General features: G+C 50.9%; 2 protein-coding genes and 5 non-coding genes across 7 annotated transcripts; 3 read left to right on the top strand and 4 right to left on the bottom strand.

Annotated features, from left to right (window-relative positions):
• The first annotated feature begins 32,883 nt into the window (after window positions 1-32,883).
• Window positions 32,884-32,955, top strand: TRNAC-GCA (transfer RNA cysteine (anticodon GCA)). Its single transcript has one exon. It is a non-coding gene; the product is annotated as a tRNA-Cys (tRNA).
• Window positions 32,956-37,677: 4,722 nt separating this feature from the next.
• On the top strand, window positions 37,678-37,749 carry TRNAG-UCC (transfer RNA glycine (anticodon UCC)). The gene has a single exon. It is a non-coding gene; the product is annotated as a tRNA-Gly (tRNA).
• Window positions 37,750-48,570: 10,821 nt separating this feature from the next.
• TRNAG-UCC (transfer RNA glycine (anticodon UCC)) lies at window positions 48,571-48,642 on the bottom strand. Its single transcript has one exon. It is a non-coding gene; the product is annotated as a tRNA-Gly (tRNA).
• An 8,140-nt stretch (window positions 48,643-56,782) lies between these two features.
• TRNAC-GCA (transfer RNA cysteine (anticodon GCA)) lies at window positions 56,783-56,854 on the top strand. The gene has a single exon. It is a non-coding gene; the product is annotated as a tRNA-Cys (tRNA).
• Window positions 56,855-62,836: 5,982 nt separating this feature from the next.
• On the bottom strand, window positions 62,837-62,918 carry TRNAS-AGA (transfer RNA serine (anticodon AGA)). The gene has a single exon. It is a non-coding gene; the product is annotated as a tRNA-Ser (tRNA).
• A 6,753-nt stretch (window positions 62,919-69,671) lies between these two features.
• LOC140904144 (uncharacterized) lies at window positions 69,672-100,200 on the bottom strand. Its single transcript, XM_078850980.1, is given in 7 exon segments — window positions 69,672-71,100; window positions 74,920-74,923; window positions 88,401-89,738; window positions 90,083-90,196; window positions 93,277-93,403; window positions 98,948-99,040; window positions 100,005-100,200. Coding segments are annotated over 6 exon segments (3,093 nt in total). The 5' UTR covers window positions 99,029-99,040; window positions 100,005-100,200.
• Window positions 76,510-82,628, bottom strand: LOC144929921 (uncharacterized). The gene is made up of 4 exons (XM_078850792.1): window positions 82,562-82,628; window positions 77,538-78,136; window positions 76,726-76,852; window positions 76,510-76,629 (listed from the first exon to the last, which is right to left on the bottom strand). Exons 1-4 carry the CDS (start codon window positions 82,626-82,628, stop codon window positions 76,601-76,603), a joined length of 822 nt encoding a protein of 273 aa, XP_078706918.1. The 3' UTR covers window positions 76,510-76,600.
• Window positions 100,201-142,581: the final 42,381 nt, after the last annotated feature.

The following is a 142,581-nucleotide window of genomic DNA, read 5'->3' as shown; positions in this document are numbered from 1 at the left end:
GGGAAATAGTTTTACTTTGTGTAATGACACATCCACTCCCAGTCTTTATTCAAGCCTACTTTAACGGTGTCCAGTTTGCAAATTAATTCCAATTCAGCAGTCTCTCGTTGGAGTCTGTTTTTGAAGTTTTTTTGTTGAAGAATTATGACTTTTAGGTCTGTAATCGAGTGACCAGAGAGATTGAAGTGTTCTCCAGCTGGTTTTTGAATGTTATAATTCTTGACGTCTGATTTGTGTCCATTTATTCTTTTACGTAGAGACTGTCCAGTTTGACCAATGCACATGGCAGAGGGGCATTGCTGGCACATGATGGCATATATCACATTGGTAGATGTGCAGGTGAATGAGCCTCTGATAGTGTGGCTGATGTGATTAGGCCCTATGATGGTGTCCCCTGAATAGATATGTGGGCACAGTTGGCAACAGGCTTTGTTGCAAGGATAGGTTCCTGGGTTAGTGGTTCTGTTGTGTGGTGTGTGGCTGCTGGTGAGCATTTGCTTCAGGTTGGGGGGCTGTCTGTAAGCAAGGACTGGTCTGTCTCCCAAGATCTGTTTGAGAGTGATGGGTCGTCCTTCAGGATAGGTTGTAGATCCTTAATAATGCGTTGGAGAGGTTTTTGTTGGAGGCTGAAGGTGACGGCTATTGGCGTTCTGTTATTTTCTTTGTTAGGCCTGTCCTGTAGTAGGTGACTTCTGGGTACTCTCCTGGCTCTGTCAATCTGTTTCTTCACTTCCGCAGGTGAGTATTGTAGTTGTAAGAATGCTTGATAGAGATCTTGTAGGTGTTTGTCTCTGTCTGAGGGGTTGGAGCAAATGCGGTTGTATCGCAGAGCTTGGCTGTAGACAATGGATCGTGTGGTGTGTCCTGGATGGAAGCTGGAGGCATGTAGCTAAATGTAGCGGTCAGTAGGTTTCCGGTATAGGGTGGTGTTTATGTGACCATTGTTTACTAGCACTGTAGTGTCCAGGAAGTGGATCTCTTGTGTGGACTGGTCCAGGCTGAGGTTGATGGTGGGATGGCAATTGTTGAAATCATGATGGAATTCCTCAAGGGCTTCTTTTCCATGGGTCCAGATGATGAAGATGTCAACTACACTACCCACCTGCTGAAGTGAAGAAACAGATTGACAGAGCCAGAAGAGCACCCAGAAGTCACCTACTACAGGACAGGCCCAACAAAGAAAATAACAGAACGCCACTAGCCGTCACCTTCAGCCCCCAAATAAAACCTCTCCAGCGCATCCAATGAAGTGAGCTGTAGCTCATGAAAGCTTATGCTCAAATAAATTTGTTAGTCTCTAAGGTGCCACAAGTACTCCTTTTCTTTTTGCAGATACAGACTAACACGGCAGCTACTCTGAAACCTAGTAACAGAAAGAATTTCTTACTCACAAAGATGCAGCAGAGAATCTGATGATTCCAGGAGCCTGGGGAGATGGACCTGGGGAGACAGGTCAGGTTGCTAGGAAGATAACAGGATGCTGACCCCATCAGGAAAGGGATAGATAAGAAGACAGAAAAGATCCAGTTGTCTCTATATCAATCCATGGTACGCTGTAAGGTGTTTGCAGCTGTCCCTCCATCCATCTGGGAGGGAAGCCATGCCTCCTTGCTACAAGTCCTCTGGAAGGGCACAGTTCAGGGGGAATTAGCACTGGGGTCTCTGCCACTCTGCAGGGTAGCAAAGTACTTAGGGTAGGGGGCCCCGGCCCGCTGACGGGGGGGTGGGGGGGAGGGCACCAAACAGAGGGCTCTGGCCTACAATCAGAGTAGGTCAGCAGTGTCCATAAGCCCTGGCCCTCAGGCAGGGCGAGGCAGCAAAGTCAGGAGGCTCTGGCCTGTATTCAGGACAGATCAATACTGCGTCTATATGCCCAGACCCTCAAACAGGGCCGGGGGGTTCTGGCTCTGGCAGACTGCCAACAAACACAGGTCTCTTTGCCTATGCTGGAGAGGCTGCCAACCCAGGGGTGGGATGGCAGGAGTAGGGGGATGCGGGGCCACCCGACTGCACCACATCCCATCCCAGGGCAGGAGGGAGACATCCTTTCCCTCCGGCTGGAGGTACTGCCTTTTATACTTCCAGTTTCTCTGCTGCCCCTCTGCTTGCCTCCGGCAGGTGTGGGTGTCCCGGCTCTGCCCACCGTGGGGGGAGCGCAGCTGGGCGGGAGGCCATGCCCCCTCGCTACAAACACCTACATCTTGAGTATGCATGCAGATGTGGTTGCCCCATCTCAAAAAAGATAGATTGGAATTGGGAAAGATACAGAGAAGGGCAACAAAAAATGATGAAGGGCATGGAACAGCTTCCATATGAGGAGAGATTAATAAGACTAAGGGGGGGATATGCTAGAGGTCTGTTAAATCAGGACTGATGTAGAGAAAGTAAATGTGGAAGTGTTATTTACTCCTCATAACACAAGAACTAGGGGTCACCCAATGAAATTAATAGGCAGCAGGTTTAAAACAAACAGAAGGAAGTATTTCTTCACACAACGCACAGTCAACCTGTGGAACTCCTTGCCAGGGGATGTTGTGCAGGCCAAGACTATAACAGCGTTCAAAAAAAGTACTAGAGAAGTTCCTGGAAGACAGGTCCATCAACGGCTATTAGCCAGGATGGGCAGGGATTCAAAACCATGCTCTGAAGTGTCCCTAGCCTCAGTTTGCCAGAAGCTGGGAATGGGTGACAGGGGATGGATCACTTGATGATGACCTGGTTTGTTCATTCTGGCTACTGTCAGAAGACAGGATACTGGGCTAGATGGACCTTTGGTCTGACCCCGTGTGGCCGTTCTTATGTTCTTAGAAAGTGTGTGAGGGGCATTGAGGGTCCAGATGGGGAATGTAGGAGAGGGAGAGGGAGCTGAGCGGGAAGGTCTTGGGGAATTTGGGCTGAAGCAGGAATCACACAAGGGAAGGGTTTGGGGTGCGCAGGACAGGATGGAGCTGGATGGGGAGTGAGTCTGGGGTCCCAGCTCACAGTACTGTCCCAAGCTCCCCAAGTCCCATTGACAGCTGAGCTCTTCCTGCCCATTGAGACCGTGGGTGGTGGGTGAGTTTGTACCCAAATAACTGACAGAGCCAAGCAAGGAGCAAAGAAATGTTTGCTTCAGTCACTAGGTCTCTGTTTCTATCGCTCACTCTCCCCTTCTCTGACATGTGCTGGGGTGGCTAGGTTTGGATGACAGATTTAAAGCCATCACAGCACCCTCCAGTGTGACACTGACATGATCAGATTCCGACCTTCCACTGACACTTCACCAACAACCGTTTCCCTGAAGTACGTTGCTGATTATTTCAATGGCTCCGACACCTGCTGCCCCATCCGGCTGGTTCATTGCGCCCTTTGGAACCTGCACCTAAAATCACCCCCTTCCTGGGCGCAAGATTCAAAACTGCCCAAGGAAACCCCATTGGGTTTCAAGTGCGACACGGACAGGGAGGCGAGGGGACAGCACAGGGGTCTCCTCCTTTGCCACAGGGAGTGGGGTCTCGTGGGCTAGAGCAGGGGGGCTGGGAGCCAGGACTCCTGGGCTCTATTCCTGGTTGTGGGGGTGGAGTGGGGACCACTCGGTTAGAGCAGGGGGGCTGGGAGCCAGGACTCCTGGGTTCTATTCCTGGCTGTGTGTGGGGGAGTGGGGCCTAGGCTAGTGGCTTAGATTTAGACTTAGGCCTAGGAGTCAAAGAGAAAACACCTCCCTTTTCAGCATCAATGCACATTGAAGAAGCAAATGACTTCTCATTCCTTAGGTTCTGGCGCCATCATGTGGCCGTTTCATTTCACTTCTTATTGTTAAAAGTTTTGGGTACTTTGCACAGAAACGTTATTTCCTGGGGAGAGACGGAGAAGCTGCACTGATTTAATCCTCCAAAAAATAGAGAAGGATTAAAATATTCCCCAGACAGCTCAGTCCCCCCCGTCCCCCCTCGCTGCTGCCCGTGCAGCTCAGTTCTGCCCCACAGCCCCTGCTGGGTGCAAGCCCTGGGCCTGGTGTGAAGTAAATTTAGGGATGTTGTTTGTTTTTCTCATTTTAAATGTACTTTATTGTTTCCATGGCAAAAATATTTGTATGAGACCATGAAAAAAGGAAGAAACCGGGAAATACCCACAGGAGAGAGGGAGGTTTCTGAAAGGCAGGGTAGAGATGGAGATTTTCATGAAGTGGGGAGTGGCCAAGTAGGGCCTTTAGCTGGAGCAAATGGGGAGGTTTCTTGTGCAGTTTCATTTTATCCAGTCCTCCCCATTCCCTCCCCCTGCATCCTGTAGTCCCTACTGCCCCCTCCCAACATGTGATCTAGAGCCTCCCCACTGGCAAAGCCACCTGAGACAGCCCCACTGGTCTGGCCTTCCTCCCCACTGTAAAACTGCAGCACCCCCAGCACTCCCTCTCCTGGCCGGATCCCCTGGCAGCCAGAGCTCTCTGCAGAACTGCCATGGTTGCTCTCCTAGGTGTGTGTGCAAGGACGGCTACTGGCTTCTCCTGAGAATGCAGCTGAGAAATGACTCGCCCTTCCCTAGACTGTCTCCTGTGGGCTCTGAGAAGCAGGATGGGGCCTGTACGATAAAGTCCATGCAACATTCCCCTTTCATCCCAGCCCAGGGATGTCGTCGATTCCCCGCTGTCCCCTAGCTCCCACTGGCTGCGCAAATGAGGCAACTTCAGGCTTTTCCTCTCTCCTCTTCCTGGAATCAAGTTCATGTTTTTACCAAGAGTTAAAGCAGCCCGAACCCCCAGAGTCTGGATTAATGTCACAAGCTCCCAATGTCTCCATGGAAGACAATTTTTAAATCCCAGATTATGATGAAGCGGGACTGTTCTTAATGGTTCCTCTGAATAGTGTGGGGGTGCCTCAGTTTCCCCTAGGCAGTTCTTAAGTATCTAGGTGGTGGGATAAGGGGGTATGATCATTGCAGAGCCCTAGAGGGCAGGTGTGTGCAGGGGTCTGGACACAGACTGGCCGACACCCTTTTTCCTGGCAACTGATGGCCTGGCCCTTCCCCCCTGCAAGGTGAGAGCTAAAGGGTTGGAGAACAAAGGAATCAGGTGACCTCCTGGCCAGGGAAAGGAACAAAGCCCAGAAGAGGAGGGGCTGGAGGGAGTTTCAGTTTGGGGCTGGCTGGGACATGGAGTGAAGGGCAGACGTGGTTCTCTGACTCACTGCCCCCCAAAATGGACCCAGCCGAGAGGTCCCATTCTCTGCACCTGCAAGCTCTGTTTTAGACCATGTTCCTGTCCTCTAATAAACCTTCTGTTTTACTGGCTGGCTGAGAGTCACGTCTGACTGCGGAGTTGGGGGGCAGGACCCTCTGGCTTCCCCAGGACCCCGCCTGAGCGGACTCGCTGTGGGAAGCGCACGGAGGGGCAGAGGAGGCCGAATGCTCCGAGGTCAGACCCAGGAAGGTGGAAGCCGTGTGAGCTGGGTGTCCTGCAGACAGGCTGCTCACAGAAAGGCGACTACCCCAGAGTCCTGACTGGCTTCATGGGGAGCAGTTCCAGAGCATCGCCCAGGGACTCCGTGACACAGATGTGTAGAGGGGCTATTTCCCGCCTCTCTTTGCACGGACACAGGAACAGCAAGATCTTTCTCTGTCCCTTGTGCAAAGCAGGGTGTCAAATTCCATCGAAACTTTCTCTTCTGCAACAGAAACAATGGACAAACCAAGAGGGCCAGGGCACCTCCAGCCCTGGCAGCGAGATGGTCACTCCCCGATTGCTTTGTGCCGCTGTTGTTGTTTCATGGAGTCTCTCGGGGATGGGGCAAAAAGCTGAGTTCACTCCATGTTGAGAGGAAAAAAGGACTTTGAGCACTGTGCCCAATGTCACAAATTGTCTTCCATGGAGACACTGGGAACTTGTGACATTGATCCAGACTCGGGGGCTTAGGGCTGCTTTAACTCTTGGTATTTCTCCTTCTGCCCCATGGCTGGAGCTCCCACAGGGAAACCATGGTGGGTGGCAGCCTCCCTATCAGCACCTCCCCCTCCCTCTGCAACTAGATCCACCTCATGAACCACCGACACAGACGAATCATGCCGCGGACAGAAGAGAAACTGGGAGCGATTCTTTGCTGTCAGCCATAGAAACAGTGACCCGATTCTACCACGTGCATGTGCTGGGGAAAGCTGGGCTTCACAGGCAGGTGGAAATAGGAGGTCCTAGAAACACCTGGAGCGACCCCCCCCCATTTCTGCCACCAGGGTCAGGTGTTGAGCTGCTCACAGCACCCCCCACCACCATGACCTTCCAGCGAGGGATTGCAGCACCCCCCACCCAATGCAGGGGAGAGGACTGAGTGTATCTCTGCACCCTGAGTCCAGGGCACACACTCTCTCTGGCCCACACATCAAATCTGGCCCTGCTGCAAAGTGACCCCTATGAACCAGCAACCTCCAGGACAGCAGGACTGGCCCTCAGAGCAGGGAATGTGTCCCCCACGCTGCTGTTGGGCCTTTACAACATCCTCTGGCAAGGAGTTCCACAGGTTGTGTGAAGAAATACTTCCTTTGGTTTGTTTTAAACCTGCTGCCTATTCATTTCATTGGGTGACCCCTTATTCTTGTGTCATCAGGAGTAAATAACACATTCTTATCTACTTTCTCCACAGCAGTCATGATTGTATAGACTTCTATCCTATCCCACCTTAGCCATCTCTTTTCCAAGTTGAAAAGTCCCAGTCTTATTTATATCCATGTTCAAGAATCTGAGAAAGCTGAGATTTTCTTAGTGTTTTAGAGAGACAAGGAAAAATCTCAGGGCATATTCAATTAGAAATAGCCAACTAGAGAGAAAGTGGGGCAAATGTTTAGGATATTTTATATCAATCTTTGAGATTTGCAGAGAATATGTGTCACAAACGACGCAATTGATAACATGAGAGAAACACACCAAGATCTGAGGGGATTTTATTTTGCTATTAACGAATTAGTAGAAAAGGGGGACAGTTTGACTGGATTTTATGTGACTGTCCAATACATAAACAGAAAGTGATGTTTCCCCTCACTGCATTCACATGGGCAGCAGGGAGCCCTTTGAGGCGCAGCTTTAAGAGGGCAAGGGAGTGCGAGCTGGAGCACGAAGTCTCCCTGGGTGAGGGAAGGGGGCAGCAGTGGGCGATGGGCAGGTGACTGGCAACTGAGGGCTGGGGGCAACTGTGTTGGTAGTTCGGGGGCAGCAACTGGGATTGGGAAACCAGGGTCTGAGCAGTCCCCGTGGGGGACACGTGCTTCCTCCTTTCCCCGCCCCGGCAGAGAACCGGCATCTCCTCCCACCCCCACTCCAGGGGCAGCCAGGTTTTGGGGAACAATTTCCCACCTGAACAAGGACAAATCTCTGGGGAGAAAATGGGTGGGAAAATCTCCCCCATCGGAGCGATCTGAAATGGACATTTGAGAATTAGGGAGAGACCAGGGGGAATGAGGAGAGAGGAGAGAGCGGATCATTTGAGGGGAAAGGGGGGAATCTCCCCGGATTTTATAGCCACGTGTGAGATAACGAGAGAGAAAAGGGGAAGAACCGGAGGGAATTTGTATCAGGGTGTGAGAGGCAAGTTGCACAAACAGGGAAAGGATCCAATTAACAGCCCCCGCCCATCCCACTGACTTCCCCTCCCTTCCTGACACCTCCCCCACACCCTTCTTCCCAGCGTTGCCCCTGCCCCGTCAGGGTTACGATCCCCCTCCAAGTCTGGCCTGCAGAGCCTCTTGGCTGGGGGCATCTCCCTGTGCTGGGCCCACTGCCCAGGGTCCCCCCTCGCTCTCCCCAGCTGCTCACCGCACCCGGCTCCGGACTGCTCCAGCCCCGGCTTCACCGCTCTGCCCCAGCCGGCTGCTGCTCTGCCTCCAGCTCCCTGGGCTGCTTCGCTGGCCCCTCTGGTCCGGTTGCTGCAGCTCTGCTCCCAGGACAGGTCTGCTCTGCAGGCTGCTTCTGAGACTCTGCTCCCAGCACGGACCTGCTCCCTGGGCTGCTTCTCTGGCCCCTCTGGCCCAGCTCAGGACCCTGCTCTATCCTTAGCTCAGCCCCACTCATCCTGACCCAGGCAATTCCAGCTCACATGGAGGATGGGACCTCCCTGGCCTCCAGACTCCCTGATTAGCCTGTCCGCCTTGTCACTCAGGCTGACCTGGAGCATTGGCCTCTCCCCATTGTTCCTGGGGACTGTCAGTCTCAGGGTCCTGATTCCCCATCGACCCTTCTCCTTTCTTTTGGGACTGGGAGCTAGCAACCAAATCACCCCGACTGAATGTTAGTGTACTCTCTATGCCATTATCTAAGTCATGTTCTCTAGACCTTTCATCATTTTTGTTATGCCTTCTCCGGACTTTCTCTAATTTCTCCACATCTTTCCTGAGACGTGGCGACCGGAGCTGGACACAGTCCTCCTGTGCAGGCCTAAACAACGTGGAATGGAGCGGAAAAATTACTTCTTGGGTCTTGCTTACAGCACTCCTGCAAATGCAGCCCAGAATGTTCAACAGTTCTACACCGTTGACTCCTATTTAGCTTGTCATCCACGATAACGCTCAGACCCCTTTCGGCAGTACTCCTTCTTTGGCAGTCCTGCCCCATTCTGTGTGCATGCAACTGATTGTTCCTTCCTAAATGGTCTACTTTGCATTTCTCTGTGTTGAATTTCGTCCTGTTTACTTCAGACCATTTCTCCAGTTTGGCCAGAGGATTTTAAATTTTAATCCTGTCCTCCAAAGCACTTGCAACCCCTCCCAGCTCGGTATCAGCCACAAACTTTATACGTGTACTCTCTATGCTATTATCTAAATCATGGATGAAGATATTGAACAGACCAGGACCCGGAACTGATCCCTGCAGGACCCCACTTGATATGTCCTTCACACTCATCTGGCATAATCTACCATATGTAAAACCATATTATATTTTATTCGTATTATTGTTTACTTTTATGTCTGTGTGACGGCCCTCACTCAGGATGGCTGGTAGGGGAGCGTTGCCTAGTGCTCAGGGCTTAGGCCTGTGAAATACAGGGGGGTTGTTGGTAGGGGAGCCCGGGCCCTCCCAATCCACCAGGCTCTGACCCAGGGCCCTTCTAGGGCGATCAGTACTCTGACAGTACTCTGCTGCTAAGGGGCACTTCCTATCACCTGGCCCTGAAATTCTCCCAAAGTCGCTGTCTGGATTTAGGAGGTATGAGGGTTGTCTCACCAGAAGGCACCTTCTCACATCTGTCTGTAGTGAGGTTGTTCTCCTTTCCTTTCAGGCAGCAACTGCCTCCTCCTAGGATACAGCGCAGCCTCCCTGGGCCAGCAGAGTCCTCGGGTGGTATAGGGGAACCTGGGCCCACCTGCTCCCCTGAATTCAGAGATGGCCCTGGGAGGCTGGTTCGCTTCACTTACCCTTGTGACAGCCTCAAGTCAGCCCCCCTAGGTCACTCCCTACCTCCCTCTGACTCTGGCCAGGACCCTGGCAGAGGGCAGGGCCTCAAGGGGAAGAGAAAGAGAAGGGACCAGGGAGTACTAAAGTCCACATCAGCCCCTCCACTGGGAATAGTCTGGTGCTACCAAAAGGGGCTGGCCAAGCCTGCATGTTGTGTTTCACTACAACACTATCTACAACCACACACAAAGACTTCACAGCTGGAGCCACGAGGGAGGCTCTGTTTAGGGTGAACCCCTGAATCAGGGCAAGCTAAGCACAGTTCTGCTGCTCTTTACTCCTACGATAAGCACAACATTTCATTAGCCCTGCATTCAAACACACAAGTGATTTGTAACCCAAACCAGCCAAAATTAATAACTTGGGCAAAGCAACGCTCTCTGCTGAGCACCTAGGCAGAGTAGGCGTGCCTATGCAAACATGGTCTGCTCCTGAAGCCTTTGCCCCAGCTCATCACTAGATGTCAGAGGAGAGCTCATTCAGACCCTGCTTGCACTGAGGAATTGACAAGGGGTGCTTGTGATTCAATTATTTCCCGGGATTGAGAAGATGTACTTGGTACAGAGGGCTTCTGTAACGGATGAAATAGTGACCCACCAAAAGATGTTTTTAACACATTAAGAATTGTTTGTTGTTACAGCTAGTAATAATGACAGGGTTACAGATTCCATTTTACTCTTTGATTAGGTAAACCAAGGCCCATCAAAGAAATTCCATCAGTAATTAGGAAAACAGAACTCCTGGGAAAGGACTTTCCCTCCCAAAAGAAGTTTCTTTTCCTCACACACTATTAAAGGAAAGAGGATGGGAAGTGTGCCAATGAACACTGCCAGCTTTCCACTAGGTATGGAGGAAGGGGCCAATTTACCTTCTCTTTGCCACTTACAAAGGGTGCTAAAGTATATCTTCTTTTTGTATCGTGTGGTGTTAATCGTCTGTTACTAATCTTTGATTCAATTGCACTTGAGCCTGTTTGACAATCTTCAATCGTTATATTCAAACGTGGAGCAGCATCTCCAGTCCATTAATATTGAAAGTGGCTAGCAATGGAGGCTTTCAGAGCGAGCTTCATCTGCTGCAAAGCAGATTCATACTCTGCAACATCTGAGCAGCAGTAGGCAGGACTGCATAGGGGGTGTAGCTCAGGGGCTGGCTGCAGGCTTTGTACGTGTGAGTTCCCAGGTTCAGTTGTTTGCATCACTAGGAGCTGCTTTTGTTTCATTTCCCATCACCAAGCTGGAGGCATTACCTGAACAATTTAGGGCTCTCTTTTGGGTACTCAGAAAGTAAGTGACCCAATTTTACGGCTCTGCGGGCTCAGGGCTAACACCCATTCCCAGTGGACTCAGGGCTCTAAGGATCTGTGGGGTCTTTTCCCAGTGAAAGAGCCTTACACAGTAATATCCTTAACCTCTATTTATTAACAACTGATCAACAGCATACACGTGCTAAACATACAATGTTCATAACTCCCTATAAGGCAGACAAACTTTTCCTGGTGTATAGTCAGCATCAGGTTGTCTGGGGCTCCAGCTTCTGCATGGTATGTGTCAAGGTTCCTTCCCCTCTCTGAACTCTAGGGTACAGATGTAAGGACCTGCATGAAAGACCCCATAAGCTTATTCTTACCAGCTTAGGTTAAAAACTTCCCCAAGGTACAAAGTTTGCCTTGTCCTTGAACAGTATGCTGCCACCACCAAGCATTTTAAACAAAGAGCAGGGAAAGAGACTGCCTGGAGATGTCTTCCCCCCCAAATATCCCCCCCCCCAAGCCCTACACCCCCTTTCCTGGGGAAGGCTTGATAAGAATCCTCACCAATTGGTACAGGTGAACACAGACCCAAGCCCTTGGATCTTCTTCAATCAGAAGAATTTTAATTAAAGAAAAGGTAAAAGAATCACCCCTGTAAAATCAGGATGGTAAATGCCTTACAGGGTAATCAGATTCAAAACATAGAGAATCCCTCTAGGCAAAACCTTAAGTTACAAAAAGACACAAAAACAGGAATATACATTCCCTCCAGCACAGCTTATTTTACCAATCATTAAACAAAAGCAAATCTAACACATTTTCTAGCTAGATTACTTACTAACTTAACAAGAGCTGGAATGCTTGCATTTCTGATCTGTTCCTGGCAAAAGCATCACAAAGATAGACAGAACCCTTTGTTCCCCCCCCCCTCCAGATTGGAAAGTATCTTGTCCCCTTATTGGTCATTTTGGTCAGGTGCCAGTGAGGTTACCTGAGCTTCTTAACCCTTTACAGGTGAAAGGGTTTTGCCTCTGGCCAGGAGGGATTTTATAGCACTGTATACAGAAAGGTGGTTACCCTTCCCTTTATATTTATGACAGTATGGTTGGCAGGGTATGATGATTTTGGCAGCTTTGGTCTTGGGCTGCATCCTAGAATTACATTCCAAAGAATTTGGACCCCAATTTTTATAGTGAAACTTGAATCCTGTCTATTTGTATGTTAGCCAATTATTTTTATGAAATAATTCTTTAAACAATCCTAACCTATTGCGAAACACTTCTTTGACCAATTGTTTCCACCACCTTAGTTGGTTCCAATCTTGCAAAATTAGTTATGCAACCACCAGAATCAAAGTAAAGAATCAGACAGAGACCATGAAGATAAATAATAGGGATGTAGGGCCATAATGCTGAAATACTAGAGAAGTATGGATTTCCCTATCACAACTGTTCCTTGCTGGACAGAATGCTATCAAATAAGGTTTTTTTAAACATCTTAAGATCTGTTACTTTAGCTGATGATGGTGGGTACTATTAGGCAGGCACGCCTTCTTAACAGTCTGATGTTACGTGGTTTTGGGGCAACAGACAGACTGTGAGGATGTGACTCTCTGCGACTGAGTTTATGGTGGCTGTTTTTATGGCAGAAAAGGGCCTCAGAGGCTTGCCCTGGGATAGGGAGTGAAAGGGGAGACTATTGGCGCCCCCAAACCACTGCTGCCACCATGATCAGGCAGGGAGATGCTCGCTGCCCTTCCACCACTGCCCTGGAGCAGTGTGCGGGCGGATTGTATCTCTGTATCCTGAGGCCGGGATACAAACCACCCCAACCCCAAACTCTGCTGCGCAGGATCCAGCCCAGCCTCTCTGAGCCAGAAATCCCCCAGGAAAGAACAATCTGGTAGGGAGAGGAGAATGTGTTTTTCCATGTGGCTTTGAGGCCACAGGATGGTCGAGGGACAGCCGAGCTCCGGGTGTAACAGGTATATTAGAAGAAATCACTCTATGAGACTGAATCTCAGCAGAGAGAGTGCATGTTTTGTGTAGCTGAGATCCTAGGTTCAAATCCTGATATCTCCAGTATCTTTTTATCTTTGCCCTCTGCTCAGATGCCGACCAAGTGGTTAAGACATGGCACTTGAGAATCCAGTGGGGTTTCCATGTGTAGGAGGATCAAATCCAGCTCACTCATGGGGGCAAGCTCCAGCACCATGGCAGGTCAGTGGAGTATGTGCTCCAATGACCTGGTGTCACCTTTGGAAAAACCCTACTGGAGGTGCTTCCTGGGATGATGGCTCAGGCTGAAGGAGAAGGGATGAACAGGACGGATATAAAGGGACACTCAACTCTTACAGATGTAAGCAGAGACAGGGTGGGCTCCACCCTGACATCTGGTGGTGAGGTGTGGCAAGTTGTGGAAAAGAACTTCAGGGGCTGATCTCATTTGCATAGGCACACCCACCCTGCCTAGAATGAGGCCATAACTGCCCAAATGGTCACTTTGGCTGCTGTGGGATCCCCAGTGTCTCTGTTATTGGGGCGGGAAGAATAAATTGTTAGTACCCTGATTATGGGAACTGTGCTTGGAACTGTACTTGGCCTTTTTGTTATGATGGAGGACTCACCATCAACTGAGTAGCACTCACTAGGCAAGGGACATGGGTTCCAAAACTCTGTGAATTGAGAGAGACTTGAGACAGGTATTAGTGCCTGGTGGTGTAGGCCCCTTTGTGAGGGCCTGAAGCACCAATTGCACCTCTGTCTCTCTCCACTGTGGAATGTCAGAGCTAATTTTGGGTCTATTAAGAGTTTTGTTACAGGTACTGTGCTGAATTCACTTCAGCCTTATGGTGCACCAGCACTAAGGCTCTCACTATTATGAGCTGAAATCACTGAAAGCTGAAATCACTGAGCACTGTGTCAAGTAGTGGGGAGCCGGAAGATCTAGTGTGCAGTGGAGCTGTTTGTGAGACAGCGGTTTGTTCGTGAGACGGTGAGCGGAGCAGAGCCGGTTGTGGTGGAGCGGAGCAGAGCCCTGTGGGGCAGTCAGCTTCAGGACACGTAAGGTGCCCCTTACCTCTTTCCCCCCACACCCAGGCACATTTTAGCCAAAATTGGGGAGTAACACTCTGCAGGTGAACTTTTGAACTCCGGGGCTGGACTTTTTTTGGACTTTGGGTGATTTGTGGATTGCTGGACTCAAGAGACGTTTGGGTTCTGGGACTCAAGAGCCTGAGGGAAAGGATGTGGCCCAATTTTCTGGGGTGGGTCGGTGTTCATGGTTTGGTTAATGAACACTAGTTGTGGTGTTTCCCCAATTTAATGCTGATGTTGTTTGCCTCATGTTATTAAAGATTCTCTACTACACCAAGACTCTGTGCTTGCTAGAGGGGAAGTATTGCCTCCTTGAGGCGCCCAGGGGGTGTGTAAGATTTTCCCAGGTCACTGGGTGGGGGCTCGAGCCAGTTTTGCATTTGCTTTAATGAGAGGGAACCCCTGTGTACTGAACCCGGCCCTTGCTGCTATCAACTTGGCCTGGCAGAAGGGTTACACAGATGAGACACAGGCACCTTAAACATTGCCTCTTTCTGGCAGCAGGAGCCAAATGCAATGTGTTTGGGAAGATGGGGATGAATAGAAACAACGCTAATGGCCACATGATGGTGCCAGAACCTAAAGAATGAAAAGCCCCATGATTCCTTTCCACCCATTGTCTGTGAGAAGGGATTTACTTCGAGTCCCTTTTTTTCTGTGGCTGGTGAAATACAAGGACAAATCAATTTCAATGATTGTGACACTGGATTTGAGGATGCCTTAGTCTTATTAAAAACATAATAATGAGTTTACACCCGGGTGTCCTTGCATTAAACAAGGAAAGAAAACAGAAGTAAGGAACCAGAAGTTAACTATGGACAAAGCATGAATTCACAAGTAGCCTTTTACTAAAGAACGGAAGAGTAAGAAGAGTAATGTGTGATAGGCTGGGAACTGTTGTTGTCTTTATCAGTGTATTTTGTAGCTTCTGGACAGTTAAGGATCTGCACAGGGATTGGTTACAAAAATTAGTAAGGCAATTACAAAGTGGTACAATGTGGAATGTAATGTACATGCGTCGGTCGCTGGAGATAATCTTATTGGTATATGCTTGTGGAGCTGTGGTAAATGCCTCTACCCACCCTCCTGCATGTGAGCTTGACCACCTCGGTGTCCTATTGCTGTGTGCTCATAATAAATAATAAGAAGAATGGTGGTTAAAAAAAGCTCAGTGACAAGTCTGGATTTGAGCTAATCTCTTGGGAAGTGAATGGAAAAGGTCTCAGAGAAAAATCCCAACATACCTGAGTTATTAAAGGTGGTATCTTCCCAAAGGCAATTCCTATTTATTCCTCCAAGAGATGGGTGATATTGGGCTGGAAGGAGTCTCACTAATCTCTGAGCCCCGCTCTCAGTTCTCCGTTGTTTCCACCCCTTCTCCCCTAACAAACAGAACCCACACAAACAGACACACACACGCATGCCTCCCCATTATGAATATCTAAGCATGACTCAGAGCCCACCCCCTCATGCTGTCGGGTACAGACCCTGTGTCTCATACAGACTGGTTGTACAGACAAATGTCCTAAACGATTCTGTCTCAGAGACTAATGGCTCCTATCTCCTTCTTTCTCCTCAATGCTCTGAGACAGCCACGGTCCAGATGGAGCTTCCCCTGCAGCTGCTCCCTTGTGAGAACCAAACGGTTAATTTAGAGGGAGATGGTTAGGCTCTGACCTAGGCATCTGATCTCCAGCCACATCCTCTATGGCTCTAGCCCATGCTGCGAAAGGAAAAAATTACTTGATATCCCTTTGAGACATTTCATTAAACTAAGAGCCAAAACCAAGAACACACGTCATGAAGGCTGAAGTACTAAACTCCACTAAATTAACTATGGCTTGAACACACATTTATGAAGTTAAGGCCAACTCAGTAAATCAATGTGTTAACAATGATATTGCATTGGATTGAAGTAATCAATTTAATCAAATCAACAGATACTAAAACCTTATAAATCCTAAAACAGCAATCCAAAGCATGGTCTATCCATTTACTGATAATCCCCAACCACAGCAGAGCAATCCACATGGAGCTGGTTGAATATTTCAACACTGAAACCAAACGATTGTCCATATTTAAACTACAGCCTCAAACATAAACCAACCTTCCTCTTTAGCTTTCACTATTGTGTGGCTAAATCCTTCAGTGTCCCCCTACAACACAGATAAATACTTTACTGATGCTTTAATGAGGCCTGGTCTACACTAGAAAACGAAGTTGGCTTAACTATGTCACTCAGGTATGTGAAAAATCCACCCAGAGTGGCCCAGTTAATCCGATCTAATCCCCAGTGTAGACCACGCTAGGCCAAAGGAAGCATTCTCCTATTGACTACCACCTCAAGGTGGGGGGGGTGGTTCTGCAGTTGTGCTTCTGTAGCATTTGAAATGCTGACAAGCCCTGAGAAATGCTTAACAGCCCTTGATTAGCAATGTGTCATAGAATCATAGAATATCAGGGTTGGAAGAGACTTCAGGAGGTCATTTAGTCCAACCCCCTGCACAAAGCAGATCCAACCCCAACTAAATCATCCCAACCAGGGCTTTGTCAAGCCTGACCTTAAAAATGTCTAAGGAAGGAGATTCCACCACCTCCCTAAGTAACGCATTCCAGTGTTTCACCACCCTCCTAGTGAAAAAGTTTTTCCTAATATCCAACCTAAATCTCCCCCACTGCAACTTGAGACCATTACTCCTTGTTCTGTCATCGGCTACCATTGAGAACAGTCTAGATCCATTCTCTTTGGAACCCCCTTTCAGGTAGTTGAAAGCAGCTATCAAATCCCCCCTCATTCTTCTCTTCCGCAGACTAAATAACCCCAGTTCCCTCAGCCTCTCCTCGTAAGTCATGTGTTCCAGCCCCCTAATCATTTTCGTTGCCCTCCGCTGGACTCTCTCCAATTTGTCCACATCCTTCTTGTAGTGTGGGGCCCAAAACTGGACGCAATACTCCAGGTGTGGCCTCACCAGTGCTGAATAGAGGGAAATAATCACGTCCCTTGATCTGCTGGCGATGCTCCTACTAATGCAGCCCAAAATGCCATTGGCCTTCTTGGCAACAAGGGCACACTGCTGACTCATATCCAGCTTCTCGTCCACTGTAACCCCTAGGTCCTTTTCTGCAGAACTTCTGCCAAGCCATTCGGTCCCTAGTCTGTAGCGGTGCATGGGATTCTTCCGTCCTAAGTGCAGGACTCTGCACTTGTCCTTGTTGAACCTCATCGGATTTCTTTTGGCCTAATCCTCCAATTTGTCTAGGTCACTCTGGACCCAATCCCTACCCTCCAGCTCTTGATTCTTTACATGCTTTCAGAGAGTGAAGAGCACATGTTCCATGATTTCATAGGACAGAGTTTTAGGGCTATTTTGAGTCAGGGAACTATGCTATCGGGTGCTTTCCCTGTGTGGATTTGACAGGGGGATCAACACAGATGCACACTGTGACCCTTCTCAGGGTGCTGAGGACAGAGAGTCTCCTTGTTGCCACCTGCCACTAGTAAGAGGGACTTTTGCCTTTGGCAGCTGGATGTTCGTGACCAAACTCACCCAGCCTGTCAGGCACTCAAGCACCCTTCTCTGAGCTGCATCAGCCCTGCCAGTTGACAATAGAGGCACCTGAACCCCTGAGTTCCTTCAATGTGTCCCCCTCTGGGGTCCAGCCCCGATCACCAGATACTCAGAGAAATCCCAGATCCTCTGTTCCCAAAGCAATGGCGTACCCAAGGTTACCAATTTTACTGTAGACCCAGTGGTCTACATCACACATAGCACTTGAGTACAGTTATCGAACAAAGGGAAATTTATTTAACAAGGGAGAGAGATTTAAACAGAAACAAATGTAAGTGATGGAAACAAAGAGTTACAAACAAAACCAAACCCCAAAACGACACTTTTTAATAGTTACCTTTCAAGTAGATTCTCACCTCACACTTCAGTCTATTGCAGTGATTGCTAGTCCCTAGGAGCCAGGGCCCTGCCTTTCATGACGCACCACTGGTCATCAGGGATTTCCTTGGTGAATGGACCCAGAGTGTTTTTCTCCCCCTGTTATAAACTGAATCAGTCTTTTGTCTTTATTCACAGAAAGGACGATCTCCTCATTGTCATATTGTCCTTGTCACTTCCACAGGGTTTTGATGTCTATAGTTTGATAGTTTTCCATTGGCTTTTCTGGGTTGGTGCAAAGGTTGACAATGGAGCAATATCTCACATAACTGGTTAGCAAAGGACGGGTGACAATTCCCTCCCACTGGAATGGGCCGTCCTCACCAAGACCTAGGATTGGGGTGACTCACTTTCATGACAATACCGTATAGGCGTAATTTTCCATGTACTTACATTACTCCTTAAATATGACTCATACACACCTCTCGCAGTGACTAGGAGTAACAATAATTTACAAGCTTTCAGTAGAGATCTCACTGCTATGCTTCCTGGATAAATATCATAAAATCAGTGTATTCAGTGTGGTGAGTTTCTCAGGTCTGAGACAGGAGTTGCTTGTGAATAACAGTGACCCCTTTGCCAATTGGCACAATGAGCTTTTGTTGCACACGCATGAGCTATACTGAGATATGCAGTCACACCCTGATATAATAGAAAGGCCAGCATGTCTCCTAGCTATTAAAAACAAAAAAGAGGGAAAGGAACAATAAGATACTAAAATGACAATGGTTGGAACTCTCCATTTCTCTCAGTCTTTGGACGGATGGGTACTAAGAGCTGTAGCTACAGCTGAGGAACCAGGCGACTGGACAGCTGGCCCAGCCCTCCATACTAGTAGCTTTTTCACACACAGGGAGATGGGTCAAGATCGGAACTGATGTCATGCCTTGCTTCCCATAGGGGATCAATCTGTCTAAGGCTCTGTCTACCCTTCAAACACTGGAAGTATTCTTCTGACAACCTAACACTGTCTACACTGGGGCTCAGCTCACAGTAACTACTTCTCTCAGTGGAGTGGATTTTTCACACACCCGAGAGATGTGGCTATGTCAACATAGCTTTTCAGCGTAGACCAGCCTTTAGACGGCTTTTTGACCTGAAAGGCAATGGACTTCAGCCTTTTCTTTGATATTTATGGTTCATGATTGCAGCTTTCCTACCTGTTGGACACATCCTATGACAGATGTCATGCCTCTCCTTTGCAAATTAGAGAAGTGGGGAAGTCAGTGACCCTACAGTCTAAGTGGGCAAAAAGTTATACTACTTGTCTCCTGGAGTAGTTTTCCTTTTAATAGAAATTGACTTTGAAGCTAAGCAAAAGAAGTTCCATTTGAAATACAAAAAATTAAAATCTATACTGGGCCAATATTCTCTTATACATTATTTCTCACACACATTCTCCCATACCAACCTTTGGAGTGAGGTTTTCTACCAGAACTCCTTACACTACAGGGGGTAAATTAGATCAAATGAACTTTTCAAGATTCGCCATCATTTCCTGTACAACAAAACAAAAAACAAGACAACTTTCAGTTTTCCAAAATAATTTAGATCATCACACAATTAGCCTCTTACTCTTTAACCAATAACTTCACCTATAATTTCATTTTCATTGGAACAACAACATATTCCAAGACCACAAATTCTTCTCATATATGTTAGTTTTCTTTTAATCCCCATTGCCAACAACTGAACTTGGCTCAAGTTGTGGTTTGTCCCAACGTAGGTCCGAACCACTTCTGTGAGTTCATATATCTCTGGTTCTTCTGCCATGTGCGTTGGTGGAAGGGGTCTCCTAGGTGGGAATGTTTGCATCATGAGGAAAAATACCTCTCTTTTCACACTTTTTAATCTTTCAAAGTAGGAGGAGGTAGAGGAGAAGTGATGTAAATGCATAAAACACAAGAGAAAACTGACGTCTGGTCTACACTAAAGACATTGATCAGTGTAACTATTTTGCTCAGGGGTGTGAAAAATCCACACAGCTGAGCAGCGTAGTTACACAGCTCTAACCCACGTGTAGATGGCGCTACGTCAGCGGGAGCGCTTCTCCTGCCAACACAGCCACCGCCGCTTGCAGGGCCTGGACTAATCAAGTCCGACGGGAGAGATCTCTCTCCTTGGCAGAGCGCGTCTGTAATAACAATGCTAGACCAGCACAGCTACAAATCGGTGCAGCTGGGCCAACATCAGCTTTATTGTGTAGCCGTCGCGTCAGACACAAAACCAGAGAATCAGGACTCAGCATGCGAGTATCCGGAACTCTGAAATTGGAGCCTGACACGATCGTTGCCTCATTGGTTTCCATCATTTCTACAGCCTGAAAGTCCTTGTTACCCACTCAGGCAGCCAGTTTGGGATCCACGGGGAAGGAATGTCCTATGAAGCACTCTCTCTTTGGATCCAAACAATGAAGGATGATTGTTCTCAGTCGAACCCTGGCATCCTTTGGAACGGTAATCAGCGACACTGCACTAGTAAGTGCAGTTGTACAAACAATTTTCCTTGGGTCATTGGTCACCATCGCTTCCTTTACTGGGATGGAAACGAAGCACTGGGTGTGGACTCTTTCAACCCCAGTTCTTTCCAAACCCTTGGCCTTGGTTAGGGTAAATTTACACTTCTCTGAAGTAGAATCCTTTACAAAACCACTCAAAATCTCAGCAGTGTTAGTGAGGAATGGCTTCCAAAAACATGCCCAGTTTTTCTTTAATTTGGTGGCACAGTTCCCAGCAAGGGTCTGGATATAGGGCTGGATCAGAATCTCCATTAGTTACCAGAGCTGGAGTTTCTATTAAAAATAGCTATTTTTCTGAAGCTATTACATTTCCAACATTGATTTTATGCACATTTTTAGCACCTACAAAGGATAAATTCAACAAAACCCCCACTGCTATTTTCTCAACATCTGTGTCACAAAGGGCAGCATCTCCCATACCATAGGATTAGCTAGGAGAGATCTTCTGTAGGGCCTGGGTTACAAATGCTTTGGGAACGAAATACATGGGCATTTTGCCTAGTTCAAAATCACTTACCGTGGAATTCTCTCCCCACATCATCTGAGACAACATTGCCTTAAACAATTGAACTACACTTGATTGATCATATGCACTTCCTTTAGTTAGTTCGGGTTCTGCTGTTGTTCACCATTTCCGAGTGGAGATTTTAAATCACGGCTGTTTCTTTGTTAGCATGTCCAGTAAATTGGAGAGTTCTCTCCTGTTGACAGAACTGCACTTGAACTGTCTCCATGGGGATGGGGGAGGGATGGGGAAAAAGGAAAGCTTTAACGTGAGAAATGATAAATTTAGCAAATGGTCATTTGTCTGAAAAGTCTCCAATAAATCTGGGCTACATCCTGTCAAACTGAATTAATATCCAGTTGGGTGACCAAACAGCCTTCAAAGTCTGCTGCAGTTTCCACGGTATGTATCCGATGAAGTGAGCTGTAGCTCACGAAAGCTCATGCTCAAATAAATTGGTTAGTCTCTAAGGTGCCACAAGTCCTCCTTTTCATTAAAGAAATGCTGCTTGAAGGGTTTGTTGAAATATAGTTGTCAGGAAGAGAAACGTTAAGGAGTGTGAGACAATGGGTCCTCAAACTAATTAACTTAGAGCTCCTACTGAGCTAGGAGATTGGTAAACGTTAGTATGCAAATAAGATATGTATGTATATTTGTCAGTTTCTGCTTCCTTTTGTCTCTTATGTTAAATTGGCTTTCCCTTATCTGTTTAAATAAGTTAGCTTGAGCTTTTGCAGGAGGCTCACATATCTGGGTGCATTGGCAAAGCGCTTTGCTAATAAACAGAGTGGCAAATTTTGTGAGTCTTGAATCTGACTTTGACACTTTTATGCCTCATTCCCTGTAGTCACTTAAAATCTTCTTTAAGTTAACAATCTTGTTTTATTGTTTTATCTAACCAGTGTGTTTGGATTAAAGTGTGTTGGAAACTCCATTTGGGATAACAAGGCTGGTGCATGTCATTTTCCACTGATGAAATGACAGACTTCATATGAGCTGGCGTTGTTCAGTAATGTGCTGGACAGTGCAAGATGCACATTTCTGGGGGAAAGTCTGGGACCAGAGACTTCTCTGGGGTTCTCCTGTGGTGCACGGTAATTTGAGAGTGGCTGACTAGCAGCACTCAATACTGTGTAGCTGGGAGCGAGTTACATGCCGGAGACTGTGTGTTAACTGCCCAGGAGTGGCTGTTCTCACAGTAAAGTAGTGTAAAAGGCACCCCAGCTTGGGGAACTGAGAATCATAGAATCATAGAATATCAGGGTTGGAAGGGACCCCAGAAGGTCATCTAGTCCAACCCCCTGCTCAAAGCAGGACCAATTCCCAGTTAAATCATCCCAGCCAGGGCTTTGTCAAGCCTGACCTTAAAAACCTCTAAGGAAGGAGATTCTACCACCTCCCTAGGTAACGCATTCCAGTGTTTCACCACCCTCTTAGTGAAAAAGTTTTTCCTAATATCCAATCTAAACCTCCCCCACTGCAACTTGAGACCATTACTCCTCGTTCTGTCATCTGCTACCATTGAGAACAGTCTAGAGCCATCCTCTTTGGAACCCCCTTTCAGGTAGTTGAAAGCAGCTATCAAATCCCCCCTCATTCTTCTCTTCTGCAGGCTAAACAATCCCAGCTCCCTCAGCCTCTCCTCATAACTCATGTGTTCCAGTCCCCTAATCATTTTTGTTGCCCTTCGCTGGACTCTCTCCAATTTATCCACATCCTTCTTGAAGTGTGGGGAAACAGCTGTTCAAAAGTCCAGATTGTACTGTGGTTAATTTCACAGACACTCAATTTCAAAGAGTCTCCTAAAACACAGAGAAGTTAAATCCATGTCCCAGAAATCGAAGACTCCAGACAGAGGACAAGTCTCCCTGGCACTGCTTCTTGCTGACAGAGAGGTCTAGAGACAATGAAAGAGACCTGGGGAAGCTGGGAACAGTAAGCATGGGCTGGTGGGGTCAGTGGAGAAAGGGAACAGGAAGAGCAGGGGTATCACTGAATGCAGGATCTCAGCAGTCCTAGATGTCAGGATAGCACATAGTGCAGCCCATTGGAAAACATAATCCCAACTATACATACAAAACGATGGGGTCTAAATTAGCTGTTACCACTCAAGAGAGGGATTTTGGAGTCACTGTGGACAGTTCTCTGAAAACATCCACTCAACGTGCAGCGGCAGTCAAAAAGCGAACAGAATGCTGGGAATCATTAAGAAAGGGATAGATAATAAGACAGAAAACATCATATTTTTAGCGGCCTGGAGATCGTGAGGGGGCAGCCAAAGAGCCTGGCGGGCCAGACAGAACTGTTAGACGGGCTCCAGCCCGCATTTTGCCCGCTCCTGGCTCAGAAGCTCCTATAGGAACGGTGCGTATGATCATTGCAATGACACAGCCTGACCTGCAGGGACTGGCTCAGCGGCGGCTGCCCCTTCTCTCCTCCCCACTCCCTGAGCAGGGAAATGTCCCCAGACGGTCGGCAGATGCCCTCATCCCTTCTCTGGACAACGGCTCTCTCTACCTCTTCTAGCCAGGACAGCAGCCGCTGCTCCTGCTCCTCCAGAAACCCTCGCAGCTCCTGCCACTCCCAGACCATCTTCTGCCTCTCGGCTGCCGTCCGGCTCTGCAGCCACAGGGAGAGGGCGGGTGGGTACCGGGGGAGTGGGGCAGTTATTTCCCAGAGCACAGGATCTCTTCTGGTGGAGGATGGGAAGGTTATTTACCCCAGGAATGGTGGAGGAATCAGGGCAGGGTGGGGGGATTTTTCTCCCCAAAACCTCATCAGATTGTCCTGGGCCAGACTCTCCATCCCTGCAGCCCACATTTCATCTCCTTCCTCCCCAACCCTCCTAGGAGCTAGAAAGGCTCCCCAGTCACTGTGACACGCAGACAGCCCGTGGGCAGGGGCTCTGGGCTCACACAGACTGACTCTCTCCTGCCCAGCACCTCCCGCACCCTAAGGGCATCATGTCACCCCCGTGTCGGACTCTGCCCTCTCCCTGGGCTCCAGTGGGGACGGTTCCCTGGCTGAGGCTGGCAGGCCGGGCCCTGCATTCACCGTCACTCAGGGCACCGGGATCCCAGGCGAACCTGGGCCCTGGGCACCTACCAGCAGCTCCTCGCTTTGCTGCTGCTCCTCGGCTTTGGCTGCTTCTCTCTCTTTTCCCAGAGGGGCCCGATGCTCTCGTGGGGGCTCCTGGAAGAAGTGGGGGAGGGGGTTACAAACCGCTGCAAACGGCCTCACAGGCCAGATTTCAGGGCCCATCCCGCCCTGCAGATGCCCGAGCAGAGTCCCTGGGACGCACTGGGACTTTTTCCCCCAGGCCTCGTTCAGCCTCAGCCAGGAAGCTCTGAGGGGCTGGTGAAACGGGGCCCAGGTTTCCCAGGGAAAACACAGGACCCCTTGGAGAGGTGACGGGGTGCAGCCCAACCCCCAGCGCCCAATGTCCCCTGCGCCCACCCAGCTCCCAAGCAACCAACTTCCAGCATTGCCCTCAACTTCCCCTCTCGAACCCTCCCCACCCACAGCCCTCACCATTAACATCAGTGCCGGATCCGAACATGAACCCCCCCCCCCAACCATATAGCCCCAATCCCCAGATCTACCCCCCCATCACACCCCCAATCCCCCAGCTCTGCCCCCCAAACCCCCAGCTCTGCTCCCCCCAGACACCCCCCCAAACTCCCAGTTCTTCCCCCCCACACTGACACCCCCAAACCCCACAGCTCTGTCCTCCCAACACCCCCAAGGTTTGTATAATTTTTGGTGGTGCCCAGAACGGGTCCAAGTCCTGCCCCCCAAAACCACCTGCCTAAGGCTCTGGGTGGAGTTTGGGTGCAGGAGGGGGTACGGGGAGCTGGCTCTGGGAGACAATCAGGGTGCGAGCTTGGGCAGAGGGTTGGGGTGCAGGAAGGGTTGCGGGGGGCGGGCTCTGCGAGGGAATTGGGGTGCGGGGTCTGGGCTGGGGCAGAGGGATGGGGTGCAAGAAGGGGTGTGGGGGTGGGATCTGGGAGGGAGTTAGGGTGCCGGCTGGGGCAGGGGATTAGGGTGCAGGAGGGGGGTGAGCTCTGGGAGGGAGTTTGGATGCAGGGGGCAGGGTCTGGGTTGGGGTGCAGGAGGGGCTGCGGGGGGCAGGCTCTGGGTGGGAGTTTGGGTGCAGGGTCTGGGCTGGGGCAGGGGGTTGGGGTGAAGGAAGGGGTGCAGGCTCTGGGAGGGAGTTAGGGTGCAGGCTGGGGTGGGGGGTTGGGGTGCAGGAACAGGTGCGGGGAGCGGGCTCTGGGAGGGAGTTTGTGTGTGGGCTGGGGCGGGGGGTTGGGGTGCAGGAGGGAGTTTGGGTGCAGGGGGCGGGGTCTGGGCTGGGGCAGGGGGTTGGGGTGAGGGGTGCAGGACTTTCCTTGGGCAGCTCCCGAAAGCGACCTGCAGCCCCCTCCGGCAGCAGCTTCTAGGCGGGGGGCCGGAGGGGTCTCCCCGCGTGCTGCCTGCAGGCACTGACCCTGCAGCTCCCGTTGGCCGCAGCTCGGGGCAGGGGCACCACGCGGAGAAATTCCCACCCCCACCCCCCGGTGCTGCAGGGATGCGCCAACCACTTCCCAAAGTGGAGCGGGCGGGCGGGAAGCCGGGGGTGGCGGCGGGGGCCCTGGGCCCTTTTACATGGTCCGGGGCCAGGGGGGACACTCTGGGGGAGGCGCGCAGGGGCGGCAGCCGGGGCGGGGGAGAGAACTGGCTCCAAACTTTGGTGGAGCCGGGCCCCACGGGCCCGTACCACTCCCCGCCCCTGCCCAGCACCCGCCTTCCAGCACCTGTGCTCTGGGCTTGGCAGTTCAGAGACCGGCACCTCTGGGCTTGCTGCATCAGTCAGGAGTGTAAACGCATTGCTGGAGCCCCGGCACCTCGTTCATTACAAATTAAGGCCTGTGCCCGTTCGCTCCCGCAGCTAGATCGGGCCCGGCATGTGCTCCCAGGGCCCAGCCGCGTGGCTCAGTCCGGCTTCGGGACTCGCGGAGAGCGGGAGGGGCAGCCCCTGCCCAGCGAGCGCTGCCTGGGTGTTGCGGACACAAAAATGGGTCGGACGCTGCCCCGCTCCTGGGCTCTGTGAATAGAAGGGGCTGCTGCCTCCGCGGAGCTAGGCTGGGCAGCTGCTGCGCCCCCCATGGGGTCTGTGCAGCGGGGAGACCGTCATTAACCCCTCTGTGCCAAGCAAGGGGGATTTTTTCCATATGGAACTAGCCCCACTAGGGCAGTCCCAGGCTCTGCCGACACCAGCCCCTGGGCAGGGCCAGCACGTCCCTCCGGCTCCTAAGCTTAGGGGCAGCCATGGGGGCTCCATGCGCTGCACCTGCCCTGAGTGCCAGCTCCACAATTCCTGGCCAATGGGAGCTTTGGAGCTGGCGCTTGGGGCGGGGCGGCGTGTGGAGCCCCATGGCCGCCCTTACGCCTAGGAGCTGGAGAGACAGGCTGGCTGCTTCCCGGGAGCCGCCCGAGGTAAGCACCACCTGGAGCCTGCTCCCCTCACCTCTTCCTGTACTGCAACTCCCAGCTCTGAGCCCCCTCCCACACCCTGAACCCCTCGGCCCCAGCCCAGAGCCTCCTCCTACACCCCAAACCCCTCATCCCCGTCCCACCCCTGACCCCCCCCGCTGGAGCCCTCATCTCCTGCACCCTGAACCCCTCATTTCTGGCCCCACCCCAGAGCCTGCAGCCGGTGCCCTCACCCACTCCCGCACCCCAACTCCATGTGCCAGCCCAGTAAAAATGAGCGATGGAGGGAGGGGGGACGGAGTGAGTGGGGGCGGGGCGTCAGGGAAGGGTGGGGCTAGGGTGTTCGGTTTTGTGCTATTAGAAAGTTGGCAACCCTAGACTGTCTCCAGCTGGAACTAGCCCCTTGGGGCAGCCCCGGCCTCTGCCCACATCAGCCCCTGGGGCAGAGACTCCAGGCGACTGAGCGGGACCTGGAGGGGGCAGGAAATGACTCTCTGCACCGGGGGCCCTGGGGGCTCAGATCTGCAGCCCCCCGGGAACCTGCTCTCTGGTTCTTAAAAGCGATCGGAGCTAGTTAATGACAGTGAAGCTGCTATTCAACGCCCCTGCCAGGGTCTGCTCTGGGGGCACAACTGGGGAGGGGTGTCGGGGGGATCGAGAGCGGGCCCCAGTGGGGTGTCCCCTGGGTGTGTCTGGGGTGGCGGGCAGGGTCAGGAAGGGAGGAATGAAAAATAAGCCAGAAATGGAGGTGGGAGGAGGCAGGGAGGCTGAACTATCTCTGTGTAGGCAGGAGATTCCAGGGGATTGATGAAATTCTCCCTGGTTTGCCGCTTCCCTGTCAAATCCCGATTCTCCCCTGTCCTTCCCTTTACTGCGTAACCCTCACATAGGGATGTAAAATCCCCCTACATTCCCCCTTTCTCTCACATTACTGGCCCTTTCCTCATTCTCCTCCTCACATGTTACCCCATTTTCTGACGTTCCAGAGACGCTGTTTGTGATGCTCCCTGCCACAGAGCAGGGTGATGTGTTTCCTTTAACCTTTCCCATTTCCCCTTATCCTTTTTCAAATTAATTGTTGATTAAATAACTTGCATTTGCTTTAACTTGTACGTAATGGTCAGTGGGTCAGAGAAGTGCCCAATGCAGAGAGAGTACCCCCGAATGGGGACACCCTAGCCCCTGTCCTAGGTGACCACAGCAGGGTTGGGGGTCGAGCCGCCCAGGAATCCTGGGCCCAGCCTTGTTGGGGTTACGAGGACTCTGCCAGACAGGAGAGGGGAAGGGGAGTCCTCAAGGGCAGGGAGGCCACTGGGTAAAGGAAGTGGGAGCGAGGACTCAGATCCTTTCGCTAGCCCACTTCACTGGGGTCGTGCAGAAGCCAGGAAAGTTCCCCACAAGAGCGGGACTATTCCCCCGCTTACATAATCGAGGTCTGGGAATCACCATACTACTGTATTAACCCCTCACATTCCCATCCCCGATTTCGCCAGGAGTAGTCAAACACCCCACGACAGACACTTCCATGAGGGTGTGAGGCAGCAGGGAGGGGGGAGTGTTGACCTGGGAATGTGGCTGGGGAGTTTCACTGGGGATGGGAGACCTGCGAGTCTGAAACCTGAGCCAGGAGGGGGCGGGGGAGGTGACACCTCTGCCCTGGAAACTGGACAAAGGCTGCAGGAGGGAGCCTGCTGGGGGCGGGTGTTGGTTTCAGTTTGGTGCTGGGTGGTGGAACGCAGGGAACCCCAGGGCTGGGGTCTGAGCTCCCTGCCCCCCAGAAGGACTTGACTGAGGGGTCCTGGTTGTACCCACAAGCTCAGTTTTAGACTGTGTTCCTGTTGTCCAATAAACCTTCCACTTTACTGGCTGGCTGAGAGTCACGGTGAATCCCAGGAAGAGGGGTGCAGGCCCCAGACTCCCCCAAACTCCATGACAGAGGGGTTATGTCATCCAGTGTTGAGATGTAGCCACCTCTGGGGTGGGTCCCTGGTGACTGCTATTTGTCAGTGACAGGGCATGGAAATTGCCCCTCCATGCCTTACATTCTCCTGTTAAAGAAGCATCCCCCAGAGCTCCCTCTGGCTGTGTGACTGCCCCGGCAGTGGGTGCTGGTAACTTCCTGTCCATTTACCAAATACAGAAACAAACCCATCACTGATTTTCCTTCTCTTCCCCTTCTCAAAACTGCAGGAAGTGTGAAGACAGACACCTGTGTCCATCTGGGATCAGTGGTGCCCAGGGTCAGAGCAGCCTCCTGCAAATCGAAGTCGTGTTTATTTTGCTGTAGAAAAGAAAGGTAAGAGAAAAATGATTTTGAAATAGCAAACCGCCTTCACGCATGGCTGTCTCACCTAAAGGCCCATTCCCTGACAGTCAGCTAGGCAGGCAGACCTTCTTCAGACACCCCAGCAGGGTCCCTGTGTCTACCTGTCTTTCCCCCAACCAATTACCTGAATAGCCACCTCCCTGTCTTGAGGGAGTGCCTTTTTAAGCTGCCCAGTTCTTTTGACCGTCTGGGCCCCAGGCCCTGGCCCGGCTCATCAGACTGAATACTGGAGTGTGTCAGGAGAATATTCAAAGCTAAGAGTTTGGGTGTTGTCTCCTTACAGCCAGAGGTGAAAGTAAGCCGGACTGGACCGGCTTCCCCAGGCCAGCGATTTAAAGGGCCCGGGGCTCCCTGCAGTAGCCGGAGTCCCGGGCCCTTTAAATCGCTGCCTGAGCCCCGCTGCCGGAGCCCTGGGGTAGTCGCGGCAGGGCTCCAGCGGTGATTTAAAGGGCCTGGGGCTCCCAGCCACCGTCACCAGAGTGGAGCCCTGGACCCTTTAAATCACCGCTGGAGCCCCGGGCTGCTGCCGTTATCGGGGGGCTCTGGCAGCAGGGCTCGGGCAGCAATTTAAAGGGCCTGGGGCTCCAGCCGCCTCTGCAGTTGGTAGCTCCAGGGGTGATTTAAAAGGCCCGGGTATTTAAAGGCCCATGCCTATTCCGGTTGAGGGCATGCCCCCTGCTCAGGAATTAAGTTTCACCCCGCTTACAGCCCCCTATTAAACTAAACCAAATCAATCATACCATCATCACCCCAAGAGTCCAGACAACACACAGCATTCATCAGTATTACAGAGCAGGAGCAACTCCATCTCAGGGGGTCTGGAGAAACGGGACTAAGGGGAGGTGTGGGGTGGAGTCAGTGGGACATAGGAGAGGGGAGTTGGGCAGGGGGGATCAGGATTGGTGGAGGAATCCCACCCAGTTTACACACAATCCTTGCTGAGGCCCTGCTGGTTTGTAGCCGGCACTCCGTCCATATTGCATTCCACTTTCACGTTATTCTATATATTTTCCCCAAATATTATTATTTTCACTCCTCTTCTCTCTCCCTGACTCAGCACCTGCCCCGGCCCTGTACAGGGAGATGTCAGCAAACCAGTAAAGTGTCTGAAACCACTATGGCTTATTGCTAAAAACAGCCAAGTGAGCAGGCCGTAAGGTGGCCATGTAGCAAACTCAGCTTGACCAAGGCAGGAGGGGAGGAGGTTTTGAGTGCCATAGAAAGGGCAGCTTGGCTCCCCGTCCTTCCTGATAAGAATTGTGTTGAAGTTGTTGATACATGCATTTTAGAAGAGCAGGATGTGGCCCAGGAATCTCTATTGGGGCCTCAAGGCTGCAAACTCTGGAAAACCCACACCTGGTTAATTGATAATCAGAAGGAGCCTCTTGCTTGACCATTGGAACTGCTTGCTTAACAAGTTTTCTTTAAGGGACATGTCATTCTATTACTAATGTATAAATAAGGGGGGGAAAGTTTGAGGTAGGGGGACTCTTCGGGACGGGACTCTTCCTCTGGATGAAGCTTATGTTCCCCACTGGTAGACAGGCTGCCGCTGTGCCACTCGAGACCCACACTCAGCTTCGGTAATTATCAAGGGTTGGGGGTGTTGTACTAACCTGTTGTGGACGTGTGTAAGTGCTTGAGACTAAGTAAAGTGTAGCTTTAAGTGAAAGCACTCTTGTGTTGTCCTGTTTGTGCCAGCCATCTATCGGTCGGACGGCCGTGTCTCTCCTGGTTTATTTCCTGACGCCACCTCGCACAGAGTAAAAGTTACCAAGGAGGCCACCTCGGTGCATAACAATGCTGGAATCTGGATTCCTCCCTGGGGAGCACATCCTTTATCTGTCCTTCCTGAACAGCCCCCATCCTTGGATTACTCTCTGCTGGGATGAGGAGGGGGGAAAGCAGTTTCTGAGGATTCATTTACCACCATATTTTGTGTTTAGTCATAGATTTCAAAGGCAGACGAGATTGCTATGAATATCTGGTCTGACCTGCTGCATCACAGAATCCTGAAAATTTTACCCAGGGACTCCTACATCTACCTCAACACCTTATGGTTGAACTAGGATGGTTCATTCAGAAAGTCATCATGTTGGGATGAAAAAACTTGAAATGACAGTTGGAAAACTGGCACATATTTAAAGTTTAAATTCGGTCATTTCTACCTCTCAATGTAAGGGGACTGTTGGCCCCTTACTAAAACTTAGTGGTTTTTGGTTTGCCCTCTCGCAGTACCAAAAGAACATAAGAACGGCCCTACTGGGTCAGACCAAAGGTCCATCTAGCCCAGTGTCCTGTCATCTGACAGTGGCCAATGCCAGGTGCCCCAGAGGGAATCAACAGAACAGGTCATCATCCAGTGATTCATCCCCTGTCACCCATTCCCAGCTTCTGGCAAACAGAGGCTAGGGATACCATTCCTGCCCATCCTGGCTAATAGCCATTGATGGACCTGTCCTCCATAAACGTATCTAGTTCTTTTTTGAACCCTGTTACAGTTTTCGCCTTCACAACATCCTCTGGCAAGGAGTTCCCCAGATTGACTGTGCGTTGTGTGAAGAAACACTTCCTTTTGTTTGTTTTAAACCTGCTGCCTATTAATTTCATTGGGTGACCCCTAGTTCTTGTGTTATGAGAAGGAGTAAACAACATTTTCTTATCTACTTTCTCCACACCAGTCATGATTTTATAGACCTCTATCATATTTCCCCTTAGCCGTCTCTTTTCCAAGCTGAAAAGTCCCAATCTTATTAATCTCTCCTCATATGGAAGCTGTTCCATACCCCTAATAATTTTTGTTGCCCTTTTCAGAACCTTTTCCAATTCCAACATATCTTTTTCAAAGAAAGGGGACGAGTCGATGGGAAACCAGGACTCTGAGACTGACAGTCCTCAAAGGCTATGGGGAGAGGTCAGTGCTCAAGGTCAGCCTGATTGACAGGGCGGGCTGGCTAATGAGGGAGTCAGGAGGCTGGGGGGGTCCCATCCTCCGTGTGAGCTGGAGTTTCCTGGCCCGGAGCAGGGCTGAGTTAAGGAGGGAGCAGGAGCCTGAGCTGAGCTGGGGCGCAGAGCCAGAGGAGCAGCCCAGGGAGCTATGCTGGAGGCATAGCAGCAGCAGCAGGGCTGGGGCTCGAGCTGGGCCTGGAGCAGTCCGGAGCCGGGTGCAGTGAGCAGCTGGGGAGGGTGAGGGGGACCCTGGGCAGAGGGACCAGTGCAGGGAGATGCCCCAAGCCAAAGGCCTTGCAGGCCAGACTAGGGGGTGGATCGTAACCTAGATGTGGGGGTCGACCCTGGAAAGAAGGGTCCTGCCACCTGGAGCCTGAGGGCATCTGGCACAGCTGGGGCCTCAGAAGGAGCCTGGGACGTGGGCAGGACAGACTGTGAACTGTCCTGACATCCAGAGATGCTGGTTGTGGTGTCCCCGTGCCACAGAGCGGGGTGACCGGTTTTCCTCTCACCTTTCCCATTTTGTCCTTATTTTTTAAATCGCTTGCTTGTTAATAAATTACATTTGCTTGAACTGTATGTAATGATCAGTGGGTGCCCAGTGCAGAGAGAGCACCCTGGAGTGGGGACATCCTAGTCCTGTTCTAAGTGACCACAACAAGGTTGTGGGTTTAACCCCCCAGGAATCCTGGGCCCAGCCTTGTTTGGGTTACAAGGACTCTGCCAGACAGGAGCGTGGAAGGGGAGCCCTCGAGGTCAGGCAGGCCTCTGGGTAAAGGGAGTGGGAGCAAGGACTCAGATCCTTTCGCTAGCCAGTTCCACCAGGGTAGTGTATAAGCCAGGAAAGTTCCCCACAATAGAGGGACCATTTCCCTGCTTACATAAGCTTAAAACTCAGCTCAGCACTCGCCATGAATTAAGCCCAGACCTGCTGGATGGGAGACAAGAATTCTCCCACTGAACCACAAGTGTGCAAAATATGAAAAAGGGACCTATGCATTTATGGCTCCTGCTCGCTACAAGGGCCCCACTCTGCTGCGGGGCACAGGGGTGTGGCTGACACTCCTGGGAGCTCTGTGCTCCTGGTCAGAATGCCATTATTTGGAAATGAATGAATGAATGATATGGGGATTAATGGGTTCTATTTACATGTCCCCTGTGTTTTTAAGGGTTTGGAGCAATGCTGGTGACGTTAAAGGGCACGGAGTGGGGGAGCAGGGTGTGGTCCCAGATCAGTAATAGTTGTGCTCTGGTGAGACTGCGCAGCTGTGGTGTTTACATGCAGTGATAAAGTTTAACAAACCCCCATTTTTAAAACCACCCACGTCTGAGAGTGTATGAGCAGTGCTCTGAGAAAAGGTGTGTCCATAATCTTCAAGAGACTAAATTCAAGAGCATTCCCCTATAGGGAGTATAGCTCAGTGGTAGAGCATTTGACTGCAGATCAAGAGGTCCCTGGTTCAAATCCAGGTGCTCCCTAAGAAATTGCCTCTTTTAATGAACATACATCTCCAATATGTGCACGAGTCCCACTGAACGGGGATGTGAAGTGAATTTAAACATTCAACATCTTTCCTGCATCCCATGAAGTGAGCTGTAGCTCATGAAAGCTTATGCTCAAATAAATTGGTTAGTCTCTAAGGTGCCTCAAGTCCTCCTTTTCTTTTTCCTGTTGAAATGTACAAACACCGAGCAAACGTGTCCATCAGCTGAAATCAATTCCAGTCCTCTGAGGCTCTAGTTTATGTTTTCATAGATTAAACAAAGGTATAATATGATGGACACTTGCAGGTCCGTGTTCTCCAGGGCTGTGCTGTGCAGAGCAAGAACCACATGCACTTGGGGCTCAGGAGTCTGACGAGCAAAGACACCTTGGGCAGGCTGAAGTCACCAGCACCTTGGCTCCTTCGCACTCAGCCAGCAGCAGCTGGGCCCTCAGGACAAGGCACAAGAACAAGCCAGTGGCTCTGAGCAGGAAAAGAGCCCCCAAGAAGCTGGTCAGAGCTGCCAGGATCCCCAGAAAGGCCACCATGCCCAGGGCTACGAAGAGCCCTAAGAAACTGGTGGCTGCAGCAGGGACCAGAACGGCAAAGAAAAGACCCCAAAAGGTCAAAGTTTGCCAAGCCTCAGAAGGTGGTCAAGAAGCCACTGCAAAGCAAGACAGGAGAGAGCCAGCCTAAAACCAACCCCAAAGCCAGGGCTCAGAAGGTGGCCCCTGAGAAAGGAGTGCAGAGATTTCCATGGGGAAGATTCCTCACCCCCCAGTGGCTCTTTTAAGAATCACTATGGACCTCCCAGAGAGCACCAGGTCCCTGAGGAGAAACCACTCCAAGGAGAGTAAAGATAATTCGTGACAGCAGGGAGTGTTTCTCTTCCAGAGGGGAAGTGCTGGGTTTTGTGAAACACCTCCCGGGTGAGTGATGCGCTGACAGGGCAGCTGCCCAGAGCTCCCACGTGAGTTCGTTCTCTTTCAGTCACTTCACCAGCTGTGCAATAGGCTACGTGTGCATCTCCGCTTCGCCTAATCCCAGCTTTTAGCTGATTCCTGTGATGATAATTTCACAGTTACTCTGCCTCATTCTAGCATTCTGGACACATTCAGACACCCTTCAGAACTAAAAATGCCAAGAGAAAGTGGACATGTGGGTAGCTTAAGTCATTCAGTTGAGTGTGTGTGTAAAAGGCACAACAAATTAATTTTTAACCACATCTTTCTTAACTTCTTTATCTATTATGTAGCACATCAATTGTACCAAGTGGCTTGCATTGCCCAGAACAAATTTTAGAGTTATTTAATTCACCCTTCCCGTTGCACGTAAAGGTGTTTGTTTCATTCTGTGAAGTGCGTTGGTAGCTCCAATGATTGTTAACTTTCTCTCTGTGTGGGAAGCACAACGCATTCATTTAGTGATGCTGAAAATGTTCCCTTCTCCCTCCAGCACTGCCGCAGGATCACCTGCCCTTTGTAAATTAATCTGCGCCTGTGTCTCTAGCAGGAAAATAATGTTTTTGTGGGGAAAAAACCCACATTTATTTAATAACAGGGACTGATACTGAATGGCCATACGATGGCACCACATCGGGAATGCAAAGCAACAGGCTCCTGGTTTGCACATTGATGGTGACAAGGGATTGAACTCGACTCCCTTCTGTTCACAGACACATTTGTTTATTTCTCTGGGAGCCAAACATAAGTTTAAATGAATTTCTAGGGCTGATGAAACGGGGCTTTGGGATTGATGCAGCGTTTAGTGGTATAAATAGCACCATGGGCTGGACAGAGAATGGACATAGACACTGAGATGCCTGGTAGCAAACCCTGGCTTCCCAGCTGCAGCTGGACCTGCTGCACATTTGGGTTTTTGGGTTTTGTGCCTGGCACAGGGCTGCTGGTAGAAGTGCTGATGCCATGAATGGCTGCACGGTGCTATGGCATGATGCCCACACACTCTATAGCAATGGAGGGGCCATTTGACCCCCAGCTGTGATGCAGGGAGAACAGGAGTTAGCATCAGATGCCTGTTTTCAGGCTGTAATCTGTGGGCATCCTGCTCAGTGGGAGGGATCCTGGCAGCTCAGACTCAGGGCTGGAAGAGGCCCCTGATTTAGGGGGTGGCTACAGGGTCTCCAACGCTCTGATGTCTCAGACAATCTGTCTCTCCCAAAGCCTCAGGCCTGCGGCCCCAGGGAAGGCTCCTGCACTGCCTCTGCTCCTTCCATGTTCTGGAGAGCAGCAGCAGTCCAGGCCAGGGCTGAGCCATGGGGCATGAGGTGCTGGGTGGGTGGCAGAGGCTTCAGGAGACCAGACCTGGGGCAGATTCTGTGCTCAGAGAAAGGGGCTGAATGGGAAATGAAGATCAGGCCCCTGGTACCAGCACCTTCATTGTTCCTAGCAACCGCTCTGCTGCTCAGTTGGAATAACAGGTCACCAGGAGTGGATGGTATCACCCAAGAGTTCTGAAGGACCTCAGAAACGTGAAATTGTAGGACTGCGACCTGTGCTTTGGAACCTACCATTTAAATAAGTGACTGGAGGGTAGCTAATGTGACACCTGTTTTTCAAAAGGGCTCCAAGGGTGACCTTGACAATAACAGGCCAGTAAACCTGACTTCAGTACCGGACTTCAGTAAAGAACAGAATTGTCCCATGGTCTGCTCACACACAGCATGTAAGTCAGCCCATTATACTATCTGAGTGCTATGGCCAGACACTCTGAATCACACTGCAGGGCGACACAGTCCCAGACTTTCCCCCAGAAATGTGTGTCTTCTACTGCCTAACACTCTGCTGGATAATACATGCTCATAGAAAGTCCATCATTAATTAATATAAAATGATGTGCACAATCCCACATGGAGTTTTCCAAACACTTCAGTCCAAACACTCTGGACTAAATAAAAATAAAGCAATAAATAGATAAAGATAAAACAATAAAGATAGATAAAGCAATAAAACAAGTGGATTAACTACAGAAAGACAGATTTTAAGTGATTAAAAGTAATGAGAGGTAAAAGTCTGAGTTGGTTACAAAGAAATAAAAGTAAAACACAGCTAACGCCTAACTCATGTCAAAGTTTGACTCAGACTCACAATTTTATCAGACCACTCTGTTTTATTAGCAAAGCTGCTCTGCTAATATATTTAGAAGTGAGCCCCCCGAGTGGGGCTTGTGTCTTTTAATTTATACAGTTTTTTGGAGAACAAGTTACAGAGAAGTTACAGACAAAAGAAGAAAAAGATTTTAGTCACCACCCTTCGAGATCCCTGAGACCAGTCACGTATCTTCAATTACCTGCCACCCTTAACAATCTCCTTTAACAGCTTCCAGTTAACTTAACTAATTGCCCTTCACACCTTCCATTCTGATGCCTGCTTCTTAGACATGCTGGCTCTATCTTAATTGCTTCTCCATTCAAAAGCTAACTGTCCCTACGTGTGCTCCCTCAGATACTTTGTAACATGTTTTGGCATGCCCTCTCATATACAATGTATCCAGCATGTCCCCTTATACAATGTTATACTTCCACACTCAACAAATGGAGTGAACTAAAGTCAAAGTCTCTGGCTATGTCTACACTGCGCACCTTACAAAGGCGCAGCTGTGCCGCTACGAGCCTGTTTGGGCAGGAACTTCAAGCTGCTTCTTTGACGAGATGCAGATTTTTGCCCATACCCTCTTTTCTGCTGATGAATGGCCACTTCTTCAGGTGATCTTGTTTTCACCTGGCTGGGGCGTTGGCTAGCCTTTTGTCTCTGGACAACTGTTTGTGACCTTCCTCCAAAATTGTCTTAGTCATATCATGCAGTAGAATCTTATAACTTCACATATAACGTTGCCAGACATATTTTACCAGGACATAATGATCAGCAAATTATGAGCTTTTAAATGATATCTTACAAGGCATACTTTGCACAAACTTTGACATTGTCCAGTAAAAGGATTAATAGACTGTCACACACACTCCCTGGGGTCACCTCAGGCCCAGTAACTGCTCCTGTCCCCACCTACCAGTGACATCTCCCAGTGGTGACTCCCTCCCAGCCCAGCATGCGGGGAGCAGTTAGATGGCTGGAGTGGAGGGGAAAACCTGCTCCTTTGGCCCTCGCAGATGGGAGTTGGGGATCAGTCACATCTGGGTCCAGAATCATCATTGCTGTGGCAAGAGGCACAGACTTGGGGTTGGGAAGTGAGGCAGAGCCCTGGGCAGGGGCTGGTCATGTCTTAGTTGCCCCAGCAGTCCTGCTCTGGCGGTGATAATCCCAGGCCCAGAGCAGCTGCTGCTGTGCAGAGAGCCCTATAGCTGCTCCTGCCTGGTTCAGGGGAGGAGCCCGGCTCTGGGCCACAGTGTCCAGCCCCTGCCATCACTGTGGGTGTGTCTATACTATGGGGTTATGCCAACATAGCTACAGTGCCATAGCTATAGGCCCTGGAGTGTAGACTTGGCCCTAGTGTTTTTCACAGAAGCTTTATTCCCTAGGGAGAGACCCAGGCTTGGCAGCTGCATTCACTTCATCTACCCCCAAAAGAGCTGAGGCCGGAGATGCTCCCCAGGCCCTTTCCCATCTTTCAGTCACTCTGGGACTGGGAACCTGTCTGGGCTCAGAGCTGACAGGCTGCATCCCACCCATCTGTCCTGCCATGTGGCAGTGAGTCATTTTGCTCGCAGAAGTAGCACCATGGAGAACATCTCTCAGCAGATGCATTGGTGGTATAGTGGTGAGCATAGCTGCCTTCCAAGCAGTTGACCCGGGTTCGATTCCCGGCCAATGCAGGGATGTGTTTTGCCCTTGTCTGGAATTGGCTTCATTTCAATCACATTGTCTTCGAATCACATGGTCAACGCAATTGTCAGAGAATTTATGTCCCAAATCCCAGCAGGTCGTTAAACGGGGGGTGGGGGCAGGACTATACGGTGAGCTGTAGGAATCGCCATCGTGTACTATGAGAAATCAGAAACGCTGGAACGTGCATCAGGGTGGGGGTCGGGGTCCCCCGGGTGGTTAGATGTTCGGCTGTGCGTGTGTGTGTTCTCCCTGTGTGCTGCCCCAGCTCTGCGCAGACAGCCGGCACTGCAGACCTCCAGCGAACCGCCCAATGACCACAAGATCCGTTAAGGTGCGAAGGCACCAGGCCATGTTTATTGTCGGAAAAACACAGGACTAGTATCCCGCATACCCTACTGGACCCCGAGATGTGTGCCCAGCTCAGTGGACAGTGGGACTTTCCATTCCTCCCGAGGGTAGACAAAGAAACTCCCTCTGACATAAATCTTTATACCCTGATGCAAACAAGTTATGTTCTGCCCCTCTGACACAGTTACTTACTGCCCCCTGACGTGGCTAGTTATCACCCATCACCTTGTACATGTTGGGTGGATCAAAACATCTCCATGACGTTGACCTTATCTTTGAGAAGGGGTCAGTGTGGTCCCGTTACCCTTGGGGAATGTTTTTGTACCATCCTTGATATCGGGATGTTCTGGTACCACTTGATAGCGGGATGTGTTTGTGTGAGCGCTCTGTGCCTAGCACTTCTTAGGAACATGTATTTCTGTAATATCAGCCCTGTTCCTGCCAGATTCTGTGAGCAGGGCCTGCCTCTCGCCCACAGCTTGTCTTTGATTTCTATCAGTAAAGCTTTGACACTACTTTAGTCCAGGCCTCAGGCCTCATACCAGGCCCCTGATACAAGGGCTTCTGTCTCAGGCTCTCTTCCTACTACACAGGAGAGTCTGTCTTTTGCTGGCGCACAGGGAGAGGTTTTGCCGTTTCATTGTGATCAAGTGAAAAACTCCCCATCTTGCCCCCCTGCTGCTGCCCCAGCTCAGACCCCACTGATACCCCCCAACATGGGACCCACAGCCTCCCTGCTGGCAAAGCCTCCTATAAATGAGAGACAAACTCCCCAGTCTCACCCTTCTCCCAGCTGAAACCACCCTGCAGAGCCCAGAGCAACCCCCTCCCGGCTGGATCTCCTGGCAGTCACAGTACCCCGTCATCCCTGTGGTGCAGGGGCAGCTGACAGTTCCTACCTCATCAGTACAGTGGTGACTATCCCCACCTGTCACATTGGGGTCTGGGGCATGAGTCCCTGATTGGAGAGCTGTGATTTTGACACTAACTCAGACCCTCTTGCTGATCAGCTCTGAGCCAGTGTCACCTTTGGGTGGCCTAGAGTTTATGTCATGGCCCTTCTCTGGTGCGTAAAGAAAACCCAGAGAAAAACACCTGGAGACCCAGCATATAGTCTCTAAGGTTTTTCAGCCAGGATAGCACAGGCTCAACCTCCCCACATTCAAGTCCCCAAAAGAGCAAAAGGAATAAACTTAATTCTTAAGTGCCAGCTTTATAAAATCTTACGCTAATGAAACATGAATAATAAACCACTGTAATGTAATTTCTACAACACCAAGTGGCTACTTTATAATCCACCTACATTATCTTCACAGTTATACGTAAACATCAGTACAGAAAACTTCAATCCAAACAGGTCAGTCCCCACAGAAACATAGTGAGAAGAAACTCAGAGTTCCCCCAAACCTTAGGTGGAGTTCATGTGAGTCTCAGAGTCTTTGATCACCAAATCTATACAGTCTGATGAGTCAAAAGCAACATCTTCTCTCCCAATCTTGCTTGGAGAAATCTTCAGTTGGAATCTATGCAAACTTTTCCTCCTCCGAAATCACTAGTTAGCTAGTCAGCTAGCCAATTAACCAAACATGCCATTAACTAGATCGATTTTTTTTTAAAAAAGCCTGTGTGATAGGGCAAGGCCAGATGGCTATAGAAAAGTAGTGGGAGGTAGATATATTAGCTCCAGGCTAAACAAATCCCTGGTACCAGGATAAGTGAAATGACACTGCTCCAGGTGAGTTAAGACACCTGTGGCCAATTAAGAACTTTCCAGAAGGCAGGGAGAAGGCTAGGTTGATTGGGACACCTGAAGCCAATCAGGGGCTGGCTGAAACTTGTTAAAAGCCTCCCAGTCAGTCAGGTGGGTGTGCATGTCAGGAGCTGTGGGAGGAAGTTGTGCTGTTGGAGAGGCTGAGTAGTACACACCACATCAGGCACAAGGAAGGAGGCCCTGAGGTAAGGGTGAAGTGGAGCTTGAGGAAGTGAGGGCTGCTGTGGGGGAAGTAGCCCAGGGAATTGTACATGTCATGTTTCTAAAAGGTCAACTGCCATAGCTGATACTAATAGGGTCCCTGGGCTGGAGCCCAGAGTAGAGGGTGGGCCTGGGCTCCCCCCCCTTTTGCCCCCTGATTAATCACTGAGACTGGGAGACAACAGAGATTGTGTGTCACGGAGTCCCTGGGCGATGCTCTGGAACTGCTCCCTACGAAGCCACAAAGGACTCTGGGGAAGTCTCCTTTCTGTGAGCAGCCTGTCTGCAGGACACACAGCTCACACAGCTTCCACCTTCCTGGGTCTGACCTCAGAGCATGCAGCGTCCTCTGCCCCTCCGTGCGCTTCCCACAGCAAGTCCACCCAGGCGGGGTCCTGGGGAAGCCAGAGCATCCTGCACCCCAACTTCGCAGTCAGACGTGACTCTCAGCCAGCCAGTAAAACAGAGGTTTATTAGACGACAGGAACATGGTCTAAAACAGAGCTTGTAGGTGCAGAGAACGGGACCCCTCAGCTGGGTCCATTTTGGGGGGCAGTGAGCCAGACAACCACGTCTGCCCTTCACTCCATGTCTCCAGCCAGCCCCAAACTGAAACTCCCTCCAGCCCCACCCTGCTCTAGGCTTTGTCCCTTTTCCGGGCCAGGAGGTCACCTGATTCCTTTGTTCTCCAACCCTTTAGCTCTCACCTTGCAGGGGGGAAGGGCCCAGGACCATCAGTTGCCAGGAAACAGGGTGTCGGCCATTCTCTGTGTCCAGACCCCTGCACACACCTGCCCTCTAGGGCTCTGCAACGATCATACACCCTTACCCCAGCACCTAAATACTTAAGAACTCCATAGGGGAAACTGAGGCACCCCCACACTATTCAGATGAAACATTAAGAACAGTCCCACTTTGTCACACTGTGCAAGGAAGGATAACTTCTCCTCACCTCCCTCGCTGGCTTATGATGAAAATGGCTCAGCAGACTGTGACCCTTGTCTCTAGAGAGAGAAGGGTTACATGGAGGGTCACAGTGAGCCTCTGAGGCTAGCAAAATCTGCCAGGAAATGCGGGACCCACGGAGGCAAGGACAGAGCTTTGTCACACCTGATACAAGACAAATACAAAACTGAGAATAGCAAATAAATGAGTCTTTCCCCATTACCACACGTAAGAGAAAAATAGGTGAATCACAGTGGGGATGCAGTGCAAGGTGCTGGGGCTGCTGGAGGGGGGTACTCACTGGAGGTGTCACTCCCTGTCCCGGTGGCAGGGGCTGGTGCAAGCAGAGGATGCAGCAACAGCCATCCCTGCAGAACCCCCCTCCGCAGGGCTGGGAGCAGGGCCTGGATGGGTGGGATCTGACAGCTGCATATGCAGGGGAATGGACCAATTGGGAACTGGACCTAAGAGGGCTCTTTCTGAGCTACATCTGCTTTGTGAAAACCCAGACATTAACTCTTATTGACAATGTCTGGGAAAACCTGGAGGTCTGATAACCCTACCCAGGAGACTCCAGCATGTGATGAAAGGCAGCTCCAGGCCTTTTCTCCCTTCCTGGGGATCAAGGTCACTTTGTTACAGAGAAAAGGAGTACTTGTGGCACCTTAGAGACTAACCAATTTATTTGAGCATAAGCTTTCGTGAGCTACAGCTCACTTCATCGGATATGAAGTGAGCTGTAGCTCACGAAAGCTTATGCTCAAATAAATTGGTTAGTCTCTAAGGTGCCACAAGTACTCCTTTTCTTTTTGCGAATACAGACTAACACGGCTGTTACTCTAAAACCTTTGTTACAGAGAGATAAAGAAGCCTGAACCCTCCAGGTCTGACTTAATGTCCTGATTTCCCAATGTCTCCTTGGAAGAACCAAATGTCTCCTTAGTCCCAGGTGAATGGGAGAATTCAGTTCTCCTGGGGAGCAGTTCTGAGTCCGTCACGCTCATTTCTTAGCTTACGGTGCCACCGTGTGGCTTTCATTTCCCTCCTCAATTTCATACAGAAACACAGTTTTCTTTGCACAAGTCACTGAATAGCAAAATCTCTCTGTGTCACTTCTCTGACCAGGGGCATTAAATTCCATTGGAACTTTCTCTCCTACAATGCAAATAGCAAATGGGACACGGCTACCTTCTGCCCTGAAAGTGGGATCATGACTCTCCTCTTTCTTCCTGCTGCTGTTGTTATTTCATGGAACATATGGGATGAAAGAAGAGGCTGACTTTACTCCAGGGAAAGCCTGGCCCTTGCTATGGAAATCCCTGGTGTGCTGGAGATATGACTGGGAAAGGCACTGTCTGAATGCCCAAGTTGGAGAACTGACAACTATCTACAGCAACGTCACTGACCCCCAACACCCTCTAATCATGCTCTGGACAGAAGGGAACTTGCAAGGCAAGAATTCATAGAATCATAGAATCATAGAATATCAGGGTTGGAAGGGACCCCAGAAGGTCATCTAGTCCAACCCCCTGCTCAAAGCAGGACCAATTCCCAGTTAAATCATCCCAGCCAGGGCTTTGTCAAGCCTGACCTTAAAAACCTCTAAGGAAGGAGATTCTACCACCTCCCTAGGTAACACATTCCAGTGTTTCACCACCCTCTTAGTGAAAAAGTTTTTCCTAATATCCAATCTAAACCTCCCCCACTGCAACTTGAGACCATTACTCCTCGTTCTGTCATCTGCTACCATTGAGAACAGTCTAGAGCCATCCTCTTTGGAACCCCCTTTCAGGTAGTTGAAAGCAGCTATCAAATCCCCCCTCATTCTTCTCTTCTGCAGGCTAAACAATCCCAGCTCCCTCAGCCTCTCCTCATAACTCATGTGTTCCAGTCCCCTAATCATTTTTGTTGCCCTTCGCTGGACTCTCCAATTTATCCACAAGAACAAGAATTCTTGTTCTTCATAGAATCATAGAAGATCAGGGTTGGAAGGGACCTCAGGAGGTATCTAGTCCAATCCCCTGCTCAAAGCAGGACCACCACCAACTAATAGACACAGTGATGCTGCAAGGCAGCTGGGAATATCAATGGCTAGAAGTGACTTCCCAAGAGAACACAACTGCAGCATAGTGAGAAAACTGGGTGTCAAGTTCTGGTGGCCAAGTTGCTAAGGCCCCCCTCTTAAAAAAATCCATTAGGGTCTCCCGACACAGGTTTGAATCCCGCTGACTAAGGAACATCCAGGTTATTGTTGCTGTGGTTTAGTGTCTGACCATCCGCCACCCCCTTTCCCCCCCGCCACTGGACCTGGGTCTACTCTCCCTCCCTAGAGCCCCATGAGTATTTTGGTGTGTGCTCGGAAGGGTGAGAGTAAAACACCCACCACAAACACAGAGCTTGAAGTCCCCAAATTTAAAAGCTACAAAAGTCAATTCTTACTAGGCCAGGCAAAAATCAGGACACAGTAACCGATTCCGCTTGAGCAAAGCAGGGTCGGGGGTTGTTCAGTCCTTGGGAAAATGCATCATTCATTACTCTAAACAGCAGCAGCAGTGGCCGGGGAAGTGCGAACACAGAGAAATCATGTTGGTATTCTCACCCTTGGGAAAGCTACAGAGCGGGAGCCGAGCATGTGACGCCCCCGGCAGCAGGCTTCTGTGCGTGGCGAATGATGATACTAAACTAGGAGGAGAGGTAGATACGCTGGAGGGCAGGGATAGGATACAGAGGGACCTAGACAAATTAGAGGATTGGGCCAAAAGAAATCTGATGAGGTTCAACAAGGACAAATGCAGAGTCCTGCATTTAGGACAGAAGAATCCCAGGCACCGTTACAGACTAGGGACCGAATGGCTCGGCAGCAGTTCTGCGGAAAAGGACCTAGGGGTTACAGTGGACGAGAAGCTGGATATGAGTCAGCAGTGTGCCCTTGTTGCCAAGAAGGCCAATGGCATTTTGCGATGTATAAGTAGGGGCATTGCCAGCAGATCGAGGGACGTGATCGTTCCCCTCGATTCGACATTGGTGAGGCCTCATCTGGAGTACTGTGTCCAGTTTTGGGCCCCACTCTACAAGAAGGTTGTGGATAAATTGGAGAGAGTCCAGCGAAGGGCAACAAAGATGATTAGGGGTCTGGAACACATGACTTATGAGGAGAGGCTGGGGGAACTGGGATTGTTTAGTCTGTGGAAGAGAAGAATGAGGTGGGATTTGGTAGCTGCTTTCAACTACCTGAGAGGTGGTTCCAAAGAGGATGGTTCTAGACTGTTCTCAGTGGTAGAAGAGGACAGGACAAGGAGTAATGGTCTCAAGTTGCAGTGGGGGAGGTTTAGGTTGGATGTTAGAAAAAAATTTTTCACTAGGAGGGTGGTGAAGCACTGGAATGGGTTACCTAGGGAGGTGGTGGAATCTCCTTCCTTAGAAGTTTTTAAGGTCAGACTTGACAAAGCCCTGGCTGGGATGATTTAATTGGGGATTGGTCCTGCTCTGAGCAGGGGGTTGGACTAGATGACCTCCTGAGGTCCCTTCCAACCCTGATATTCTATGATTCTATGATAATTAGACTGCAAAGAGGGTTTCCTGTGCTGGGTTGAACCTTGTGTTGGGGAGTGGGCTGTTTCGGCTGCCCACAATCTGCACAGTAAAGCATCCCCAGGGGTCACCAGTTGCTATTAAACAATCAGGAGGGGCCTCTCGCTTTGCCGTGGCCTGTACAGAATTAGTGGCATTAAAGCGCTGCCCAGGCTGGGGAAGGGGGTTGAGATGCTGGCCTGGGGAAAGCCCATGGGGCGCTACGCTGCGTGAAACCTACTGGGAGGGCCGCGTAGCTCGGTGGTGGGGTACGAGCTCTGCCTACACTAGGCCCTGGATTTAATCCTTCGTGTCTCCAATGTCTTTTGTCCTGCCCAGCTGTGATGATCTACTAGTTACGGCATTGCACTCAATATCTAGTGGGGTTTCCCTGCACAAGCTCAATTCCTGTTCACTGCAGGAGGGACGCGCCAGTCTCATGGAAGGTCAGTGGGGTTTGTGCTCCTAAATCCCCTTGGCTCTATGGAGATTCCTGTGCCCAGTGCCTCTTGGGATGCCGGTTGATGATGGAGAAGGAGGAAAGGTTGCCAAAGCACAGGCTGAATGCCAAGAAAAAGGGGAGTAGTCAGTGGGGCTGGAACAGCTGTTAGTGTGGGGGTGCTGAGTTGCACCCCCCTTACTGCTGTCTGCACCCCTCACTGCCCCCTAAAGCTCGGGCTGGGAGCAGGGCCGTGGCTCCGGGACCGGGGGACACGGACAGGGGTAAGGTGGCCAAGGCTGGGGCCACAGCTGGGGGCAGGTGCAGGGCCAGGAGCGGAGCCCCAGGTCTGGGGGTGGGGGGGGCTGGGATCCCGCTCAAAACGTGGGGGGTGCGGCAGCACCCTCCGCACCCCTTCTTCCCGCGCCTATGGGAGTCGTTCGGTGTTGGAGAGCGGAGCTGCAGGTGATGTTCACACTGCAGAGACACTGCCCCCTTGAGGGGACAGAAGGCAAGTGCAACGGGTTTGGGATGCTGCTGCAGATGGCGAGAAGAAATGCTGGGGTAACAGAAAGCTGAGACCGCATGAGGGGCAGGCGAATGGCAGCTCCACCCAGGGCCACGGGGCTCAGACTAGGGGTGCCGGAACAGGGGAGGCCAAGGGGCCAAGGCCCTCGCACTTTTCAAAGTGGACGGGCTTGGCCCATCCACTTTTTGCCACGGGCCCAGCCCCCTGGCCCCCACTTTTAGGAAGAATCCATGACCCTTGCCCTGGACTGTGCCGGGGAGAGAGCAAAGGCAAACAGGGACCCAGCCCCCTACGATGTCCCTCTGCTGGGAGAAAGCCCCAGGGATAAGTAGGAGCTGGGTCGGGAGTGGGGTGGAGGGTCCCTGGGGGCACAGAGGAGCTGAAGTCCCCCAGAGTTCGGGGAATTAGGCAATGCAGAGTGACAGGGCTTCACACCCTGCCCAGCTGGGGCGGAGGGAATCGGCATCTATTGGGGACGGAGGGATGGAGCTGCATTGGCGGCCGAACGGGCGGCAGGTTGGGACCGAGGAACCTGGAGAACACTTCAATCTTGATCTTTCTTTGGTTGGTTGGTTGGTTTGGTTTCGCTTGCGGCGATAACACGTCTTTGCAAGATGCTAAAGCTTTATGAAACACAGCATGCACTCGCCAGTGCCAGAACCTAAGGACTGAAAAGCCCCATGATTCCTCTGGGTGCCTGGGCTCTGAAAAGGGATTTGGGTCCACTCACTTTATTGCTGTGGCCAGTAACATAGCCAGACAAAACCATTTCCCTTGTCATCCACTCCCAGCTTCTGGCAGCTAGAGGCTGAGGCCTCTCAGAGCATGGGGCTGCATCCCTGATCATCAATGGCTAATAGCCATCGATGGACCTATCCTGTATGACATTATCAAATTGTTTTCTGAAGCCAGTTATAGTTTTGGCCTTCACAACATCCCCTGGCAAGGAGTTCCACAGGTTGACTGTGCGTTGTGTGACATAGTTTCCCATAAAGGCTCATTTTCTCCTGGTGAGTGGTTATGAACTGGGTCCCATCCCCTCTGACTTGTGCAGATTATAGAATCTCTGGCTTTTCCTAAATGCTGTGGGGCAAGTTCCTGAGAAAGTGCAGGGGAAGAGAGAGCAGGGGGGAACGGCAGAGAGAGTGAAGGAGAGAAATACCACGGAAGGGGCAAGAAAGGGACTAGGAGCACAAAGAAACACTCAGTGGCTGAAGCCAAGAGGTTGTCCCAACTCAATCCTGCGCATCACAGGTGTTCAGCAAGAGGGGCAGTAGCAGGTTTCCTATGACATTGATGCCTGACCGGTTTTAATGGTTAATCCTTGCACTGCTTGCCAATTGATCCTGACTAATGAGCTGAGGGTAGTCATAGAATCATAGAATCATAGAATATCAGGGTTGGAAGGGACCATACCCAATTAAATCATCCCAACCAGGGCTAGTCAGGTTCTTGTCCCTGATTCAGGCTACACAGAACTAAAACCAATGCGTTTGCTTTCTTGTCGGGAACCTCCAGGGGTACGGTGAGGATGCTTGCACTGAGGGCAAAGCCAAGCCATCGTGATTTTTACTAGAATCAGTAAAAGAGACAGAAAAGCTCCAAACCACAGGCCCAGACAGCAAGAATCCAGGATTGGGGATATCGGGAGTGTCATTCTTTGCATATGAACTTGGACTTACGTACTCACATCCTTCCTTGAGGACCTGGTGGTGAGAGACAAAGGACCAGCCCTGTCTCTGGCCTGCCCAATGAGTCCAACGGTCCAGGTTCCTCAGTGCCCAAGATTGATGGTAGATAACAACAGAGCTGAAGGGTCAGAGGATGCAAAGCAAACACCCTCAACACGGTGGTTTGCCCTATTATAGGGCCTGAGCGCTGCCATGAATATTCATTCTCGTGCCCAGCCTTCCATGTCCAAATCTAACTTCCTCGCCCTCGTAAGACTGGGGTGCACCTATCTGATAGGTTAACCTATTAATACATATTAATGCCATTTAACTCATTATCACCCACACCACCAGTTGCTCAGGCGAGTTGATGGTTTGATATTTGCCAACGATTCTATCCTAAAATGTCCAAGCCCAGGGTCACTTCAGTGTTCCTGCCTGGTACTGTTAGTTCCCAACTTCTGCTGTTGAGTAAGCTATTCCTAGGTCCCCTAAATCTAAGGGTAACTGCCAGGCCATTTATCTATGGCATGCCAAGGGTCACAGGCCTACAATACTTATGCTAATGTCTTACAGGATACAGGCCTGAAGGTGCCTTCTGTTCCTGTCGAATATAATAAAGAGTAAACTAGCCCTATAGGCTACAGCGTAATGGTCTGAACTTAGTTCTAGCAATCTGAGTTCAACTATAGGTGGGATCCCAACATACCTGAGCTCTTTCTCTCCCCCCTTTCTAGAAAGGTTTGGCTTAACCTCGTTCTTCTGCTTACCTAATTGTATTACAATTTTTGGTTTATTTTTATTTTTCCTTTACACCCTTTTGTTTACATCCTTATTTTTGTAACACAAGAGAATCTGCAGCACCAGAAATGGACACAAAACTTTATATTTCCACTTTCTCCCCATCATGCATGAGCACGAGACAAACACCTCCAGCAGCTGGAATTAGACAAGTCTCAGAGGGGTAGCCGTGTTACTCTGTATCCACAAAAACAACAAGGAGTCCGGTGGTGCCTTAAAAATGAACAGATTTATTTGGGCATAAACTTTCGTGGGTAAAAAACGCACTTGGCTTGGCACAGGTGCCTGGTGAAGCCCTGCAAATCTGCGGACAATTTTTGCAGATTGTGGATACAAACTGTGTATCTGCACAGGGATCTAGACACAAGGAAGACTCCTACCGCTTGCTCTATAGTTCCTTGCAACCCCCCACTGTGTCTTTAACGACCTGCTGGGATTTGGGACATAAATTCTTTGACAATTGCGTTGACCATGTGATTTGAAGACAATGTGATTGAAATGAAGCCAATTCCAGACAAGGACAAAACACAGCCTTGCATTGGCCGGGAATCGAACCCGGGTCAACTGCTTGGAAGGCAGCTATGCTCACCACTATACCACCAATGCATCTGGCAGAGGAGAGTTGCCCAGGTGTAGCAGGTACTAGCAAAATGACTCATTCCGGCAACTCTAGTGAGCAGGATGGATGGGAAGGAGGCAATCTGTCAGCTCTACGCCCAGACAGGTTCCCAGAGCGGCTGAAATATGGGGAGGGAGGTGCTACATCCCAGGGTAAGGTGGCACCAACCCCACTGCTCCTCTCAGAGAAGGGAAATGAAGACAAATCACCCCAATGACAAACCTTAGCTGAGACAGCTGCTTTTAAAGTCAAGGTTTGTGTTAGCTCGTGCTGCACACGCAAGGGTTTGTTGCTGCTGCGGATTCCAATCCTTGGGGTCTGTGGGGATGAGCCAGCTTGTCTTAAGGGTGTTCGTCTGCCACCTTCTCGGGGTGTTTGCTACACGCAGGCAGCTCCCGCTCCTGGGTCTCTCCCGGGGAAATAAAGTTTTTGTGCAAAATAACAAAACTTTTCACTGATGGCAGGGAAAGGGAAGGGCCACAGGAAAGCGCCAGGACATAAGGAATGTAACAACAGGATTCCTCTAGGCACAGTGACTCTGACGAGTGATTGATCTCCCCTCACTTGTATTTGAAGAGCTGTTTAGTTTTACCCATGGCAACCTACAAGGCTGACACAATTGTATCGATTGTGATGCTATGAAACGAGTGTTTAAAAATAGTCTGAACTTGAGCTGTCTGTTATGAAAGGCTGGTGTCCCCAGTTCAGTTCCAAATGAAACCCCCCTGGGGTCCCCGCACATGGCAGTGGGAGTGAAAGGCTGGTTTTTCAGGGGGTCCATGGGGCTGGGAGGGGGCAAGCTGAGGTCTGTTACCTCTCTGGCCGACAAAAAACTTCTCTCTGCTCAGATCTAGCTTGTTGTAATGCCCCAGCCTTGTCTGATAATTAGCACTGAAGTTCAGCAAACTGGACCTGTCGTTCTTCTGTTCCACCATGGTAGGTTCTCAGCCGGGCCTGGCCAGTGCCTCCAGAACCCAACCAGTCAACTAATGGGGTGGAGCCTACAGACGCTATCCTGTTCATGATGCCAATTATGCAAACGGGGCTTGGTCCTGCTATTGTGGGGAACTTTCCTGGCTTCTGCACGATCCCGGTGGAATCGGATAGGGAAAGGATCTGAGTTCTTGCTCCAATTCCCTTTACCCTGAGTTGTAAGAGACAACAGTCTGTAACCCACTAGTGCCCCTTTGACTGGAGAGGCATTAACAGGCCACTTAACACGGAACCGTCTGTTAACGCCTTATGATAAATCTACCCCACCGTGTATTCTGTTGTGAGACTCTCACTGACTGGTAGCAGTCTGGCACTGAAAGTTTCCACAATGTGATCGACACTCCCTTCCCCACTGTCAGTCCCAGTCTCGTTTTCCTGTCCCTGTGCTGGAGGGCTGGGGCGAGTCCGGCACACGGATCCAGGAACGTGGCCTTGTGCATCCGAAAGCTCTGCAGCCACTGGTCATCATCCCAAACCCGCATGACGATGCAATCTCACCAGTTGGTGCTTGTTTCTCGGGCCCACAACCGGAGCTCTGCCATCTGCAGCTGCTCAGTGAATGCCACCATCAAGCTTGCATTGATTGTTGCTGTGTCCCGCAGCAATCTGTTCTGCACGGAGTTGTCATCACCCGCACGTCTATTCCTGCAAACATTGCAGGATTGTGCACCCTGGGCTTGCAAAGCTTGTAACAATAGGGCAGCTGTGCAGGCTCCGGGGGTCTGTCAGAGACGGCAGACAATGAGTGGGGTCTGTGGGATTCAGGGGGAAAGGTGTGAAAATTATGGAAGATGTATAAAATTATGGGATGGTGAACATTGCATTATGGGAAGTTGATCCCATGCTCCCAGTCACCCCTGTGCAACCTGCTTGGGCCCCACCAAGCATTGCCAAAACTTCCCAAAATACAGTGCAGTGGGCAGCGGTGAGTTGCACAGTGGGATACTGTAGCGGGGCAGTTACCCCGCTCCTGGGGGAAAAGGGAGGCTGATTGGGGAGGCAGCCACAGCTGGGGCCGCACCCAATCAGGCCACACCTGGCCCTCATATAAGGGCTCAGGGAGGAGCTGGGTCAGCGTCACTCCAGCCTTGGAGTGGGAAGGACCTGGCTGCCTGTGAGCTGAGGGTACCTGCCGCAGAACAGTGCTGGAGAAAGGCAAGAGGGGCTGGGGAGCTCCAGCCTGGCAGCTCCCCAGGCTGAGGCCTTGGTTAGGGCCTAAGCAGGTCCTGGGGCTACAGAGGTGTAGCCCGGGGATAGGCAGAGGCTGCTGGTCCTACCCCCTTCCCTGTGATGAGTGGCCATCACACTGCAGTCTGCCCCAGAGAATGGGGCTAGATGATGACTGGCAGTAGCCACTGAGGCAAGGTGGGTATAGAGGGTTGGGGGTTCCCCTGGGAGGGGAGACCCAGAGTGTGGGGGTACTGCTGTGGGCAGAACCCTGAGGTAAAGGGCGCTGGGGTCCAGGAGGGACACGGGGCCAGCAGTAGGCGAGACACCGTCCGAGGCTGGAAATAGCTAATTTCCAGACGACCAGCAGGAGGCGCCATGGTGGTCAGTGCTCAATCTGCTACAGATACCTACCCACAATGCACCACATTCTGCATCAGTACACAGGCTCCTGGTGAGTGCACTCACCGTTGGCCCAAGGAGCCAAGTGGGCACAAGCCCGAGTAACACACTAACTGCAGAGACTGGACGCTGACGGGACAGGAATGAACGTAGGTTTTTAGTGCAGATATGGCCTTCGGTACATGGATAAACGTGGGGAGGCAACAGGAAATGTCCGAGGCTAGGCCAAGGTTCCCCCAGGGGTTGAGGCTGCTACTCTGGGCGTCCTGCACCCGAAAGGCTCTGGAACAAAAAAGGCACCTAAAAAGAACTGAGTATCATTTCTTTCTTTTCTTTTTTTTAAATGTCGTGACTTGGGGGTGTATAACTCATGAGTTTTGCATTCTTCTGGTCATCGAGCCATCTTGCGGTTATAGATGTTCATTAGGCCAAAACTAGAACTGGGTTCAAAAAAGAATTTGATAAGTTCCTGGAAGATAAGTCCATTGATGGCAATTAGCCAAGATGATCCGGGATGCAACCCCATGCTCTGGGTGTCCTTAATCTCTGGCTGCCAGAAGCTGGGAATGGGTGACAGGGGATGGATCACTGGATGATGACCTGTTCTGTTCATTCCCTCCAAAGCACCAGCATTGGCCGCGGTTGGAAGACAGGACACTGGGCTAGATGGACCGTTAGTCTGACCCAATATGGCCGTTCTTATGTTCAGTAAAAGTTATAGTAGATTTTTGCCTTTGAGAAGGATTTAATAGGAGATCGTATATGGCCCTTAGTGAATATTTGGGAACCAAGTTCCACACACAAGCAGTGACGTGTGAAAAAACACTAAGGGCTGGACTGAAAGGCAAAATAACAGTGGAGAACGGCAATCCCCATTGGTGCATCAAATGCAAATGAAGAAGTTTTGACACCAGGCCAGGAAATCAGCCTGATGGGAAGTCACATGATCCCACAGAATAAACATCTGCTATGAAAGTACAAAGAAAAATGTAGAATTAAAAATTCCAAATTAAAAGTCACAGTAAAAACATGGGAACACAGGTGCCAACTTTTGTCGGCCCCGGTGGGTGCTCGCGTCCCCCCACCCCAACTCCACTCCTCCCTGTCCCTATTGGATCCCTCCCCGAAGCGCGCCGCTGGGTCCTGCTTCTCCCCCCTCCCGCCCGGGCTTGCCACACGAAACAGCTGTTTTGTGGCACAAGCGCTGGGAGGGAGGGGGGAGAAGCAGGACCCAGCAGCGTGCTCAAGGGAGGAGGCGGAGCGGAGGCAGAGGTGAGCTAGAGTGGGGGGGCAGGGTGGGGAGCTGCTGGTGGGTGCTGAGCACCCACCAATTTTTCCCCATGGGTGCTCCAGCCGTGGAGCACCCACGGAGTCGGTGCCTATGTGTGGGAAGTGCTATACTAGAAACATAGATGTCATTGCTAAAGCTACGACCAACTATTTACTTGCGCATATTTTCAATGATTATTTGCTATTAAAATATAAATTAAATAGCACAGTGACATCCCTCTGCACAAAGGTAAATGATGAAGTGCTAAGAATAATAAGAGTCATAAAAATATCATTTTAAAAAGTAAACAGAACGATCAAAACTATATTTAAAACGGAGTCCAAGGAAGGGAGTGCCATTCAGGGAACCCCAGCAGCAGCAAAGATACATTTGTGACCTGCTAGGAGACTTCATGCAGACACATAAACTGGGATTAAAAAGAAAGAAGGAGGAGGACTTGTGGCACTTTAGAGACTAACAAATTTATTTGGGCATAAGCTTTCGTGGGCTAAACCCACTTCATCAGATGCTGCATCTAATGAAGTGGGTTTAGCCCATGAAAGCTTATGCCCAAATAAATTTGTCTCTAAGGTGCCACAAGTCCTCCTCCTTCTTTTTTGCTGATACAGACTAACACAGCTGCTACTCTGAAAACTGGGATAAGGGATTCTTTTAAACACTCAAAATATGTGACCCAATTTTGGGGGCTGTATGTAAAATATTTCATTGAATCAAGTCTCCCATGGTATGGGATTGGCACCCTTAATTGTCGTCTGCTGCCTGCAGCTACAGGGGCTGGTATGTACAGCCTGCTGGAAAACACGCCCCCCCTTACAGTGGCTGGGGAGTCCGTGAAGATATGGCAAGGGATCCAGGACTCTCACCCACTGGGATCCAGGACTCTCACCCACTGGGATCCAGGACTCTCACCCAGGACTCCCACCCACCCTAGTCAAGGAGGGGGAGCATCTGGTCTGGCCTCCAATCACAGCCCCAGCTTCTCTTGACACGGGCCAATCAGTGACCAGGGCATGCACATTTAAACGCCCTTCCCCGGTGGAAACGGGTGGCTTAAGAGCAATAGGGGGAGGTGAGATGTTCCCTTGCACACCAATCGGAGAACGGAGCTGGTGTGATGGGCACGTGGGAGCACCAATCAGGCGGTGGAGAGCGGCTCAGCGTATCTATTTGGAGACCACTCTGGGGCCATGGCTAATGGATGATGGAGAGCCCAAGGGGGTGTAGAAGCTGTGTGAGTCAGGGAGGGGGGGTCTGGATAGGGGCAGGCTGTGCAGGTAGTGGCTGGGTGGATGTAGGGGGTGTGGATGGGTGTGAGGTGGGTGTGTATGAAGGGCTGGGTGCTGGTGGGTTGTGGCAGTTCAATACAAGACAGGACACGGCTTTAGGCAAGCAAGCAGGCTGGTCTGCTGATGGGATCGCCCCTGTCAGCTTTTCCACCTCTTTTATTTCTCTCCCCCCCCCCCGTATCACATACCCCAACCGACCGCAAAAGGCATCAACAAAGGAAATAATATGACTTTGATTAATATTCCTATTTACTAGCCTCTATCTACTACAATCTTTATTCTCAGGCCTTCAGCTTCGGCCGAGGAAGCTTCCCACGGCTGATGTCCTTATTTTGACTTCCCAGATGGTCCATGTTTTCATGGTCCATGTCCTTGGACAGAACAGAGCAATGTGTGCATTGCTCCTACACAACAGTCAGGGTGTGCCCTGACTGTTTCCAGGTGCATGAACGCTACATGAACCCTTCAGTGGGTGGTAATGGGGGTGTGAATGTGTGTGACTTGGGTGTGTACGGAGGGCTGGGTGCTGGTGGGTGGTAATGGGGGTGTGACGTGGGTCTGTATAGAGGGCTGGGTGGTAATGGGGGGTGGATGGGTGTGAGGTGGGTGTGTATGGAGGGCTGGGTGCTGGTGGGGATGGATGGGGTGTGGATGGGTGTGACGTGGGTGTGTATGGAGGGCTGGGTGCTGGTGGATGGTAATGGGGGTGTGTGGGGTGGATGTTTTAGGATAGGGGAGGTGTGATTGGGTGGCCTGGGACATATTTTGGGAGTCCATGAGGCATGTTTTGCAGTGGGGAGGGAATCGGACACCTGCTCCCTAAGGCCAGGCTGGCTTGTTCCCTCTGCCCCTGCCCTTTTCTCCCCGGGGGCAGTGTGCCCTTGGCAGCAGGTGTGGGGTTTGCGGGTGTGCACTGGGCCGAGCCCCATAGGGGCTGGGCTGCCTCGGCTTCCCTCGCTGAGCCCTTCAGACATGGGCTCCGGCTGCTGCTGGAGACTGAAGCGGGCAGCCAGGCCGGGCATGGCTCTGACCCCCCATCCCTGCTCTCTCTCAGGCAAGAACGTGTCCAAGCCCCCAGGAAGGCAAAGCGGAGGAGGCAGATCTGGGGAGCACCGAGCAGAGGGGGACCCGGCTGCGGTATGTTGACTTGTATTTTTTAAACGGGGGAAGGAGTCAGGGACAGGAGCCCCTGGGGCCTGGCAGTGGGGTGGGCTGGGGGAGTGGGAGACTGAATGGGGGAGACCCCAGCGGTGGTGCTGATGGTGGGGGGAGAATTGGATACACAATCTGGTTAGCTGGGCGTGGGGAACGCTGTGGGGAGGGTTTTCGGGGGGTAGATCTCAGGAGTGAGGATTAGGGCCGGCCTTGGGGGTGGGTGGGCTGGGTGACTGCTCAGGGTGGGTCCCCCCAAGCTCCCACCCTCACACTGCCTCTTCCTCCCAAACACCCCACCCTCACACCTCCTCTTTCCCCCAAAGTCCCCCCCACTCACTCCTCCCCACCCCCTTTCCCTCTTTGCTCACCCTTGCAGCCAGTAAGAAGTGATTGTGCCCCCCGTGTCTGGCACCCCTGCTCCTGCCTCCTCCCCCCACTTGGAGCTGCCCCTGGGAGCCTCCTGTGTGCTGAGTGGAGAAGGGGGGCTGATCTTGGCTCACCCCATTAGCTAAACCCATAACTGTAGAGACTCTACAGCTGAAGGCTGCTTATTTTCAAATTGTATTTTTAGTTATATCTGTAAAATACCTGAGAATTCCTATGAAACCTAAACGCCAAAATAATTAGACAAATAAATTCCTGTTCTTAATAAAGAGAAAAAAAATCCCTTAATCACGTATGTTAAAACTAAGTAAATACATTTTTAGTGGAGTGAAAAACAACTGACTAAAATAGAGGTGGTAATGGCAGTAACCCAGGGTGTGCCTGTTCGAGAAAGCAAGCAGGTTTTCAGCAGATTCTATTTATTTTCATTGATCTCTACTAAAGAGTGTACAAGGTATCAAACTGGTGTTCCTGAGATCTGCGTTAAAGAAGCGCTAAACGAGCTAAAAGCCAATTAACAACTCCCAGTTTTTCCCTTTCCCCTCTGTACCTGATGACATGCCGGGTGGGGAATTCCAAACCACCCTGGATGCATATCACCAAGAAGTGTCCAGGCACTGCAGACATTGGATTGCACTTTGCTTGGGAGCTGGATAGGGGAAAAGGCAGCGTCTCAGGCTTAATTTAGCACCGTATTTTGTGTTTGTTCATAGATTTTAAAGGCAGGTTAAATCTCTGTGAACATCTGATCTGACCTGCTACATAACTGTCCAGAGAATTTTACCCTGTGAGTCCTACATGGACCCCCAACACCTTCCCGCTGAACTAGGACAGATCACTCAGAAAGTCATCGTGTTTGGATGTAAAGATGTGAAATGCTACGGGGGAAAACTGGCCCGTGTTTCAGGCTTAAATTCTGCAATTTCTACATCTAAGCATAAAACTCAGGTCCACCCTGGCCATGAATTCAGCCCAGACCTGCTGGATGGGAGACAAGAGTTCTCCCACTGAACCACAAGTGTGCAAAATATTAAAAGTGACCTGTGCACTGCCTACTGCCAGAGCCCCTCTCTGCTACATGGCGCAGGAGTGTGGCTGATCCTCTCTGCTGCTGGTCAGACTGGAATTCTTTGGGAATTAAGTCATTAATGATATGGAGATTAATGGGTTGAATGTGCCCTGTGCCTTTAAGGGATTGGAGCTAACAGTGAAGAGGTTACAGGCCACAGAGCTGGGGAGCTGGGTGTGGTCCCTCAGAAGTTGTTGTGCGTTGGTGAGATGGCGTAGGTGTGGGGATTGTGCAAGGTGTGGTGTTTACATGCACATCTAATGTTTAACAAAATGCCATTTTTAAAACCACCCGTGTCTGGGCATGGAACAGAAGCTCTTTGAGATGGGGTGTGTCCTTCATAATCCTCAAGAAACTAGATCCAACAAGACAGTGTTACAGGGAGTATAGCTCAGTGGTAGAGCATTTGACTGCAGATCAAGAGGTCCCTGGTTCAAATCCAGGTGCTCCCTTGGAATTTTTTATTTTTTAAAAATGGAAATATATTTTCATCTCCATCTGCGCTATGTTCAGGAATTCCACTGAATGGGGATGCTTGAAAAGAATTGGGACACTTAACATTTCCCTGTGCAAATGTATAAAAACTTAGCAAATCCATCCATCAGCTGAAATTAATTCCAGTCCTCTGAGGCTCTAGTTTATGTTTTCATGGATTAAACAAAGGTATAATATGATGCATATTTGCAGGTCCTTGTTCTGCAGGGACTATGCTGTGCAGAAGAACAAGAACCACATCCATTTGGGGCTCAGGAGTCTGACGAGCAAAGGGACCTTTGTGCAGGCTCCTTCACATTCATCCAGCAGCAGCTGGGCCCCCAGGACAAGGCACAAGTACAAGCCAGTGGCTCTGAGCAGGAAAAGAGCCCCCAAGAAGCTGGTCAGAGCTGCCAGGATCCCCAGAAAGGCCACCATGTCCATGTCCAGGAATAGTCCGAAGAAAGTGGTGGCTGCAGTAGGGACAAAAAACAGCAGAGAATAGCCCCCAAAAGGTCAAAGCTGCCAAGCCCCAGAAGGTGGTCAAGAAGCCAGCGGAAAGCAAGACAGGAGAGAGCCAGGCTAAAACCAACCCCAAAGCCAAGGCTAAGAAGGTGGCCCTGAGAAAGGAGTGAAGAGATTTCCAGGGGGAAGATTTCTGCTCCCCAGATGCTCTTGTAAGAATGACCATGGACCTCCCAGAAAGAGCCAGATCCCCCAGGACGAGCCACCCCACGGAGAGTAAAGCAAGGTGGTGGCAACGGGGTGTGTGAGAGGCGGGTGTTTGTCTCCCAGAGGGGAGGTGCTGTGTTGAGTGAAACACCTCCCAGGTGAGTGAAGCACTGACGAGGTAGCCTGCCCATAGCTCCTGCATGAGTTTGTGATCTGCTTCTGCTGTCCAAGAGGGACACTCTCTATTTGAGGCACGTGGGACACCTCTGTGAGGATGATCGGTTACAAAACGCTGGGTTCAATGAAAGATGGGACCATAGGAGGGGAAGGTGAATGGCAGCACCACACAGGGTCATAATATTCAGACCTGGGGCCTCACTTTCACTTCCCCTCTGTTTTCCATCACTCATTCCCTAGCAAACAGACCCTCCACACACGCACACAGAGTCACGCCCCCTCTCCCTTTCCCTCACACGCTCCATTGGATACAGCCTCTCGGTGACTCCCCCAGATGGGGGCTTGTCTCTGCATCTCCCCAGCAGGGAAGGAGGGAGGCTGAAGGACCACAGGAGATAGGTGGGGCTAGACAGGAATGGAAAAGACACTTCCTCCACCTCTTCTTAAAAGACACCCTAATCTTACCCTTGAAGAGTTCCAGCACTGGGTGGGCTCAAACCACCCACCTCCCCATAAACAGCTGGTAGCAGGAACCAGCCTTACAGCAGAAGGATGGCCACCCACTACTGTTGCTGTCTTCCTGGGGACTTGAACATGAATTTGTTGTAGCAAACACCCCCGCCCCCAAATCCATCCATGAGACAAAGGCCCAAATGTGGGCTGCAGTAGTGCAATTGGTTAACGCACAGTACTTACGGAGCAGTGCTGGGGGAGCGAGGCTGAGGTTGAAGTTGTGAGTTCAAGCCTCACCTGGAGCACTGGTTTTCCTTAAGCAAATGGTTTCTGTCCAGCTCAGAAGACACGGAGGAAAGGAGACATCAAGGTCTGTCCCTTTCACTTGTTACTTTGTCCGCAGCAGTGGTTCTTAACCTTTGGTTCTTGCCATTGTGGGCCACATATGCAACTCTCTGTGTATTATGTGGGCCACATCCACACAATATATATACTCCTTGTATGTCGCTGAGGATGTCACATGGGCCGCACGTGTGCTGATTGGGCCGCAAGTGGCCAATGGGCCCCAGGTGGAGAACCACAGAGTGCTGGGCAGAATCTACAGCTTTATGATACTCTGCTGTTCACCAACCCTCTGGGTCACAATGACTCAAGCAGAGCACTGCCCATCCTGAGAGTCTTGACCCCCTGACCCACGCCCCCATCTACTCCTGGGGGAATTCTGCGCCACTGCGCACAAGCAGAATTCAAGTCTGGCACAGAATTTTTCCCCCTCAGAAAATACGTTCTGGCCAAGAAATGCTGCTGTTCTGCCTTTTGCCCACCAGAAGCTGCATTGGCACCAGAACGGCCAGCAGTAGGAACTTCACTCCTGGGGCAATTCTGCGGCACTGCACATGTGCAGATTCATGGGCCGTGCCATAAACGTACAGCTCAGTGTAGCATAAAATCCCTGCTTTACCTGTAAAGGGTTAAGAAGCTCAGATAACCTGGTTGGCATCTGACCAAAAGGACCAATAAGGGGAGAAGATACTTTCAAATCTGTGGGGGGAAGGGTTTGGCTTTGGCTCTTTGTGTGTGTTCTCTCGGGAGACGAAGAGAGAGACCAAGCAAGTAATCTAGCCCGTACTGAATGACACATCTAAACTTACAGAAATAGTAAGTAATAGCAAGGAAATGCGTTCGAGTATCTTTTCTTTTAGCTTGTGAATTTTCCCTGTGCTAAGATGGAGGTTTATCCCTATTTTTTGTAACTTTAAAGTTTTGCCTTGAGGGGAATCCTCTGTGTTTTGAATCTGATTACCCTATAAAATTACCTTCCATCCTGATCTTACCAAGGTGCTTCTTTTTTTTTTTTTATAATAAAATTCTGTTGTTAAGAACCTGATTGGTTTTTAGGAGCCTAAAAACCCAAGGGCCTGGTTTGGTGCTCACCTTGTTTACCTATCTGGTTGGTAGATTATTCTCAAGCCTCCCCAGGAAAAGGGGTGAAGGGCTTGGGGGGTTGGGATATTTTAGGGAAACAGGAACTCCAAGTGGTCCTTTTCCTGAATCTTTGTTTAACTCACTTGGTGGTAGCAGCAGTACCCATCCAAGGACAAGGAAGGATTTGTGCCTTGGGGAAGTTTTTAACCTAAGCTGGTAAGAATAAGCGTAGGGGGGTCTTTCATGCAGGTCCCCGCATCTGTACCCCAGAGTTCAGAGTGGGGAGAGAACCCTGACAGGCCACACAGAATTTTTTTTTCTCTGCAGAAAATACATCCTGCTGGAAATGTGCTACAGTTCTACCTTTAGCCAACAGGGGCTGCTGTCCTGCCAGAACAGAGAGCAGCCATTCTCAAGCTTCAGCCGCAGATAGCCTAGAGAAGAAGCTGGGATCCTCACAGTGCCCTGCCTGTGGGACCAGGTCAAGAGGCATGGGATATGGGGGTTGGACATCGCGGGGCACATGGGGCTGTTGGGTGTCACAGATTGGGGTTCAGAAGAGCTCATGGAGGGGGGATAGACTGGGGTGGAGGCTGAATGGGAATGGAGGTGCAGGGACACATGGGGAAGGGGGGAGGAGGGTTGGCTGAGTGGGGGTGCAGGGACACATAGGGACAGAGGGAGGGGGTGCAGGGATATGGGGAGAGAGGGTGGCTGAGTGGGGGTGCTGGGATACATGTGGATGATGGTGCAGAGACACATGGGGACAAGGGCAGATGTGCCTGACTGATTGGGAGAGGCTTGGGGTTAGCCAGGGTCTGCATGGGAGAGGCTCCCCATCTCCCTAACAATCCCACCCTTGACTCCCGCCCCCCCCCAAAAAAAAGCCTGTTCCATACTTCTCCCACTCACATCCAACAACCTTCCAGGTTCACCCCAGGCTACTTCCCTCTCCCTCTGTTCCTCTGTTACCCCTGACTCCCACAAGCCTTTGCACCGCTTCTGATGGGTGCAGGAAATACAGTTCTGCACTGTAATTTCAATGAATTACTCATTGTTCTCTATCAATATGCCTAGTAAGGAACCTATTTGTCAAAAAAAATTACCAGAATATTTTTTTGTCTGTATTGTTACAGAAATACTTGCTGACAGATATTTTTAAATATATTTCCAGAATAATTGAAATTGGCATGATTATACTGAGTTATTTTGACATATAAGTGCACAGAATTTTTATTTTTTTGGCACCAAATTCCCCTGGGAGTATCAATCTTTGCTCCCCAAACCACCCTCCTGCACTCCCCCTAGGCTGTGAGGCCCAAAACCTGCCTGGCTTTCTGTATGTTGATGGGTTTGGGGTGTTTTTTTTGTCTGCTGTCTTGATGTGTATGTGGATCCTGTGTGATTTTGTGGATGTGTTGCATAGTTGTCTCTCTCTCTGTGTATATGATTTTTGCATGTGAATTGTTTTTTGTATGGTGTAACTTGGTATTCTTTTATTTTGTGGTTTTTGAGCTTTCTTGTGTGCTTTTTCTGTGTTTTTGTGGTGGATTTGTTATATGCATGTTTTGTGTGGCTTTGCTTTATGTGCATACGGCTCTGTGTACTGTTTGGTTATGTGTGTGTGTGGTTTTTGTTTATGTCTGTGCACTATGTGGTTTTCTCTAGGTTTGTGTGTGTGTGTGTGTGTGTGTGTTTATATCTTCATGTGAAAATTCACTGTAACTTTTAAAAAAATCCACACATTTGCCTATTTTCACCAGGAATTTTTCTCCATCAACAAATTCTCCAACGTTCCCTACCAAAAAATTCGCTCTTGGATGGCATCAAATTAACCTATGAAATTCTGAGGTTAAAAACTTCATCCCCTATCAGGGATTCTTCCTTAGACTCAGTGGATCAAGAGTTGGAAAATTAACCTAATTCACTTTAAAGGCAAAGCTTCACTGAGAGTTGAACTTCCACGCCCTGGTTTACAAAATGAGAAACAGAGCCAGGAAAAGTACAACTTCTTTTTGATTCCTGGAATGAATAAAGAGAGTGTTATTTAAGGGTTTGTTTCACACATTTTAAAACCAGACAGGATCTTTGCAACACCCAGTCTGACCTCCTGTCTAACACAGGCCAGAGAACTGCCCCCAAAGAATTCCTTTTCAACTAGAACACATTTTTAAAAAAAAATCCAATTTTGATTTGAAAATTGCCAGGAATGGAGAATCCACCAGGACTCTGAGTAAGATTTTCAATGGTTAATTCCCTTCCCTGTCAGAAAGCACACCTAATTTCCAATCTGAATTTGTCTAGCCTCACTTCCAGCCATCAGCTGATGTTATACATTTGTCTTCTAGATTGAAGAACCTGTTACAAAGTATTTGTTTCCCATGTAGGTACTTCTGGACTGGGATTGTCACCCTCTAACCTTTTCTGAGCGCTTTGTGTCTGTCACGACAAGGCCGTGTTTCGAAGCCTGGCATCCTTCTCGTGGCTCTGCTGACTCCTCTCAAGTTTTTCATCCTCCTTCTTGACTATGGACCTCAGAACTGGACCCATGATTCCAGCAATGGACCCCTCCAGCACCTCCATGTAGGGGCAGCCAGGGGGCTCTGCTCTTGTGCTGCCCCTGCCCCAAGTGCAGATCCCGCAGCTCCCATTGGCCGGGCACCATGGCCAATGGGAACTGCAGGGGTGGTGCCTGCAGATGGGGCAGCGTGCAGAGCTGCCTGTCTGCGCCTCTCCGTAGGAGCCGGAGAAGGGACATGCTACTTCTTCTGGGAGTCCCTTGAGGTAAGCACTGCCTGGAGCCTGCAGCCCTGAGCCACAAACCCCTGCCCCAGCCCTGATCCCCCTCCCAGCCTCCAAACCCCTCAGTCCCAGCCCAGAGCACCCTCCTATACCCCAAACGCCTGATCCCCAGCCCCCCTGCGAGCCCTCACCCCCCCGTCCCAGCCCGGATCCCCTCCCACAGCGTGAACTCCTCATTTCTGGCCCCACCCCGGAGCCCGCACCCCCAGCCAGAGTCCTCATCCCAACCCGAATTTTGTGAGCATTCATGGCCCGCCACACAATTTCTATTCCCAGATGTGGCTGTGAGGCCAAAAAAGCTCAACCAGCCCGGTCTAATCCACAGTGCTAGAGCAGGGTAATGGCAACATTTTAAGTGCAGGCAGCCTAAGGGCGAGACCAGATCTGGCCCAGGCACTAAGACAACAGCATCGACAACACACCAGTGCTTCCGTAGTTGGCAGGATTCGAACCTGCGCAGGGAGACCCCAATGGATTTCTAGTCCATCGCCTTAACCACTCGGCCACAACTACTTGATGGATGTTTGCTTCCTGACACTGTGATTCTGTTCTCACTGAATTGTCACTTCAAACTGTTTGCTCAGACCAGCTTCCCCAGCACACTCGTGGCTGTGCGGTTGTGTAAGTGTGTCCATGGCTGAACAGCGAGAATTCCTGCCCATTTCCCTTCCAGCTGGAGTGGGATTCGAGTGTGTTTGTGTTAACGACATCACTGTAGATTGTTGTTTGTTCCCCACTCTGACAATTCAAATCTTTCCTATTTAAATCTCCAGCACATCATTCCAATAGCCGGGGCCAGGATTTCTTTGGGGCACTGTCAGGGCAGAAGGTGGCCACGTCCCCTCTGTCTGACCACTGCCATTGCAGGGGAGACGGGTTCACTGGAATTGAATGCCCTGGCTCAGACAAGAGACACAGGGAGGTTTTGCTGTACATGGATCTGTGCAAAGGAAATTGTGTCTCTGTGTGAAATTGAGGCGGGAAATGAGACATCCCCATGGTGGCCCAATGCCCTAAGGAATGTGGGTGAAGGACTTGGGCTGAGAAATTATTTAACAGAGAAATCCTGACCCCCTGCTCTGGGAACAGGAACGGGACTGTCTGAATTGTCAGAGTGGGGAACAAACAACAATCTACAGCGATGTCGTTAACACAAACACACTCCGATCATGCTCCAGCTGGAAGGGAAATGGGCAGGAATTCTCGCTGTTCAGCCATGGACACACTTACACAACCGCACAGCCATGAGTGTGCTGGGGAAGCTGGTCTGAGCAAACAATTTGAAGTGACAATTCAGTGAGAACAGAATCGTAGTGTCAGGAAGTAACCATCCATCAAGTAGTTGTGGCTGAGTGGTTAAGGGATGGACTAGAAATCTATTGGGGTCTCCCTGCGCAGGTTCGAATCCTCCTGACTCCGGAAGCACCGGTGTGTTGTCATTGCTGTTGTCACAGTGCTAACTGGGGCCAGATCTCGTCTCAGTCTTAGGCTGCTTATGCTTGTGACATGGCTCTAGCACCCTGGAGTAGACCGGGGTGGGTGAGTTTTTGTTCCCGGCCAATGGGAGCTGCAGAGGTGGCGCTTGGGGTGGGGGCAGCATGCAGAGCAGAGCCCCCTGGCTGCCCCTATGAGTAGGAGCTGGTGGGGTCCATCCCACTGCTTCCAGGAGCCATATGGAGCATACGAGTAGGAGCCAGTGGGGTCCATCCCACTGCTTCCAGGCCACCGACCCTGTTCCTGGATGGAGCACTGGAGCGGGGCAAGCCCCAGGCCCCGTTCCCCAGCAGGAGCTCGAGGACCAGATTAAAACAGCTGGTGGGCTGGATCCAGCCCATGGGCCATAGTTTGCCCACCCCTAGCCTAAGGAATGTGGGTGAAGGACTCGGGCTGAGAAATGATTTAACGGGTTTGTATCAATTTCTTGCCCTGATTAAAATCTATGGCTAAAAGGCAGCCGCTGTTGTTAGTACGTGTACCTGTGGGTGTCAAGTCCGTGGCCTTAACCAGGGGTAGTCGATTATTTTATCAAGATCCAAATTTCCTAGTCAAGGTATAGTGAAGTTTTAGTGGGGGAGCTCTAGGTGGGAAACACTATTTCACGAGGAGGGTAGTGAAGCACTGGAATGGGTTCCCTAGGGAGGTGGTGGAATCTCCCTCCTTAGAGGTTTTTAAGATTGGCCTGGCTGGGATGATTTAGTTGGGGTTGGTCCTGTTTTGAGCAGGGGGTTGGATTAGATACCTCCTGAGGTCCCTTCCAACCCTAATCTTCTATGATTGTAAGGTCTAGACTCCAGAAAAAATAATACACTGATGATAATAAGAAGTATATAAAAAGATTTTGCAGTCACTCGGGGCTTAACTATGCTGACTGTGTCGTGTTTCAGTCCTTATATCTGGTGCCACTGTCTTTCCCTTTAGCCTGGTCATTTACCAAGGGTAAAACTAAACAGCTCTTCAGACACAAGGGAGTGTTTGTGTTCATTCCTGTGAGCTACACAGGGGTTTGATGTTGCTGCCTTCAATCCTCTGGCTCTGCCAGAATAAGGAACAATTCAGGCTGTCACTGAACTGAAGGAGGGAGATGATTTTTTGACTGGGCGGCACCCATCCTCTTAAAGGTGTTTGTCTAGCAGGCAGCCCTGGTTCCCAGGTCTCTCCTGAGGGAAGAAAGTTTTGATGCAAAAGACTAAAACTTTTAAGGGAGAGGAGGGAAAGGTGATGGCCACATGATGGGGCAGGTCTGAACCACAACATGGTTCTGTTATGTGGGATGACTCTGCACACTGACTGATCTCCACGCCCTTGGATTTGAAGAGATGTTTAATTTAGCCCTTGGAAAACTACAAGACTAAAGCAATTCTGTGTGTGGTTACACTAGGACTGAAGGATTAGTTAGTGCTCTAATGAATTGTAAAAAAACCAAACCCACTTAATTTAAATGTGAGCTGCCTGGTGTTAACAGCTGGTTTCCCAGGTCAGTTCCAAACGTTCTAGAAACACCCTGGGTTCCCTCACGCCTCGGTGGGAACTAAAGGGAATCGTCCCGGGCTGCCCTTGGCTCCAGGCTGATTTATCCGGGGAGGGGACATGGAATTGATTTGTTTGCTATTGAGAAGGGAGCCAGGCCAGTTTTGGGGGAACAAGAACTCCCAGCATCTTCCCAGCCCACCCAGGCTTCTGGGGGCCCTGCATGTCTGACTCTGGAGTGTGGAGAAGGAACAATTGAGGCAGAGGACAGACAGGGCTGGGCAGATGCCAGGAGCTCAGCACCAGAGGCCTGTACTGGCTCCCTCCTCAGCAGGAAACAATCAGTCCCCACCCTGGGACAGCAGCGTGGGGTTAAGGGCAGCATCCAGTGGGGCGTTCTCGTCTTGCTCCCACTGGGGTGAGCAGGGACCTGGGGGGGTTTCTAGCAGATCAGTTGGAACTGATTTGGGAAACCAGTTTTTAATAACGGGCAGCTCACGTTCAGACTAAATTTTGTGACAATTTTCTTTATAATATAAAAGAATTCATAAGTAAACGGGCAGGAATTATTGGAACTCTTTTCTCCTAGTGTTCCCGGCCATAAAAAGAAATGGCTTTTTGGCTTTTCATGATCCGGGAGTCAGGAGACAGGAACATGGTCTAACACAGAGTTTCCAGGTGCAGAGAACAGGACCCCTCAGCCGGGTCCATTCTGGGGGGCAGTGAGCCAGACAACCACGTCTGCACTTCACTCCACGTCCCCAGCCAGCCCCCAACTGAAACTCTCCCCAGACCCTCCTGCTCTGGGCTTTGTCCCTTTCCCGGGCCAGGAGAAATTCCTTTGTTTCCTTTGTTCTCCAACCCTTTAGCTCTCACCTTGCAGCAGGGAAGGGCCCAGGCCATCAGTTGCCAGGAAACAGGGTGTTGGCCATTCTGTGTGTCCAGACCCCTGCACACACCTGCCCTCTAGGGCTCTGCAACGATCATACACCCTTATCCTATCACCTAGATACTTAAGAACTGCAGAGGGGAAACTGAGACACCCCCACAATATTCAGAGAAAACATTAAGAACAGTCCCTCTTCATCATGTCAGGCCCTTAGGGTGTAAAGTTAAAATTTCAGCACTGGGCAGTATGTGGGAGCAACAGGGTGTGTGGATTATGGTGAAAGGAGCCCCAAGAACAGCCTGGAAGTTCCTGCTTCGGACACAGGCAGGTTTCTTGTGCATTTAATGTCCCCTTCCAACCTGCGTTTGGGGTTTGATGGGTTTAAAGGATGCCTGGTCAAAGGGAATTTTCATTGCTCTCTTTCTAAGAGTTTACACCTGGAGTTGGCTTTGCTAGCTGGTTAATATCTAGCTGGCAGCCAGAGCCTATCCGCTTTATATTGATTAAATACTCCTGGGGGAATTCTGCACCACTGCACCATGCAGAATTTTGCAGAATTCCCTGTCTTCCCTGTGGAATTTCTGGCCACTAGGGTGGACTCTTCCGACTCGTAGGGCCTGGGAGACCCTGCCACACCATGTCTCCCGATGGGACAGTAAAGAAGTTGCAGGAAGTAAAGACTCTGGGGGTGCTGGTGTTTGGGCCGGGGGCTGCCCCATGCCTGGGCTCTGTGGGGAGGGGACTGCTGGTGTTTGGGGGCTGCCCCATGACTGGGCTCTGTGGGGAGGGGACTGCTGGTGTCTGGGGGCTGCCCCGTGGCTGGACTCTGCAGGGAGCGGGTTCTGGTTTCTGGGCTGGGGGATGCCCCGCAGCTGGGCTCTGGGGGGGATGGGAGTGCAGGTGTCTGGGCTCTAGGGGCCCCACACAACCCCTCCAACACCCCCACAACTGGAACTGGGGTGTTGTAGGAATTTCTTTAACTCTCCACTCCTGGGGGAATAATTTTTTGCTGTTGTCTGTGTTTGTTGAAAGGTATTTTGAAATAAATTACCAAAATAATTGAAACGGGAGTGATTATATTGTGTTATTTTGACAAATCAAATATACAGAATTTTTAATTTTTTGGCACAGAATTCCCCTCAGAGTAATTAAAGGGCAAAAAAACCTCATTAATGCAGAGTTAAGGTTACCCAGTGGAATGTTGTCTGCCTTCAGAACCTCAGCTTCTGAAAAACTCACACATCTGAAAACTAGGAAACTCAAAGTTAAGGTTGCCCACACAACCTTAACTCTAGGTTTCAGAGTAACAGCCGTGTTAGTTTGTATTCGCAAAAAGAAAAGGAGGACTTGTGGCACCTTAGAGACTAACCAATTTATTTGAGCATAAACTTTCGTGAGCTACAGCTACATCGGAGCTGTTGCATCCGATGAAGTGAGCTGTAGCTCACGAAAGCTTATGCTCAAATAAATTGGTTAGTCTCTAAGGTGCCACAAGTACTCCTTTTCTTTTAACCTTAACTCTGCCCTCTTTCAGTCATTCCCCAATGTTCCCCTCAAACACAAACATCTTCACTCAGCCAACACCACAATGGCTGACAGGCACAATCTCCTTACCTCCATTTACAACCCTCCGAACTAGACCCCCAACTTCAGCTGGGCCTGAGCAGACACAACCCCAAGCCAGGGCAAGCCAGATGGCAGTGGTGACTGGCCCTGACCATTACAGTGAAAGCAGAGAAATCTACAACCAATCCATCCCTACTTAGAGATGCCCCCCATTCCACGAACCCCTCATGAGGCAAACACAGCCTCAGCCCACCTCTCCCCTCCCAGCTCCCTACTCCTGAAAGCCTGCATAGGGGAGCTCACTTGCGATGCTCTGAGCCCCCGAAGATGCAGTGGGAGCTGAGATGGGTTCTCTCCCCACCCCCCCAGCTGCTCTGTGAGAACCAAAGGGTTAACACAGAGGGAGCTGATAAGGCTCTGACTTGGACTGGCTGATCTCCACCCAGATGCTCTATGGTTCTGAGCCGGGAGCTTATTGAAAGACATGATTTGCTATACATTTTAATGAAATGTATAAAACAAATAAAATGAAGAAGCTCACTAAACCGAAACCTATTTTTAACACCACTCAGCTAGCTCTGTATAAGTCACTTTCAGTTTCATATAAAATTAAATTCTAGGTTCCGTCTGATTAATCAAAAAGCAGGAGAGGAGATTCCCCCGTCGCTTTCTCCTCTGATCCATTCAAACCTGCCTCACTCCACAGCACTTCATTGTTATAGAATTGTGTTACTGACAAAAAACAACAGCATTGTCGTAATAGGGGAAAACTACCAAACTTCTCCTGTGCAAACGATCGCAGCTCAGCAGGAAAAAGCCCAGAAGGGGCTCTGTCAACAGACAGAAACTGGGATTTAAATGGGGAATGATTGCACTGTGTTTGGGATCCATTGGAATTCCCCATCCAGGTCTGGGACATTCATCTCCAGCCCTAACTAGTTGGATTTAGGATCAAATTGCTATGAAGTGCAGAGACTCTTTGGGAGGTGGAGGGATAGAATATAGGTGGATAAGCTCCATTGTGGCTCAAACAGACCCCAGCACTGCTGGAGTGAGGGGGCCTAGTGACGATGATGGGGAAGGAGGGAATCCCGCTGACTCACCCCATTTCCTTCCGGTGTCGTAGAGGCCGAAATGATACATTTGTCCCACTCCTGCTCCTCCTCTTTGTTATATTGAGATAGATTTTCAATAAGGGAAATGGTAAAAAAAAAACAAAACAAAAAACAACCTGCTGCCCAGCACAACCTGGACCAGCGTGAGAACAACTGGGAATGAAACAATCTGTCACCAGAGGGGGAACTTGGTGACTCTAACACTCGCTCTGCTACAGCGGGGCCAGTATAAAGGTGCTGCTCAGGGCCTGTCTCGACTATGAAATTGGCGTTGATTAGGACCGGTCAAAGGGGAAGGTGCGAGCTAACCCCAGCCTGGGCTTTGTCAGCACGGCACATACAGCGGGGTGTTGGCACTGGGATCGCCACCTCCAGCAGGCCGAGCCCATGGAAAATCCTAGCGGAGACAAAGCCCAGGTTGATTTTCGCTCAGTGTAGCTACTTGAGGTCTCCCCTATTTCCCCCACCTGGGGCTGACGGACACTCCGTGCAGGAGGGACACACTCCCATGATGACTCGCAGGAGAAGGGAGTAGGTAGAAAGGACCACGGGATTCACCCCAGAGAAGGGCGACCTGCAAAACAAAAAGCAGGCAACTCATCTGGGGGAACTGAGAGAACAGGGTGACTCAAATGGTGCAAACAGCCCTAAAAAAGTCGCTATGTGGGAATTAGCAAAGGTCTTTAAAAAAATCTTTTCTCTGCCTACACAAAGTTTTATGGTGTGTCTCTAGCCTGTGAAATCGCTGATGTCTATTAAGGTGTGAGCTCCGGATCAAACTTTTCCCGCACTCACAGGCTGCTCTCGTGTGTGGATCCTCCGATGAATAGTAAGACTTGAGCTCTGAGTGAACTTTTTACCGCACTCACAGCATTCATAGGGGCGCTCTCCCGTGTGCATTCTCTGATGATTAATAAGGTCCGATTTAAAAGTGAAGCTTTTCCCACACTCAAAGCATTCATGGGGTCTCTCTCCCGTGTGGATCCCCTGATGTCTAATAAGGGATGAGCTCTCAGTGAAACTTTTCCCGCACTCGGAGCACTCATAGGGTTTCTCTCCTGTGTGGATCCTCCGATGTTTAATAAGGCCTGAGCTCTGAGTGAACTTTTTCCCACACTCGCAGCATGTATAGGGGCGCTCTCCTGTGTGGATTCTCTGGTGATTAATAAGGCCTGAGCGCTGAGTGAACTTTTTCCCGCACTCGCAGCACTCATAGGGTCTCTCTCCTGTGTGGTCTGCCTCACGTTTAAGAACGTTTGATTTCTCACTGAACTGTTTCCCCCACTCACAGCATTGATAGGGGCGCTCTCCCGGGTGGATTCTCTGGTGATTAATAAGGCTTGAGAGCTGAGTGAACTTTTTCCCGCACTCACGGCATTCATAGGGACTCTGTTCTGTGTGGCCTCTCTGATGTGCCCTAAGGTTTGATTTCTGACTGAACTGTTTCCCGCACTCGCGGCATTCATAGGGGCGCTCTCCCGTGTGGACCCTCTGATGTTTATTAACGTCTGATTTGAAAGCAAAGCTTTTCCCACACTCACAGCATTTATACGGTCTCTCTCCTGTGTGGATCCTCTGATGTCTTATGAGGGATGAGCTCCGAGTGAAGCTTTTCCCGCACTCACTACACTCATAGGGTCTCTCATCTGTGTGGCTTGCCTGATGTTTAGTAAGGCTTGATTTCTCACTGAACTGTTTCCCGCACTGACAACATTCATAGGGTCTCTCTCCTGTGTGGCTTGTCTGATGTTTCATAAATTTTGATTTCTCAATGAATTGTTTCCCGCACTCAGAGCATTCATAGGGGCGCTCTCCCGTGTGGATCTTCTCATGCTTAAACAGGGCTGAGCTCTGAGCGAATGTTTGCCCACACTCACAGCATGTATAGGGGCGCTCTCCTGTGTGCATTCGCTGGTGATTAATAAGGACTGAGCTCTGAGTGAACTTTTTTCCGCACTCACGGCACTCATAGGGTCTGTCTCCTGTATGGATTCTCTGATGTCTAGTAAGGGTTGAACTCCGAGTGAAGCTTTTCCCGCACTCACAGCACTCATAGGGTCTCTCCCCTATATGGATTCTTTGATGTCTAATAAGGGTTGAACTCCGAGTGAAGCTTTTCCCGCACTCACAGCACTCATAGGGTCTCTCTCTTGTGTGGCTTGTCTGATGTGTAATAAGGTTTGATTTCTCGCTGAACTGTTTCCCGCACTCACAGCATTTGTAGGGGTGCTCCCCTGTGTGGATCCTCTGATGTCTAACGAGGGTGGAGTTCAGAGTGAAGTGTTTCCCACACTCAGTGCATGTGTTTTTTCTCTCTTCTGTAGGTATTCCCTGCTGGGCTGTGATTTCCTTGGAGTCCTGGTGAGCCCCCTGACAATTAATGGATTTACCCACTTTCTCCCTGGGCTGGTTTCCCTGCTGCCTCTCCGGCCTGTGCTGGTTCTCACAGGCTTTCCCCTTCACACAACACCTGGACACATTCCCTTTCGATCCTTGCGATAATCCCCCGCGCGCTTCCACTTGCTCAGCATCTTCCTGCTCAGGATTCAGCTCCTTGTTCTCATTCACCATCCCAGCACCTGTCAGGACAGAGAGAGAAACCTCAGAAACACGGGTGGAAAAGAAGGAAACAAACTGAAATTAGAGCTTGAGAGACAGGGAAAAAAAACCCCTGGTAGTGAATTCTCCTAAACTTTTCTCCACAGCGGCAAGAAGAGAGGATTTGGAGGCAGAACTGTATCCGTCAGGGAGGGAGCTGCTGCCGGGTGTCAGTCAGGATGGGTAGGAAGCCGTAAGCGACAGCTGCCCATAAGGTGCAAGGCCTCCTGGGGATACTCCTGAACTCCGAGAGCTCCCAAGGCCTTTTTAGGGAGTCGCAGGTATTTCTTTCAGCCACGGAACGTTTTTGAATTGATTTAAGGATCCCTCACCTGCGCAGGCACCTCTCGGGATCTCTCCTTCCTCAGAGCCCTGGAGATCCAGGCCCCACGGCTCCTCCCCTTGTTCCAGCTGGGAGATCATGTCAGGTTTGGGAATGGGAAACCCTGCTCAGGGGATAGAAAACAAGGGAGATCAGGGGAGTTCATGGGACATTTCTCACCGAGAAGAGTCTATCGGTTTTACCCCAGCCCATTTTAAAGTACTCAAATCCTGGAGGCAGCTCCCCAGGGGCAGGACATTTTTCTTGCTTTTTGCAGACGTTCCTCTTGGAAGTTTTCTCTCTGATACTAACATGTTTGTGTTAAAAGTAATAGTTTAAAGTGCTCTGAAATCCACATGCAGACCTTTGCTCGGTCTGTACTTAACAGTTTTCCAGCGTAGCTGTGTCAGCTACGGGTGTGAAAAATCACACCACTGACCAATGTTCCCTCGAATATTTTCCATCCACGTGCGGGTTGAATTTTGTTATGCGCTCCACCAGCATTGAGGTAATGTGTGGGTGCGCGCTACCAGTTCAAACAAAACCCTAGATAGAATATATATTCTTAAACAGTTCCTAGGTATGGAGGAAGAAGAGAGAATATTAAACAAGGGATAATTATCAAGGTGCACTGCTTAAGATGTGTATTTAATATGAAATCAAATAAAAAGAAAATGGACACTGCCCTTGGAGTACATGTATTTTATCATCCTTTCTAACAACTCAAGCTAGTAAACACACCCAAATGTGGCCTACTGAAAACAGCTATAGAAATAAAACAAAGCCATGGCCACTTAGTAAAAGCATAAAAAGTATGCACCGGAGACCCAATTTAATAACCTCCTCCTACCATACAGCCTGATCACTAAATCTTCAGGGAAAGCTGCTCTCAAAAAATGAAGCATCTGCCAAAACACTAGCATGCTACCGACTTTCGCAGTTCCCCAAACTATCCCTCTTGCATGCATATTATCTGCGCACACAGCCCAGCTTTAAGATGCTAAACAAATCTATGAGTCAACTAGAAACAGTCATGCTCTCATCGCAAATATTAATACAATATTGTCTGATACTGGAAAGGAGAGTAGAAGGTTTTCACTCAGGCTTATACCATTTCTATGGGATGTCAATTCTTAACTTGGTGAATACTTCACACACGTAGAACAGGAAAAAGAAGTAATAAAGCAACACACAGCAAACAAAACCCCGAACAAACAAGTGACAACACTGAAAATACAAAGGGAAGTAAAACAGCAACTGGCTGGTGATGGGTATTTTAAATGAGTGTCCAGGACCTATGCAAGTGCAACAGAGCCCTGCAGAAACAGGCAAAGTTCTCCTGTTTTCACATTGTGTGTGTGTGTCACCAACTCAAAAACTCAGAGCAGAAGCCCTGGAGCAGACTGACACATGGCTTCGGAGTTTACAGACAGATCCCTGCTTCAGAGAGCTTGCAAGTAAGGTCTTCATCCTACAAAACACCTATTCCTACTTCTGAGTCAATGGGAGTACTCTGACATGCCAGAACTATACCAGATGGAAAGCATTAAGGCCAGATCTTTGCTAATACCTCTCCCCAGACAAATTCTAAAACTTAATGGGAATCACTTGTCTGGAATCCAACTCTAATTGAAAGGCCAAACAGCATCCATGGTCAAGTTCTTCCAGTTTTAACAATTTCCCATGTATTGATTAGTAACACAGGATATTTTTTAAAAAATCATTAAGATCTCCGTGTTCAGATACCTCCCAAGAATTATGTTGTAAAAGAATCCTTTTTTCTTTTTCTTTCTTACCTTAAGCCATTAACACCCATGTAAACTTTGTTTGAAATGTAACCATGCCAATGTCACGAGCTAGGCCTAGCCAGGTGCTTTTGCTCCAATATTTATTCACTAAAGCCCCAATCCCGCAAACGCCTATGTATGGATGCCCTCCAGAGGCATAACTGTTTGCAGGATCAGTACCTAAGAGAGAGTAAATAGCATGAAAGCAGCTTCTTAAAGCGACACTGTGCCCGCAAGGGCTGGGGGGGGGGGGGGAAGATATCAGCGAAAGGAGGACACTCAGGCCTAAGAATAGCAAACTATGCTTTATTGAAGGAAGGAAGAACTTACGCTCCAATCTGCATGGGGAGCCCCTAGGATGCGCAGAGGGACTGTAGGGGACTCTGGCCGTTCGGGACAGCTGACCAGGCAGGACTCCACCAGTGGGGAGTCCTCTGTGGCACTGTATTCTCTGCACTTATCTCGGGGTTACATGCGGTCAACAGCTGGCTACATTCTTATATGTACAATTTATGCTTGTTACATAAACTGACTCGTTTACAGGCAAAAATATGCTGAGCTAGGCTACAATATCTTTTGGCAGGATCTGTCGGACAAAGTTCATTGAAACCGCCTGCATCCTCCACTTACATCCAGTCACATACTCAGTCGACCACTTAGCTCCTCGCCAATCTTCCGCAACCTTGCCCCTGCAGACACCAATCAAAATAAAAATCACAGATCTATTTCTTTTAACCTTGGATTGCTGTACTTTACCCATCAGATCACTACGACAGAAAGATCAAAGTGTTTTTTCAGTTTAAAGAAAAGGAGTACTCGTGGCACCTTAGAGACTAACCAATTTATTTGAGCATAAGCTTTCGTGAGCTAAATTGGTTAGTCTCTAAGGTGCCACGAGTACTCCTTTTCTTTTTGTGAATACAGACTAACACGGCTGTTACTCTGAAACCTTTTTTCAGTTTCTTCAGTGTGTGGACTGGACAGCAGTTTAGAGCCTGATCCTGCAGTTATTGAGACCTCACTGCAACCTAATCTGCAGTCTGCACTCTTTAAAAATACTCATATAACCTCCTCAGAACTCTAGGAAGAGGACAGATTAATTACACGTATCTACAAAAGCAGCCTAAAGGCTTTACAATAAAAAAAACACCAGTACAAGTCGTATTCTGCATTAAGATCTGCTAATGCAGAATCCCTCCGCCCTCTTTACTGCTCTGCTCTGGATCTGTCTCCCTCCAGTCAAACTAAATCTTAGCCCAGTCTTTCTCACATCTCTGGCAGATGTCCACCAGCTGTCAACTGAAATGCAACATGGCCCAAAGCAAGCTCTTCATCTTTCCCTGCTAATACTAAGTGGAAAATATTTTGGTTTAGAACCGCAGAGGATTCACTGTTTTGTGTTTGCTCCCTAATTCTAACAGGGGAAAATAGCGGGGGTGCCACATTATTCCTTCCCCATCAGATTATTCCTGGGATATTTCAGATCTCGTAATTATATCAACAATCAGGTGGTAATTAATACCAGCTCCTCACCCTAGCCTTATAGTTACCTCAACAACAAGAAAAGGCAAGATGTGCTTGGACTGATCTTGCTCTGATGCATTAATCAGACAATGGAGTTTCCCCAGCACCCCACCTCCCATGTAGCCACATTCCCCGCATGCCCCAAAATGCCAGCAACCCGCCCAAAATCTTAGCACCCCAACCCACGTGCAGCCTACTCCCACCAGCCCCTCCACCCCCCGACCCGTGCAGCCTGCTCCCCCAGCCCAGCCTGGAGCGGAGAGTGAGTTCTGCATCTCCCCCGCACCGGCAGCTGCAGCCCAGCTGGGAGTTGGGACACCCTAAACTCCCCTCCCCAACCTCACTCCACCCACCCCCTATTTCCCCCCCATAACCTCACCTTTTTCCATGTCCTGTCCAGGGGCACCTAATTAGTGGAGCCATGCGTGTGCGGCACATCTAATTAGGTGCGTGGCCCTTCATTCTCTCATGGGCAGCTGCCCAGGGGTGCACCTTAGAGAGAACTATACCGCTAACCATCATAGCTAGGACGGCAAAAGCTCTAGGGTACACACAGTCATAGTGGCAAAAAAAAAAAAAACCACTGAACAAAAATGACAGTAATGAAATGCCCATAAACTACATTAATGCAGAGTTACAGTGGCCCAGTGCTTCCTCCTGCCCTCCCAGCATGTGGATGGGAGCTAAAAGTTAAACCTCTGAAAACTAGGAAATGAAGAGTTAAAGTACATGTCCTAACTGCAACACAACCTTAACTCTGCCCCTTCCCTATCCCTGGAGTTGGCACTCGCCACTGGGAATGGTTCAGGAAGGCTGGTGGAAAGGTTTACAAATTACCAGGGAAGTGACAGCTTCAACATCTCAGGAAGTCTTTGAGTCAAGACTAGATGCCTTTCTGGAAGATGCTTTAATCTAACACAAAGCATTCAGCTCAACTTGGCAGCAAATGGATGAAATTCTGTGGCCTGTGTTATAGAAGAGGTCAGACTAGATGACCTAATCGTCACATCTGGCCATAAAAACCCATGAATCTACAACAGATACAAGGAAGGACTAAGAGAACATGCCACTGTTTGTGTTGTGTTGCACAGACGGGAATACCGGCATTTACCTGCATGCCCTCCAGCTGTGTGCACTCCGTCATCTCTAGCTAGAATTTGTCGCTGGAGGGATTACTGGGAGCAGCTTGGCAGAGCTGTGACTGGGATATGAAGGGGGGTGCGTGTGAAACTTGGGGCACCAAGTCTGCCTCATTTCCATGCTGAGTGTTGTAGGTTGTGTCAGTGAAGGTGCACAAGGATCTGTTCTTGTCACATAGACGGTCAGCAGCCTGGTGGTGTATGTGTAAAGAGAAGTTGTTAGACTTTGTGCTGTACTGCTCCTGTTCCCAAAGTGTTGTGTAGCAGGGGAGGGCAGAGGGTGTCACTCTATGTGTCACTGGCATGCTGGGGTGATGCTGAAACAGGACAGAGTAGAGGTTGCATTCTGGGGCTGGTGTGAACCTTAACTCTGCATTTCCCCTTCCAAGAACCGAGGGGACAGGAATCCTTACCCAGCGAGGTCACACTCTCATAGTTCTCCTGCATGACGTCTCTGCAGAGGGCTCTCTGAGCGGGGTCCGGCAGAGCCCCCTCTTCCCTGGTGAAATACACAGCCACCTCCTCGAAGGTCACCGGTCCCTGAAAGAGCAAGAGTCCAAAACTCAGGACCTGCTGCCCCACTCACAACCCCACTATTCGTGGGGGAGAGGAGCCAATCAAATTGGAGCTCCGGGAGGCTCCCTGTCAAAAGAGTTTCAACCCCCCACAAGGCTCCGAGCATCCAGGAAACACCAGGGTGAGGGGACGAAGAGAGAGCTCCTCGTCTCTCCCAGCAGATCCATCACACAGACTAACCAGAGACATGCAGGAGATGGGGCCCCGAGCAGGGTCTAGGCAGAGCTGCCTGGTAGGAAGAGAATGGAGCGTCAATCATTTTAAGAGAAATAGGGGAAGGATCTCCTTGGAATTGATGAGCCACATGGGATAATGAGAGAGAAAAGGGGAAGAACTAGAGAGAATTTGGAGCAGTGTGAGAGAGCGAAGAGGCACAAATAGGGAAAGGGTGCAATGAACTCCCCCCCCCTCCCCCACTTCTCCTCCTCGGATTTCCTGCACAGAGACAGTTCAAAGGCCCCGACCGACCGACCTCCCCCGCCCTGCACCTCCGGTTTTTCCCCTTCCCCACACCCCAGGGGAACCCCGCCAGGCCCCAGTCTCTCTCCCCCCCCCAATCCCAGCCGTGCCGGGGCCGACCCCCGGGGGCTGCAGCGTCTGGGGCTCCCCGGGGCAGAGAGTCACGCTTCCCCCGGGGGCTCTCGGGCACCTGGAGTCTCTGGCTCCGGAGCGGACGGGGGCAGAGCCCGGGGCTGGCTCCCCGCGGGGAACGGACCTGCCCCGGGCCCGATCTCCGGGCTTTGTTCTCCTGCTTCCTCCAGCCCGCCCCGCTCCCGGCTGCTCCTGCCCCTTCCTGTGGGTCCTGCAGACGCCGGGCCCCGGCGTGCCTGTGAGTCGCGGAGCCGCTGCAGGGGCTGAGCCCGGGGCCGGGCCGGGCCGGGCCGGGCCGGGGGAGGCGGCGGCGGGTCGGTGCAGGCGGGACCGTGCTGCGGGGGGGTCGGTGCGACCGTCGCCTTTTTTCGGGCTGCGGGGGGGCGGGGCTCCTCCCTCCCCGCGAGCTTTGGGCGAGCCTGCGGGGGGCGGGTCGGCTGCTCCAAGCGCCCCAGCCGGCCCCCGCGGGGCTTGTGCGGCTCTGAGCCTCCGGCCCTGGCGCCAGACCGCGGGCGGCTGGTCCCGGGGGCTGCGAAGGGCGCCCCAGCCCCGCGGGGCCAGGGGGAGGCTCAGCCCGCGGGGGGCGCTGCAGCGGGGCCCTAGTGCGCAGAGCCCCCGCTCCTTGCAAGCCTGGGGGGCGTAGTGTGAAAATCTCTGCTTTCGCAAAAGGAAAAGGGGAAACTTTCGTGAGCTCATGCTCAAATAAATGGGTTAGTCTCTAAGGTGCCACAAATCCTCCTTTCCTTTTTGTGAATACAGACTCACAGGGCTGTTATCTGGCATCTCTGTTTTGGCTACTTAGGGGGCAGGGCGCATGCTCAGTAACATCTGCGGAAGCCGCTGCCCTTCTGCCTCTGCCCTTCCGTGGCCCCCGGTTCTGCCGGCTGCCCTTCACCGGGCTCAGAAAGGGGCCAGGGGGCAGATCGGAGCGGGGGGGGGGGGGGGGGTCAAGCAGCTGGAGGCAGGGTTAGGAGGGGGCTGAGGGCAAAATCGTGGGGGGAGGAACCGGGCGTGAGGCCTGCCTGAGGGTGAGGGGGGCAAAAGCCCGGCACAGGCAGAGGGGGGCCAGTTACACTCCAGTGCGACACCAGTGTTTGCAATGGGGGGGGGGCAGAGGGGCTTCTTTATTTCCCCTCCCCCAGACAGCACCTCCCAGCATGGGCTTCCCGGGGCTGGTGCTTCAAGGCCCAGGCGGGGCACGGCCCAGTCGCGGCAGCGTCTCCCTGGCTGGTGAAGGAAGAGCAGGGAGGCCTTGTGGCACCTTAGAGGCTAACACATGTATTTGGGCAGAAGCTTTCGTGGGCTGGACCCCACTTTGGTCATCTCTAAGGTGCCACGAGGACTCCTCGTTCTGTTTGCCGATGCAGACTAACCCGGCGACCCCTCTGATCTCTGTCTGATGTTACCTACCGGGGGCTGCAGGAGACTTGATTCAGTGAAATGTTTGACCTACACCCCCTCACCTCACCTGACTCATCAGTAACTGCTCCTGTTAGCACATTAAGACAGAGAGCAATTTTTTACACTGGGGGGGACTGAGCCGTCTCTGTGCAGCCAGGAATTTCCAGGGGGAGAAGTGGGGGGCAGGGGTGCATTAATTGCACCCTTTCCCTGTTTGTGCCACTTCTCTCTAAAGTAAACTACGAGGAGAGGTAGAAATGCTGGAGGGTAGGGATAGGATACAGAGGGACCTAGACAAATTGGAGGATTGGGCCAAAAGAAATCGGATGAGGTTCAACAAGGACAAGTGCAGAGTCCTGCCCTTAGGATGGAAGAATCCCAGGCACCGCTACAGACTAGGGACCGAATGGCTCGGCAGCAGTTCTGCGGAAAAGGACCTAGGGGTGACAGTGGACAAGAAGCTGGATATGAGTCAGCAGTGTGCCCTTGTTGCCAAGAAGGCCAATGGCATTTTGGGATGTATACGTAGGGGCATTGCCAGCAGATCGAGGGACGTGATCGTTCCCCTCTATTTGACATTGGTGAGGCCTCATCTGGAGTACTGTGTCCAGTTTTGGGCCCCACACTACAAGAAGGATGTGGAAAAATTGTGAAGAGTCCAGCGGAGGGCAACAAAAATGATTAGGGGTCTGGAACACATGACTTATGAGGAGAGGCTGAGGGAACTGGGATTGTTTAGTCTGCAGAAGAGAAGAATGAGGGGGGATTTGATAGCTGCTTTCAACTACCTGAAAGGGGGTTCCAAAGAGGATGGATCTAGACTGTTCTCAATGGTAGCAGATGACAGAACAAGGAGTAATGGTCTCAAGTTGCAGTGGGGGAGATTTAGGTTGGATATTAGGAAAAACTTTTTCACTAGGAGGGTGGTGAAACACTGGAATGCGTTACCTAGGGAGGTGGTGGAAGCTCCTTCCTTAGAAGTTTTTAAGGTCAGGCTTGACAAAGCCCTGGCTGGGATGATTTAATTGGGGATTGGTCCTGCTTTGAGCAGGGGATTGGACTGGATGGCCTCCTGAGGTCCCTTTCAACCCTGATATTCTATGATTCTCTCACACACTGATACAAATCGTCTCTAGTTCCTCCCCTTTTCTCTCTGCTGGGCCCCTCTCAGAGAGCCCTCTGCAGAGATGTCATGCAGGAGAACTATGAGAGTGTGACCTCGCTGGGTAAGGATTCCTGTCCCCTCGGTTCTTGGAAGGGGAAATGCAGAGTTAAGGTTCACAATACCCCACAATACAGCCTCTACGCTGTCCTGTTTCAGCATCACCCCAGCATGCCAGTGACACACAGAGTGACACCCTCTGCCCTCCCCTGCTACACAACACTTTGGGAACAGGAGCAGTACAGCACAAAGTCTAACAACTTCTCTTTACCAATACGCCACCAGGCTGCTGACCGTCTATGTGACAAGAACACATCCTTGTGCACCTTCACTGACACAACCTACAACACTCAGCATGGAAATGAGGCAGACTTGGTGCCCCAAGTTTCACACGCACCCCCCTTCATATCCCAGTCACAGCTCTGCCAAGCTGCTCCCAGTAATCCCTCCAGCAACAAATTCTAGCTAGAGATGACGGAGTGCACACAGCTGGAGGGCATGCAGGTAAATGCCGGTATTCCCGTCTGTGCAACACAACACAAACAGTGGCATGTTCTCTTAGTCCTTCCTTGTATCTATGGTAGATTCATGGGTTTTTTATGGCCAGATGTGACGATTAGGTCATCTAGTCTGACCTCTTCTATACCACAGGCCACAGAATTTCATCCATTTGCTGCCGAGTTGAGCTGAGTACCTGGTGTTTGACTAAATCATCTTCCAGAAAGGCATCTAGTCTTGACCTGAAGACTCCCTGAGATGGAGCATTCTCCGCCTCCCTTCATAGTTTGTAAACCTTTGCACCAGCCCTACTGAACCACTCCCAGTGGCGAGTGCCAACTCCAGGGACAGGGGAGGGGCAGAGTTAAGGTCGTCTTGTGGTTATGGCATGTACTTTAACTCTTCATTTCCTAGTTTTCAGAGGTTTAACTTTAGCTCCCATCCACATGCTTGGAGGGCAGGAGGAAGCACTGGGCCACTGTTACTCTGCATTAATGTAGTTTATGGGCATTTAATTACCTTGATTTTATTCAGTGGGGTTTTTTTGCCACTATGACTGTGTGTACCTAGAGCTTTTCCCTGCTGATGGGTCTGTCCACCCATGCTCTGTCCATTCTTCTACTGTCTGTCTCCTCGGATCCCTTCACAGGGTGGAGGGTTTAATGCCCAGATCTGTGGGCTACACGTTTTCAAAGTCTCCCATCAGTTTCAAAACCCCAAGAAGAGCCAAGCAGCCCCCAGCCTCTCCTGCCCCCTCTCTCTGGGCAGCTCAGCTGGGCCCAGACCCATCCCTCACCTGGCTCACAAAGGGACTGTGGGTTTCCCTGGCATCTAGGTAAGTAGATAGTGAACCCCATGCCAGGGGCCTGGCCTGAGCCTGCCAGCCCTTTGAGAGAGGAGCCACCCCCAGGTCCTGCTGGGTGTCCTGAATCTAAGGGTCACCGGCACTGGGGAGCTGTCTGGGGACCAAGCAGCCTGTGTCTCTGAGACAAGCTCGCTGGGGCTGGCTGAAGAAGGAGCAATGCAGAGGGGTTACTGCAGGCTGAGAGAGGAGTCTTTGTGCTCATTGCACGTCCAGCACCAAGCCATCACGTGGCTGGTTCTTGGTAAGAGACAGTGGCCTTTTCTTCCTGCCCAGAGAATCCCGCACAGAAAAGGTGCCAGGACATTTTTTGTGTCCTTTCCTAGAATTTTAAAGCTCACAACCTGAACAAAGAGGGATTGCACCATGGGGAGCCGTTATGACCTCCCCACGGGTCATCAGCAGAACAGGGCCATTCGATCCACCGCATACAGACCTCTGCGCCTTGAGCAAGTAGTAACTGAGAGCTGTAGGCTGTCCTGCATGTGGGCCAGCCACTAGAGGGGGATCCTCTACCACCGAGATGACAAAACGTTGAGCCTGAACAGGGAAGCGAGCTGGTTCAATGGGACATGAGGGAAATAGAGAAGTTGTCACCACTGGAGTAAAAGACGTTTACAGCGGCTGAGGTTCTGGCCCATTTACTCCAATGGAGCCAGGGTGATTAACATCAGCTGGGGATCTGGCCCATCTGCTCGTCTTTTCCCCAATCCTGCTCGCAGACCCTACCAGCTGCTGCTGCCCCTCAGTCCCGGCTGTGAGGGGTGTGAAGCCCGTTCGTTGTGCAGTGCCTAGTTCCCAGATATCTGAGGGACTTCAGCTGCCCTCTGTCCCCAGGGCCCCCCACTCCCAATCCAGCTCCTACTGCTCCAAGGGGCCTTCTGCCAGGAGAGGAGCATGGCGGGGGGATGGGTCCCTGTTAGCCAGTTCTCTCTAGCTAGGACAGTCAGGGTGCCCAGCACTGGGGTCTCTGAGCGCTGTGGTCCTGTGTGGGCTGCCACTCGCCTTCCCCTCCTTTGGTCTCATCGTGCATTGAATCCAGCCTTTTTTCTCTCCACCACCATCATCCTAAACATGCTGCACTTGCCTCCTGCTCCCTGTTGTGTGTAAAGAGACTTCTCTGTAACCTCTGCCTGCTTCCCCCACCCCATTTCCTCACCGTTCAGTCTGTGTTGATGTGGCTTTTTCTCTCCAGGATCCCCCCCTTCTCCTTCGGCATTGAGCATCCTCCCGGGAAGCCCACGAGGTTGGATTCTGAGACGCACCAAGGTGACCTAGGAGCACAAACCCCCACTGCCCTTCCATGGGACTGGCGCTTGGCCCTTTGCTGTGAGCAGGATTTGAACCTGTGCAGGCAAAGCTCATGGGATTGGGGGAACCAGAGTCAGGCTGGGGCAGAATGTGCCGTTTGACACCACCCCCCCTCGGATAGGTTTGTGCTTTGGTGACCCTGTGATTCCATTCCCAGATCACAGAACCCCACGAAGCAGAGATTTACAGATTAACGGGGTGGGGGCTCGTGCTGAGCGAAGGCTGTTGTGACCACAGAAAAAGCCATAGTGGGGTTTGAAGGACAAATCCCCAACCAGAGCCCTTGCTGGAGCTGGGGTGATCTCTGGTTCTTTCCTTGTTTTTAATGTTTTCTGGGCAGTGCTTTCCCCTGAAGAATAAACGTGCTTGCACCAAAGAGCTGGGTGGGTATCAGTGTTGGCCGTGACACTGCCCTTAGTCACTGCAGAGACAGCAAAGGGCAGGCGCTGGCCGTTTAGGACTTGTTGAGAGCTCGTACAGTGTAAACAGGGCTGGTGCAGCCTGGAAATACGCTGTTCAGGAGAGGGAGAGACACGTGTCTCTGCCCAAGAGAGGTGACATCTGGGAAGTCTAAGGGTGGGTGTCACTGGTGGACCACGGAGGGGGAATCCAGGTGCAGTTGCCCTGGAGGTTACAGCGGGACCCTGCAGCCAGCATGGCCAGCTCCAATCACCCACTGGCCTGAACTGCCATGCAGTGTTTTTAACACAACCTCGAGATCTCCTGCAGCTGAGGAAGGAAAGGAGCTGGAGACATGGGTAAAGGGTTTCCCATCCCTCCAGGGGCAGGGGAGGGAGAGCAGTCATCTGCCATGGAGTCAGTACCTTCCCCCCCGCCCCACAATAATGTGACAGGGGGGATGTGTGATGGGGCGTACACACCGCACATTGGGCCGGAAGCGGTTAACCTCACACTGCGGGCGAAGGAATTCCCGCCTCTCAGACCGTACTGGGCATGCTCCAGGTGTTATGCTCAGTATAAAAAGGGAGCAGCCTGGGCTGACCACTGGAGAAGAAGGATCTCTGTGGGAGGTGCCCACTGGAGAGCTGGACCAGAGATCTGTTGCCATCAGGAGCCTGGAGACCCCCATGTTTCATGAACTGCAGCTGCAGGAAGCGACAGCAGGCGGGTGAGCGAGTGGTGTCTCCCACCTGCGTGAGGTCAGCATGTTTCGGTGGGATTCCCCGCTGACAGACCACTCTAGGGCTCTGGGTTGGGGCCTGGTGGAGTCGGGTGCCCCTCTACCTGGACCAACAACCCCTGGTGGTGGCTCCCCTGGGTATCGGCCACTAGGCCGCGCTGTCCTGAATTCAAGGGCCGCAGTATTGATGCTGGCCTCTAGGCCATGCTGCCCTGTACCTGAGGGCTGCCATGCGACCCTGATCTCTGAATCTCATCATGACAAGACCCAGTACAGGCTGGTAGGCTGTAACTGCGGTAACCGCATGCTCCTTGCCCACCCTGCCAGGGGCCAGGGTGTACATGTACACCCTGGCACAGTGTATATATACACTGTGACAAGGACAGTCTGCCCCTCCCAGTAGAGACGATTTGTACCTGTGATACTAGAAGGGCACAATGTAAAGGGGTGGGGGAGGACATGAGCTCCCCCTGTGTCACCTCTGGGAGGAACCTTCCAGCCCCACATCCCTGGCTCAGGGAGACTCACAGCATCAGTGTCTCCCTGGAGCTCCTGTGCACACCTGGGCACTTCAGCAGGGTGAGGGGGGCAGGAAATGTCCCTAAGTTGGCTGAGCAGAAAGACCCTGCTCCAGGCACATATGGGGAGCAGAGGGGATGGGACGGAGCCACTTCTCCCACCGGCTGAGATACCCCCTTCCACCAACCTCTCATCATGCAGACAGACACGCTGGCCCACGCCCACCCTCACTACTCCTGAAAGTCTGCGCTGGGAGCTCATTTTCCCTTGTGTGAGCCCCCTAGGATGAGATGCGTGTGGCCTCCCCCAGCTGGTCCCATCTGAGAACCTAAGAGTTAATATTGAGGAAGTTGATAAGGCTCCGAGTCGGGCTGGCTGATCTCTACGGTTCTGGCCATGTAGCTTAGTGGAAGACAAGACTCAATATCCCTTTTATACATTTCATTAAAATGAACAAACAAAAATGAACACCACATCTAACTAAACCTAAACTATTAACACCACTCAGCTAACTCTGGGGCACACAGTACTGGGATCTCGATCAGGCCAGATCCGGAAATCACTCAGTTAACAATGATCTTGCTTTGGAATCAAATCATCAGTTCAGCCAAATCATCAGAATTATAAAGCAGAAAATCAGCCCTTATAAACCCTGAAACAGGAACCCAAGGAGGCAGCTGTCCACATTGTTCACATTTAAGCCACAACTTTGGAGCGTCCATCTTAGACCTCACCAGCATATCGCTAACCTCCCGGTGGCTTCTACAGATTAAAAACCTTAAAATAGACACAGACCTTAATGCACAGAGTTTTAACGGTATGTATCCGCCAGCTCAGGTTCTCTGACCACTTTCACCGAACGAGGAGCACATGTTCAACCATTTTCTAGGGCAGCATTTTAGGGTTATTTAGATTTGGGAATTGTTTTTAGCTCCTTCCTTGAGTGGCTGCGACAGGTTTCACACACACACCTGCACGCAACGCAGTAGAATAGAAAGGCTGGGATAGTTCCCACGTGATAAAAACAAAGCATGAAAAATAGAACAAGTAACCATCTGAGATTGAAACTGACAAGTGATTCCAACTCTGCAGCTCTTTCGACTCCCCTGGAGAAGGATCTAGAGCTGCAGTCAAGGAACCAGGCGATGGGGTCGCCGGCTCAGTACTCCACATTCGCAAGCTGTGTCAGGTACGAGGAGACAAGTCAAGGCTGGCACAGCCTGGTGTTGAGGTTACAACTTCCTTCCCCAGAGGGGATCAGTCTGGGAGTCCTGGAATGTCCGTCTTTCTTAGGCAGGTGCTGGTGCAAAAGGGCTTCCACCTTTACCTTGGTCTTTATGGTTGAGGATTCCAGCTCACCCAACATTGCGGTCACTCCCCTGAAGTCTCCAGGCATGTGAGGAGTGAAGGACGCCTTGGTTACAGACACCACGGTCTGATCCAAACTGACGATAGCCCAAAGTCTGCCTCATGGAAGAGTCTGAATTAACCCAGCAGTTTTCTTAAAATATCGGTTGCTCCGAACCACAGGCACTGTTGAGGTTTGAACCCCAAAGATCTCCAAAGTGAAAACACCAAGGAAAGTTTTGGGGAGGTTTCCGTAGCCCGGCTTGAGGGTTAAAAGTCTGAGCTGTGACAATGGGCTTTGTTAAAAAAGGAAAAGGGGTCTCGGCTCCCATAAAAATAATGGATAGCCAACCCCCCCCACCAAAAAAAAAAACCCCAAAAAATCCAAACCAAGCTACCTATTTCCTCATGCATCCATTGCCATTCATAAAAAGCACCGTGGGCCTCTCCTGACAGACGTTCTACATCTTTGCTTTGCAGAGAAGCGAGGAACTCAGTGACCCGTACAGTCTAATTGAGTAAAAGTTTACACAACTTGTCTCCTTCAGTAATTTTACTTTAGAGCTTGTCAAAACAAATTCCATTTGAAATAACTGAAGCTTGGGTCGGTGTTCTCCTATACACTATTTCTCTTTCACATTCCCCCCACCTCAGCCTTGGAGTGATATTGTACTTCAGAATCTATTTGTCAAAAAAAAATCACCAGAATTTTTTTTTTGGGTCTGTATTGTTAGAGACATACTTGCTGACAGATAATTGGAAATAAATTACCAAAATAATTGAAGCTGGCATGATTACATTGTCTTATTTTGACAAATAAAATATGCAGAATTTTAAACTATTGTGTGCAGAATTTTCAATTTTTGGTGCAGAATTCCCCCAAGAATGATATACAGCTGCAGCAGAATCCCTATAAGTCACCAAAGGAGCAGAATATATATAAAAAAAGACAGTGTGTAGCTACTGATTTCACTGTAATGAATATTTGCAGCATCTCCCAAGTGCAAGTTTGCCAAAAATTCCACTTTTGTTTTCTCCACATCAACACAGGCAGGGACAGCGTTTCCCAAATCATAGGCCACACGCACCCAGTTATTTCAGTTAGTTGCACAATCTGGGGTGTGCTGTTGTTCACCATTTTGGAGCAGAGCCCTAAACCCACTACTGTTTCCTTGTTAGCAAGCTGGATGGCTCGGAGCATCCTCTCCTGGTGAGTGAACACCACTTGAGCTTCTTCCATGTCCTCATGCAGTGGTGGGGAAAAGACAAAAATAAAATAAGACAGTACTTGTTTAGCAAACAGTCATTTCTCCAAAAGTCCCTGATAAATCTGAGCTACAAAACTAATATTCAGATATGTGACCAAATGGCCTCCAGGAGAGAGAGAAAAACCTGCAACACAGAGCGGTATAAGTCACTTTCTTGTTCATACAACATGAAATTCCAGAGCAGGTTACATTTGATTACTCAGAAATCAAGACAGCCGATTTCCCCATCGCTTTCTCCACTGATCCATTCACACCTGCTTCACTCAACAGCCCTTCATTATTATAGAGTTGTGTTATTGAGAAAAAAGCATCGTAATAGGGAAAAACTGCTGACCTTCTCATCTGCAAATGAGCCCAGCTCAAGAGGGAAAAAGCCCAGGAGTGGCTTTGTCAATAGACAGAAACTGGGATTTAAACTGGGAATGATCGCATGGTGTTTGGGATCCATTGGAATTCCCCAGCCAGGTCTGGGACACTTTCATCTTTCATCTCCATAACGAGTCAAATTTAGGATCAAATCGGTGCTATTAAGTTTGGGAGGTGGAGGGGTAGAATATAGGTGGATAAGCTCCATTGTGGCTCAGACAGACCCCAGCGCTGCTGGAGTGAGCGGGCCTAGTGACAGTGATGGGGAAGGAGGGAATCCCGTCGACTCACCCCATTTCCTGCCAGTGTTGCAAAGACTGAAATGATACATTTGTCCCACTCCTGCTCCTCCTCTTTGTGATATTGAAATAGATTTTCAATAAGAAAAATGGTAAAAAGAAAAATACCTGCTGCCCAGCACAACCTGGACCAGCGTGAGAACAACTGGGGATGAGACAATCTGTCGCCAAAGGGGGAACTTGGTGACTAAGACTCGCTCTGCTAGAGCGGGGCCAGTATAAAGGTGATGGTCAGGGCCTTTCCAGAGCAGGAACATTGGTGTCGATTAGGACAGGTCAAAGGGGAAGGTGCGAGCTAACCCCAGCCCCTGGGCTATGTCAGCACGGCACATACAGCAGGGTGTTTACATGAGGATCGCTACCTCCAGCAGGCTGGAAAATCCTAGAGGAGACAAAGCCCAGGTTGATTTTCGCTCAGTGTAGCTACTTGAGGTCACCCCTATTTCCCCCACCTGGGGCTGATGGAAACTCCTGGCCAGAGGGACACACGCTCCCAAGACTCCTGGGAGAAAGGAGTTGGTAGAAAGGACCACGGGAGTCACCCCAGAGAAGGGCGATCTGTGAAAAGGCAAAAGAGGGCAACTAACCTGGGGGAGCTGAGAGAACAGGGTGATGCAAATGGTGCAAACAAACCAAAAGATTGCTGTGTGGGAATTAGCAAATATGGTTAAAAAAACCACCACCAAACAAAAAAAACTTCTCAGCCCTACACAAAGTTTTTGTGCTGTCTCTCTCTCCTGTGGAGACTCTGATGTCTATTCAGGTGTGAGCTGCGGATGAAACCTTTCCCGCACACCGAGCAGCGATAAGGTCTCTCACCCGTGTGAATCCTCTGATGTATGATGAGGGCAGAGCTCACACTGAAGCCTTTCCCACACTCACAGCATTGATAAGGTGTCTCGCCTGTGTGGCTTGTCTGATGAGCGCTAAGGTTTGATTTCTGACTGAACTGTTTCCCACACTCATAGCACTCATAGGGGCGCTCTCCTGTGTGGATCCTCTGATGTCTAGTAAGGTCTGACTTGACAGTGAATTTTTTCCTGCACTCATGGCATTCATAGGGTCTCTCTCCTGTGTGGATCCTCCCATGTGTAACAAGGGCTGACCTCTGCGTGAAAGTTTTCCCGCACTCAGAGCATTTATAGGGGATCTTTCCCATGTGGATTCTCTGATGTCCAATAAGATCTGACTTGACAAAGAAGCTTTTCCCGCACTCACAACATTTATACGGTCGCTCCCCTGTGTGGATCCTCTGATGTCTAATAAGGGCTGAGCTCTGAGTGAAGCTTTTCCCGCACTCGCAGCATTCATGGGGCCTCTCTCCTGTGTGGATCCTCTGATGATTAATTAGGTCTGAGTTGACAGTGAAGCTTTTCCCGCACTTGCAGCATTCATAGGGTCGCTCTCCTGTGTGGATCCTCTGATGTATAATAAGACCTGAGCTCCGAGTGAACTTTTTCCCGCACTCGCAGCATGTATAGGGTCGCTCTCCTGTGTGGGTCCTCTGGTGATTAATAAGAGCTGAGCTGTCAGTGAAGGTTTTCCCGCACTCACAGCACTGATAGGGTCGCTCTCCCGTGTGGATCCTCTGATGTCTAATAAGGGCAGAACTCAGAGTGAAGTTTTTCCCGCACTTGCTGCACTCGTGAGGTCTCTCTCCTGAGTGGATCCTGTGATGCCGAATAAGGTGAGAGCTCTGGCTGAAGCTTTTCCCACACATACCGCATCCATAGGGCCTCTCTCCCGTGTGGATTCGCTTGTGTTTCATAAGGTCTGAGTGGCTACTGAAGTGTTTCCCACACTCAGTGCATGTGTGTTTTCTTGTAGGTATTCTCTGCTCGGCTGTGATTTCCTTGGAGTCCTGGTGAGTCCCCTGACAATTAATGGATTTACCCACTTTCTCCCTGGGCTGGTTTCCCTGCTGCCTCTCTGGCCTGGGCTGGCTCTCACAGGCTTTCCCCCTCACACAACACCTGGACACATTCCCTTTCGATCCTTGTGATAATTCCCTGTGCGCTTCCACTTGCTCAGCATCTTCCTGCTCAGGATTCAGCTCCTCGTTCTCATTCACCATCCAAGCACCTGCTAGGACACAGGGAGAAACATCAGAAACAGGGATGGAAAAGGGGAAAACAAATCAAAATTAGAGCTGGAGAGACAGAAAAAAATCTAGTAGCTGAATTCTCCAAAACTCTTCTCCTTAGTGGAGAGAGGAGGGGAACAATTCTGCCTCCACATCCCATCAGGGAGGGAGCTGCTGCTGGGTGTCAGTCAGGATGGGTGGGAAGCCGTGAGCGATAGCTGCCCATAGGGTACAAGGCCTCCTGGGGATACTCCTGAACTCCGAGAGCTCCCAAGGCCTTTTTAGCGAGTCCCAGGTATTTCCTTCAGCCACAGAGTGTATTTGAATTGGTTTAATGATCCCTCACCTGCGCAGGCACCTCTCGGGATCTCTCCTTCCTCAGAGCCCTGGAGATCCAGCACCCACGGCTCCTCCCCTCGTTCCAGCTGGGAGATCACATCAGGTTTGGAAACGGGAAACCCTGCTCAGGGGATAGAAAACAAGGGAGATCAGGGGAGTTCATGGGACATTTGTCACAAAGAGTCTATTACTTTAACCCCAGCCCATTTTAAAACAGTCAAATCCTGGGGGCAGCTCCTCAGGTGCTCAAAGGTGCAGGACGCTCTGCGTATGAGGGATTTAACCATCCCCATCTCTGCTGGGAACACACACAGCCAGACACTGCTCATAGAATCACAGGGTTGGCAGAGACCTCAGGAGGTCACCTAGTCCAACCCCCTTCTCAAAGCAGGACCAACCCCCACTAAACCATCCCAGCCAGGGCTTTGTCAAGCTGGGCCTTAAAAACCTCTAAGGAAGGAGATTCCACCACCCCCCTGGGGAACCCATTCCAGTGCTTCACCACCCTCCTCGTGAAATAGTTTTTCCTAATATCCAACCTAAACCTCCCCCGCTGCAACTTGAGACCACTGCTCCTTGTTCTGTCATCTGCTACCACTGAGAACAGCCGAGCTCCATCCTCTTTGGGACCCCCCTTCTGGTAGTTGCAGGTTGCTATCAAATCCCCCCTCACTCTTCTCTTCTGCAGACTAAACAACCCCAGTTCCCTCAGCCTCTCCTCGTAAGTCCTGTGCCCCGGCCCCCTAATCATTTTCGTTGCCCTCCGCTGGACTCTCTCCAATGTGTCCACATCCCTTCTGTAGTGGGGGGCCCAAAACTCCAGGTGTGGCCTCACCAGTGCCGAATAGAGGGGAATAATCACTTCCCTCCATCTGCTGGCCATGCTCCTACTAATGCAGCCCAATATGCCGTTGGCCATCTTGGCAAGGCAGCTCCTAAAACACAGAGTCAGTAACTCCCTGTTCCAGGAATTAAAGACTCCAGCCAGAGGGGAAGTCCTGCTTTTGAATCAGAGAGAGAAACCCAGAGACAATGGGAGAGGTGTAGGAAAGCCGGGACTGGTGAGCACGGACTGAAGGGATTCAGCGCAGTCAGGAAAAGGAGGGACTGGGGGTGTCACTGAATGTCGTATCCCAGGGCTTGTCTACACCTGAGACCCTGCGACTGTCCTGATGTGGTGCGTCAGTGTAGACACTCGCTACAGCAACGGAAAAGGTTCTCCCATCAGCGTAGGCCATCCACCTCCGCGAGAGGCAGCAGCTCGATGGAAGCATTATTTTCTGTTTAAAGACCAACTATTCGAACTACCCTGAATTCCACATGTGTATTTGGAGTCTCTTGAAATTAGCAGGGTACATTTTTCATGGGCATTCAGGGAAGGGTTAGTGGCTCAACTTGGGGGAGATCTGTTAAAGAGATACCTAAGATACAGGCCCCCCCATTCCCTTTGGCAGCTGTTTTACAAAATCATCTTTCTCTTGTCATAGTTTCTTACCCACAGCTGGGGCTGAAACGATGGTTCTCATTGTCCCCGGACTGATTTCTTTCACTTGGCATTTATCTCAGGTAGTACGTAGCCCCCACTGCCTCTTTGAGTTGGCTCAAGAGGGTTTATGCTGCGGCCTTTGAACCTAAACCACACCCATGAATTTGAGATGGAGCCCGACCGCTGATAGTTTCAGACAATGTGTGTTGTGCCTTTTTCTTGCATTCTGCAGAAGTTCCTCTTGGAAGTTTTCCCCTCTGACTCCAAAATATGGGGGTTCAGAGTTCTATTTTAAAGTGCTCTAAAGATCACATGCAGAAAGCATAGCCGTAATTGAAAGGTGGAGGGATTAGCTGGAGCAGCTTGGCAGAGCTGTGACTGTGGGATGAAGAGAGGTCCATGTGAACCCTGAGGGACCAAGCGTGCCTCATTTCCGCGCTGTGTTTGTAGGTTGTGTCAGTGAAGGTGCACCAGGGCATGTTCTTGTCACGGAGATTGCCAGCAGCCTGGGGGCATACTTCTAGAAGACTCCAAGGTTGATCAATGGCAAAGTGAAGACAATGACTCAGAAGGAAACCTCACGGTGAGGGGAGGGGAGTGTGTAGCGAGGAGGCCTGGCCTCCCTCAGAGCTAGACCTGGAAGGACCATAACCCGCCCTTTGGGCTTCAGAATCAGGAAAGCCATGCCCACCCCACCGGACGTGGAGGGGCAGGACAGGAAGTGGAAGTACAAAAGGATGGCCGTTATTTGCGCTGGAGCTGCCAAGGGAGATGGACGCTTCCCCCCTGTTGCCGGAGCAGGATGTTGATGGGGAGCTCCAGGATGCCTGGCCAGAGCTCCCAGGGCCGCTGGCTGAGCAAGGTGCTGACAAATGCCTGGGACTACTGCTGACCACCCATCCCGGGGAGACAGAGGACACCTACAGCATGGAGGTACCAGACTATGGGGAGGTAGGAAGTAGCCCAGGGAAACTACACGACCGTCTGGTTGGGCCTTGGCCTGACAGGTTGGCGTGTTGTGGGTAGATCCCCGCTGACCCGGTGGTGCAACACTCTGCCACTGTTAGGGCCGTGGGCTGGGACCCAGTGGAGCAGGGTTGGCTTGGGTCCCCCCTACCACCTCACCCCTGGGGTGGCAGCCTCCCCACATTTGGCCAGAGGCCTGTGTCTGGTGCTTACCCTTGCCAGAGCCCCTAACTGCCTGCTAGCCCACCCTGACTAAGGGCCTGGGCTCATAGACTGTGGTCCTCTGCCCTGTTTGCAAGCCAGAGCCCCTAACTGCTTGCTGCCCCGCTCTGCCTGAGGGCAGGTGTTCACAGACTCACTGTTACTCAGCCAGGATCAAGTGGACTGAGCAGTCTAGAGACTGCTAATTCCCCACTAATTGATTGCAGTGCTAAGGGCTGGACAGCGTGGAAACATGGCCTCCCCCAGGGCTAGACCCAGAGAGACCGGGCTTGCACAGTGGTATTGGTTTGCAAGTCTGAGCCGGTGAGTGTAGAGTAGGCTCAGTGTTTGAGTGCGGAAGCTTCGGTTTGTTACGCTGGACCTAAATCCTTATTTGGCTTTAGCAAAGAGACGGTGTTGGACTTTGTGCAGTACCCAGAGTGTTCTGTAGCAGGGAAGTACATGTTAGTGTGTGTGTAATTGTGGGGTGTTGTGAACCTTAACTCTGCATTTCCCCCTCTAAGAACGGAGGGGACAGGAATCCTTACCCAGCGAGGTCACATTCCCATAGGTCTCCCGCATGACGTCTCTGTAGAGGGCTCTCTGAGCGGGGTCCAGCAGAGCCCCCTCTTCCCTGGTGAAATACACAGCCACCTCCTCGAAGGTCACTGGCCCCTGAAAGAGCAAGAGTCCCACACTCAGTGCCTGCTGCCCCACTCACAGCCCCACTGGTTGTGGGGGAGAGGAGCATAAGAACGGCCATACTGGGCCAGGCCAAAGGTCCATCTAGCCCAGTGTCCTGCCTTCCGACAGTGGCCAATGCCAGATGCCCCAGAGGGAATGAACAGAACAGGTCATCAGCAAGTGATCCATCCCATGTTGCCCATTCCCAGCTTCTGGCAAACAGAGCTAGAGACACCATCCCTGCCCATCCTGGCTAATAGCCACTGATGGACCTGTCCTCCATGAACTTATCTAGTTCTTTTTAGAAACCTGTTATAGCCTTGGCCTTCACAACATCCTCTGGCAAAGAGTTCCACAGGTTGACTGCGCGTTGTGTGAAGAAATACTTCCTTTTGTCTGTTTTAAACCTGCTGCCTATTGATTTCATTTGGTGACCCCTAGTTCTTGTGTTATGAGAAGGCGTAAATAACACTTCCTTATATACTTTCTCCATACCAATCATGATTGTATAGACCTTTATCATATCTCCCCTTAGTCATCTCTTTTCCAAGCTGAAAAGTCCCAGTCTTATCATCATAGAATCATAGAATATCAGGGTTGGAAGGGACCTCAGGAGGTCATCTAGTCCAACCCCCTACTCAAAGCAGGACCAATCCCCAATTAAATCATCCCAGCCAGGGCTTAGTCAAGCCTGACCTTAAAAACTTCTAAGGAAGGAGAAAAGGAGTACTTGTGGCACCTTAGAGACTAACCAATTTATTTGAGCATGAGCTTTCGTGAGCTACAGCTCACTTCATCGGATGAAGTGTAGCTCACGAAAGCTCATGCTCAAATAAATTGATTAGTCTCTAAGGTGCCACAAGTCCTCCTTTTCTTTTTGTGAATACAGACTAACACGGCTGTTACTCTGAAACCTAAGGAAGGAGATTCCACCACCTCCCTAGGTAACGCATTCCAGTGTTTCACCACCCTCTTAGTGAAAAAGTTTTTCCTAATATCCAATCTAAACCTCCCCCACTGCAACTTGAGACCATTACTCCTTGTTCTGTCATCTGCTACCACTGAGAACAGTCTAGATCCATCCTCTTTGGAACCCCCTTTCAGGTAGTTGAAAGCAGCTATCAAATCCCCCCTCATTCTTCTCTTCCGTGGACTAAACAATCCCAGTTCCCACAGCCTCTCCTCATAAGTCATGTGTTCCAGTCCCCTAATCATTTTTATTGCCCTCCGCTGGACTCTTTCCAATTTTTCCACATCCTTCTTGTAGTGTGGGCCCCAAAACTGGACACAGTAGTCCAGATGAGGCCTCACCAATGTCAAGCAGAGGGGAACGATCACGTCCCTCGATCTCCTGGCAATGCCCCTACATATACATCCCAAAATGCCATTGGCCTTCTTGGCAAAAAGGGCACAGTGTTGACTCATATCCAGCTTCTCATCCACTGTAACCCCTAGGTCCTTTTCTGCAGAACTGCTGCCGAGCCATTCGGTCCCTAGTCTGTAGCGGTGCATTGGATTCTTCCGTCCTAAGTGCAGGACTGTGCATTTGTCCTTGTTGAACGTCATCCGTTTTCTTTTGGCCCAATCCTCTAATTTGTCTAGGGCCCTCTGTATCCTATCCCTAACCTCCAGCGTATCTACCTCTCCTCCCAGTTTAGTGTCATCTGCAAACTTGCTGAGGGTGCAATCCACACCATCCTCCAGATCATTTATGAAGATATTGAACAAAACCAGCCCCAGGACCGACCCTTGGGGCACTCCACTTAATACCGGCTGCCAACTAGACATGGAGCCATTGATCACTACCCGTTGAACCCGACAATCTAGCCAACTTTCTATCCACCTTATAGTCCATTCATCCAGCCCATACTTCTTTAACTTGCTGGCAAGAATACCGTGGGAGACCGTGTCAAAAGCTTTGCTAAAGTCAAGGAACAACACGTCCACTGCTTTCCCTTCATTCACAGAGCCAGTTATCTCGTCCTAGAAGGCAATTAGATTAGTCAGGCATGACTTGCCCTTGGTGAATCCATGCTGACTGTTCCTGATCACTTTCCTCTCTAAGTGCTTCGGAATTGATTCCTTGAGGACCTGCTCCATGATTTTTCCAGGGACTGAGGTGAGGCTGACTGGCCTGTAGTTCCCAGGATCCTCCTTCTTCCCTTTTTTAAAGATGGGCACTACATTAGCCTTTTTCCAGTCATCTGGGACTTCCCCCAGTCGCCATGAGTTTTCAAAGATAATGGCCAATGGCTCTGCAATCACATCTGCCAACTCCTTTAGCACTCTCGGATGCAGCACATCCTCATACTGAAGCTGTTCCATACCCCTATTAATTTTTGTTGCCCTTTTCTGAACCTTTCCCAATTCCAATAGATCTTTTTTGAGATGTGGCAACCACATCTGCATGTAGTATTCAAGGTGTGGTCGTACCATGGATTTATATAGAGACAACATGATATTTTCTGCCTTATTATCTATCCCTTTCCTAATGATTCCCAACGTTCGGTTGGCTTCTTTGACTGCCGCTGCACATTGAGTGGATGTTTTCAGAGAACTATCCACCATGACTCCAAGATCTCTTTCTTGAGTGGTAACAGCTAATTTAGACCCCGTCATTGTATATGTATAGTTGGGATTATGTTTTCCAATGTGCATTACTTTGCATTTATCAATATTGAATGTCATCTGCCATTTTGTTGCCCAGTCACCCAGTTTTGAGAGAGCCCTTTGTAGCTCTTCACAGTTTGCCTGGGTCTTAACTATCTTGAGTAGTTTTGTATCATTTGCAAATTTTGCCACCTCACTGTTTACAACTTTTCCCAGATCATTTATGAATATGTTGAATAGGACCGGTCCCACAACAGACCCCTTGGGGACACCACTATTTACCTCTCTCAATTCTGAAAACTGACTATTTATACTACCCTTTGTTTCCTATCTTTTAACCAGTTACCGATCCATGAGAGGACCTTCCCTCCTATCCCATGACAGCTTACTTTGTGTAAGAGCCTTTGGTGAGGGACCTTGTCAACGGCTTTCTGAAAATCTAAGCACACTATATCCACTGGATCCCCTTGGTCCACATGCTTGTTGACCCCCTCAAAGAATTCTAGTAGATTGGTGAGGCATGATTTCCCTTTACTAAAACCATGTTGACTCTTCCCCAACAAAATTATGTTAATCTGTGTCTGACAATTTTATTCTTTTACTAGAGTTTCAACCACTTTGCCTGGTACTGATATCGGGCTTACCAGCCTGTAATTGCCAGGATCACCTCCTTTTTTAAAAATTGGCGTCACATTAGCTACCCTCCAGTCATTTGGTCCAGAAGCTGATTTAAATGACAGGTCACAGACTACAATTAGCAGTTCTGCAATTTCACATTTGAGTCCTTCAGAACTTTTGGGTGAAAACCATCTGGTCCTGGTGACTTATTTACTGTTTAGTTTATCAATTTGTTCCAAAACCTCCCTTAATGACACCTCAATCTGGGACAGTTCCTCAGATTTGTCACTTAAAAAGAATGGCTCAGGTTTGGGAATCTCCCTCACATCCTCAGCCGTGAAGACCAATCCAAAGAATTCATTTACTTTCTCCGCAATGGCCTTATCGTCCTGGAGTGCTCCTTTAGCACCTTGATCGTCCAGTCGCCCCACGGGTTGTTTAGCAGCCTTCCTGCTTCTGATGTACTTAAAGAAATATTTACTATTACTTTTTGAGGCTTTGTCTAGCTGTTCTTCAAATTCTTTTTTGGCTTTCCTAATTATATTTGTACACTTCACTTGCCAGAGTTTATGCTTCTTTCTGTTTTCCTCACTAGGATTTCACTTCCACTTTTTAAAGGATGCCTTTTTCCCCTCTCACTGCTTCTTTTACTTAGTTGTTTAGCCACGGTGGCTCTTTATTGGTTCTTTTACTATGTTTTTTTAATTTGGGGTGTACATTGAAGTTGAGCCTCTATGATGGGGTCTTTAAAAAAGTTTCCATGCAGCTTGCAGGGATTTCACTTTTGGCACCGTACCCTTTAATTTCTGTTTCACTAATCTCCTCATTTTTGTGTCGTCCCCCTTTCTGAAATTAAATGCTACAGTGTTGGGCTGCTGAGGTGTTTTCCCCACCACAGGAATGTTAAATGTAATTATATTATGGTCACTATTACCAAAGAGTCCAGCTATATTCACCTCTTGCACCAGATCCTGTGCTTCACTTAGGACTAAATCAAGAATTGCCTCTTCTCTGGTGGGTTCCAGGACCAGCTGCTCCAAGAAGCAGTCATTTAAGGTGTCAAGAAACTTTATCTCTGCATCCCGTCCTGAGGTGACAGGTACCCAGTCAATATGGGGATAACTGAACCCCCCCATTATTATTATTGTTTATTTTAATAGCCTCTCCAATCTCCCTGAGCATTTCACAGTCACTATCATGATCCTGGCCAGGTGGTCAGTGACATGTCCCTACCGCTATATTCTCATTACTCAAGCATGGAATTACTATCCATAGAGATTCTATGGTACAGTTTGGTTCACTCAAGATTTTTACTTCATTTGATTCTATGCTTTCTTTCACATCTAGTGCCACTCCCCCACCCGCACGACCTGTTCTGTTCTTCCGATATATTTTGTACCCTGGTATTATTGTGTCCCATTGATTATCCTCATTCCACCAAGTTTCTGTGATGCCTTATATCAATATCCTCATTTAGTACAAGGCACTCTACTTCACCCATCTTATTATTTAGACTCCTAGCACTGGTATATAAGCACTTTAAAAACGTGTCACTTTTTAGCTGTCTGCCATTATATGATGTAATTGAAAGGGTCTCTTTTTTTTCCATTTGACTCTTTCTCATCAGATCCTACCTGTATTTTATTACCTTCCATCCTCTCCTCCTTACTAGGACATAGAGAATCTCCATTAATAGATCCTCCCCTAAGGGATGTCTCTGTCCGACCACATGCTCAGAGCATCCAGGAAACACCAGGGTGAGGGGACGAAGAGAGAGCCCCTCCTCTCTCCCAGCAGAATCATCACACGCCCAGCAGAACCATCACACGCCGACTAGCCACAGACTGATACAGGAGATGGAGCCCCTAGCAGGGTCCAGGGAGAGCTCCCTGGTAAGGAGCCCAACACCCTCTGCATTGTATGGAGCTGGATATGAAGGGAGGGGAAGCTCCCCAAACCTGACTAGTGGGGGCCCCCTTCATAAGTCACGGCACCCGCTGGTTAGTCGGGTCAGGCTCCAGCACTGGGAGTCTGGTCAGTTTTCCTAGCCCCATGTAGGTGGGTTATTTCCTGTTCCACAAATCAGGGCATTTCCACCGCTGAACTCATGGGTCTGTTCCTAGAATCTAGGCCACTTATTAAACTGGTCCTGGCAGCTTTGCCACTCCCTGGCCTCCTCCCTTTCTTCACCCTGTGCATTTCCTGCCCCGCTCCAACCCAGACGGTGCAAACCTTCCCCTCTCCGGGGTATTTGCTGTCCCTCTCCCTCCTGCAGGACCCCACCAGCAACCCCCCAATAATCCCTACCTGAACGGGCTCCTCTGCAGCCATTTCTCTCCCCTGTCCCGTGGGAGTACCGGATGAACTGGAGGGAAACATGGATGTCATTCTACGGCCTGGCTGGATGAGAAGGGCAGTTGTGGGGGTTTCAGAACAGGCTTTAGTGAATTTCACATCAGGCTTCCCCCAGGCCCTTTCCCTGCAGACAGACACCCTACATTCTGCCATGCTGGTAAAATACTTGATCTCTTTATTCCAGTGTAGACCTGGCCCCTCCTGCCAGGCTAAACCCACAGAGAGATTTTTCAGCCTCCCCAGTAACAAATTCTCTGAATTAAATGCTAGAAAAGAGCAGAACCAAAGAGACTGGGCAGGCTCCATGGGGGACACTGGCTCCTCCCTTCCCCCCTCCCCACCCCGGCCCTGTTGCTGGCAGAGAAGGGACACCCCATCCCCACCCCAGAGTCAGCCTGTCTCAGGGCTCCCCACACAGCCCCCGATCCCTGACCCAGGGCAACGATCTCCCACGTCAACAAACACAAATTAGTGCAGATAAAAGGGGTGGGAAAACCCCCCCAAATGGGAGGAGATTTTAAATGGACATTTGAGAATTAGGGAGAGACGGGGGGGATGAGGAGAGAGGAGAGAGCGGATCATTTGAGGGGAAAGGGGGGGAATCGCCCCGGAGTTTGCAGCCACGTGTGAGATGCTGAGAGAGAAAAGGGGAAAAGCCGGAGGGAATTTGTATCGGGGCTGAGAGGCGAGTGGCACAAACAGGGACAGGATCCAATTAACTTCCCCCCTTCCCCCGCCCCCCCACTTCCCCCCCCGGGAATTTCCTGGCTGCACAGAGACAGTTCAACCCCCCCCCACCTTCCCCCCCCCCGCAACTCCGGCTTCTCCCCCCCCGCCCGACACCCCCCAGGGGACCCCCCCGCCGGGCCCCAGTCTCTGCCCCCCCCATCCCAGCGGGGCCGGGGGCAGATCCTGGCGGCGGCTCCGCTGGGGCTGAGGCAGCCCCGAGGCTTCTCCCCGGTTCCCGGGGGCAGAGAGTCGCTTCCCCCCACCGGGGGGTCTCACTCACCGGGGGGGCTCCGGCTGGGGCAAGCAGAGCCCGGGGCTGCCCGGGGTCTGGTCCCGGCTGGAGAAACCCCCCCCCGGCCGGGCACGGAGGGGTTAATGACGGGCCCCCCACGCAGGGACCCCGGGGGGGAGCAGCCGCTGCCCAGCCCGGTCTCCCGGGTCCCACGGAGGCAGCAGCAGCGTCTGGTCCGGGCCCGAGCCCCGCCCCCAGGAGCTGCCCCGCCCCCGGGCCGGGCCCGAGCCCCGCCCCCAGGAGCTGCCCCGCCCCCAGGCCGGGCCCGAGCCCCGCCCCCAGGAGCTGCCCCGCCCCCGGGCCGGGCCCGAGCCCCGCCCCCAGGAGCTGCCCCGCCCCCGGGCTCTGAGCTTTGTTCTCCCGGCCCCGCCCCCCCAGCTGTTCCGGCGCGGCCCGGGCCTGGGGCGGGGCGAGCGGAGCCAGGCGACCAGGGCGGAGCCGCAGATTGGCCGGGCTCCAGATACAAAATGTCTCTGCGGCCGGAACAATGGGGCGGCGCGGGATCGGGCCCGGGGTCTCCAGCCCCTCGCCCCGCAGGATCGGGCCCGGGGACCCAGGCTCCTCTCCCCGCAGGATCGGGCCCGGTGACTCCAGCCCCTGCCCCTACCCCCGCAGGATCGGGCCCGGGGACCCAGGCTCCCCCCAGGATCGGGCCCGGGGACCCCTGCCCCTCTTCCCCCAGGATCGGGCCCGGGGACTCCGGCCCCTCCCCCCGCAGGATCGGGCCCGGGGACCCCTGCCCCTCTCCCCCCAGGATCGGGCCCGGGGACTCCGGCCCCTCCCCCGCAGGATCGGGCCCGGGGACTCCGGCCGGAGCAGGGTCAGCCTCACACACGTGCTCAGTCAGCTCTGCTGAAGCTGCAGCAGCTGCCCTGGCCGGGGGAGGATGAAAATCTGTTCACCGCCCCCGAGCTGAATTCCAGCGGATCCAGTGCGCAGAAGGGTCTGGCTTGTTCCCCACCGGGAGCTGGGAGCCTCGGGCTGTGCTGCTTGACGCCTGAGGGTGACTTTCCGCCAGGGGCTCCTCTGAACCCAGGTTTAGCCTGGGTGCACCCAGCTAGATGGATAATCCAGCCAACTGATGCTCCTGGACCTCCCCTGAAGCCGTGTGCCAATGCATCTCGGTCATTCTTTGACGTTTCTGTGACAACCTCTGGCTTTTTTCTAACATGAGAAATAATTTGTCAGGTCCTAACTTTTCACTTTGGGCCGGTCTGCAGGCCGGCTGTATTCTCCACCCCTCGCCGTCTTCATAAATCCAGCCTGGATATCTTCTAAAAGAGATCGTCTAGCCTAGGCCGACGCTCTGGGTTCGACGGAGATATTATTGGGTGTGTTACTACGGCCCGCGTTAGACACAAGGTCAGACTAGATGAGTGTAATGGTTAGAGATTTACACGGGTGCAAAATTTCTGTCCACGTCCGAGCCGCAGAAATGGCCCGTGGATATCAAGCGGATAGCTGCAGATTGGCAGGGCTCTAGATACAAAGTTTGATTCCGCACCCGAGCCGCGAACATCAGCGTTAGGGAAGTTGTGCGGTCCCTGCTGCCAGGCCCCTTTTGTGCCGCCCGCGGGGTTGGCACCATCTGACCCACTTACGGTTTGCAGACTCGGGCCGGCTCCCACCAGTGCGACGTGCCAGGCTTGGCACGCCGCGATGGCTGGCTGCTGGCGTGGCTCCTAATGTGCCCTGCTGACTGGGGCATGCAGTGGCCACCCCAGTGGCAAAGCCCAGCCCAGTCCCAGGGCCCCGGATGCACTGACAGAGACATGCCCCAAACTACACTAGCCTACAGGCCCCTCCTGCAGGGTGAGACTGGTCTGGGCTGGCTGCTGTGTCCCACTTGCCGGGAGCTGATGTGGGTGGTCGTGTCCACACCGCGATTGAAGCTGGCTGCCCCCATCCGCTGACAGGCTCGCTGTGGGGCTGTGTCTGGGCCAGCTGAGCCCCAAGCTCTGAGAACCCCGAAGGGGGAGGGACTCAGAAACCCACATGTTACAGCCCCTGGCTGCCAAGCCGGGCCAGCAGAGCATTTAATTGCAGTGTAGACGTACCTCAGAGAGCTCAGCGGGGCTGATGAGGAGGCTCCAAGGTAGGGACTACTGGGGATGGGAGCCGCAAATTGGGAGCATCTCCACCTGACCCCCTCCTCCCCAAGCAGCCACTTGTGGGGGGAAGGGCCACCTAGGTGGGGCAGCTGCTAGGATCAGCGGGAGGGTCTCTGGGGCTGGGGGTATGGGAGGGAGTTAGGGGTGCAGGAGTGAAGTACAGATTGGGGGGCAGGGGACTGGGGTGCAGGAGGGGGTGGACGACTCCGCCTGGGGGTGTGGGCTCTGGGGTGGGGCCAGGGATTAGGGGTCCAGGAGGGGGCTCTGCTGTGGGGAGTGGGACCAAGAGGTTTGGAGTGTGAGAGGAGGCTCCAGGCTGGGGCTGGGAGTTGGGGTGCGGGAGGGGGTACAGGCTGTGGGTGCAGGCTCTGGCATGGGGTCAGAAATGAGGGATTCAGGGTGCAGGAGGGGGCTCCGGGCTGGCGCTGAGTAATTTGGAGTGCGGGAGGGGTTAGGGTTAGGGACCCTAGAGGCTACAAAGTTGGCTGTAGATCCTGATTAGACCTGAGAGGCACAGCATTTAGGTGGTAGTTTGTCTTCACAGCAGACTTCTCCCAGGTTTTCACCTGGGTGTTGCTCTAGAATCATAGAATATCAGGGTTGGAAGGGACCTCAGGAGGTATCTAGTCCCACCCCCTGCTCAAAGCAGGACCAATCCCCAATTTTTGCCCCAAACGGCCCCCTCAAGGATTGAACTGACAACCCTGGGTTTAGCAGGCCAATCCATGCTCAAACCACTGAGCTACCCCTCCCCCAGGGTTGGAAGGGACCTCAGGAGGTATCTAGTCCAGCCCCCTGCTCAAAGCAGGACCAACCCCAACTAAATCATCCCAGCCAGGGCTTTGTCAAGCCTGACCTTAAAAACTGCTAAGCAAGGAGTTTCCACCCCGTCCCTGGGGAGCCCCTTCCAGCGCTTCCCCACCCTCCTGACCCGCCTCCTGTCCACAGATTACATGCTGCCAGCTGGGCTTGGTGGGGCTTTAAATCCCGGTGCCTGGCCTCGCTAGGGGGTGAGAATCCTGGTGCAGGGAACCCCCCTGCCCCCTCCCCCAACACACGCACACACTTCGCAAGCAGAACGCAGGCTAAACCACTCGGTTGCTCTCAGCCCCCCAAGTGCCTTCCCATGACTCCCCCTGCACCCTCATGACCGTAGCCTCCCTTTTCTCCCCCTCTGGTGCCCACGGGAGACAGCAGTGCCATGCCCCGAATGTGGAGTCACACCATTTCCAACCCATCATACCCAGCAGGGAGAGACAAGGTCTCCCTCGGTCCACTGAGACGGACTCACCCCATGGCACAGCACAGAGAACTGGGGGATCTTCCCCTCATATGCCCTAGAGACACAAACGGGAGGGCACAGCACCAGTAACCTGAGTCTGGATTTGCAGTGTGGCCACTCGCACCCAGGCTAGGCTAAACAGAGTGCCGATCACCCCGGCCAACTGCAAGCAAGGCATGCCAGTGCTGACTAGAATATGGTGGCTAGCATATAACTATAACTCATATTAATAGTATGTATTATCCGCACCATATATATGTATTAAGCACCAATAACATTAGGTACAGATATTATATCAGTGATCTTACCCAAACTGGCCTAATACCATCATCCTGTTCACTGATGCTAAGTATCCCATAACACCTTGCATCTGGTGAAGTAAATGTTTGTCACAGACGGGAAAATTGTCAAAAATCAAGATACATTCATTCTCTGTCTTATTACAACCTAGGGAATTCTCTTCACGGATCAGTGCCTGGAATATTAGCATCCCAAACAAAGACGAGGAAGGAACAGGGAAACAAGCTAGTGAATTATCTTCAGTGCTGGGAATGCTAGCATCCCGGACAAAGAAATGAACAGAACAAGAAGTTAGAGCACCGGAATGACCTGGTGGATTGGATTTTTGTGACGTGCAAAGAGAGGTGTAACTTGTAAAATCACAGAAGTGATACCAGCTGAAATGTGTAAATCGGGGAGCGCACCGTCTGCATGAGGTGAACGTAACATCACTGCATGGGATGGCTCCTCAGAGGTTGGTAGTGTACAGAACCATTTTCCTGTACCATATCAACAAACCTGACTGACATTGGGTATTTGGTCTCTTGAGTATATTTCATAATGAACCAAAGTGGGGTCAAGCAATTGACTATACAATTTAGCAGCAACAGATTTAACACAAGCCAACCAACCTCGACTTACTCATAAGAACGGCCACACTGGGTCAGACCAATGGGCCGTCTAGCCCAGTATCCTGTCTGCCAACAGTGGCCAATGCCAGGTGCTTCAGAGGGAATGAACAGCACGGGCAATCACCAAGTGGGCCATATGCTGCCGTCCACCGCCGGCTTCTGGCACTCCGAGGCTAGGGACACCCAGAACATGGGGTTGTGTCCCTGCCCATCTTGGTTAACAGCCACTGATGGACTTACCACCTCCCTCGTGTCAGGCGGCACCGTGCTGCAGAATGGGCAGAGTTGCCATATTGCCCTGTGCGAGGGGGCGGCTGAGGCTTCAGGGGGGCACGTCTCACGGACTGTAGCACCACAGCAAGCTGAGCCCCCCGTGCGAATGCTCATGCAGTGCATTGTGGGAGCGCTCGCCCTTCTATAGCGGGTTTCACTCAGGGGCCCGCAGGCTCGACAGTCCATACTCCCCAAAATGCCTTGAGGGGTGGTAGCTGACTCACAGTGCGAGGGCAGGGAACAGACCCTGCCTGGTGTATCACGGGAACGGGCCAGCCTAGTGGCCAGCAGGCCTAGCAGGCAAGTAGCAGATGGTCAAGCCCTAGAGTTCTCCCGAACGGGTGGTGGAGAGGGGTAGGGGGACCTGGGCCTCCTGCTCCACTGGGTCTGGGCCCAGGGCCCAAGAGGGAGAGGTGTGAAATGTCTCGCTTACCTCTTAGTGATGTGAGTGACTAGTCTCCTATCTCCCTGTTTTGGGGCGTGGGCGCAGCCCCCCACAATGGAGAGCTCCCACTCAGCCTCAGCCATGTGAGTTTTTCCCAGGCCCCGTCCTTGGGACCGGTTATCTTCCCTCAGCAGAGAGTGGGGGAGGGAAAAGGGGCAGGCCGCTGCCCTCCAGGTTGGGTTCAGATGCTTTCCTGTGCACCACGTCAGGCCCAGAAGCTGCAAACTGGCTCCCACCCTGCGGAGAGCGTCTCCCTCACTCTCTCCCCCGCTTGACCCTCAGCGGCCCCTTTCGAGCAGCTCCTCCCTTCGGAGGATGCGCCGCAGCTGCCGAGGGGCAGAGCCCTCTCAGACCAGTGCTGCACCGTCCCTTCCCCACTCTCTGTCTCGGGACTGTCCTAGGGGTGGGGTGGGGAAATTTCACCACGTCATAGAGTTTAAGGCCAGAAGGGGACATTGGATCATCTCCTCTGACCTCCTGGCTAGCACCGTGTGTGTCTGTGTGTGTGTGGGGTGTGTGACAGAGAACGCAAACTGTGACCAGAGGAGAACGGAACGAGAGACAGAGGCAAAAAAGCCAGAAAACCAAACATGGCCTGGATGCCTACACCGCAGTGTAACCCTGGGGCGGTGGGACCCTGGTTTATGGACTTGGTGGGCCCTAGCCCATGCTGGAGCATCTGCACTGCGTTGTAAACCTGGTTGACAATTCCTGGCCCCAGGTCTCAGCCATGCCAGCGCATCCATAGACCCACGGGGCTACAAGGGACCGCAAGGGTCATCGAGTCAAACCCCCGCCGAGCTGCAGCATTTATTGTGTCTACACCAGCTATGACTGATGGCTACCCAGCCTCCAGCCCACATTGCACTACACAAACCTTCTGACTCGGGCCTGCGGCTTGAGCTGCGTCCACACTGCCCAATGACAGGGCTTGGATCTGACTCACAGCAGGACTCGGGCTCTGACCTACCCCACCAGCGAAGTCCTAGGATCTGGGTCCTGACTCAAGTCAGATTGGTCTGTGTGTGGATGACAGGGGGGCTTGGGTTCAAACCTGAGTTACACCCTGGGCTTCATGTGCCATGTAGACATACCCAGTGTGTCCCTGGGAAAAGCTAGAAAGAGAGGGATCTTTGGGGACTGTTCACTAAGGAAGCCTGGGTTCTTCCTACATTTGGAGAAGCAGCCGTTATCCATTCCTGGTAAATAAATCAGACTGCATCAAAAGGAATCCCAGACTCCATCGATTTCTGCATCGACCTGGAACGTACCGATGGCTCTGAAATTTGACTAGTCAACTGGATCAAAAACATGCAACACTGTGAACCTAGAATTAGTGGTGCAGCCTCAACGTCTTCATGGGCCCAGAGCGGGACAACCCACCTCGCCCTGAGGTGGCTTGGGCTCAATGCAAGGGACTTCCTGTGTGACCCGGGGGAAATCACTCAGACGGGTGCTGGGTAGGTCTGTTCCCCAGATGGGTCACCCCATGCAGATTGGGCGGGTAGGTTTTTAAGGCCAGGAGGAACAGAGTGAGCCATACGCTGCCGTCCACTCCCAGCTTCTGGCGCTCCCAGCTCCTAGTCTGACCTGCCTAGCACAGTGATCCCTGAATGGAGGCCAACAACCTCTGGAGGGGCTAGAACCAGATGCACGATCCTGGGTAAAGGTCTTAAAGGTCCATAACTGAATTACCCACCCAGCTAAAACTGGGCACTTTACTTCCAGTTTAGAGTCAATGGGGCCAGACCCCAGCTAGTGTCAATGGGTGTCTCTCCAATGGAGTCAATGGGGCCAGATCCCAGTTGGTGTCAATGGGCGTCTCTCCATTGGAGTCAATGGGGCCAGACCCCAGCTAGTGTCAATGGGTGTCTCTCCATTGGAGTCAATGGGGCCAGATCCCAGTTGGTGTCAATGGGTGTCTCTCCAATGGAGTCAATGAGGCCACACCCCAGCTAGTGTCAATGGGTGTCTCTCCAATGGAGTCAATGGGGCCAGATCCCAGTTGGTGTCAATGGGCATCTCTCCATTGGAGTCAATGGGGCCAGACCCCAGCTAGTGTCAATGGGCGTCTCTCATTGGAGTCAATGGGGCCAGATCCCAGTTGGTATCAATGGGTGTCTCTCCAATGGAGTCAATGAGGCCAGATCCTGGCTGGTGTCAGTGGGCGTCTCTCCAATGGAGTCAATGAGGCCAGACCCCGGCTGGTGTCAATGGGCGTCTCTCATTGGAGTCAATGGGGCCAGATCCCAACTGCTGTAAATGGGCGTCTCTCATTGGAGTCCATGGGGACAGATCCCAGCCGGTGTCAATGGGCATCTCTCCATTGGAATCAATGGGGCCAGATCCCAGCTGGTGTCAATGGGCGTCTCTCATTGGAGTCAATGGGGCCAGACCCCAGCTGCTGTCAATGGAGTGACACTGATTTTCCTGCCCTCTGGACCAGTGCAGAGATCCACCCGCCAAATCAGCTGAACTTCCCAGGGTGCCAGAGGGGAGGGAATCTGCACAGCAGCATATTTTAGGACTATTCAAACCCAGCTCCCCCAGTCTCTCCCCTACCTGCCTGCTGTTGACAGCGGCATGCTGGGCCAAGCTCCAGTAGATGATCATGGCGAGGAACTTGATAAGCTCAGCTCTGGTCTGCAGTGTGGAGGGGACACCTGATGAGCGGAGAACATGAGACAAGCAGTGAGCTAACACCTAGCATCATCTCTGCCCTGGGGAACAACACACGTCTACACACACACACACCCACAAACAGCTGCCTCAATGCCCCCTTCCCATGCACCACTAAAAGCTGGGGACTGACTGGCTAAGCAGCAGGTCTACAGAAAAGGACCTGGGGATTACAGTGGAGGAGAAGTTGGATATGAGTCAGCAGTGTGCCTTTGTTGCTAAGAAGGTCAATGGCATATTGGGCTGCATTAGTAGGAGCATTGCCAGCAGATGGAGGGAAGTGATTATTCCCTGTACACATCACTGGTGAGGCCACATCTGGAGTACTGCGTCCAGTTTTGGACCCCCCACTACAGAAGGGATGTGGACAAATTGGAGAGAGTCCAGTGGAGGGCAACGAAAATGTTTAGGAGGCTGGAGCACAGGACTTAAGAGGAGAGGCTGAGGGAACTGGGATTATTTAGTCTGCAGAAGAGAAGAATGAGGGGGGATTTGATAGCAGCCTTCAACTGCCTGAAGGGGGGTCCCAAAGAGGATGGAGCTCGGCTGGTCTCAGTGGTGGCAGATGACAGAACAAGGAGTAATGGTCTCAAGTTGCAGTGGGGGAGGTCTAGGTTGGATATTAGGAAACACTATTTCACGAGGAGGATGGTGAAGCACTGGAATGGGTGCCCTAGGGAGGTGGTGGAATCTCCTTCCTTAGAGGTTTTTAAGGCCCAGCTTGACAGAGCCCTGGCTGGGATGATTTAGTGTGGGTTGGTCCTGCTTTGAGCAGGGGGTTGGACTAGATGACCTCATAAGGTCTCTTCCAACCCTAATCTATGATTCTACGATTCCCCGCAACGAGGAATGGGGAAAATAATGGAGTTTTTGGTTCACAGGCCATACAAGGGGGAAAAAATAATTCCAGGTCCATCCAAAACTGAAATTTTTCATGAACTGAAAGGTCATAATGAAAATCAAAATGTTTCCTTTGGAGATTGTTGAAATGGAACATTTCCTAGATGCTAAAGCCACTGTGACAATCTATTCTGACCTGTGTAACTTCCCGGAGTTAATTCCTGGTTCAGCTAGAGCAGAGCCTTCAGAAAAACATCCACTCTTGAGCTAAAAATTAGCAGTGGTGGAGAACCCACTGCAGCCCTTGGGAAGTTATTCCAATGGTTGATTCCCTTCCCTGGTAAAAATTTACACCTTCATTCCAGTGGGAATTTGTTTGGCTTCAACTTCCAGCCACTGGATCTTCCTCTGCTAGATCGAAAAGCCTGTTATCAAATTTTTGTTCCCCACGTGGGTCCTTATACACTGGTTTGGCCTCCACCCGGAGCAGCGAGACCACAAGGAGAGGCCTCCACGGTTCCTTCCCTGGGCAGTGCGGCCACACTTCCTGCCCATAAACCCTTCGGTGAAGATCTCGGCCACCCAGGCCTGCCGCTCGGAGTCCTTCTCGACAGTGGAGTCGATCTGGTAGTGCAGCTCAGTGATGCCAGAGACAAAGCTGTAGGGGTCAAAGGAGAAACCAGTGAGCCAGGTCGCATGCAATGGGGTTACTCCAGGGTCACGCCAGGCTGAGCAGAGGGGAACCAGCCCTAGTAACTCCAGTGGAGTTACTCCTCATTTACACAAGGGGGCAGTGAGAAAGGAATCAAACCCCAATGAAATAATAAATGACAGAGAATGAAGTGCTGTGGGACAGTCACTAGATGGTGCCACAGGACTAGGAATACATATTGTACATCTCCTAACAGAGCTTCAGTTGTGAGCTGTTTGCCTCACACAGGGATTCCACACCGAGATTTTTGTCTCGGTGGCAGGATGCTGCTAACAGCACTGAGGTGATTTCAGTGATTCCTGGAAGTTAACCCCACTCCGGTCACCTATACTGACCTCCCTGCCCAACACAGACATCAAAATGTCACCCGGCAAGTCCTCGGTGAGGGGTAACAGGGTATCGCAGTTCTGGGAGTCCTGATCAAGATGTCAGACCTGCACTGCTACCAACAGAACAATGCTGATTTACCAGCCGGGGTCTGGCCCCATTGACTCCAAGGGAGAGACGCCCATTGACACCAGCCGGGGTCTGGCCCCATTGACTCCAAGGGAGAGACGCCCATTGACACCAGCCGGGGTCTGGCCCCATTGACTCCAAGGGAGAGACGCCCATTGAAACCAGCCGGGAGCTGGCCCCATTGACTCCAAGGGAGAGACGCCCATTGACACCAGCCAGGAGCTGGCCCCATTGACTCCAATGGAGAGACGCCCATTGACACCAGCCGGGGTCGGGCCCCATTGACTCCAAGGGAGAGACGCCCATTGACACCAGCCGGGGTCTGGCCCCATTGACTCCAGTGGAGAGACGCCCATTGACACCAGCCGGGGTCTGGCCCCATTGACTCCAAGGGAGAGACGCCCATTGACACCAGCCGGGAGCTGGCCCCATTGACTCCAATGGAGAGACGCCCATTGACACCAGCCGGGATCTGGCCCCATTGACTCCAAGGGAGAGACGCCCATTGACACCAGCCGGGGTCTGGCCCCATTGACTCCAAGGGAGAGATGCCCATTGACACCAGCCGGGAGCTGGCCCCATTGACTCCAAGGGAGAGACGCCCATTGACACCAGCCGGGGTCTGGCCCCATTGACTCCAAGGGAGAGACGCCCATTGACACCAGCCGGGAGCTGGCCCCATTGACTCCAATGGAGAGACGCCCATTGACACCAGCCGGGATCTGGCCCCATTGACTCCAATGGAGAGACGCCCATTGACACCAGCCGGGATCTGGCCCCATTGACTCCAAGGGAGAGACGCCCATTGACACCAGCCGGGGTCTGGCCCCATTGACTCCAAGGGAGAGATGCCCATTGACACCAGCCAGGATCTGGCCCCATTGACTCCAGTGGAGAGACGCCCATTGACACCAGCCGGGATCTGGCCCCATTGACTCCAAGGGAGAGACGCCCATTGACACCAGCCGGGGTCTGGCCCCATTGACTGCAATGGAGAGACGCCCATTGACACCAGCCGGGGTCTGGCCCCATTGACTCCAAGGGAGAGACGCCCATTGACACCAGCCAGGGTCTGGCCCCATTGACTCCAGTGGAGAGACGCCCATTGACACCAGCCGGGGTCTGGCCCCACTGACTCCAGTGGAGAGACGCCCATTGACACCAGCTGGGGTCTGGCCCCATTGACTCCAGTGGAGAGACGCCTAGTGACACCAGCTGGGGTCTGGCCCCATTGACTGCAAGGGAGAGACGCCCATTGACACCAGCCAGGATCTGGCCCCATTGACTCCAATGGAGAGACGCCCATTGACACCAGCCGGGATCTGGCCCCATTGACTCCAAGGGAGAGACGCCCATTGACACCAGCCGGGATCTGGCCCCATTGACTCCAAGGGAGAGACGCCCATTGACATCAGCTGGGATCTGGCCCCATTGACGCCAGTGGAGAGATGCCCATTGACACTGGCTGGGATCTGGCCCCATTGACTCCAATGGAGAGACGCCCATTGACACCAGCCGGGGTCGGGCCCCATTGACTCCAAGGGAGAGACGCCCATTGACACCAGCCGGGAGCTGGCCCCATTGACTCCAAGGGAGAGACGCCCATTGACACCAGCCGGGAGCTGGCCCCATTGACTCCAAGGGAGAGACGCCCATTGACACCAGCCGGGGTCTGGCCCCATTGACTCCAGTGGAGAGACGCCCATTGACACCAGCCGGGATCTGGCCCCATTGACTCCAAGGGAGAGACGCCCATTGACACCAGCCGGGGTCTGGTCCCATTGACTCCAAGGGAGAGACGCCCATTGACACCAGCCGGGGTCTGGCCCCATTGACTCCAAGGGAGAGACGCCCATTGACACCAGCCGGGATCTGGCCCCATTGACTCCAAGGGAGAGACGCCCATTGACACCAGCCGGGGTCTGGCCCCATTGACTCCAATGGAGAGACGCCCATTGACACCAGCCGGGATCTGGCCCCATTGACTCCAAGGGAGAGACGCCCATTGACACCAGCCGGGATCTGGCCCCATTGACTCCAAGGGAGAGACGCCCATTGACACCAGCCAGGGTCTGGCCCCATTGACTCCAGTGGAGAGACGCCCATTGACACCAGCCGGGATCTGGCCCCATTGACTCCAAGGGAGAGACGCCCATTGACACCAGCCGGGGTCTGGCCCCATTGACTGCAATGGAGAGACGCCCATTGACACCAGCCGGGGTCTGGCCCCATTGACTCCAAGGGAGAGACGCCCATTGACACGAGCCAGGGTCTGGCCCCATTGACTGCAGTGGAGAGACGCCCATTGACACCAGCCGGGGTCTGGCCCCACTGACTCCAGTGGAGAGACGCCCATTGACACCAGCTGGGGTCTGGCCCCATTGACTCCAGTGGAGAGACGCCTAGTGACACCAGCTGGGGTCTGGCCCCATTGACTGCAAGGGAGAGATGCCCATTGACACCAGCCAGGATCTGGCCCCATTGACTCCAATGGAGAGACGCCCATTGACACCAGCCGGGATCTGGCCCCATTGACTCCAAGGGAGAGACGCCCATTGACACCAGCCGGGATCTGGCCCCATTGACTCCAAGGGAGAGACGCCCATTGACATCAGCTGGGATCTGGCCCCATTGACGCCAGTGGAGAGATGCCCATTGACACTGGCTGGGATCTGGCCCCATTGACTCCAATGGAGAGACGCCCATTGCCACCAGCCGGGATCTGGCCCCATTAACTCCAATGGAGAGACGCCCATTGACACCAGCCGGGATCTGGCCCCATTGACTCCAGTGGAGAGACTCCCATTGACACTGGCTGGGATCTGGCCCCATTAACTCCAATGGAGAGACGCCCATTGACACCAGCCAGGAGCTGGCCCCATTGACTCCAATGGAGAGACGCCCATTGACACCAGCCAGGGTCTGGCCCCATTGACGCCAGTGGAGAGATGCCCATTGACACTGGCTGGGATCTGGCCCCATTGACTCCAATGGAGAGACGCCCATTGACACCAGCCGGGATCTGGCCCCATTGAGTCCAATGGAGAGACGCCCATTGACACCAGCTGGGGATCTGGTGGGCATAAGAAGACCCATGGGATCAGGCCCCACATTAAAAACAGCAACCAGCTCTGAAAGGCTTGTGTCCCCGGATGGCCTAGTAGTTTGTGTCAATGGGGCCAGATCCTGGCCGGTGTCAATGGGCTTCTCTCCATTGCAGTCAACGGGGCCAGATCCCGGCCGGTGTCAATGGGCTTCTCTCCATTGCAGTCAACGGGGCCAGATCCCAGCTGGTGACAATGGGCGTCTCTCCACTGGAGTCAATGGGGCCAGATCCCGGCCGGTGACAATGGGCGTCTCTCCACTGGGGTCAACGGGGCCAGATCCCGGCTGGTGACAATGGGCGTCTCTCCACTGGAGTCAATGGGGCCAGATCCCGGCTGGTGACAATGGGCGTCTCTCCACTGGGGTCAATGGGGCCAGATCCCGGCTGGTGACAATGGGCGTCTCTCCACTGGGGTCAATGGGGCCAGATCCCCATCTTTTGTTAATCGGCTTTAGCTCCATTGGCTCAGTGCCGGCTGACAGCAGAGGGGTTAATAAATTATGCCTGAGCAAGAGCAGCTGACATGCCAGAGGCTGTGCGTGACCAGCCCAGGAGTGGGGGTTCTCACAGCAGAGCAGGGTCAGGCCAGCTCCCAGAGTCAAGGACTGGAGAGGCCCAGCAGATCACCGGTCCAGATAACACCAGAGGGGAACGTCACATCCACCCAGGAGGGCCCCACTCCTGAATGAGTACTTGGAGCTGGAAAGGGGAAACCAGAGCCCTCCAATTTGACGTCCGCTCCATCTGTCCATCCATCCCTCCTGTCGAGTCCCGCAGTCCATCGATTCATGGGTGTGGCCTCTGTGGGTGCTCTGGGGCTCAAGCACCCACAGAAAAAAATAGGGGATGCACAGCACCCACCGGCCACAGCGGGGCAGCAGATCAGCTGTTGGCGGCTGGCAGACGGCACTTGGGGGAGAGCGGAGAGCAGCGAGTGGTGGGTGGGCGGGGGACCTCGGGGGAGGGTGTGGAGAAGGGCAGAGCAAGAACGGGGCCTCACGGTGGGGACAGAGTCAGGGCAGGGCTGCTTGACAGAGTCAGGGGGGCGGGGCTCAGGGCCAAACAGGCAAGGAGCACTCACCAGGAAAAATAAAAGTCAGTGACAGTGCATCCATCTGTCCCTCTCCTCCATCCCTCCCACCCATTTCTCCATCCCTCCCATCCATCCTTCCCATCCCTCTGGTCTCCTCAGCCCATTCACCCTCCCATTCATCCTTCCCGTCCCTCTGCTCTCCTCGGCCCATTCGTCCTCCCGTCCGTCCTTCCCGTCCCTCTGCTCTCCTCGGCCCATTCGTCCTCCTGTCCGTCCTCCCGTCCCTCTGCTCTCCTCGGACCATTCGCCCTCCCGTCCGTCCTCCCGTCCCTCTGCTCTCCTCGGACCATTCGCCCTCCCGTCCGTCCTCCCGTCCCTCTGCTCTCCTCGGCCCATTCGTCCTCCCGTCCATCCTCCCGTCCCTCTGCTGTCCTCAGCCCATTCGTCCTCCCGTCTGTCCTCCCGTCCCTCTGCTCTCCTCGGCCCATTCGTCCTCCCGTCCATCCTCCCGTCCCTCTGCTGTCCTCAGCCCATTCGTCCTCCCGTCTGTCCTCCCGTCCCTCTGCTCTCCTCAGCCCATTCACTCTCCCGTCCCATTGGTCTCCTCGGCCCATCCATCCAGCTCTCCGTCTGTCTGGCCTTCCTGCACAGTTGTAAAACAGTTTTTTTAAAAAGGGTGAAAAGTGGATTTTCTCCTTTCCCAGCCCCTGTTTAGGAGGCTTTCTGTCTTTTTCTTCTTCTTTTTTTAACGTTACAGTGGTGAAAAATGCAGAAGGGAAAAGAGAAAACAATGAATTAAAAGGAAAGGAAAAGGGGGAGTAACCCCCCCCCCCATCCAACTTTTTTCACTTTCTGAACTAACCCATTCTTTTGATGCTTCCTGTTTGGATCCAGTAACAGAAACGCACTGTCGAAATTACCCTGCATGGGAGGATCCATGTTGGAGGGTTTCTGACGGGAAAATATTTCACCCCCCAAATTTTGAGGTTCCCTAGTGGACAGGCTGTTACGGAACTGCTCACTAGGAGGGACCCACTGATCTGGATCAGGGAGGCAATTCCTCTGTTCTGGATTAGTCTGGCAGGGCCAAACGGCTCCCTGGGCTGTTGTGAACACCAGGCAGAGGCCGGGCACGCTCATTACCTGGATGGCCAAGGGCATGACCTGCCCGCCAGGTGTCAGTGCAACAGGCAGAGCGGCACGGCCAGGTACTGCTGTTCCCCTTTCAGCTGGGAGGTGGGGATCCCCTCCAGGATCTTGTAATCCGTCAGGAAGATGTTCCCTTTCTGCAAGATGGAGAGAGGGGTTCATCTCTCACACGAAGCAGGCTGCTGGGTTTTCTTCCGGGGACCCACAGAACTCAGCCCTGCAAACGGCTTTCAGGAGGCTGGTAGGATCGTCTTACCTTGAGCTCGTCCCGTAGGGTGGTGCCCTCCCCCAGGGAGCCGGCCACCAGCTCCTCCATCACGGGGAAGTTCTCTGGGAGCGATGTGCATTTCCGCATCACCACCAGGATGACCCCGTTCAGGAACTGGTACCCGAAGAAAGCATCTTCCTGCCAGAGCTCAAAGACGTGCTTTGGGGACACAGATATACACATGTGAGTCAATGGATCCAGACCCCCAGCTGGTGTCAATGGGCATCTCTCCACTGGAGTCGATGGGGCCAGTTCCCAAGCTGGTGTCAATGAGAGTCTCTCCATTGGACTCAATGGGGTCAGACACCAACCTGGTGTCAATAGGCATCAACAGTCAACATGGATTCACCAAGGGCAAGTCATGCCTGACCAACCTTCTGTGATGAGATAACTGGCTCTGTGGATATGGGGAAAGTGGTGGATGTGATAGATCTTGACTTTAGCAAAGCCTTTGATACGGTCTCCCACAGTATTCTTGCCAGCAAGTTAAAGAAGTGTGGATTGGATGAATGGACTATAGGGCGAATAGAAAACTGGCTAGATCATAGGGCTCAATGGGTGGTGACCAATGGCTCGATGTCTAGGTGGCAAGCGGAGTGCCCCAGGGCTTGGTCCTGGGGCCGGTTTTGTTCAATATCTTTATTAATGATCTGGATGATGGAATGAATTGCACCCTCAGCAAGTTTGCAGATGACACTAAGCTCGGGGGAGAGGTAGATACACTGGAGGGTAGGGATAGGGTCCAGAGAGACCTAGACAAATTAGAGGATTGGGCCAAAAGAAATCTGATGAGATTCAACAAGGAAAGTGCAGAGTCCTGCACTTAGGATGGAAGAATCCCATGTACCACTACAGGCTGGGGACCGACTGGCTAAGCAGCAGGTCTGCAGAAAAGGACCTAGGGATTACAGTGGACAAGAAGCTGGATATGAGTCAGCAGCGTGCCCTTGTTGCCAAGAAGGCCAACGGCATATTGGGCTGTATTAGTAGAAGCAGATCAAGGGAAGTGATTATTCCCTGTACACATCACTGGTGAGGCCACATCTGGAGTATTGCATCCAGTTTTGGTCCCCCCACTACAGAAGGGATGTGGACACATTGGAGAGAGTCTAGCGGAGGGCAACGAAAATTATTAGGGGTCTGGGGCACTTGACTTATGAGGAGAGGCTGAGGGAACTGGGGTTATTTAGTCTGCAGAAGAGAAGAGTGAGGGGGGATTTGATACCAGACTTCAACTGCCTGAAGGGGGGTTCTAAAGAGGACGGAGCTTGGCTGGTCTCAGTGGTCAGATGACAGAAAAAGGAGCAAAGGTCTCAAGTTGCAGCAGGGGAGGTCTAGGTTAGACATTAGGAAACACTATTTCACGAGGAGGGTGGTGAAGCACTGGAATGGGTGCTCTAGGGAGATGGAATCTCCTTCCTTAGAGGTTTTTAAGGCCTGGCTTGACAAAGCCCTGGCTGGGATGATTTACTTGGGGTTGGTCCTGCTTTGAGCAGGGGATTGGACTAGATGACCTCCTAAAGTTTCTTCCAACCCTAATTGTCTATGATTCTATGATTCTATGATTGGAGTCAATGGGGCCAGACCCCAGCTGGTGTCAATGGGCATCTCTCCATTGGAGACAATAGATGTGGGAGCATGAGCCTCATCTAGCTATGAGAGATATGGTGGGATCCCCAACTAGCTGCTGGGTCGGGGGCACATCTTGATGCAAGCCAGAGCTGCCCTCCAGTCTCCCATGAGGATGGAACCGGAGAGGCTGCAGAGGGCTCACAAAGCCCATTTTTCCTTCACCCACCAGCCCCAGTGCTGAGGTCAGCCCAGGTGGAACAATGAGTCTCAGCCCTTAGGCCTGCCCAGCGGGCATGGTGGAGCCAGCAGGGCCATCTCACCCCATGTGTGTGGGCACAGGGTCAGAGTGTGTTGGGGGCCTGGGGCAGGACATGCCCCTGCACCCTGGGGGGTCACGGACCTGAAGTGGGGTTCTTGTTACACCAGAATATCTTCTGGATGTCTTTCAGCTTCTCCCAGGAGCCTGTCCATAAGAAGAAACCCTTCAGCTTCAGCTCCAGCTCCCTGGGGACAAGAGGGACACTTGGAGGAGAGACCAATAGACCCCGGCAGTCAAGACGAAGGGGGCGCGGCCAGATACCCAACTGAAGGAAGGGTATTGCCAGGGCCCCATGACCACAGCACAGTGTGTGCCAACCATGGCCCCAATCCATCCCCTATGGGCACTGGGGGGCAGGGAATAGCCACAGTGCAGAGCTATCTGAGCATGTCCTCAATCTGCTAGATAGATAGATGGGGTGTATGGGGATAGATAGATTAGATTAGATTAGATAGAGTGGTTTTCTGTTGCTTGGTCACTTGGGAGCCATGATTTCTACTCCTACCACTGTGCAGTTGGTGACCTGAGGTGAGTCTCTTCCCTCCTCTCTGACTTAGTTTCCCTTCCGACTCTCTGTTTAGACCAGGACTTTGGGGCATGTGCTGTCTCTCACTGTGGGTCACCGGTGCCTGGCATAACATAGAGACCGAGAGGAATGGATGAGGAAGTGTGACGTTATCTGATTAAAATATGACCATATAGATCATTGTTGCAACCACTGTTATATATTTGCAGCAAATCTTGTCCAAAGGTTGTCGAGTGAGGTGTCTATGAAACGGTTACAATTTGATGGTTGTGATTATGCTGTCTAGATGAATGTATCATTTCTGTATGTGAAGTTATAAGTATTCGCTCTATACCTGGATTTCAAATGTTGGCTCCTGGGGTACTGCCCACAAGGTAGCTACCCAGCACATCTTGGAGGGACTGTTCAAATTAAGCGGCTCATCAAGAAACACTTGGTTGACAATGGACCATGGGAGACGCCCATCTATACTGAGTGGACTGTCCTGTAAACATACTGTCTGGAGTGTAGGTAATGGTTTCCTGCAATGACTGAGGGAAATTGGACATGAACATGTGACTTGCCCATGTGACTCCTAACTCCATCTTGTTTCTGTAATTTTCCACAGTAAGAACAATGGGATGCCCTCCACATGGCAAAAGCTATAAAAGGCCCTGGAAACACCTCCATTCGGTCTTCGATCCTGCTTCTTACCTCTGGAGGAACTTTGCTACAAATGGAAGCTCTGAACAAAGGACTGAATGACCCATCCCAGCTGGGGATGTTCTCCAGAGACGTGACTTAAGCCAGCAGTTTATTCCATCACTGGTATAAGCCTGAACCAAGAACTTTGCCATTACTGTATGGAATTGATTCCATTTAACCAATTTTAACTCTCACCTTTCTTTCTTTCTTTTTATAAATAAACCTTTAGATTTTAGATACTACAGGATTGGCATCAGCGTGATTTTTGGGTAAGATCTAAGTTATATACTGACCTCGGTGTGTGGCTGGTCCTTTGGGATCAGAAAAACCTATTATTTGATGAGACAGGTTGTAAAGGACCACTCATCTCTGAACCCAGTGTTTTTGGTGGTGATATAAGAACTGGAATGCCTGAGGAAACTGCCTTTATGTTTTCTTGTTAGCCAGCGTGGGGAAACAGTTTACTTTTGACAGGTTTCAGAGTAACAGCCGTGTTAGTCTGTATTCGCAAAAAGAAAAGGAGGACTTGTGGCACCTTAGAGACTAACCAATTTATTTGAGCATGAGCTTTCATGAGCTACAGCTCACTTCATCGGATGCATACTGTGGAAAGTGGAAATGGCCCAACTTGATTATCATATACATTGTAAGGAGGGTGATCACTTTAGATAAGCTATTACCAGCAGGAGAATGGGGTGGGGGGAGAGAAAACCTTTTGTAGTGGTAAACACCCATTTTTTCATGCTTTGTGTGTATAAAAAGATCTTCTATACTTTCCACGGTATGCATCCGATGAAGTGAGCTGTAGCTTACGAAAGCTTATGCTCAAATAAATTGGTTAGTCTCTAAGGTGCCACAAGTACTCCTTTTCAGTTTACTTTTGTGGCTGGTTTGGTCTGTCTTATAAAGGAATAGACACCAGTTTTGGGTTGTGTTTGCCCTATTTCTCAGCAGTTTGTCCTGAATTTGGCACGATCATTTTTGTGACCCACTAAGGCACGGTTACAGGATGTCAGCTACAGAGGCAGCCGTGAGCCCTGGCCTGGGGGAAGGATCTGAGTTAGAAGATGGCCCCTTTGGAGTGACCCTCAGATCAGCCCATCCCCACTGGGGTATCTGGGGTGGGGGTTGATCCCCTTTGAGCCCTCCCCAAATCCACACTGCCCCAGTGCCCCAGACTGCTCTGCTTGGGGCTGGCCCCAGGGTGAGCATCCCCACCCCACACTCACGTTTTGATGGTGCGCAGCATGAAGATGGTCTTGGTCACGCTATACTTATTGTTGGAGTCCAGCTCTTCCACACTCGCCACGTCCAGGCACCTCGGCCACCCGGGGGCGTATTCCTTCCAGCTGCTGGGAGACACACGTAGGCTCACCATCCCACGCCTGAGAGAGGGCAGGCATGGGCCCCACCAGAGACCTCCTCTGCCTCACGCAAGGCTTGGCTGGAGGCTTCCCAAGGGCAAAGAAATCCCTCTCCTGCTCAGCTTCCAAGCAAAAATAAGACCATCTGCAGCTTTGTAGTTACAGAGGAACCATCCAAAATGGGCAGCCAGCATGACCACCTCCAACCGAAAGCCTAAGGTGTACCATATTAATTCTCTAAAGCCCTTTTATCCCAGAGAATTAAAGGTTTGTCAGTTTACAGCCCAGGGAGGAGACGACGCTGAGTGGCCTGAAGGTGTCTACTATGAAGGGAAAAGTGCTGGTGGTATGGAAGAGGTGAACCTCTCCATGACCCTTGGGCGTATGCAGCGACAGCAGATCCAGGAGCTGTGCACTAGCTACGCGTCAACGTTCTCAGCCACCCCAGGACTGACTGAACAGGCATACCACTCCATTGACACAGGTAATGCTCACCCAATTAGGGTCCAACCTTACCGGGTGTCTCCTCAAGCTAAAACTGCTATAGAACGGGAGATCCAGGATATGTTACAAATGGGGGTAATCCGCCCCTCTGAAAGTGCATGGGCATCTCCAGGGGTTCTAGTTCCCAAACCAGATGGGGAGATACGTTTTTGGGTGGACTACTGTAAGCTAAATGCTGTAACTCGCCCAGACAACTATCCAATGCCACGCACTGATGAACTATTAGAGAAACTGGGACGGGCCCAGTTCATCTCTACCTTGGACTTAACCAAGGGGTACTGGCAGGTACCGCTAGATGAATCCGCCAAGGAAAGGTCAGCCTTCATCACACATCTCGGGCTGTATGAATTTAATGTACTCCCTTTCGGGCTGCAGAATGCACCCGCCACCTTCCAAAGACTTGTAGATGGTCTCCTAGTGGGATTGGAAGAATATGCAGTCGCCTACCTTGACGATGTGGCCATATTTTTGGATTCCTGGGCAGAACACCTGGAACAAAAAGTCTTCGAGCGCATAAGGGAGGCAGGACTAACTGTTAAGGCTAAGAACAGGTTTCAGAGTAACAGCCGTGTTAGTCTGTATTCTCAAAAAGAAAAGGAGGACTTGTGGCACCTTAGAGACTAACCAATTTATTAGAGCATAAGCTTTCGTAAGCTACAGCTCACTTCATCGGATGCATACCGTGGAAAGTGTAGAAGATCTTTTTATACATACAATAGCTATTACCAGCAGGAGAGTGGGGTGGGGGGGGGTGGTATTTTTTCATGCTTTGTGTGTATAAAAAGATCTTCTACACTTTCCACAGTATGCATCCGATGAAGTGAGCTGTAGCTCACGAAAGCTCATGCTCTAATAAATTGGTTAGTCTCTAAGGTGCCACAAGTCCTCCTTTTCTTTTTGCGAATACAGACTAACACGGCTGTTACTCTGAAACCAGTTATAGGACTGTTCAACTTTCTTAACAGCTTTCACTTCATCTGAAACCTTCTCAAAGCTCTCCACACTGGATCTTTCAAAAGGAAAGTCAGTGGATCCATTCACAACAGAGAATTTCTGGCTGTTAGAAACTGAAACTTTCTTGATTAAATCACTTTCACACCCTTCAGTTGCAGTAAACTGCTTGCAAAGACTACCATGAGGATTCCTTTCCTCAGGAGCTTTTCTACGCAGCAATTCACCCCTCAGAAATTCTCCCTTTACCCTCTTTACCTAGGGCTTGCTCTAAAGGAACACTTCCCCCTTTCTGGGTGTCACTTACATTCAGAATCACCTCTGGCCCATCAGGCGGATTCCTACACAATCCCCTTTTAGGCAAATTTACAGACTTCCTAGATAAAAAGCTAGAAGCATTCTCCTTCCCTTTGCCACACACAAGTTCAGGAATCTTTTCCTTCTTGCTACAGGTTTCCACACCATCAGTCTGTAACACAATCAAATCACCTTTCTGATCTCCTTGTGCTCTGCCTAGGATATCACCCTGATCAGACAGAATTGCTACACCCTTTCCCAGCAACAGGCCAAATACAAGCACCGGAATTGTCTGGTCTCTGGGATTTTACATAGACACTAACTGGATGCGACCTAGTTACAGGGCCATTCTCCCGAGCGGACGCAAACTTATGACCCTTCCCTTCCTGGGCTTTAGCTGAATCCAGAACCAACTCTGAGACAACTGCACGACCCTCAACCATCACAGGCTGAAAGGGCCCTTCTGTCTGCTCCACAGACAAAGAAGAGCCGGAGACACTTTCTCCTTTCCCAGACACCCAGCTTGGGATCTCATTCCCCTTTTCCCAGCACACAGGGCTGGTCACAGAAAACTGCTTGGAGTCCGGGGTAGCTCCCTCCATAGGCAAGTCAATACCCCTGGCAGACTCAGGCACGTTTCTTTCAGTGTCCCAATTCTCCACCCAGGTAACAGGTAAGGTCCAGGGACACTCATCTTCCACTCTCCTCGCCTTCCCACCCTGCTGACTAGACACAGCCATCAGCTCACAAGGCTGCAGAGGCTCATCCAAACTTTCCTTCCCAGGCACATTGCCACTCCCCACTCCCTGTAACAGGGAGGCTACAGCGGGTCCTACTGAAAGGTGAACTGCCAGGCTGGAGGGAGGTTACCAGTGGAGTTCCTCAGGGATCAGTTTTGGGACCAATCTTATTTAATCTTTTTATTACTGATCTCGGCTCAAAAAGTGGGAGTGTGCTAATAAAGTTTGCAGATGACACAAAGCTGGGAGGTATTGCCAATTTAGAGAAGGACTGGGATATCCTACAGGAAGGTCTGGATGACCTTGTAAACTGGAGTAATAGTAATAGGATGAAATTTAATAGTAAGAAGTGTGAGGTTATGCATTTAGGGATTAATAACAAGAATTTTAGTTATAAGCTGGGGACGCATCAATTAGAAGTAACGGAGGAGGAGAAGGACCTTGGAGTATTGGTTGATCATAGGATGACTATGAGCCGCCAATGTGATATGGCCTTGAAAAAAGCTAATGCGGTCTTGGGATGCATCAGGTGAGGTATTTCCAGTAGGGATAAGGAGGTTTTAGTACCGTTATACAAGGTACTGGTGAGACCTCACCTGGAATACTGTGTGCAGTTCTGGTCTCCCATGTTCAAGAAGGATGAATTCAAACTGGAACAGGTACAGAGAACAGGTTGGTTCTACTAGGATGATCTGAGGAATGGAAAACCTGTCTTATGAAGGGAGACTCAAGGAGCTTGGCTTGTTTAGCCTAATCAAAAGAGATATGATTGCTCTCTATATCAGAGGGATAAATACAAGACAGGGAGAGGAATTACTTAAGCTCAGTATCAATGTGGACTCAAGAACAAATGGATACAAACTGGTCACCGGGAAGTTTAGACTTGAAATTAGACGAAGGTTTCTAACCATCAGAGGAGTGAAGTTCTGGAAGAGCCTTCCAAGGGGAGCAGTGGGGGCAAAAGACTTATCTGGCTTCAAGATTAAAGAAGATTAATCTTTTGTTCAGGTGCCTTCTTTTCTTTTACAAGGAGTCCGGTAGCACCTTAAAGACTAGCATATTTATTTGAGCATAAGCTTCCATGGGTAAAACCCCCACTTCTTCAGATGCATCAATGTTCTTCAGAGTTTCAAATGTGGCAGGCAGAAATGAGGCTCAAAGAAGAGAGGGCTGCACACAGAAGGGATATGGAAGAAAAAGAGGAGAGAGAGAGAAGAAAGAGAAAGAAAGACAAAACACCAGCTGGACCTGTTAGAGAAGCAGAACCAGACCCCCCCGACCCCAGTGACTCCCATCACTCCAAAAATCCACAAACGGGAACACTTATGTCCTACGTACAGTGAAGAGGATGATCTTGCTGAATATCTGACTACCTTCGAAAGGCCGTGTGTAATACATGAAGTCCCTGATGATAAGAGACTTCCTACCCTGATTGCGAAATTAACTGGTAAAGCTCGAAATGTGTTCAATGGAGTGTCTGTTGAAGATGCTTTAGACTATTGTAAATTTAAAGATACAGTTTTGGGACGTTTTCAGATCACCCCTGAAACATACAGAGTTAAATTTAGGACTCTTAAGAGGGATATTGGGATAAGTAATGGGGAATATGTGAACAAAACGAAAGATTTGTTGGAAAAATGGGTGAGGGGTAAAGAGGTGGCAAGTTCTGAGGGAACATTGGATCTTGTTGCTCAAGAGCATTTCCTAGGCACGTGTCAGGCTGATGTGAAGCAGTGTCTGTGGGACAAAGGTGTCGAGTCTGTGGAGGATTTGGCTTTTTTATCTCATGCCTTGGAACAGACTCCAGCGTCTATTGAGGGCAGGCTGCAGAAAGAGGGGTTTAAAACTGGTGGGGAGGGAGGATCCCATTTTGCCCCTGGGAAAAGAGAAGGGGGTTGGGAGCCTAAACGTTCCTCTAACCCTCATCCCAAATCTCCGGTAAAAGCAGACGAGCCCAGGAGGTGCGATCAGTGTAATTCCACTGATCCCCTGGGGAATAAACGCCCTGGGTTAGGGGGAAGCAGACAACCACTAGCTCATGTTAGTTCTGTTGTCCTCAGCACAGAAACCCCCCAAGCAATTGAAACCGACCGTATTGGCTCTGGGAGGTTAGCCTCTGCAGAACCAGATATGGAGCATGTTACGGCTGTCCAAATTGACGGCAGGGAATACTTGGGCAGAGGGATACAGGGGCCCAGATCTCTCTGGTTAAGCAGAGTGTGGTCCCAAAGGCCAGTACGTTGCCTGGCCAAATGGCAGAGATTGTGGGGGTGGGCGAAAGCAGATTCCTTGTACCACAGCTAAAATCCATGTGGGGTGGGAAGGTTTGGAAAGTGTTCTGACTGGGGGGTCATAGAACACCTTCTGCTCCTTGGGAATGATTTTTTCCATGTAGCTCAGGTTAAAGTATTTGCCTGCAGCAGGAGGGAGTGGGACTCCCGAGGGAAAGGGGAAGGTCTCAGGAACTGCTGAGAGAATGGGAGAGAGTCTCCTTGATTCTTCTGCAGCCGGGGGAAGCCACATGCTTCCAGGTGGGAGGTTGGTTGAGACCAACTCCGGCACTGCAGCGGGAGGCACCACCATATCAGGAAGGGATGGGGGCGTAACGCCTGCCAGAGGAGAGCCCAGAGAAGGAGCAGGGGATCTCAGAAACCACCAAGGTGGGTGAGGATTCCTGTGACTCTCTAACACAGGGAAGCAGGGTGTCATGGAGTCCCCAGGCAATGCTCTGGAAGGGCTCCCTACGAAGCCAGGCAGGACTCTGGGGAAGTCTCGTTTCTGTGAGCAGACTGTCTGCAGGACACCCAGCTCACACAGCTTCCACCTTCCTGGGTCTGACCTCGGAGCATTCGGCCTCCTCTGCCCCTCTGTGCGCTTCCCACGGCGAGGCCGCTCAGGCGGGGTCCTGGGGAAGCCAGAGGGTCCTGCCCCCCAACTCCGCAGCCAACCAGTAAAACAGAAGGTTTATTAGACGACAGGAACATGGTCTAAAACAGAGCTTGTAGGTGCAGAGAACAGGACCCCTCAGCTGGGTCCATTTTGGGGGCAGTGAGCCAGACAACCCCGTCTGCCCTTCACTCCATGTCCCCAGCCAGCCCCAAAATTAAACTCTCTCCTGCCCCTCCTCCTCTGGGCTTTGTCCCTTCCAGGGGCCAGGAGGGCACCTGATTCCTTTGTTCTCCAACCCTTTAGCTCTCACTTTGCAGGGGGGAAGGGCCCAGGCCACCAGTGGCCAGGAAACAGGGTGTCGACCATTCTCCGTGTCCAGACCCCTGCACACACCTGCCCTCTAGGGCTCTGCAACGATCATACACCCTTATCCCACCACCTAGATACTTAAGAACTGCCTAGGGGACACTGAGGCACCCCACAATATTCAGAGGAAACATTAAGAACAGTCCCGCTTCGTCACATCGGGTGCTTCCAAGTATGGGAGGGGCTGAGACGAGCTCCTTTCCAGCAGAAGGCAACATACCCTCAGGGGCAGGGGCAGGGGCAGGAGAGGCGTGGTCTGTAATTAAGGAAACTGTCCCAGTTGCTAGCTGGCAGAGTATTGCAGCTGAACAAGAGATAGATCTCTTCTTACGGAGCACAGAGAAATGTGTCCTAGGAGGGGGCCCAGAGGAGGAAATGGGGGAAGGAATAGTGGGGGTACGGGAATGTCTCCTCACTAGTCACTTAGGGCAGGATGACCAGGGCACTAGGAGGAGGCTGGGTCAGCGTCTGTGCACCCAGGCACTCAGCCTGTGACCCAGGGTTGGAGAGGGAACTGTGTCACTGACCTCCTGGAGGGGAGCAGTCACATCACTGACTTCTCAGGGACAGAGAAAGGGGTGGCGGAGGGTACCCCAATCCAGGTCCCAGTTTTTCGGGATGTTATTTCTGATAAGTTTTTGGAAAGTAACCGTCTCTTTACATCTACGTGCAGCTCCAACGCCTGTGACAGCTGGAAATTGTCAGGTGGTAGTTTGTGAGAACGCAAATGGCCCAACTGACAGAGAAGGGGGTGTTTTCCCCCAGGCTGGTGAGAGACAGGGAGCAGTTATGGGAGAGCTGCTGGGAAAAGGTGCATCTGATCAAAGAGCAAATACACCTAGCCCAGAGAGCACCGATCACAGCCCTCTAGGGGGCAGGGGAGGACTCAGTGCTGGGAGTGGGAAACACAGGGTAACCCCAAAAGGGGAGCTGGATTTTCTGAATATGTACAGTCCTGGGGTTGTGTCAAGGTTCCTCCCCCACTCTGAACTCTAGGGTACAGATGTGGGGACCTGCATGAAAAACCTCCTAAGCTTATCTTTACCAGCTTAGGTCAAAACTTCCCCAAGGTACAAAATATTCCACCCTTTGTCCTTGGATTGGCCGCTACCACCACCAAACTAATACTGGTTACTGGGGAAGAGCTGTTTGGATGCGTCTTTCCCCCCAAAATACTTCCCAAAACCTTGCATCCCACTTCCTGGACAAGGTTTGGTAAAAAGCCTCACCAATTTGCCTAGGTGACTACAGACCCAGACCCTTGGATCTTAAGAACAATGAACAATCCTCCCAACGCTTGCACCCCCCCTTTCCTGGGAAATGTTGGATAAAAAGCCTCACCAATTTGCATAGGTGACCACAGACCCAAACCCTTGGATCTGAGAACAATGAAAAAGCATTCAGTTTTCTTACTAGAAGACTTTTAATAAAAATAGAAGTAAATAGAAATAAAGAAATCCCCCCTGTAAAATCAGGATGGTAGATATCTTACAGGGTAATTAGATTCAAAAACATAGAGAACCCCTCTAGGCAAAACCTTAAGTTACAAAAAAGATACACAGACAGAAATAGTTATTCTATTCAGCACAATTCTTTTCTCAGCCATTTAAAGAAATCATAATCTAACACATACCTAGCTAGATTACTTACTAAAAGTTCTAAGACTCCATTCCTGGTCTATTCCCGGAAGAAACCAGCATATAGACAGACACACAGACCCTTTGTTTCTCTCCCTCCTCCCAGCTTTTGAAAGTATCTTGTCTCCTCATTGGTCATTTTGGTCAGGTGCCAGCGAGGTTACCTTTAGCTTCTTAACCCTTCACAGGTGAGAGGAGCTTTCCCCTGGCCCGGAGGGATTTCAAAGGGGTTTACCCTTCCCTTTATATTTATGACAGGTTGGGAGACCACTCCCCAAAGGCTAGCCAATGTGCAGGATCCCCCTGAACTCTTATCTTGCCAGACCCTGTGTGACATTATTGACATGAACTGTGACTGTATAGATCATTGTTGCAACCAAGGTCCTATAGTTGCACCAAATCTTGTACAAAGGAGTCAAGTAAGGTGTCTATGAAAATATTGTAATTTGCTAGTTATGATTATGCTGGATGTCTGTGTGTATCATTTTTGTTTTTGAAGTTATGAATATTGGCTATGTACTTGTATCTCAATGTTTTTGATTCTACGTAGCATCAGTGAAGCATTTGGTCAACTTCTTGAGAAAGTATCAGAGTGGTAGCTGTGTTAGTCTGTAACCACAAAAACAGCGAGGAGTCCGGTGACACCTTAAAGACTAAGAGATTTATTTGGGCATAAGCTTTTGTGATGTGGATGTGGTACACTCCCAATAATACTCCCAATCCGCCTCATTTGCTCCAATCCCTCAGACAGAGACAAACACCTAGAAGATCTCTATCAAGCATTCTTACAACTACAGTGGGGAAATGGGGAAACAGATTGACAGAGCGAGATAGGTACCCAGAAATCACCTATTACAGGACAGGCCCAGCAAAGAAAATAACAGAACACCACGGGCCTTCACATACAGCCCCCAGCTAAAACCTCTCCATCACATTATGAACGATCTCCAACCTATCCTGGAAAATGATCCCCCACTCTCACAGGCTTTGGGAGACAGGCCAGTCCTCGCTTACAGACAGCCCCCCAATCTGAAGCAAATACTCACCGGCAACTACACACCACACCACCGAAACACTAACCCAGGAACCAATACCAATGTAACCACTGTAACAAACCCCGTTGCCAACTCTGTCCCCATATCTACTCTAACAACACCATCATAGGACCCAACCACACCAGCCACACCATCAGGGGCTCGTTCACCTGCACATCTACCAATGTGATCTATGCCATCATGTGCCAGCAATGCCCCTCTGCCATGTACATTGGCCAAAGCAGAGAGTCTCTATGTAAAAGGATAAATGGACACAAATCAGACATCAAGAATGGTAACTTATAAAATCCAGTAGGAGAACACTTCCGACTCCCTGGACATTCAATAACAGATTTAAAAGTAGACATTCTTCAACAAAAAACTTCAAAAACAGATTTCAAAGAGAAACTGCTGAGCTACAATTCATTTGCAAACTTAACACCATCAATTTGGGCTTGAATAGGGGCTGGGAGTGGTTGGCTCACTACAAAAGCAATTTTCCCTCTCTTGGTATTGACATCTCCTCATCAATTATTGGGAGTGGACCACATCCACCCTGACTGAATTGGCCTTCAACATTGGTTCTCCACTTGTAAGGTAACTCCCTTCTCTTCATGTGCCAATATATATTTATGTCTGTATCTGTAATTTTCACTCCATGCAGCTGAAGAAGTGTTTTTTTTTTACCCACGAAAGCTTATGCCCAAATAAATCTGTTAGTCTTTCAGGGACCACCGGACTCCTTGTTATTTTTCTTGAGAAAGGACTATTCTGAGTAAGTGCCCAATCAAGAAACACTTAACTGACAATAGACCTTGGGAGACTCCAATCCAAATCTGAGGAACATTCAATGTAGCATGTGAGCAATGGTTGCCGCCTGCAAACTGAGTCATGCATGCACATGTGACTTGCCGATGTGACTCCAAACTCCATCTTGCTGCTCTGATGGAGTTTGGAGTCACATCGTGACATCGAGTTTGGAGTCACATCTGATGGAGTTTGGAGTCACATCCTCTGCCATGTGGAAGGAAACAAAGGGGTTTCCTTCCACATGGCAGAGGATATAAAAGGCCCTGGAACCCCCTCCATTTTGTCTTCAATCCTGCTTCTAACCATTGGAGGAACTTTGCTAGAAACTAAGCCCTGGTCTACACTAGGAGTTGAGGTCAAATTTAACACCATTAAATCGATTTAACCCTGCACCCGTCCACACAATGAAGCCCTTTTTTTCGACTTAAAGGGCTCTTAAAATCGATTTCCTTACTCCACCCCCGACGAGGGGATTAGCGCTGAAATCAGCCTTGCTGGGTCGAATTTGGGGTACTGTGGATGTAATTTGATGGTATTGGCCTCTGGGAGCTATCCCAGAGTGCTCCATTCTGACCACTCTGGACAGCACTCTCAACTCAGATGCACTGGCCAGGTAGACAGGAAAAGGCCCACGAACTTTTGAATCTCATTTCCTGTTTGGCCAGTGTGGCAAGCTGCAGGTGAGTGCAGAGCTCATCAGCAGAGGTGACCATGATGGAGTCCCAGAATCGCAAAAGAGCTCCAGCATGGACCGAACGGGAGGTACGGGATCTGATCGCTGTATGGGGAGAGGAATCCGTGCTATCAAAACTCCGTTACAGTTTTTGAAATGCCAAAACATATGTCAAAATCTCCCAGGGCATGAAGGACAGAGGCCATAACAGGGACCCGAAGCAGTGCCGCATGAAACTTAAGGAGCTGAGGCAAGCCTACCAGAAAACCAGAGAGGCGAACGGCCGCTCTGGGTCAGAGCCCCAAACATGCCACTTCTATGATGAGCTGCATGCCATTTTAGGGGGTTCATCCACCACTACCCCAGCCGTGTTGTTTGACTCCTTCAATGGACATGGAGGCAACACGGAAGCAGGTTTTGGGGACGAGGAACATGATGATGATGAGGTTGTAGATAGCTCACAGCAAGCAAGCGGAGAAACCGGTTTTCCTGACAGCCAGGAACGGTTTCTCACCCTGGACCTGGAGCCAGTACCCCCCGAACCCACTCAAGGCTGCCTCCCGGATCCACCAGGTGGAGAAGGGACCTCCGGTGAGTGTACCTTTTAAAATATTATACATGGTTTAAAAGCAAGTGTGTTTAGTGATTAATTTGCCCTTGCATTTGCGACCAGTACAGCTACTGGAAAAGTCTGTTAACGTGTCTGGGGATGGAGCAGAAAAACTCCAGGGACATCACCATAAAGCTCTCCTGGATGTACTCCCAAAGCCTTTGCCAAAGGTTTCTGGGGAGGGCAGCCTTATTCCGTCCACCATGGTTGGACACTTTACCACTCCAGGCCAGTAGCACGTACTCGAGAATCATTGTAGAACAAAGCATGGCAGTGTATGTTTGCTGGCATTCCAACAACATCCGTTCTTTATCTCTCTGTGTTATCCTCAGGAGAGTGAGATATAATTCATGGTCACCTGGTTGAAATAGGGTGCATTTCTTCAGGGGACACTCAGAGGTGCCCATTCCTGCTGGGCTGTTTGCCTGTGGCTGCACAGAAATGTTCCCCGCTGTTAGCCACGGGGAGGGAGGAGAGTTGAGGGGGTAGCCGTGCGGTGGGGGGGAGGCAAAATGCGACCTTGGAACGAAAGCACATGTGCTGTGTCTGTAATGTTAAGAGCAAGGTTTACCCTGAAAGAGTGTAGCCATTGTTCTAGAAAATGTGTCTTTTTAAATACCGCTGTCCCTTTTTTCCTCCACCAGCTGCATGTGTTTCAAGGATCACAAGATCTTCTCCTTCCCAGAGGCTAGTGAAGATTGGAAGGCGAAAAAAACGCACTCGCGATGAAATGTTCTCTGAGCTCATGCTGTCCTCCCACAGTGACAGAGCACAGACGAATGCGTGGAGGCAGACCATGTCAGAGTGCAGGAAAGCACAATATGACCGGGAGGAGAGACGGCGGGCTGAGGAGAGTAAGTGGTGGGCTGAGGAGAGTAAGTGGCGGGCTGAAGAGAGGGCTGAAGCTGAAAGGTGGTGGCAGCGTGATGAGAGGAGGCAGGATTCAATGCTGAGGCTGCTGCAGGATCAAACTCATATGCTCCAGCCTATGGTTGAGCTGCAGCAAAGGCAGCTGGAGCCCAGACCACCGCTACAGCCCCTGAGTAACCAACCGCCCTCCTCCCCAAGTTCCATCGTCTCCTCACCCAGACGCCCAAAAACCCGGTGGGGGGGCCTCTGGCCACCCAGCCACTCCACCCCAGAGGATTGCCCAAGCAACAGAAGGCTGGCATTCAATACGTTTTAAAGTTTTAAAGTGCGGTGTGGCCTTGTCCTTCCCTCCTCCCCCACCCCTCCCGGGCTACCTTGGCAGTTATCCCCCTATGTGTGTGACGAATGAATGAAGAATGCATGAATGTGAAGCAACAATGACTTTATTGCCTCTGCCAGCGGTGATCGAAGCGGGGAGGGGCGGGTGGTTTCAAACGTCCAGATGCACCATTCTGCACTTGCTCAGCTCCTGACGACTGTCCAGGCTGCCTGTGTACAGCAAAGCCATCCACTAGGACCTGCACATTTCCCAGGGTCACTACCCTTGATAGCAGCAGATCTTTGATTGCGTGGGCTACTTGCATCCCAGCAGCCCCCACAGTAGATTTGCCTGCTCCAAACTGATTCCCGACTGACCGGTAGCTGTCTGGCCTTGCAAGCTTCCAAAGGGCTATGGCCACTCGCTTCTCAACTGCAAGGGCTGCTCTCATCTTGGTATTCAGGCGCTTCAGGGCAGGGGAAAGCAAGTCACAAAATTCCACAAACGTTTCGCAGCCACTGGGAATCGTCCCAGAGCTGCAACACTATGCGGTCCCACCAGTCTGTGCTTGTTTCCCTGGCCCAGAATCGGCGTTCCACCGCATGAACCTGCCCCGTTAGCGCCAGGATGCCCGCATGGCCAGGGCCCGTGCTTTGAGAGAAGTCTGTGTCCATGGCCTCATCACTCTCGTCACCGCGCTGACATCGCCTCCTCGCCCGGTTTCACTTTGCCAGGTTCTGGTGCTCCTAATTGCCAGAGTGATCTGAGCGGGCTCCATGCTTGCCGTGTATGGCGTCTGCACGGAAAAAAGGCGCGGAATGATTGTCTGCCGTTGCTCTGACGGAGGGAGGGGCGACAGACGACATGGCTTACAGGGTTGGCTTACAGGGAATTAAAATCAACAAAGGGGGTGGCTTTACATCAAGGAGAAACAAAAACAACTATCACACAGAATGCCCCCTCAAGGATTGAACTCAAAACCCTTGGTTTAGCAGGCCAGTGCTCAACCCACTGAGCTATCCCTCCCTCCTATATTCCAAGCAGGACTGAATCTCCATTAAACTTTTCAAGGTGCCCCTGATAGACCTCACTGAAATGATTGTTGGTCACTGATTTCACGGAGGGGGGAAGCAAATGAATACAAAACAAACCTGGTCTATTTCTTGTTTTGATCCACTCCATCTATCATTTACATCTTTGGCTGGCAGCAGACTGTGGAATAGGACTGCTAGCCATCCTCATCTCCTGGCTGCTCAGCAGAAGACGGTGCAATATGCCTGCCGGCAGGACTAAAGAGAATGACCTGGTCGAGTCACTCCTATTTCAGTCCCTGCACCCATGTCTGCCCAGGCTCTCCTGGCCGACCTTACCGAGGCAGCCAGGAGAACCTCGGACACGATGAGGATGGTTTTCAGGCCTATTGCACCATCTGCTGCCACAAGGCAATGAGCTGCTGCTGTGTAGCAATGCAGTCCCACGTCTGCCAGCACCCAGGAGACATAGGGTGATGGTGAGCTGAGCGGGCTCCATGCTTACCATGGTATGGCGTCTGCACGGGTAACCCCGGAAAAAAGGCGTGAAACGATTGTCTGTCATTGCTTTCACAGAGGGAGGGCGGGAAGGTGGGCCTGACGACATGTACCCAGAACCACCCGCGACAATGTTTTTTGCCCCACTAGTGGCCTTAGCTAGAGATCTGGGTCCAGATCTTTAAGAAAAATGTGGCCAATTTGAAGACACTCCAGAGGAGAGCAACAAGAGGTTTAGAAAACGTGATCTACGAGGAAAGGTTAAAAAATTGGACATGTTTAGTCTTGAGAAGAGACAGCTGAGGGGGGGACCTGACAAGAGTCTTAAAAAATGTAAAAGGCTGCCATAAAGAGATTGGGATCAATTGTTCTCCACGGCCACCGAAGGCAGGACAAGAAGGAACCAGCTTAATCTGCAGCAAGGGACATACAGGTTAGACATTAGGAAAAGCTTTCCAACTAGAAGGCCACTTGAGCTCTGAAACAAGTTCCCAAGTTAGGTTGTAGAATTGGAGGTTTCTAAGAACAGGTTGGACAGACGGCTGTCAGGGATGGTCTAAGGATACTTGGTCCTGCCTCAGTGCCGGGGGCTGGATTAGATGACCTCTTGAGACCCTTTTCCTACATTGTTATGAAGTAGGGCATGTTATCTAAGCAGGGAGGTCATTTGTTTGCCCTTTATTAAATTCTCACTGAAAGTGCAAGACCGACAAAGCAATTAACGAGCCTGTCTCCCACACTTTGCTCTTTCAAGACAAAAGAAATGCAAACAGGGAAGTCTATCGTTCTGAGCCAACGAGCCACCCATGCTGTGGCCGGTTGCCAGACTTGTGCTGCAGCTCAGAGAAGCTGGACATAGAAAATTAGGAGGTTGGATGCACTGAAGTCGGGGCTTAGGGTTCAAGGAAAGGGTTTGGGGCTAGGATTTAGGAGTGGGGTTAGGGTTTAGGTTTTCTGGGTTAGCAGTTTGACTGTATGTTCAGGATTTGGGGGTTGGGTTTTAAGGTCGGGTTTAGGTTTAAGAGAGAGGGTTTAGTGTTTGGAGTTAGTATTAGCTTTTAGTTTAAAGATTTATGTTTAGGGCTTGGGGTTAGGCCATGTCTACACTACAAAAATTAAGTCAACCTAACTTACTTGCTTCTGGTTCAAAATGATCCCACCGCTGCACCACCATGTCAGGGAATACCCCCTCAAATCTGAACTCTGGGGTACAGATGTGGGGAGCCGCATGAAAGACCCCCTAAGCTTATCTTCTACCAGCTTAGGTTAAAACTCTTCCAAGGCACAGTCATAGAATAATAGAATATCAGTGTTGGAAGGGACCTCAGGAGGTATCTAGTCCAACCCCCTGCTCAAAGCAGGACCGATCCCCAGATTGGACAGATACTGCTGCCACCATTAAGTGATTTTCACAAATATTCAGGGAAGGGTCACTTGGAGTCCCTATCCCCCCCCAATATCCCCCCCAAGCCTCTTCACCCCCTGGGAGGCTTGAGAATAAATTACCAACCAGTTGCCTTCGCAATGTGAGCACAAACCAACCCCTTGTCTAAGGACTTTGGAATCAAAGGATTCTTTAAAAAAAAGAAGATTTTATTAAAAAAGAAAGAATCATGTCTGAAAACTCAGGCTTTAGGGATTAAACACCAAAAATAACTTTCTTGGGGTTCAGCTTAAAGGTTACAAGCAAAACAAAAGCACCTGGGGTTACCACCGAGGAATCCACAAACCAAAACAACCAAAAGGGCCCTAGTCGCGTCAAGTCTTAATGTTTCCTGTGCTACTTACATATCTGGGGTTCCAAATGAGGAGTTTCTAGGTATGATGCTGATGATTTCCCACACCTGGCTTAAAGCTTACAGCTTGTTGCTGCCTTCCCCTCTCTCTAGCCCCCCCACACCCGGCCGTTTTTCCGATTTGAAAGGGTACAGCCTCCCTATTGGTTCTTCTGGTCAGGTGCCAACTCAGGTTAAGCTTCTCTTACCCCTTTACAGGTAAGGCAATTAGGGCCCAGCTGCTAAGGAGGATTCTATAGCTACTGACTGGCTGGGTGTCCATAAAAGGGAGCTAACCCCCGCCCCTCCCCCCCATTTATCACAGGGGCATTGTGGGGATGGCTGCTGAAAGCCAACGACAGTCAACATGATCAATGCAGCATCTACACTGATGCTGTGTTGCCCTAACTCTGTAGTGTAGACTGGGGCTGAGGATTTAGGGTTAGATGTCAAGTTTGGATTTAAGGCGAAGGTTCAGGGTCTGGGGTTAGGGTTTAGTATTCAGGTTTGGAGTTTGGGTTGAAGTTTTACGGCTTGGGGTTAGGGGTTTAGTGTTCAGAGTTGGTGCATAAGAACATAAGAGCGGCCAGACTGGGTCAGAGGAAAGGTCCATCTAGCCCAGAGTCCTGTCTTCCGACAGTGGCCAATGCCATGTGCTAGGGCTCAGTTTTAAGGTTTATGTTCAGGGATTGGGGTTAGGGTTAGACATGGGAGAAACACTGATCCTGAAACAACAGAAACACGCATCCTGACTGGGGACCAGGGGCACTGGAACGTGGAGGGGGGCAGGGGCCTATGCTCTCCCACTTTTCACCAGCCCTAAGGGTGAGCGAGGAGGGGAAGGGAGTGGAGAAGAATGAGCGGGGGGCAGGGATTTTGGGGGAAGAGGCAGCGTGGGAGCGGGGCCTCAGGGCTTTAAGAGGCTGTAAAATGGGTTTAATCATTTGTACAGTATAGCATGTGATTTTCTTCTACTTGGGTGGATTAGTACCAATTAAATTTAACGTTAATTTGTCGGGGGAAGTGAGATCTCCATTGGGCTGCAGGGGCTGCCGTGAATTGTGTTTAGAAATCAATTTGTGCTCACTAAGCAATCCGATTACAGGTCAATTTTTATAACAAAATTAAACCATTTTAGTTCTTTTTCTTCTTCTTCTTTTTTTTTAAGCCATTAACTGTATCTAACTGAGGGAGCCGCCTCTGTATGACAAGATGAGGCAGCTCCGGAAGTGCATTTTGTGAATCTTGTATGTTTAGATGAAAATCAACACCTTCTCCCAGTTCAGATAAGTAGTTCCCTCCCAGGCCGCCATTGAAGTCGCTGGCAGCCTCCCAAGTTGCAGGAAAGAGCGTAGGTTGCAGGCAGGAAGAAGAAAAGAACATCGAGTGAAAACGGATGACATTTTTGACTTCTATAATTACAAGCAACACTTAGGATTACATTCCGGCAATTAAAAGATTAGCAGAGAGGAAAACGGTTGACAGCACATTGTGCATGGATGCTGCTGCTGTCATGGTTTCCCCTGTATAGCCACAAAATAAACGGCACGGAGGATTAACATTAGAAAATGCAGATGCGAACGGTGTCCCTTTAAATAGAGCTTTTTTAAAAAATGCTCTGTATTAGTTATAAAGGCTATCCTTTCAAAGCTTTTGGCATAGTTACAGCTCTCTGGGAAGGCTAATGAAGCCTCAGTCTACACACCCTATTTGGGACAGAGGCGGAATTACATATTTTACAGATGGGGACGTTAATGGTCTCACTGGGAGACAGTGGAAGAGTCAGAAATATATAGGAGTCCAGGATCTGAATGTGTGTGATCACTATACCATGCTTCCCTACAAAGTTCCCCCCTCCCACCCTGGTGAAGGGTGGCCAGATGTCCCGATTTTATAGGGACAGTCCCGATATTTGGGGCTTTTTCTTATATAGGCACCTATTACCCCCCACCCCGTCCCGATTTTTCACATTTGCTATCTGGTCACCCTACCCTGATGTGACGTGTGGTGTCATCTCGTAATAAACTGTCTGAAACAGATAAACTTTTCACATAAGCATTGAATGCCTGAGATGAAAGAAAGAGACATTTAAAGAAATGATGGGGCTTAAGGTTCTTAGTGAGGATTCACTTTCAGTGTAATGAAAGTCCAGAGTCAAGTAAACAGCTCTTGTTCTAATGTTCCTGGGTCTCTGGTGAGAGGAACTGGGTGGAACAGAAACCACTTTTGCAAGTTCGTTAAATGAATTTTAACTCGCTAGAACGATCTTAGCACCGTGTATGTTTTCTAGCAGGATTGTCAGGTGGGAAATAAGGCCTTAGTTCTGCACACGCTCGCAGGCCTGTCGACTTCAGGGGCTCTCTGGGCAGGGGGGTGGTGCGGCGCAGGCCTGCCCCCGAGGGGAGGGGGTGTGTTGGCAGCACAGAGCTGGCTCCCGCCGCACCGCACCCCATTGCCCCCAGCTGGACCCTCACTCCGAGGACCGACCACCCCCCTTCCCACACGCCATGCCCCATTTCCCCCAGATATGCTTGGCATGGGGCCCACAAAAGGTTAATCCGGGCATGTTAGCATCAGCGATGAGCTTAATCCTCCCCTTGGAAAGGCAGAGGCCAGATTCAGCCAGCTGGCCGAGTGCATATGGGATCATGAGAAACTAACACGGAACAGCAAAATACGGGTCTAGCAGCTGCGTGTTCTGAGCACGCTGCTGTACGGAGGGAAGACCTGAACCAACTACAGCTGGGACGAGAGAAGATTTAAACACTTTCCGTTCCCACTGTCTTCCCTGCGTTCGAAACAAACCTGCCAAGGCTGCTCCCTAGCGTCAAACACAGCTGTCTCCGTTGGTTCGGTCATCTGCACCGGAGGAACAAGGGACATGCTCCAAACGATCTCTTTGGTCCACAGAGGCTCTTTGGCAAAGGGTCCCCAGTTCTTAACAACCAAATACAAAATGGGGAATAACTGGCTAGGTGGCAGAACTGCTGGGAAAACATCCGATGAAGTGAGCTGTAGCTCACGAAAGCTTATGCTCAAATAAATTTGTTAGTCTCTAAGGTGGCACAAGTCCTCCTTTTCTTTTTAGGGATCTGGGAGTTATACCTGGAGTATTGCATCCAGTTTTGGGCCCCCCACTACAGAAGGGATGTGGACAAATTGGAAAGAGTCCAGTGGAGGGCAACGAAAATGATTAGGGGGCTGGGGCACAGGACTTATGAGGAGAGGCTGAGGGAACAGGCCTTATGTAGTCTGCAGAAGAGAAGAATGAGGGGGGATTTGATAGCAGCCTTCAACTACCTGAAGGGGGGTTCCAAAGAGGATGGAGCTCGGCTGTTCTCACTGGTTGCAGATGACAGAACAAGGAGCAATGGTCTCACGTTGCAGTGGGGGAGGTCTCGGTTGGATATGAGGAAAAACTATTTCATTAAGAGGGTGATGAAGCACTGGAATGGGTTCCCCAGGGAAGTGGTGGAATCTCCTTCCTTAGAGGCTTTTAAGGCCCAGCTTGACAAAGCCCTGGCTGGGATGATTTAGTTGGGGTTGGTCCTGCTTTGAGCAGGGGGTTGGACTAGATACCTCTTGAGTTCTCTTCCAACCCTAATCTTCTATGATTCTATGATCACAAATTAAATATGAGCCAACACCGTGATGCTGTTGTGAAAAAGGCTAATATCATTTATGGGCAGTGGTTCTCCACCAATGGGGGCACGCAGAGGTCTTCTGGGGGGTCCATCAACTCTGAGTGAGTCACCCCCCTTCCCTTGGTCAGTTTGGGATTATGATGAGGTAATGCTCACCTGACTCTGAAAGGGGGGCGGAGGCAAAGTCAAGAGGGAGGAAAAGACATGATAAAAGGGAGAAACGTTTGCCATGCTCTTCCTCTCTCTTCCACCTCGTCTACAGACACCACCACCAAGCAACTAAAGCGCTGATCAAAGGGGAGAGCCTGGCTAAAGAGCAACCAGCCAGCCTGTGGTGAGAAGCATCTAAGTTTGTAAGGTGCCACTAGTACTCCTTTTCTTTTTAAATTTGTAAAGGCATTGAAAGTGTTAAGATCAGCTTAGAATGTGTTTTGCTTTTATTTCATTTGACCAAATCTGACTTCTTATGCTTTGATTTATTATCACTTAAAATCTATCTTTATAGTTAATAAATCTGTTTGTTTATTCTACCGGAAGCAGTGCGTTTGGTCTGAAGTTTGTCAGAGTCTCCCCTTGGGATAACAAGCCAGGTATGTATCAATTTGTTTGTTAAATTGATGAACTCATATGAGTTTGCAGCGTCCAGCGGGCATAACCGGACACTGCAAGAAGGAGGTTCCCAGCGCTGTGTCTGGGACTGGAGATATTGACCAGTGTCTTTCGGTTGCACAATCCAAGGAGCAGCTGACATGTCAGAGGCTGTGCGTGACCAGCCCAGGAGTGGGGGTTCTCACAGCAGAGCAGGGTCAGGCTGGCTCCCAGAGTCAAGGATTGGAGTGACCTAGCAGATTACCGGTCCTGATAACACCAAAGAGGAACGTCACAGAGTGCTTTTACCTAAAACTACTTTTTATTAGGTCTCAAGGACAGACAGACAGACAGACACACACACACTGTAGCAGCAGGGTGAGAGCATTCTCACGTTTCTATTTACCCGAAGTCTGAAATGGTTTTGAGGAATCAGCAACCAGCTTTCTGGGGACCCTCCTTCTGTCCAGTTGCTGGGGAGTTTAGATGCCCAATCCTTGCCCAAAGAAAAGCTTCCTCGGACTGCTCCAAAGTCTGTTCTTTCACCTAGTCTTTTAGAGCTAACTTAAACGAAGCACAGCCCTCATAGGGATTCCTAGTGGGTTGCCATAGTTGGACATACCCGAGTTGGAGAACCTGAGAGAGACTTTTACCCCCAAAGGGAGCAGTGCACCCTGCCAGCTCCAGCATGGGAAGCAACTCTCAGGCAGTGTTGTGAAAGCAGTCCTGTTTATTAGATGTCTGGAACCCAGCTCACGTGGGTCATGAGAAGCCAGCAGCAAGTTTCAGCCTGGTCCATCTTGGTTGGTCCAGAGCCCTCTTTTGTGTCCCAGTTCAGGAGAGTCTCCAACTTCCAGCAGCCCACACTTAACAACTCCTCACCTGGCCACTTCTCAGCCCTTTGCTCTTGTTCCCCGGCAAACCCGTCTGGCTTCCTGTGGAGTGGTGGATCATCCATAGTCGTTTGTTGCTAGGTACCAGGCAATTGTAGTGGCTGTTGTCTCCTCAGAGGGAGACATGGACATGGAGGTAGGCAGGTATCCATCACACCCTACAGGGTTTACTCTGCAGAGAGTCAACAACCTTTTCCCACCACCAAGTTAACTATGCAGAACATTGGGAGAACTGACACACAGACGGCATTCAGATAAACTATCACAGAAAATGCCCACTCCTCACACAAGCCCTTTCCGGTTTGTCAGTTTCCCCTGCTTATTCATCACAGGATCACGTTCACCCTCTTAGCTACAACATCACACTGGGGTCTCATGTTTAGTCGGTGTCTACCAAGACCAACCTGCTCTGCTCATGAATTGTACACCAGTTGCACCTCAAGTCACCAACCAAGACAATGAGCCACCATGGGGCACTGCTCAGACAGCTGACAAACAGGACAGACTCATCCCCAAGACGTTCTCAAGCTCAACGAGGAGCAAAGAAATGAGACGAAGATGCCCAAGTTGAAACGGGAATTGTTTGGGGGAAGTTTTCTGTCCTGTGTCATACAGGAGGTCAGAGTAGATGATCACAATAGTCCCTGCTGGCCTTGGGATCTATGAATCTAAGACGTGGAAAACTACGGGTGCCTCTGTTTCTGATGCGCCTTAAAGAGGCCACGGTTTTGAGCAGAACATGTCCCTTTGGGAAAATCAACTTTCTTAAGGTGTCTTCAATCAACTTTGATATCTTTGATATCTTTGTTATCTTTGAAAACTCGTGGCGAACGGGGGAAGTCCCGGATGACTGGAAAAAGGCTAATGTAGTGCCAATCTTTAAAAAAGGGAAGAAGGAAGATCCTGGGAACTACAGGCCCGTCAGCCTCACCTCAGTCCCTGGAAAAATCATGGAGCAGGTCCTCAAAGAATCAATCCTGAAGCACTTGCATGAGAGGAAAGTGATCAGGAACAGCCAGCATGGATTCACCAAGGGAAGGTCATGCCTGACTAATCTAATCGCCTTTTATGATGAGATTACTGGTTCTGTGGATGAAGGGAAAGCAGTGGATGTATTGTTTCTTGACTTTAGCAAAGCTTTTGACACGGTCTCCCACAGTATTCTTGTCAGCAAGTTAAGGAAGTATGGGCTGGATGAATGCACTATAAGGTGGGTAGAAAGCTGGCTAGATTGTCGGGCTCAACGGGTAGTGATCAATGGCTCCATGTCTAGTTGGCAGCCGGTATCAAGTGGAGTGCCCCAAGGGTCGGTCCTGGGGCCGGTTTTATTCAATATCTTCATAAATGATCTGGAGGATGGTGTGGATTGCACTCTCAGCAAATTTGCGGATGATACTAAACTGGGAGGAGTGGTAGATACGCTGGAGGGGAGGGATAGGATACAGAAGGACCTAGACCAATTGGAAGATTGGGCCAAAAGGAATCTGATGAGGTTCAATAAGGATAAGTGCAGGGTCCTGCACTTAGGACGGAAGAACCCAATGCACAGCTACAGACTAGGGACCGAATGGCTAGGCAGCAGTTCTGCGGAAAAGGACCTAGGGGTGACAGTGGACGAGAAGCTGGATATGAGTCAGCAGTGTGCCCTTGTTGCCAAGAAGGCCAATGGCATTTTGGGATGTATAAATAGGGGCATAGCGAGCAGATCGAGGGACGTGATCGTTCCCCTCTATTCGACATTGGTGAGGCCTCATCTGGAGTACTGTGTCCAGTTTTGGGCCCCACACTTCAAGAAGGATGTGGATAAATTGGAGAGAGTCCAGCGAAGGGCAACAAAAATGATTAGGGGACTGGAACACATGAGTTATGAGGAGAGGCTGAGGGAGCTGGGATTGTTTAGCCTGCAGAAGAGAAGAATGAGGGGGGATTTGATAGCTGCTTTCAACTACCTGAAAGGGGGTTCCAAAGAGGATGGCTCTAGACTGTTCTCAATGGTAGCAGATGACAGAACGAGGAGTAATGGTCTCAAGTTGCAGTGGGGGAGGTTTAGATTGGATATTAGGAAAAACTTTTTCACTAAGAGGGTGGTGAAACACTGGAATGCGTTACCTAGGGAGGTGGTAGAATCTCCTTCCTTAGAGGTTTTTAAGGTCAGGCTTGACAAAGCCCTGGCTGGGAGGATTTAACTGGGAATTGGTCCTGCTTTGAGCAGGGGGTTGGACTAGATGACCTTCTGGGGTCCCTTCCAACCCTGATATTCTATGATTCTATGATTCTATGATTCTAACTCTTCAGGACCCTTAACCTGGACCCCCAGATTCTCAAACCACTTTTGCAAATATTGGACGTGATGACAGAAGTGCAGGCCACCTTCACCCAGCAATGTGTCTCTGTGCAGAATAAACCAACTCACAAGGGGACGGAGACCATGGTCCAGTGTGGCCACATCTCCTGATAGAGGGATGAGCAGCTGAACCAAGACGTCATCCCAGGCAAGTGGGTGGGGAATGGAAGGAAATGATAAGGAGGCGTGTACAGGAAATGATTTCCTAATAAGGAGACTTGGCACCTTGATACTCGGAAATGACAACACCTGTCCACGGGATTTGCCTTGAGTACAACAGGCAATGTAAACACCCGCTCCTTCACTGGTGTGAAACCCGGAAGCAAGGGAGCCCTGTGAGACTGCTATGAAACTGGGGATTT

The sequence above is a fragment of the Lepidochelys kempii genome, chromosome 28, assembly GCF_965140285.1.
Source record: "Lepidochelys kempii isolate rLepKem1 chromosome 28, rLepKem1.hap1, whole genome shotgun sequence".
Lineage (NCBI taxonomy): Eukaryota > Metazoa > Chordata > Testudines > Cheloniidae > Lepidochelys > Lepidochelys kempii.
This window is presented reverse-complemented; position numbering and strand designations above follow the sequence as displayed.

What these genes read in the sequence shown, in the direction of transcription:
- LOC144929921 (XM_078850792.1), bottom strand. Translation starts at nt 82,628, where the DNA reads ATGCTCAATGCCGAAGGAGAAGGGGGGGATCCTGGAGAGAAAAAGCCA. An exon ending in ACATCAACACAGACTGAACG is followed by an intron (nt 78,137 to 82,561) that starts GTGAGGAAATGG and finishes CTTTTGCGAAAG; the next exon opens with CAGAGATTTTCACACTACGC. An exon ending in TGAGAGTGTGACCTCGCTGG is followed by an intron (nt 76,630 to 76,725) that starts GTAAGGATTCCT and finishes GTCCTGTTTCAG; the next exon opens with CATCACCCCAGCATGCCAGT.